This window comes from Heterocephalus glaber, unplaced genomic scaffold (assembly GCF_053883595.1).
Source record: "Heterocephalus glaber isolate CG9 unplaced genomic scaffold, H.glaber_assembly_v1.0 deba00000331, whole genome shotgun sequence".
Taxonomy (NCBI): Eukaryota; Metazoa; Chordata; class Mammalia; order Rodentia; family Bathyergidae; genus Heterocephalus; species Heterocephalus glaber.
In genome coordinates this window covers 19155407-19299585 of record NW_028258142.1, presented here as the reverse complement: position 1 = coordinate 19299585, position 144179 = coordinate 19155407, and the positions used below count along the sequence as shown (strand labels likewise).

Below are 144179 nucleotides of genomic sequence, written 5' to 3'. Positions count from 1 at the left end.
GTATGCAAACAATTACAAATACATAAATAATGACAAACATGAACAGGAGAACCATATGGTGCCCTGAAAGTGTGGAAAAAGAAGACCTTAGCCAATGAGAGGGTCTGGGAAGCCTCCCTAGGAGGTCAGACTAAAATCTGAATGATGAGTAGGGTATACAAGGGCCCATGGATGGAGTAGAACATGCCAGAGAGAGGAAGCAGAAATCTTGCAGGTCAAGACGCATGATAGCTTAGACATCCTGAGGTGCTGAAAGAGGCCTGTGTGGTGAGAGCACAGAGACACCCGGATGAGAGAGGAGCCAAAACATGTCCTTAGTTGTCTTAGTCCATTTGAGCTGCTGTAACAAAAATATCATTGCCTGGGTATCCTATGAACAACAGAAATTTATTTCTCTAAGTTCTGGAGACCAAGTCCAAGATCAAATCACTTACAGATTCGATGTCTACAAGTCTGCTTCCTTCTTCATATATGGCTGCCTATGAAGATCTCACATTGCAGAATGGGCATGAGAGTCCTCTTCACAAGGACACTAATCTCATTCATAAAAGCTTTACCTTTATGACCTAATCACTTCCCAGAGGCCTCACCTCCAACATTCTATCACATCAGGGGTTAGGCTACAATACATGAATTTGTGGGGGACATAGTCTATAGCATTACTTTAAATTCTATAATCTAGTCCCACTTCAAATGTAGCCTAATGTAACTTGTTCATGATCGAGGTTCAGTTACTATGTGTTAAGTGAATACCTGATTGCAAGAATCAAAGGTAGGCCTCTCTCTAAACTTTCATAACATAGCACCTTCCCTCTTTCCACCCTCCTCATGGTACATACTATATTTATAGACTTGTGCATTTAATGTCCTTTTTTGATGGCATGCAGGAAAGGGACCACATATCTTTACTCACAATAACAAGAACTGCTTTAATTTATGGCAGGAGCAATGCTAAATTTTTACAGATATTACCTTATTTAATGTTTACGACAACACAGATGGCTTATGAAATAGTGTTGCTATTTTGCAGATGAGTTTTTTCCAATGTCATAAATCTAATAAGAGACAATGGAATGATTGAGTCCAGGTGTACCTGACTCCAAAGCCTATGCTCTGTAGAAGATTCCATCATTGCTTAGCACAGACATTAAGTTCTAGTTGGTGAACAGAATGAGAAGATTAACCTAAAGCTCAATCTTTTCTCACATTTTCTGCCTACCAATTTCCTACTTATCAAGGGTAAGTGAACAACTTTCTTGCCATTCCCAAGACCCACAGAACAAGATCAATCAACATTAGGGTTGCTGGGTTTAGTAAATTATTTCAGAAAAATAATGAATAACTTTTTAGTGTATGTCCCAAATTTGCTGCTTATCTGAACTTCAGGTTTAACTTACAACTTTAACAATCGAGGAAAGGGTAAAAGAACCTCATTATTACCTTCTACAACACCAGAAAAGAAAAGAAAAACTGGTTAAAATTGTTATTTTTTTCTAAAAAATGATTTTCTGGGACAAAAAATTTAGAACCTAAAAAAGTAAGTAACAGGCTGCTATGACAAAATGCCATCAACTGGGTGGCTTAAATACTAGGCCTTCGTTTCTCACAGAGGAGATGGAAAGTCCAAGATCAAGACACCAGCAGATGGGTTCCTGGTAAGGACCTTCTTCCCGGCTGCAGACAGCTACCTTTTCAATATATCCTCACATCCTGGAGAGAGAGAGAAATCTGGTCTTTATCTCCTTTTGTGAGGATATTAATCCCACCATGGGGCCCATTCCCATGACCTCACGTAAACCCAATTGTCCCCCAAATGCCCACCTCTAAATATGTCATCTTGGGAGTTAGGACTTCAACATGCAGTTCATCATGTATGACAATTTGTCACTAATATTTTAAAAATATTTTCAAAGAATACAGAAATTAAAACATGAGAATATATAAGGACAGAAAACATAAATTACATATAATCTTGCCAACCAAATATAATCATCATTAATATATGATGTATTGTTATGGTTTGGATATAAAATGTCCTCCCAAAAGTCTCATGTGTTTGGAAGGTCATTGGATCAATCGTGGGATTGCTATGTTCACCAGTGAATTCATCCATTGATGAGTTTAGTAGCTGAATTGCTGTTTGGTGAGACTTGGTTAGAGGTGGGTTATGAGCCAAAATAAACCTCTCCTCCTTTAAACTGTAAATGTCAGGTATTTTGTGTCCAGTGATGGGAAAGCTGACCAATACAGAATGTTAGTACCAGAAGTAGGGTCATTGCTGTGACTTTTCCTGACCATGTAGGTTAGAAGCTTTTGGAAAGAGAAAGGATTTGGGAAAGTTTTGGAGAAACAAGGCAGAGAAGCCCTAGATTTCTATAAGCAGAATTTGATGGGAGATTCTGGTCAGAGTTCAGAAGATCAGAATTCTGATAGGTATGCAGACTGTAAAGGCCAGGCTTACGTGATATTTCAGATGGGAAGGAGGACTCTATTGAGGACTAAACTAGAGGCCAAGTGTGTTACACTCTGGCAGAAATTTTATCTTCATTTTGTTTATGTGCTGAGACATTGCAGAAGAGTGAGATTAAGTGCAGGGGACTAATTGATCTAGTGGAAGAAATTTCACAACACCTCAACATTTAGGCTGTGGCATGGGTATTGCTGGCTGCTTTTAGCCAGATCTACAGTGAGAATCAGGAGAAAAAAAGCAGAAGTGAAAGATATAAAAAGTTTACAATTTTTTTCTAGAAAAAAAAGAGCCTGCAAAGTTGGGGCAAAGAAAAGGACAATTGTTGAAAATATTAACATTGAAAAAGAAATCAATCAGTTTGCATCAGGACAATAGGAAAAATACTTGAAAACATCTCAGGAATTGGCCAGACTCACTTTTCACAGGCTCAGGAGTATAAAAGGGAAAACATTTTTGAAAAACATTTCTTAGAAAAGAGAGCCCGAGGGGACCATGCTCACTCAGGAATGCAGAAATAAGGGTTGTAAATTCAGTCGTCTAGGTATTCCAAGGCTGCTGCAGCCATAATCCAAGGGGTCCAGGCTACAGGTCAAGCCAGCAACAGACGTTGCATTAACCAAATTGTGCCACTTTCAAGGCATGCAGAATGTAAGAGTTGCAGGGTCAGAGAGGCTTCCGTTCACGTTTTAAAAGAAGGCCTGAGTGGCCAGGCAAGGGGCCCCTCAAGAGGGTAATGCGTGAAGCTGTGAAAGTGAAACTGAAAGTGCAGTGGACACCCCAGAAAATTTCAGATACCGAGGATGTGGAACGTTTGTTGAGGAAAGCTGCATGAAGCAAGCAAAACCAGCCCCAAAGAGAAGCCATGAGGTCTGCAAACATTGAGGCCTTATGACGGGGCTGCCCAAGGCCTTGGGAGCTCACATCTCACTACAACCTGTCCTGGATGCTGTATATGAAGCTACAAGATTTAATGTTTTCCCTACAGGGTTCTTGTTTTGCTTTGGTCCCATTCCTTTCTAGCCCCCTCTCCATTTTGGAACAGGAATGTTTACCCTGTGCCATTGTATGTTGAAAGTATTTAACTTTCTTTTTGATGTCCATAGGGGCTTACAACTAAGAGTTTGCCTTAATCGCAAGAGGAGACTTTGGACTTAGACTTTTGAGCGATGCTGGAACTGTTAAGACTTTGATGACTCTTAGATATGGACTAAATGCAGTATGCATAATAAGATGGGCATGAATCTTTTGGGGACCAGAAATGCAATGTTATGGTTAAGATCTAAAATATCTCCCAAAAGTCTCATGTATTTGGAAGGTGATTGGATCTTGAGGGTGCTATACTCATTAGTGGATTCATCCACTGATGAGTTCAGTAGCTGAATGTGCTTAGAAGGTGGGGCCTGGTTAGGGATGGGTGACTAGGAGCATAATCTGCAAGGGTATATTCTTGTCCTTGGCTCTTTGCTTCTCTTTCTGCTTCTGGCCAGCATGACATTAGCAATTGTCTTCCATCAGGCCATTCTTTCTCCCCTTTCTACTTTGGAGCAAGATGACCATGGACTGAACACATTGAAATCATGAACCAAAATAATATTCTCTAAATTGTGGGTATTGAGTATTTTGTCCCAGCAAAAGAAAAGCTAACTAATACAGACATTTTCTTAAGGTATTTATTTTACTAGACTCAACTTAGAAAGTTAAAATAGGAATAAACCTCAACTCAGTAATAATTCTTAGGGAAAATGTGAAATGGATATTTTCAACTCAGTTACTTTTAAACAGGAAATTAAAGAACATAAAATTGTATGCCGTGAAAGCAGCATGCTCCCTCCCCTGCTGCTACACACTTTATTTCATGAAAAGAATGAAGAAAAGAATGGTAATGGGAAACAATGAAGAAAGAGAAGAGAAGGTAGAACAATGGAGAAGCATGAAGGGGGAGAGGAAAACGAAGGAGACATTAGATAAGAACAAGTAAGATAGAAGTATTGGGGGTAAGAAGAGAAAAATAGAAGTAGGTTAAGAGTTTGGGAAAGAGGAAAGAAAAAGGGAAAAACACATGAAAAGAGAAACTTTTTCCCTTCTCTCTGAAGGGAGAGCTTGATGATTTGTCTGTAGTCTGCCCTAAGGCAAAGGGAAAATCAAATAGAAACAGATGAAGAGCTATTTAGGTAATATGACAGCTAATTCATCTAACTCAGGTAATGAGATCCCATATACAGAGGACTAAGGTGAAATTTGTTCATATAATTATATACATATATATGTATATTTATATATACACCAAAAATGTATACATAAAGAAAAAAACTTTATAAATACTTTAATACTAAATTTATTAAGACATCATGAGATTAATATGTTACCTTTGGTGTCTACAATTACAAGAGGTGCTCAAAGTGGTGGCCATGAGCTTCCAGACATTTACTAGAATGATGAACTGCTGCTTGGGTAACTTTGGTCATTGAGATTGCTGCACATGCATTTTCTTTTTTTTTTTCTTAAATTCCTTTATTGGGACATTGTAGGTATACAACACATTTACATTTCTCATTGGGAATTGTACCTTTACATGATACATCATGGTTTTATTTTTTCCCCATTCGTAGCCCTCCCTTCACCCCCTCCACCCTTCCCTATTTACAAAGACTTTATTTCCATTTCTTCCATTTCTCATCATTCTTCCTCTCTGTTCTTTTGTTTCCCCTGCCCCTCCCACTACCCCTACCCCTTTGGACCTTTTCTTCCTATTTTGCATTATCGATTATTCATTCTAGTCATTGGTACATTTTAGGTATACAATATAATGACATTCATCATTGGAAATTTGCACCTTTACATAGTCTCTCTTGGTTCTTATTTTTCACCCTTGCCCAGCCCTCCCTTCAACCCCTCCATTCCTCCCTATTTACAAAGATTTTGTTCCTATTTTTCCATTTTCTCATATTAATTCCATTCCCTTCTATCCTTTCCCCTACCCCTCCCACTTCCTTCCCCTTTGCCCCTTTTCTTCCTGTTTCACATTACCTATTATATGTTTTACCTCTTAATTACACTTTCAGTTTCTCACACCAGAGAAAATATTTGGTATTTATACATGTGTGTCCTATTTATTTCACTTAAGAGTATCACCTCAATGTGCATCCATTTAGCTATAAATGTCTCTAATTTCTCCTTTTTATGGCTGAGTAGTACTCCACTTTATAAAAAAAAGCCACCACATTTTCTTTATCCAGTCTCCAGTTGATGGGCATTTGGGCTGTTTCCAAGTTTTGGCTATCACAAACTATGCTGCCATGAACATGGGTGCACACATATCACTGTGGTATGATTCTTTTAATTCTTTGGGGAAGATCCCCAGCAGTGGAATAGCAGGGTCCAATGGGACTTCCAATCATAGTTCTTTGAGGTATCTCCATGCTGATTTCCACAATGGTTGCACCAGTCTACACTCCCACCAGCAGTGGAACAGGGTTCCTCTTTCCCCACAGCCCCACCAGCATTTGTTATTGGTTAATTTCATGATAGCAGCCATTCTTTCTGGAGTGAGGTGGAATCTCAGCATTGTTTTCATTTGCATCTCTCAAATGACCAGTGATGTTGAACATTTTTTCATGTATTTATTTGCTATTTCTACTTCTTTGTCTGAGAAATGTCTGTTCATTTCAGATGCCCATTTTCAGATTGGATCTTTAAATTTGGGAGGTCTGATCTTTTAAAGTTCTTTATAGATTCAAGATAGTAGACCTTTGTCTGAGGAAAAGCAGGTGAAGATTTTCTCCCATATTGAGGGTTGTCTCTTCACACTGATGGTGGTTTCTCTTGCTGTGCAGAAGCTTTTTAATAAGAAGAGATCCTACTTGTTGATTGTTTGTGCTAGTTCATGGGCAACTGAGGTTTTGTTCATAAAATCTTTTCCTACACTGATGTCTTCAAGGGTTCTACCTAACCTCTGTTTCAACTGGTTCAGAGTTTCTATTTTAATTACTTAGATCTTTAATCCATTTTGATTTAGTTTAGTGCATGGTGAGAGATATAGGTCTAGTTTTAATCTTCGTCAAGTTGAAGCCCAATTTTTCCAGCACCATTTATTAAAGAGGCTATCTTTCCTCCAGTGAGGGTGTTTGGCTCCTTTATCGAAGATGAGATGGCTGAGTGTGTCTGGCATTGTTTCTGCATCTTCTAATCTGTTCCACTGGTCCTGAAGTCTGTTTCTTTGCCAGGACCATGCTGTTTTTATCACAGTAGCTTTGCAGTACAGTTGCAAGTTGGGGATTGTGATACCCCCTGCCATGTCTCTGTTACCTAGAATTGCTTTTGCTATTCTGGGTCTCTTCTTGCTCCAAATGAATTTGTGGATTGTTTTCTCAAGGTCTGTGAAGTATGCTGCTGGGATCTTAATTGGAATTGCATTGAATCTATATAGCAGTTTTGGAAGTATGGCCATTTTCACTATATTAGTCCTTCCTACCCAGGAGCAGGGGATGTCTGTCCATTTTCTGATATCCTTTTCAATCTCTGTTTTCAGAGTGCCATAGTTTTCAGAGAAGAGGTCTTTGATTTCTTTCATTAGGTTGATTCCTAGGTATTTCAGTTTTTTGGATGCTATTGTGAAAGGAATTATTTGCCCTATTTCTCTCTCAGAGAGTCTGTCATTCGTGTAGAGGAAAGCTACTGATCTTTGAGTGTTGACCTTGTAACCAGCTACTTGACTGAATTTGGTTATTAAGTCTAGAAGACTTTTGGTGGAGTTCTTGGGGCCTTCTATATAGAATATCATGTCATCTGCAAATAATGACAATTTGACTTCTTCATTTCCTATCTTTATTCCTCTTATTTCTTTCTCTTGTCAAATTGCTGTGGCTAATGTTTCCAAAACTATATTGAACAAGAGTGGTGATGGTGGACATCCTTGTCTTGTTCCTGATTTTAGTGTGAAGGATTTCAGTTTTTGACCATTTGGTATGATATTGGCTATTGGTTTTTCATAGATGACTTTTATCAGTTTGAGGTAGAGACCATCTATTCCAATTTTTTGTAGGGTTTTTATCATAAATACATGTTGGATTTTGTTGAATTCTTTTTCTGCATCAATTGAGATGATCATATGGTTTTTGTCCTTGGGTCTACTGATATAGTGTATTACATTGATTGATTTGCGTATGTTGAACCATCCCTGCATCCCTGGGATGAATTTCACTTTGTCAGGGTATATGATCTTCTTGATGATCTTCTGCATTCTATTGACCAGTATCATAGTAAGGATTTTTGCATCCATTTTCATTAATGAGATTGGCCTATAGTTCTCTTTTTTGGTTGGGTCTTTCTCTGCTTTGGGGATCAAGGTGATGCTTGCTTCCAGGAATGAATTTGGGAGTATTGCTTCCCTTTCAATGTCATTGAAGAGTTTAAACAGTAGTGGCAGTACTTCCTCTCTAAATGTCTTGTAGAATTCAGCAGTGAAGCCATCAGGGCCCAGGCTTTTCTTAGTTGGTAAGTTTTTAATTACGTTTTCAATTTCATTGGTTGATATTGCATTGTTTAGAATTTTTAGGTGATCTTCATTCAATTTTGGTAATTCATATGTATCTAGGAATCTGTCTATTTCTTCTGTGTTTCCCATCTTATTGGCGTAGAGGTTCTGGAAGTAGGTATTGATGATCCTCTGGATTTCTGCTGGGTCTGTTGTAATTTCACCCTTTTCATTCCTAATTGCATGGATTTGTACCTTTTCTTTCCTTTTTCTGATAAGGTTGGCTAAGGGTTTGTCAATTTTGTTGATTCTTTCGAAGAACCAACTCTTGGCTTCATTGATTTTTTGTATCATTCTCTTAGTCTTCATTGAATTGATTTCTCCTCTGATCTTTATAATTTCCTCCCTGGTAGGAGCTTTGGGGTTGTCCTGCTCTTCTTTTTCTAGAAGCTTGAGGTTTAGCATCAGGTTTTTTAATTGGGCTCATTCTGTTTTCCTAATATGCATATTCACTGGTATGAGTTTCCCTCTTAAGACTGCTTTCATTGTGTCCCATAGATTCTGATATGTTGTACTGTCATTGTCATTTAATTGAAGGAACTGTCTGATTTTTTCTTTAATTTCCTTTGTGACTCACTGGTTATTCAGAAGTGTGTTGTTCAATTTCCACATGTTCATGAAATTTTTGCAGTTTCTTTTGCTATGGATCTCCAATTTCATCGCACTATGGTCTGATAATATACAGGGGATAACTTCAATTCCTTTGCACTTACTTAAACATGTTCTATGAGTGAGTATGTGGTCTGTTTTGGAGAATGACCCATGCACATGCATTTTCAATCTCTTCTCTAAGGCCTGGCCGTGTAGTGGGTTTTCTGTGATATACAACATCCTCTAAGGTCCCGCATATGAGTGTAACACCATCTGTCGAAAAAACATCATACTATTTTTTTCCTGAAGTGTATACATTTTTGGGTGGTCTCTCTCTCTGTCTCTCCATGCACACACACACACACACAGTGGTGCCTCCGTTCATGAAAACCTTTGTGTGTAAACAATTTGGTTCTCAAACAAAAGCATTGGCAAAATTAGGGTGTGTAAATGTGGATTAGGAGTGTGATCCTGGGATTAAGAGTGATTAAGATTGATAATGGAAGCCCCCCCCCCCCGCCGTGTGTTGGTGGCACCAATCAATAGGTTTACAGCCTGGGTGGACTATAAGGGGAAAAAAGAAGCCAGGTTACTGATGCTTGCTGCTTTTCTGCCTCCTGGCTGCCTTGCCATCAACTCTTTCTCCTCTGTGATGCCCTTCTGCCATGTCATCCTGCCTTGGAGTCAGCCAACTATGGACTGAAACCTCTACAAACTGTGAGCTGAAATAAACCTTTTCTCCTTTAGTCAGCTATTGTGTCTCAGCAATGAGAAAAGTAACTAAGACAGATTTTGGTAACAGGAATGGGGCCAATGCTTTGACTATTCTTGATCATGTGGTTCAGGAGCCTTTGGAATTGGTTGTGGGAAGAGTTTGGAAAGGTCAGGAGATGACAGCTGAAGAAGCAACCCTAGAATGCTGTAAGCTGAATTTGGGAGATTCTGGTCAGAGCTCAGAAGACCAGGATGCTGATATAAATGCAGCCAGTTAAGACCAGGCTCAGGAGTTTTCAGTTAGGAATAAGGACTATATTGGCTGTTGGACTACAGAACATGTGTGTTATGGTTTGGCAGAAAATTTGTGTGCATTTTGCTTGTGTCCAGAGACTTTGCCTGAGACTGAGATTAAGGGTGGTAGACTAATTAACTTTGTGGAAGAAATTTCAAGGTAGTCTAATGTTGAAGTGGTGGCATGGCTCTTGTTAGGGCCTTTTAGCCAGATTTATGTTGAGAATCAAGAGCCAAAGGCCCAGAAGAATGATTTTTAAAGTTTTGAGTTTGGGCAGAAAGAAAGTTGCAGTAAAGTTATGGCCTGCAAAAATGGAGCAGAAGAGAACTTGGTTGCTGAAAAGGAACACAACAATAAAAAAGATGGCTTGAGGGCCGGGGATTTAGCTCAGTGGCACTTCACCTGCCTTAGAAGGGCAAGGTCCTGAATTCGATTCCTCAGTACAAAAAAAAATGATTTGAGGACATCACAAGAACCAGAAGGACTCCAGCCTTTGAAGCCTCAAAATTGCAAAGGTGAAAGACTTTGCTTTGAGAAGAGAGCCCCAGAGCATCATGTTTCAGAATAGTGACTGTCTAGAGAATTTGTTCCTTGGGATTGAGTTCACAGCACTCAGCAATCCAGGCACTCAACCTCTACAATTAAGAGAGAAGGAAGCCTGGCTACTGCTCCAGCTGGCAGCAGACCTTGGTGTCATCCACATAGTGCTGGTTTTAGGTGCATCTAGAATACAAGAGTTGTAGGGTCTGGAAGGCTTCCACCTAGATTTCAAGAGAAGGCCTGGGAGGCCAGGCAGTGTACTGAGAGGGCAGTGAATGAAGCTGTGAGTGGGAAGCTGAAAGGGCTGTGGAGACCTCAGAAGGTTGGAGAAGCCAGGAACATGGATCATCTGAGGAAAGCTTAGAAGAGTGAGCAGAGCTGGTCCAAGAAAGCAGCCATAGGGCTAAGACTACCAGCTGTGTTGTACGGACAGAGCCAGACAAGCCCTTTGGACTTCACATCTTGCCACAGATTGCACTGGATGCTGTATATGGAACTATGAAATTCAATGTTTGTCCTGTGGGATTTTGGTCTTGCTTTGTTCCCATTCCTTTCTATCCCCCTATTTGTACCTTTTGGAATGGTAATGCTTCTCTTGTGCCATTGTATGTTGGAAGTCTTTGACTTTCTTTTCATTTGTACAGGGGCTCCCAGCTAACAGTTTGCCTTAAATCTCAGAGGAGACTTTGGATTTGGACTTTTCAGCAATGCTGAAATTAGGACTTTGGCCATTCTTGGAGATGGACTAAACGTCTTTTGCATAAAGGGATGTGCAAAAGTCTTTTGGGGTCTAGGGGTGAAATCTTATGGCTTGTATCTAGATATTCCCCCAAAATCTCATGCACTCATGGCTAGGTTAGGGTTTGTGAATGTGGATTGAAGATGTGATACTGGGATTAAGAATGTTGATATTGGAAGCCCCACTGGGAGTGTGGTTGGTACCAATCAATAGGCTTATAGGCTGAATGGAATATAAAGGGAAAAGAAAGAAGGCAGGTTGCTGCTTGCTGCTGCTCCTTGCTGCTTGCTGCTTGATTTGCTGACTCCTGCTTGCTCTGTCATGGATTCTATTCCCTGTGATGCCCCTGTGCCATGCCACCCTGCCTTGGAGCCAGGCAACTATGAAATTATATATGGACCATGAAATTATATATGTACTACATATATATATATATGAAATTATATAGGTACTATGAAATTTTATATACATAGAGAGAGATAATCACATAAATCATAAATGTGCAACATGAATTTTCACACAGAGAGAACAAACTCAGAAACCACTATGCTGAACAGGATCTAAAACATTACTAGCACCCCAAGAACATTACTAGGAGGAGTTTGCTCCCTCACCCTCCTCCCAGTATTGATCTCTCTGAAGGTAACTACTATCCTGACTTCTCTACCATGGAGTATACTTGTTCTTGAACCTTTTATATTTAAGTTCTATGGAGTGTTGGATTTAATTCCCTAATTTGGGGGAATTTTTTTGCCCTACATTTTTGAGAAAGATTGGCCTATAAACTTCCTTTCTTATATTGGCCTTGTTTGCTTTTAGTATCAAGATTATGGCAGTATCATAAGACTAGTTTGGTAATTATCCCTCTTTTTTCTATTCTTGTGAGTATTCTGGTAATATTTCTCCATAAAATATATGGAAAACTTCACTAAAAGGACTATCCTCATAAAACCCTAGAGTGTTCTTTGAATCAACGTTTTAATTTCAGTTCCCTTAATAGGTATTGAATTCAGATTTTCAGTTCATTGTGTATTGGTTTTGGTAAATTATGTTTACTTAAAAATGTGTCTATTTGATCCAAATTTCCAAATTTATTAGTATAAAGTATCATTGATATCCTTTGTTATCTCTTGAGTCTCCAAGATCTTAAGCAGTATACCCTCTCAAGCCTGATGTTAGTAATTTGTGCTTATCTCTTTTTTATTTTGCTGTCTTGCTAGAGATTTTTCTCATTTATTAGTCATAGCAGAAACCCAACTTTATTGATTTTCTGTGTTGTACATTTGTTATGTTTTGTTAATTCATGACCTTTTCTTTATTTTCTTCTCCAATTTTACTAACTTAGGGTTTAATTTGCTGTTCTTTTTGTAACTTTTGAGTGGTTAAAATAGGCTATCAATTTTTCAGACTTCTTTATTATGTGTATTTAAGGCTATAAATTTCTTTCTAAGCTCAACTTTTGCTACATGTCATAATACTTGATTTGTCATCTTTTTGTTTTATTTCCATTCCAATGTTTTTGGGGGTTTTTTCACGTTTTTTTCAGTGCTGGGGATTGGACTCGGGACTTTGTGCTTGCAAGGCAGGTGGTGGGACCACTGAGCTAAATCCCCAGGAAGGGTTTTTTTTGTATATGGAAAATTCAGCATTCATTTTAAAAGAAGTTTTTTTTCACAAAAAAGTTTTGATTTTTTTTTTGGAGGAAAGTATTAAGTTCAGTACTTGGACAATTTCAATGTCCAAGTTATTAGGGTTAGTCAATATAGCATACCAAGGATCTACTAGGTGCTAGTAGAAATAAGTGACACAGAGCTATTATTTTTTTAAAGTATTTTTTAATGCAGTGCTTGTTTCAGCAGCACATATACTAAAGTTTTCTTAATGGAAATGTCAAAAATATTAAAATAGAATGAATAACACAAAGTTCCCTTTTGTTAGTCAGTTTTGCATTACTATAACAAACTACCAAAGATAATAAACTTATACAGAATAAAGGTTTATTTAGGATCACAGTTTTAGAGGGTTCAGTCCATCATCAGTCCAGGCCCTAATGCATTGGATCTCTGTCAAGGAGGATACTATGGCAGCAGTACCTGGTGGAGTAAAAATGCTCGCCTCATACATCAAGAGGCAAAAAGAGAGAGGAAGACTGGTTCACGATTTCCTTCAGGACATGTCCCCAATTACCTAGGGAACCTCCCATAATACCCTGCTTCCCAAAGGTCCACAGCACCTCTCAATAGCACTACTTTGATGACTAATCCTTTAACATCCAATCTATAGTATTCCATCCTTAGCCCCCAAAGTTTTACATCCATCTCCATGATGCATGGAAAATATATTCATTCCATCTCTAAGAGCCCCTAAATTCTTAACTGTCCCAGTACTGCTCAAAAGTCCATGTCCAAAGTCTCCTCTGAGACTTGAAAGCCAAACTCAACTGTGAATCCCTTTTAAAAAGAAAAAAGTTATTCCAAGATACAATGGTGAGATAGGCACAGGGTAAGTATTCTTATTCCAAAAGAGAGGAAAAGGAAAATAGTAAGAGAGAATCTAAACTAAAATTTAGCAAGAGAAACATTAAGTCCTAAAGCTTCATGTCCATCATCCTGGGCATAGAGTGGTGGAGGTGTGAGCTGTTAAGGACTTGGGTAGCCCTGCCCCTAAGAGGCTTTGCTGGTTGCTGTATACATGGACACTCTCATCCTGGCTTTTCCCTCCCAGTAGCTTTCACTGAATAGCACTGCACATTCATAACCCCTCTAATTTTCTAGGTCTCCATTGCAGCTTCAGCTTCAGTCCCACAGTTCCATTGTGCATCACCCTGTCAGGGTTGCTTGCAGGGACTTCAACCCCATAGCATACTGTCTAGACTCCACTGAAATCTGGGTGGAAGTCTCCATAACTCCATAACTGTATGCTTGTAAAACTAGCATTATGCCACGATGCAAAGATTTGCCACCAGGATGAGCTGTACCTGGTCCTGCTTGAATTGTGACTGCTTTACAACCGGCTCGACCTTAGTTAGGAAAGACTTGCAGTTAACAAGCCTTATTGTGAAATATTTACAAGCCCAACATAGTATATACACCACAGTTGAGATGCACTGACAATGCTGAGAGGCGCTTAGGGTAACCCTGCATTCATGAGAATTGTGACAGATTTAATAACAGATTTAACTTTCATACTTGATGCTTCTTCCCCTCCACTAACTCAAGATCATTCCAATGTATATGATAAGATCTCAGACTTTTAGAAAAGTGATTCTTAGAATGCCATCTGGCTAACCATTACATGTGTCCAGACAGACACTTTGCAGATTATCTCCAGGAAGGAAGAAAAATAGAAGAAAGTCTTAGAACTATTTATACAATTATCCTGCAGGCTTTGGCCTGGAAAATAAGAAACTAGGACTTTCAGGTTTTTGAGTGCATTTCTTCTTTCCTGTATTTCATGAAGTTTAAATTACAACCATCTGTTTCAGAAGATATAAAAATCCTGAATTCCATCTTCTTCACGTTAACAGAATACTAACCCTTTGGGAACCTCATATTGATGGAGATGCTCAAAGATAAGTATGGTAAAATCACACTGTAAAACAAGCTACAGCTCATTACATGTCTACTTCATTGGCCTCCAAAATCTAGAGATGACAGGGCATCTGTCCTTAAAATGAATTTCCTAATGTAGATGTCTCCCTGTGTAGCTGTGCTGACACTGACATTATGTTTTCTGCTTGTTTGATGATGGGAGGTGTGAAGGAGCAGGGTGGTGATAATGGTAAAGTTCTCTTTCTTCCAATTTGTATTAAAGACCATTAAATTACCTATTTGGGCTTAAACCATTAAATTACCTATTTGATTTTATTCTTCAGGGCATCTTTAATTCTCAAAATATCCCCCAAATCATTCCTGGTAAATGCAAAGGCTGTTCACACTTTGTGATTAATTGAATTTGCTTTTTGGTAGTCTATGAGATGTTGTGAGTGTGAAAAATACTCCTCTAAAATTCATCATCTGCAATGAATCTTATTCCATTCCCTATCCACTACCCCTCCCTTTTCAATTCAGTGTGTAATGCTCAGTATCTTTCCCAAAAGCTGGAGACAAAACATGACATGATGGCTGCAGAAAATAACCTTTTCTTACAGCCCAGGGAATCACTGCACTCTTTTTGTTAATACATTAGATTCTAATTTGTTCTTTCAATGGGCTTTCTCTCTGACACAGTTCCTTTTTTTCTTTCCTTCCCATTAAAAATCATTTATTCAGTACCAACTGTTTTCTGAGCACTGTAATGGGTACTGGAGATACAGAGATAAACAAAATTCAGTTTTTATCCTGGAGTCACAGAAATTTAGTGGATAACAAATCATGTAAAGAAATACCTTCAACATAGTGAAATGAGAGCCTTAGAAAGAGTTGAGTGAGATAGAGGAGGAATGATTCACAAAGTAGAAAATCCGATTCTTCTACCCTGCAAGCCTTTCTAATATTTGATGGCAAAATTCCTTCTTATTTTATTATTCATATTCCTTTATAACCTCTATGTCTTAAAGGTGTATATTTTTCATCTTTTTATGCTAATACTCCATCTTTAGGGGGTGCTGCAGATAATTAGGAGCTTTTATTGGTGCGAGTTGGACTAGTTGGGCATATAGAAATAGGGAAAGAGAAAGATTTGGAGTGAGTTTTACTGCAGCATCTGGCTGGTTTAAAACATCTTGCAGACATAGCTGACAGCTGAGACAAAATATGCAGTGTGTCACACACCGCTGTTGTGGCAAATGTGCCTGGGGCTCTCAGGAGAAAGGAACAACAAAATGAGTCAGGATGAAGGAGAGGGAACCTCACCCTCCAGCCAGCAAGAGAAAAGAGAAAGAGAAAGCCTAGAAGGCCTTATGAATCTGTCTTTCAGGAGAAGAGCAGACCACGGTCTGGTATCATTCACCATCTGCTGCACTGTCAAGGTGAAGCTTTAAAACCAAGTGAGACCCACACAATGCATCGTTGCTTCCTATTAGAACCTCAAGCTCACAGTGAGGCTAAAACAAATGTCTATAACTAAAAGTAAATATTTTAAGGAGGGTTTGGAAGGCTGAGGGACAGGAATAAAGAAATGTATTACATGGGAAAGATCAGAGAACACAAAATCTTTGTATCTGGAAAAACAAATCATGTTCTTATATAGGAGTAACTAACAGCTTATTAAGATCTGAATAAAGGAATTCTACAGAGAATATTCTGGAAAGTGTTTAAGGATTTGGCTGGACTAAGAAAATGATTCACTCTTGGGCTGAAATGTACAATCATAGTCACCCCACTTGCTGAGGAGGATCCAGCTCAAGGATTCCTTGAAAAGACTGGGTGCCAACATCCATAGCATTGCTGTGAGTAGCAGAAGTGAAAATCTCAAAGAGGTCTGTTTCACTATATTAAGGGGCGTAAGTAACAGCTTGGGGAGCTCACTGGAGTCTGAAAAGAGCAGAGTGGTTGATCTCTGACACTCGACATCTTGTGGTTTTGGCTGCCGGAGGGCTTTGGGCTACACTTGCAGTGGGGTCAGCAGTAATGGGCAGTCATAGACCTGCAGCTGCACCTTACCAACCCCAGCAGCCCTGGCAGAGATGGAAGCTTTATGTGACCAGGAGGACGGGAGATCTTGTGGGGTTTGGAGAATCTTTAATCTGTGGCTGTTTGAAACAACATACTGGCAAGGGCTGGGAAAGATGTCTTTGTTTTAATGCTTGGTGAGGCTGGATTGGGATTTGAAGATGTAGATGGCTACAAGCCCAAGAATATCTAAGTAGAGGAAATAAGAGTAGATCCATCATTGCAAACCATTCAGTTGTAGTACCAGGGAGCTCTTCAGTGCAACAAGCCAGAACACCTGATAAGGAATTTCCCATAAGTCTGTACTCACCAGTAACCTCAGACAAGAGCACCAGTCTCATCAGAAATCTCAGAGATGGTCCTTGTGGATGGATTCCCTCCTTTCCCCACTAGAGTATCCTTTTCACACTTTCCTGAGGATAAGCAAGGTAATCTGTGCCTTCAGATACCTCTGTGTCCTGGCATCTGAGGGACTTTGTCTCAACTGTTTTATTGAGGCATTTCCATGCTATCTGTTCAAAAATCTGTCTGGAAGCTTTTTTGGTTCCATGTCTTGCCAATAGGAAAGTGCTGAGCACTTATAAATGATACACATAAACTCCTGTATGGTGTGCACATTAGAGTGCAGACATGAGAATAGAAATTAAAAAGGCATGAGACAAAATAAAGTATAAACAGAAGTTTTCATATTTTCTTCTAGCTTCTTGTGCCTCCCCCTAAGGAATGCATGTGCTCACTTTGAAAGTCGGAGTACAGCAATAATCTTGTAGTGACTAGTTCAAACCATTCTGTTTTCAACACATGTGTATCAGGAGCTTTAGAGATATTGACTCAATTCTCATTCAAAACCATCATAGTCATTCAAAACCATTATCAGTCACCAAAGGAGTGAAGCATGGTGGCTCTTCCTACAGTGAGGAATTTAAGTTCACTTTCATGCCTAGGGGCACTTCATCACATATAAGTAGCATAAATTCTGGCCCATGGATAAAGAAAAATGGGAAACTTAGGGCAACACTTAACTCCCTGGAAAAAAACAGGGAGAGCAAGGTCATTTATATATCATGTTCTTCTTTCTCTTTCCATTACTTCTTGAAAGGTACATCAATGACACTAATTATATATCTCTATTAAGTGCTTTATATGGTCCTCTATAATTAAACTGTGATTATTTGGACTGATATAAGATAGCTCCTTTTCCACCTGTAATTATTTTTATATGTGTTTGCTCAGTTTAAAAATCACTATCTTTAAAGTTACTACGCCCAGTTTTGGACTGTTACATTAAATGAAAACACACATCTTTTTAGACTATCTCAAATCATTATGAATTCATCTTCAGTTATTTCTGAAGAACCATCCACAATTACGTGTGAACTTTGCTAGAGCAGCCCAATCTGCTGTTTCTCAGGGCAGTAGTGAGATTTTAGAGAGATTAAATTACTATTTAAGCTGTGACTCCTCTTATATTTTCCTTTGTACACAATGTTCAAAAATCAAGTCCTTTGTACCTATATAAGATAGTGGTAAATGTTATGTTTGCTAGTAGCATGCTTGCTGCCAAAGATTCAAAAGGAGGATTTGAGAACATATAATCAAGAGGTAAAAAATATACCACTGAATTTTATTCCAAAGTAGTTTGATAAGGCACAATTTATTAACTGATTTATAAAGCATCATGATGGCATAAGTCTACTTAGTTCATTGTTATATTCCTATCACATAAAATTGTTTCTGGCACAGAGGAGGCCCTTAGTATTTGTGAAATTAATAAATGAGTTATAGAAGACAGAAAGCCAAAATATTACCAATGATACAAAGACAATAAATTTTTCCAGGGAACAAAGAGCATATTTTGGGGGAAATGTAAATGATATGTACAATATGTTTTTTTAAAAATTCTTTTATTGGTACATTGTAGGTATACAACACAATTACATTTCTCATTGGGAATTGTACCTTTACATAATGCATCTTGGTTCTTATTTTTTCCCCATTCCTAGCCCTCCCTTCACCCCCTCCACCCTTCCCTATTTACAAAGACTTTATTTCCATTTTTTCCATTTCTCAGCATTTTTCCTTTCCCTTCTTTCCTTTCCCCTGCCACTCCCACTACCCCTACCCCTTTGGATCTTTCCTTCCTATTTTGCATTATTGATTATTCATTCTAATCATTGGCACATTTTTCCCCCCATTAAGTTTATTGGTACATTTTCAGTATACAATACAGTTATATTCATCATACAATATGTTTTTTAAAATGAGACTGAAGTACGTATTAATGGGAAGTTTTATTTTCTTACAAATTGCACTCAAAGAAAGCTTAAGTGTTATTCAATGTTAAATATATACTTTATGAAGAATAATGCATTTTTACACTGTGATAAGTTTTTTAAGTTGCTAAAATGATGTCTTAGTCAGCTTTTCTGGCTCTGTGACCCAATATCCGACATGGCTCATGGTTTCAGAGTTTCTCAGTCCAGGGCCAGCTGGCTCAACCATCATGGGGAAGGGCATGACAGAGCAAGGATGCTAAGTTCATAGAAGCTTGGAAGCAGAGCAGAGGGACAGCAAAGAGGAGGGGAGAGGGACCAGATATAACACCCAAAGTAAGCCTTCCATGACATATCCAGAAGTGTGTTCTACCAATCTGCTGAGTAGCTCCTAAGCCAATCAAGTTGACACGATCAGGCTTAACCTTAACATCCTACTGGTTGTCAACTTGACATGCAAATATATCCTTAAACTATACTTAATTCCCAAATAAACATAAGATCATAATTCTTCCTAACATAATAAAACCATCTTACATACAACTGATCCCTTCTCCAAAGTCTTAACAATTCCAGTATTTTTTTTCAAAAGCCTAACTCTCTTCTAAGACTCAAGACAAACTCTGAGCTGTGAAATTCTGTAAATATCAAAAGCAAGTTACATAATCCCAAGGTACAATGGGACAGGCTAAACAAAACAGAAGGATAAGGGTATAGAAAAGAGTCAGAACAGGCCAGGGGTCTAGCTCAGTGATTCCATTGCATGCCTTGCAAGTCCAAGGTCCCAAGTTTTATGGCTGGTAACAACAACAACAACAACAACAACAACAACAACAACAACAAAAAGGCCACAGCACCACTCCGAGCGCAGAGGAGGAGGCTTCCAGACCGCCATAACACTGCTAGCTGCATGGGCTCCAAGAGCACACAGACCTGTTGCCCCCCCCCATTGAAATGAGAAGACATGTAAACAAGTCTCAAAACCAGACTTCCAGATAACCTATAGCAACCTCAAAGGGAAATGAGATGGAACACTCTGTTCAACCAATTACACTCCCTGAACTGGAAACAAAAGAGGACCTGGAAAAAATGAAATCAGAAATAATTTCTTAGATAACAGCAGAGATTGTACTCATAGTGCAAGATATGATTAATAAATCTAGAGAGGAGCTGAGGAACATGATGAAATCCCAACATAGGAAACAAATGGAATTGATAAAACAGATGTAAACAGATTTCCAGGAGATTAAAAACACCATTGAAAGTCTACACAGCAGAATGAGCCAATGTGAGGACAGAATTTCAGATATAGAAGATAAGATTGCAATTAATGACCAGGAAAAGAAAAATTGCTTCAAAATTGTAAGGGACTACAAGAAATCAATCCAGCAACTGCTAGATGATGCAAAGAAGAATAACATAGATGCCCTACCGAGGTCCTGAGTCGCCGGGAAGATGCCGAATCACCCCGCTGCAGACAGGCAGCCACCTGGTTCCACACTACAAAGATGCAGGGGACACCAGACCACCAGACCAAGGTACTGAGTCCCGCTGCTCCTGGCCCAGAGGTAGGGGCTTCTGAGCCGCCGTCCCACTGCTCCTGCTCCAGAGGAAGGGGCTTCCCGGTCACCATCCCTCCTGCTGCTCCCAGCCCAGAGGAAAGGGCTTTTGGGCCACCTTCTGTCCTGCTGCTCTTGGCCCAGAGGAAGGGGCTTCTGGGCTACCATCCTTCCCACCGCTCCTGGCCCAGAGGTAGGGGCTTCTGAGCCACCATCCCACTGCTCCTGGTCCAGAGGAAGGGGTTTCACAGCCACCATCCCTCCTGCTGCTCCCAGCCCACAGGAAAGGGCTTTTGGGTCACCATCCCTACCGCTGCTCCTGGCCCCTGTCCCACCTCTCCCAGCTCAGAGGAGGTAATCTGTGCAGGCGTTAACAGCCCCCCACTGCAGTCGAAATGAGAAAACACATAAATAAGTTTCAAAACCAGACTTCCAGATCACCTACAGCAACCCCAAAGGGAAATGAGATGGAACACTCTGATACTCAACCACCTGGACCCACTGAACTGGCAACAAAAGGGGATCTGGAAAAAATGAAATCAGAAATAATTTCTCAGATAACAGGAGAAATTGTGCCCCTAGTGCAAGGCATGATTAATAAATCTAGAGAGGAGCTCAGGAACATGAAGGAATCCCAACATAAGAAACAAATGGAGTCCATAAAACAGATGCAAATAGATTTCCAGGACATGAAAAACTCCATTGAAAGTCTACACAGCAGAATGAGCCAATGTGAGGACAGAATTTCAGATATAGAAGATAAGATTGCAATTAGTGACCAGGAAAAGAAAAATTGCTTCAAAATTATAAGGGAACATGAGAAATCAATCCAGCAGCTGCTAGATGATGCAAAGAAGAATAACATAAGACTGACTGGCTCAATGAAGAAACAGGAGAGAGTGGAGATGACATAAAAAAAATCTCTTAACAGAAATAATGGCAGAAAACTTCCCAAGCAGGGGAAAAGAGCTTGACATACAGATAAGTGAGGCATATAGGACTCCAAATAGCCTTGATCAAAAAAAATCTACACATAGGCATATAATTGTTAAGATTTCAGAAACACAATAGAAGAACAAAGTTCTCCAAGCAGTCAGAGAAAAGGAACAAATCACATACAAAGGAAAGCCCATCAGAATCACAGCAGACTTCTCAACACAAACCATCAAGGCAAGAAGAGCTTGGAGTGACATATTCCAAGCCCTAAAAGAAAACAGCCTCCAACCCAGATTGATGTACCCTGCAAAACTATCTTTCAAAACTGATGGAGAAATAAGATACTTTCATGACAAAGAGCCCCTTAGGAACTTCATGAATACCAAACCAGCACTCCAAAGAATTTTACACAGTAGCCTAGGAACAGACATTGAGGATCACAACCCCAGGAAGCAAAGCAGAATGAACCCATCTGGCATGACAAGAAATTAAACGTAAAGGGGGAGAACCCAACAAAAAGAAAAAGCCATGGCAATGACAAGTCAATACGTTTCAGTTATAACCATCAACGTTAATGGTCTCAATTCACCAATCAAAAGAAATAGACTGGCAGAATGGGTCAAGAAACAAAATCCAACAATATGCTGCATACAAGAAACACACTTAATTCAAAAGGAAACTCATATAGACTTAAAGTTAAAGGGTGGAAAACAATACTCCATGCGACAGGAACCCAAAAAAAAGCAGGAGTAGCTATCCTCTTGGCAGATCAAGTAGATTTCAAACCAACACTGATTAAGAGAGACGAAGAAGGACACTACATCCTTATAAAGAGAAGAATCCAAGAGGAAGAGATGACAATCATAAATATCTATGCACCAAACACTAGTGCACCCAACTATATAAAACAAATACTAACGGACATGAAAAGTCATATATGCACTAATACAATTGTAGTGGGGGACCTCAACACCCCACTGTCACAAATAGATAGATCAACTAGACAAAAAATAAGTAATGGAATACTAGAACTCAATTGAACTCTTGAACAAATGAACTTAACAGATGTTTACAGAGTCTACCACCCCACAAAATCAGAATACACATTCTTCTCAGCTGCACATGGGTCATTCTCAAAAATAGACCACATACTCTCTCATAGAACATGTTTAAGTAAGTGCAAAGGAATTGAAGTTATCCTCTGTATATTATCAGATCATAGTGCGATGAAATTGGAGATCCATAGCAAAAGAAACTCAAAAAATTTCATAAACAGGTGGAAATTGAACAACACACTTTTGAATAACCAATGGGTCACAGAGGAAATTAAAGAAGAAATCAGACAGTTCTTTCAATTAAATGACAATAACAATACAACATATCAGAATCTATGGGACACAATGAAAGCAGTCTTACGAGGGAAACTCGTAAGATGTAGAAACTAATCCAGACACACTCAGCGACTTCATCTCTGACAAAGGAGCCAAACACCCTCACTGGAGGAAAGGTAGCCTCTTTAATAAATGTTGCTGTATAAATTGGGTTTCAACTTGTCAAAGATTAAAACTAGACCTATATCTCTCACCATGCACTAAAGTAAAATTGAAATGGATTAAAGATCTAAATATTAAAATAGAAACACTGAACCTCCTGAAACAGAGGTTATATAGTACCCTTGAAGCCATTGGTGTAGGAAAAGAGTTTATGAACACAACCTCAGTTGCCCGTGAACTAGCACAATCAACAAGTGGGATCTCTTCTTATTAAAATGCTTCTGCACAGCAAGAGAAACCTCCAGCAGAGTGAAGAGACATCTCACAATGTGGGAAAATATCTTCACCTGGTGTTCCTCAGACAAAGGTCTACTATCTAGAGTCTATAAAGAACTTAAAAAGATCAGACCTCCCAAATTTAAAGACCTCATCCGAAAATGGACATCTGAAATGCACAGACATTTCTCAGAAAAAGAAGTAGAAATAGCAAATAAACATATCAAAAAATGTTCAACATCACTGGTCATTTGAGAGATGCAAATGAAAACAACACAGAGATTCCACCTCACTCCAGAAAGAATGGCTGCTATCATGAAATCAACCAATAACAAATGCTGGCAGGGCTGTGGGGAAAGAGGAACAGTGCTCCACTGCTGGTAGAAGTGTAGATTGGTGCAACCACCATGGCAATCTGTATGGACATACTTCAAAGATCTAGGACTGGAAGTCTCATTTGACCTAACTATTCCCCTGCTGGGGATCTTCCCCAAAGAATTAAAAGAATCATACCACAGTGATATATGTGCACTCATGTTCATAGCAGCACAGTTTGTAATAGCTAAAACTTGGAAGCAGCCCAATTGCCCATCAAATGGAGACTCGATAAAGAAAATGTGTTTTTTTAATAAAATGGATTACTACTCAGCCATAAAAAAGGAGAAATTAGAGACATTTATAATTAAATGGATGCACATTGTGGTGATACTCTTAAGTGAGATAAATAGGGCACACATGTATAAATACCAAATAGTTTCTCTAGTGTAAGAAACTGAAAGTTTCTAAACTTTAAACTTTAAAGGACTAAAAGGCATAATAGATAACATGAAATAGGAAGAAAAGAGGCAAAGGGGAAGGATAGGGGAAAGAAAAGAAGGGAATGGAATTTACACAAATAAATGAAAAAATGGAAAGAAACCTATTTAAAAAGTCTTTATAAATAGGGAGGGATGGAGGGGTTGAAGGGAGGGCAGGGGTAGGGGAAAAATAAGAACCATAAGAGATTATGTAAAGGTGCAAATTTCCAATGATGAATGTCATTATATTGCACACCTAAAATGTACCAATAAAATTAAAGTTTTTAAAAAATGGAAAAAAGAGTCAGACCAAAGCATGACCAGAACCCAGCAGAGCAAAAATTAAATCCTGTTGCTACATATGTGGAATCTGTGGCACATGTGAGTTCCAAAGGCTTGGGCAACTCCAACTCTATAGCCTTGCAAGTTGCAGCCCGGATGGCTTTTCTCTTGGGCTGGCTCTGCTGAAGGTCTGAAACTTTCCTTGGTAGACATTCTATGTTCTATGAATCTCCAACTTCCTGTGGATTTCACAGCAACCCATTGACTTCATTTCCACAGTTTCATGCACTGCACTCTTAGGGGCTCCTTGCCTGGTCTCCCAGGATTTCTTTTGAAATGTGGATGGAAGCCTCCCTGATCCCACAACTCTTGCATTCTTCATTCTCAAAAAATCCTCATCACATTAACAGTGCCAAGGTCTGCTCTCAATGGGAGCAATAGCTAGGCCTCATTGGACCATAGCTAAAGTGGTATTTGAGTACCCAGATGTCTAAGCACAGTGAAATAAGTTCTGGGGAATCAATTCCTGAGGATCTCAAGGACTCTCTTCTTAAATGAAAGGTTTACACGTTTTCATCTTTGAGCCAACAGTAAGGGGGCTGACTCCTGAGTTGCCATCAAGGCATCTTTCTTCTTGTCCCTGTACAAAGTAGTTGGCTTTTTAAAAATGGTGCTAATCTCCTTTCATGGCAGCCATATCTCCATTTGCTTCAACTTTATACATAGTTTCTTTTGGGCAAAAATTTAAGGTTTTCAATTTTTTTGCTGTATTTTTGCCTCCCAAGTCTCACTATAAATCTGGCTAAATGCAGCCAGCAGTACTCATGCCACAGCCTGAACATTAGGCTGCTTGGAAATTTCCTCAGCCACATTAATTAGTCCACCACCCTTAATCTCAGTCTCCTGAAAAGTCTCAGGACCTGTGCAAAATATAGAGAAATATTTCTGCCAGAATGTAACATACATGTCCTCTAGTCCAACTCATATGGACTAATGAATCCTTATTCCCAACTAAAATGTCACAAGCCTGAACTTTACTGTCTGCAGTTTTATTACCATTCTGGTCTTCTGAACTCTCACTAAGATTACCCATAAGGTTCTGCTTACTGTATTTCAGGGTTTCTGTAGCCCACATCTCCAAAACTTTCCAAATTTCTTCCACAAATCCACTTCAAAAGCTTCTAAATCATATGATCAGGTGGTCACAGCAAAAACTCCACTCCTGGTGCAAGTTTTCTGTATTAATCAGTTTTTCTGTTGATGAAACACAATATCCAACATTTACAACTTAAAGGAAGAAAGCTTCAATTTGGCTCATGCTTTCAGAGGTTTTTCAGTCCAGGGCTGGTTGGTTTTAAGACATGACTGTCATGGCAGAAGGACACAGCAGAGCAAAGATGCTTAGTTCACGGTAGGAGAGAAGCAGTGTCATGATAGCAGAGAAGCAGAATCATGACAGCAGAGATGCAGAGAAGAGGAACAGTGCCAGAGAGAAAGGGGCAAGGGATTAGATACAGTATTTAAGGATATACCTCAATGACACACCTAGACTCACCCAGAAATGTCCTTCACCAATCCCTTGGGTGGCTCCTAAGCCACTCAAATTGACACAATCAAACTTAACCAACACAAATGGCATCAAAACCAATATTATACAGGAAGTTATGGTCATGGCCCAGGAAGTTCTTGGAGCAGACTGTACTTTGCCTCTGAGAGCCACTGAGCACAAAGAAAGAACAGACAATGATCACTATGCTGCCTCTATTTATCTGCTTATTTAATATATTCTCACTGAGCACTGCAATGGGCACTGAGGATGTGGAGAAGCAAATGAATTGGTCCACAACCTGAAAACCTCATAATTAAGCAAAGAAGCAAATTTTTTAGTAAATTACTGGCCTAAAGCTTTACTGAAAATGTGGCCTGAGGGCAATTCCAGCACACAGGAGCGCTGGCTGGATAGCTATTTGTCAAGGAGGGAAACATGTGTACACACACACACACACACACACACACACACACACACACAGAAGGGGAAATGGTTTTCATTTGTTTTGTTTTGTTTTTCTGGTGCCGGGGATCGAACTTGGGTCCTTGGGCTTACGTAGCAGGCGGTGAAACCACTGAGCTAAATGCCCAGCCCGGGGAAATCATTTTCAAGGGCAATTGGTGCACAGGCCATTGACACAGAGAACCAGCACGAGAAAGACTCTATATTGATTTACTAGGGCTGTCAAAACAAAACAGCACAGACTTGAACAACAGAAACTTACTTTCTCATAATACTGGGGGATAGATGTCCAAGGTCAAGGCATCCAAGAGCAAAGGCAGGTTTCTTTTCTCCTTGGCTTCCAGGTGGCTGTGGTCTTGTGCCTCTTTACATGGTCCTCCCTCTGAATATTTCTGCCCCTGGTGCCTGGTATCCAAATATCTTCTTCTTAAAAGACACCAGTTAGATTGAATTAGGGCCCATTCTAAGGGCCTCATTTTAAGTTAATTACTTCTTAGAAACCCTACCTCTAAATAGGGTCACATTCAGAGGTAAAGATTTTAAAAACGAAATTGGTAGTGATATGAATGAGTATCGTTTTTGATACTGTATAATGAAATGGGTCAATATTTAGATCTCCACAACTTAACCAATATTGGCCAAATAGTGAATGCATGATGTTATAAAATCCACTCAAACTGCAAGATGGACCCATGGATTAATATCACTGGAGGAAATTTCACATGGCTATAATTCCAGCATTCTGGGAGTCTGAGTCAGGAAGATCCCTAGTTCGAGCCAAGCCTGAGCAAATTAGCAAATTTACGAGACTCTGTCTCAAAATATAAAACTTTACAAAGAGCTTGGCGCGCACACACACACACACACACACACACACACACAGAATATGTTCAATTATATGAAAAGGATCTTTCTTCCTAGCCCATATCTGCATGAGGTCAGATTTTTTCACACACTTAAACTAAAATAACATGTTACAACAGACTGAATGTGAAAATCCAGCTGTTAAACAGCTACTCAGCCCAAAATTAAAGAGATCTGAAAAAAATCTAAAAAATGTCAATTTTCTCAGTAAATATTTTTGTTTTAGAAAACGTTTTCATTAAAATATGTCATTGATGTTAGCATATAATTTAAGTAATTTAATAAATATTTTTAAATGTATGACAGAGTAAATAAATACAGAACTATAGAGGTATCACTTACACAAACCAATAATATTTATGAGTATAAAGCGGTTCTGAAGCCAAATGTTTGAGAATCACTACTATAAAGATACAACTTCCACCAATAAGTCACACTGCAGAATATGGGGGAAAGTAGCAGGAGATTAAATGAGACTATGAGAAATTTAACTGGGCATAGATATCAAGCAGGCTGCCAGCAAGACAGTTACCCACTATGACAGCCTCTATTACTGTGAGCCTTGGTGCATGGGCCTGTTCAGATGCACTTGCAGTGTTAAAACAATGGCAGTGCCACATATAATCTCTACAGGATGTGTCACACAATCTGGGAACACTATTTAGTTATCCTTTGGTATCTACAGAGGATTGGTTCCAAAATCTATGAATGCTCAAGTCCCTTATATAGAATAGTGCAGTATTTGTGTGATAATATACACATATCCTCCCACATACTGTAAATCACCTCTAGATTACTTACAACATCTAAGACAATATAAATGTTATGTCAATAGCTGTTATACTGTATTGTTTAGGGAGTAATGACAAGGAAAAACTGCACAGTGCAATTTTTCTGAATATTATCGGTCCTTGGATGTGACACCCATGAAAGTGAAGGAGCAAAAATACATTACTGGCATCAAAAGGAAAGAAATGTAACCTTGAACATAGGTTCCAGGAGGACAAGAGACCAGTTGTGTCCTGTTCACTAGTGTCCTCTCATGCCTAAGACAAGGTCTGGCTCATAATTGATTCTTTTTTTTTTTTCTAGTTCTTTTATTGGTACATTTTAGGTATACAATTCGTTTACATTTATCCTTGGGTGCTTGTACCTGTACATGATATATCTTGGTTCTTATTTTTTTCCCCATTACCTGTGTGCCCTTCACTTCCTCCACCCTTCCCTATTTACATAGACATCATTTCCATTTTTTTTTCTTTTCTCATAGTTTTTCCTTTCCTCTTCCCCTCCCTTCACCCCTTTGTCTTTGGACCTTTTTTCCTATTTCAATTATCAATTATTCATTTTAATCATTTTAACCCTTGTTTACACTATCAGTTTCTCACACTAGAGAAACTATTTGGCATTTACACGTGTGTCCTATTTATTTCACTTAAGAGAATGGCCTCGATATGCACCCATTTAGCTATAAATGACTCTAGTTTTTCATTTTTTAATGGCGGAGTAGTACTCCATTTTATTAAAAAAAACACATTTTCTTTATCCAGTTTCCAGTTGATGGGCACTTGGGCTGCTTCCAAGATTTACCTATTACAAACTATGCCGCTATGAACATGGGTGCACATATATCGCTGTGGTATGATTCTTTTAATTCTTTTGGAAAGATACCCAGCAGGGGAATAGCTGGGTCAAATGAGACCTCTAGTCTTAGTTCTTTGAGGTGTCTCCATACTGATTTCCACAGGGGTTGCACCAGTCTGCACTCCCACCAGCAATGGAGCAGGGTTCCTTTCTCCCCACAACCCCGCCAGCATTTGTTATTGGTTGATTTCTTGATAGCAGCCATTCTTTGTGGGGTGAAGTGGAATCTCAGTGTTGTTTTCATCTGCATCTCTCGAATGACCAGTGATGTTGAACATTTTTTCATATATTTGTTTGCTGCTTTTACTTCTTTGTCTGAGAAATGTCTGTTTATTTCAGATGCCCATTTTTGAATTGGGTCTTTGAATTTGGGGGGTCTGATTTTTTTCAATTCTTTATATATTCTAGATAGTAGTCCTTCATAGCAGTGAATGCCCATGTTAGGAAAACGGAGAAAACTCAGATAAATAACCTAATGCAGGACCTCAAGCTGCTAGAAAAAGAAGAGCATAACAAATCCAAAGCTCATACAAGAGAGGAAATTATAAAGATCAAAGCAGAAATCAATGTAATGGAGACTAAGAGAACAATACAAAAAATCAATGAATCAAAGAGTTGGTTTTTTGAAAGAATAAATAAAATCGATAAACCTTTAGCCAACCTTATCAAAAAGGGAAAGAAAAGGCACAAATCCATGCAATTAAGAATGAAAAAGGTGAAGTCACAACAGACCCAACAGAAATCCAGAGGATCATCAATACCAACTTTGAGAACCTGTACTCTTAATAAAATGGAAAACACAGAAGAAATGGACAGATTACTAGATATGTATGAATTACCAAAGTTGAACGAAGAAGATACAGAAATTCTAAACACCCCAATTACAATGAGTGAAATTGAAAATGTAATAAAAAATTTACCAACAAAGAGCCCAGGTCCTGATGGCTTCACTGCTGAATTCTACAAGACATTTAAAGAAGAACTATTGCCATTAGTCTTTAAACTCATCAAGGAAATTGAAAGGGAAGCAATACTTCCAAATTCATTCCTGGAAGCAAGTGTTACTTTGATTCCAAAATCAGGGAAAGACCCAACCCAAAAAGAGAACTACAGACCAATCTCCCTAATGAACATAGATGCAAAAATCCTCAACAAGATACTGGCAAACAGAATACAGAGGGTCATAATTGACTCTTAAAAGGCATTTACAGTGTTAACAAATGAGCAAATGGCATGCTAACTTTTATGTAAGACGTTTAACAATCAGACATTAAGTATTTACTGTGCAGCTCTTAGTGATCAAAATTGGCCTAGAAACTATAAAACATGTTCATATTATAAAATATGATCTCTTATTATCAAGTTAAGATTATACACAGAGAATCTCTGGGTCTTAGGTTATTTCAACATGTGCTGGAGTGATCGAGGAGCTGGGCTTTGAGCTAGGATAGAAAAATAAGGGAAGATCCAGCAAGAAATATTTGTGATAAAAGATAACAACATGAAATTATGGAAGACTTAAAAATTAGGTGATTGAAACAAAATTTGAGCTGAAGGAAAACTTAATCAAATATGATCTCAGTATTTTAAAAATGAGGAAAGTCAAGCCTATGGGTCAGGTGATTTGCCCTAAGGATACATGTTGTTTTGTGATAGACAAAATATAATTTGAAGAAAGATAATCTGTCATTCATTCTTACATGGCACTGCTGAGATCAAACTGGGACCTGTGCAATAATCAATGAAAGACATAATGGTCCCTGGGTCAAAAGAGTAACATTTGCTTCCTCTCTATTTATTATTAGATGGGTAACTAAAGCATTGTTCAGAAACATTCATATGGTAGAAATGCAAGAAGATGTTTGAGTTAGGGAATACAAACAGAAAGGAAATCTATAATCAATCCTCTGATGTCTAAGATAACATCAGGGAGATGTTTCAGCACAACAAACAAAAACCTTTATGTTTAACTAACATTGCTCAAACAATATTATACAGTCAACTATTAAAAAGGGCATTCTTGGATAATGATAATGATCCATTTCACACATAAGCCTGTGGAATGTCCACATTGTAGTAGGACTATTGTACCCTAGGAAAACTGTGGTAAAGAAAATGTTCAATCTATGAAAGTTACTGGGCTGTGTGTTGTGATGCATACTGAATACATAATTCTTGGCTTTATTTCCACATCATCCTCTCATTACAAAATTCAATCTAGATTGCAGTAATGGTTTCATGATTATATACAATATCTTAATAAACAAATGGTATTTATTTTGTCACATCCACCTGAAATTTGATCTAAAACTGCACTCTCCAACATAGTAGCCTCCAGCCATACATGGCTATTCAACTTTAAATCTTAATTAATTAAAATTAAATACATTTTAAAATTCAGCTCCTCATTCTCACCAGCTACAGTGTAAGTGTTCAGTAGATACTAGCCCCATGTGACCAGTGTCTTGGACAGTGTAGATAAAGAACTGCTGCAGAAATTCTTTTGAAGAGTAATTATAACCACTCATTAAAAAATATATGATTGTATAAAGAACATACCTGATTTTTTAAAAGCTGTTAATGATTTGAAAATAAATTACATGGAAAAATGAGGTAGGTTTTTTTGGTTTTGTTTTTCTTGGAGGCTCTAGGAATTAAGCTCAGGACCTCACACATGCTAGGCAAACACTACCACTGAGCTTCATTCCAAACCCTTTTCATTTCTTTTTAAAACCTTTTTCATTTTATTTGGAGCCAAGGTCTTGCTAAGTTGCCCAAGCTGGCCCCCAATCTGTGATTCTCCTATCTCAGTCTCCCACGTAGCTGGGATTATAGGTGTGTGCCACCATGGTGGTTAGAAAAAATGTTTGTTTTGGAATTCTGTTTACAAATTTGTGTTTTAAAAATAATTAACATGAAGACAGCAAAAGTATTTACTTGCATAGCTCCTTTCTTCCACGTTGCTTGTTTTACTCAAGTTGTTTCATAGACTGCCTGCTGTGTGCCAGGCAGTATTCTGGACTCTAGAACAAAACAAATAAAAACTGTTGGCCTCATGGAGGTTAGACTGTACCCAGTGGGGTGAGAGGAAAATTATTTCTGTTTTCAGGACCAGGTACAAAGGTATTACATGCCAAAGCAGAGAACAAAATGAGAATATTCCAATCCTTAGGTCATTGCTCATTAAGAGGTGATACACAGAGATAAATATTAACAATATAATGTCTGATTTTAAAAGGCACTCCCATTATCAACTTTAAAAAGTCTTGCAAAGAGGGCTGGGGATTTAGCTCAGTGGTTCTGCCACCTGCCTCACAAGTGGAAGAACCAGAGTTTGATCCCCTGTACCAAAAAAAAAAGTCTTGCAAAGAATTTTAAAGTATTATTTCTGAATAATTAAAATAATTTCTGAAATCTTATGTGTCTAATAAAGTATGCAAGTATATTAGGTATAGCTTCTAATGTCACTGTCTTCCTTTATGGAATCATAGTACCTACAGTTAGAAGTGGCTCTCACCTCTGCTATTCCATAACATCCAGCCAAATAATTTGGTCCCTGGCTAAGCACTTTATTTTTTTTTATTAATTTTATCGGTACACTTTAGGTATACAATATAATGACATTCATCATTGGAAATTTGCACCTTTATATAGTCTCTCTTGGTTCTTACTTTTCACCCTTTCCCTGCCCTCCCTTCAACCCCTCCATCCCTCCCCATTTACAAAGGCTTTGTTTCCATTTTTTCATTTTCTTGTGTTAATTCCATTCCCTTCTTTCCTTTCCCCTACCACTCCCAATTCCCCTTCTCCTTTGCCCCTTTTCTTCCTATTTCACGTTATCTATTATACCTTTTAGTCTTTACTTACGCTTCAGTTTCTCACACTAGAGAAACTATTTGGTATTTACACGTGTGTCCTATTTATTTCACTTAAGAGGATGGCCTCAATATGCATCCATTTAGCTATAAATGTTTCTAATTTCTCATTTTTTATGGCTGAGTAGTACTCCATTTTATTTTTTAAAAAACACATTTTCTTTATCCAGTCTCCATTTGATGGGAAATTGGGCTGCTTCCAAGTTTTAGCTATTACACACTGTGCTGCTATGAACATGGGTATACATATATCACTATGGTATGATTCTTTTAATTCTTTTGGGAAGATACCCAGCAGGAGAATAGCTGGGTCAAATGGGACTTCCAGTCCTAATTCAGGTATCTCCATGCTGATTTCCACAGTAGTTGCACCAGTCTACACTCCCACCAGCAGTGGAGCAGGGTTCCTCTTTCCCCACAGATGCACCAGCACTTGTTATTGGTTGATTTCATGATAGCAGCCATTCATTCTGTGAGGTGGAATCTCAGTGTTGTTTTCATTTGCAACTCTCAATGTTGAACATTTTTTCATATATTTAATTGATATTTCTACTTCCTTGACAAATGTCTGTTCATCTCAGATTCCCATTTTTGGATTGGGGCTTTAAATTTGGGAGGTCTGATTATTTTTAAGTTCTTTATAGATTCTAGATAGTAGACTCTTGTCTGAGGAACATCAGGTAAAGATTTTTTCCCATATTGTGGGTTGTCTCTTCACACTGTCGGAGGTTCCTTTTGCTGTGCAGAAGCTTTTTAATGAGAAGAGATCCCACTTGTTGATTGTGCTAGTTCATGGGCAACTGAGGTTTTGTTCATAAAAATCTTTTCCTACACCAATGGCTTCAAGAGTTCTATCTAACCTCTGTTCCAGCCAGTTTAGGGTTTCTGTTTTAATATTTAGATCTTTAATCCATTTTGATTTTAGTTTAGCGCACGGCAAGTTGAAACCCAATTTTTCCAGCACCATTTATTAAAGAGGCTATCTTTCCTCCAGTGAGGGTGTTTGGCTCCTTTGTCCAAGATGAGGTGGCTGAGTGTGTCTGGAGTTGTCTTTTTGCATCTTCCAATCTGTTTCACTGGTCCTCAGGTCTGTTTCTTTGCCAGTACCATGCTGTTTTTATCAGAGTAGCTTTGTAGTACAGTTTCAAGTTGGGGGTTATGATACCCCCTGCCATGTCTCTGTTGCCTAGAATTGCTTTTGCTATTCTGGGTCTCTTCTTGTTCCAAATGCACTTTTGGATTGTTTTCTCAAGGTTCGTGAAGTATGCTGCTGGGATTTCAATTGGGATTGCATTCTATCTATATAGTATTTTTGGAAGTATGGCCATTTTCATTATGTTGATGCTTCCTACCCAGGAGCAAGGGATGCCCTTCCATTTTATGATATTGTCTTCAATTTCTCTTTTCAGAGTGCTATAGTTTTCAGAGAAGAGGTCTTTGATTTCTTTCATTAGGTTGATTCCTAGGTATTTCAGTTTTTTGGATGCTATTGTGAAAGGAATTGTTTTCCCTATTTCTGTCTCAGTGAGTCTGTTATTCATGTAGAGGAAAGCTATTGATTTTTGGCTGTTGACCTTGTATCTAGCTACTTTACTGAATTTGGTGGTTAAGTCTAGAAGACTTTTGGTGGAGTTCTTGTGGTCTTGTATATAGAGTATCATGTCATCTGCAAATAATGACAAGTTGACTTCTTCATTTCCTCTCTTTATTCTTTTTATTTCTTTCTCTTGTCTCATTGCCGTGGCTAATGTTTCCAGAACTATATTGAACAAGAGTGGTGATAGTGAACATCCTTGTCTTGTTCCTGATTTTAGTGTGAAGGATTTCAGTTTTTAATCATTTAGTATGGTACTGGCTGTTGGTTTTTCATAGATGGCTTTTACCAGATTGAGGTAGAGATCATCTGTTACAATTTTGTGTAGTGTTCTTAATCACAGATGCGTGTTGGATTTTGTCAAATGTTGGTTTTTTGCATCTATTGAGATGATCATGTGAATTTTGTCCTGGGTCTACTGATACAGTGTGTTACATTGATTGATTTCTGTAAGTTGTGAATCCCACTTGGTCAGGGTGTATGATCTTCTTGATGATCTTCTGCATTCTATTGGCCAGTATCTTATTAAGGAGTTTTTCATCTATGTTCATTAGTGAGATTGGCCTATAGTTCTCTTTTTTGGTTGGGTCTTTCTTTGATTTGGGGATCAAGGTGATGCTTGCTTCCAGGAATGAATTTGAGAGTATTGCCTCCCTTTCAATTTCATTATAGAGTTTAAACAACAGTGGCAGTAGTTCATTTCTAAATGTCTTATAGAATTCAGCAGTGAAGCCATCAGGACCCAGGATTTTCTTAGTTGGCAAGATTTTAATTACGTTTTCAATTTCATTGATTGATAGTGGGTCGTTTAGAATTTTTGGTCTTCTCTGTTCAACTTTGGTAATTCATATGTATCTAGGAATCTGCCCATTTCTTCTGTGTTTTTCCATCTTATTGGTGTATAGGCTCTCGAAGTAGGTATTGATGATACTCTGGATTTCTTCTGGGTCTGTTGTAATTTCACCCTTTTCATTCCTAATTGCATGGATTTGGGCTTTTTCTTTCCTTTGTCTGATAAGGTTAGCTGAAGGTTTGTCAATTTTGTTTATTCTTTCAAAGAACCAACTCTTGCTTTCATTGATTTTTTTGTATCACTCTCTTAGTCTCCACTGCATTGATTTCTGCTCTGATCATTATAATTTCCTCCCTTGTATGAGCTTTGGGTTTGTCCTGCTCTTTTTTTTTCTAGAAGCTTGAGGTTCAGCATCAGGTTGTTTCATTGGGCTCCCTCTGTATTCCTAATATGAGTAGTCACTGGTAAGAATTTCCCTCATAAGACTGCTTTCATTGTGTCCCATAGATTCTGATATGTTGTATTGTCATTTTCATTCAACTGAAGGAACTGTCTGATTTCTTCAATTTCCTGTGACCCACTGGTTACTCAGAAGTGTGTTGTTCAATTTCCATGTGTTGATGAAATTTTTGCAGTTTCTTTTGCTATTGATCTCCAATTTCAGCGCACTATGGTCTGATAATATACAGGGGATAACTTCAATTCCTTTGCACTTACCTAAATATGTTCTGTGACCGAGTATGTGGTCTATTTTGGAGAATGACCTGTGTGCAGCTGAAAAGAATATGCATTCTGATTTTGTGGTGTGGAACACTCTGTAAACATCTGTTAAGTCCATTTGTTCAAGAATTTGAGTTCTAGGGCCGGGGATTTAGCTCAGTGGTTCTGCCACCTGCCTCGCAAGCGCAAGGAACTGAGTTTGATCCCCGGTACTAAAAAAGAAAAAAAAGAATTTGAGTTCTAGTATTTCTTTGCTTGTTTTTTTTTGTCTAGTTGATCTATTTGTCACAGTGGGGTACTGAGTTTCCCCCACTACTATTGTATTAGTGCTTATATGATTTTTCATGTCCGTTAGTATTTGTTTTATATAGTTGGGTGCACTAGTGTTTGGTGAATATATGTTTATGTTTGTCATCTCTTCCTGTTGGACTGTTCCCTTTACAAGGATGTAGTCCCCTTCTTTGTCTCTCTTCATCAGTGTTGGTTTGAAATCCACTTGATCTGGAAAGAGGATAGCTACTTGTGCTTTTTGGGGGGGTTCCTGTTGCATGGAGTATTGTTTTCCACCCTTTAACTTTCAATCTATGAGTTTCTTTTTGAATTCAGTGTGTTTCTTGTGTGCAGCATATTGTTGGATCTTGCTTCTTGACCCATTCTGCCATTCTGTCCATTTCTTTTGACTGGTGAGTTGAGACCATTAACATTAATGGTTATAACTGATATGTATTGACTTATCACTGTCATGACTTTTTCTTTTTGTTGGATTCTCCCCCTTAGCATTTAATTTCTTGTCGTGCCTGATGGATTCATTCTGCTGGGCTTCCTGGGGTTGTGATCCTTGTTGTCTTTTCCTAGGATATTGTCTAAAATGCTTTGGAGTGCTGGTTTGGTATTCATGAAGTTTCTAAGGTGCTCTTTGTCATGAAAGTATTTTATTTTTCCATCAATTTTGAAACATAGTTTTGCAGAGTACATCAATCTGTGTCAGAGGTTGTTTTCCTTTAGGGCTTGAAACATAACACTCCAAGCTCTTCTTGCCTTGAGGGTTTGCACTGAGAAGTCTATTGTGAAACTCATGGGCTTTCCTTTGTATGTGATTTGTTTCTTTTCTCTCATTGCTTGTAGAATTTTGTTCTTCTTTTGGGTTTCTGCAATCTTAACAATTATATGCCTATGTGTAGATTTTTTTTGATCAAGGCTAGTTGGAGTCCTATATGCCTCTCCTATCTCTATGTCAAGTTCTTTCCCCCTGCTTGGGAAGTTTTCTGCCATTACTTCTGTAAACAGTTTTTTTAATGTCATCTACACTCTCTCCTGTTTCTTCATTGACTCTAATCAGTCTTATGTTATTCTTCTTTGCATCGTCTATCAGCTGCTGGATTTATTTCTCATGGTCCCTTACTATTTCAAAGCAATTTTTCTTTTCCTGGTCACTAATTGCAATCTTATATTCTATATCTGAAATTCTGTCCTCACATTGGCTCATTCTGCTGTGTAAACTTTCAGTGGAATTTTTAATCTCGTGGATAGCTGTTTGCATCTGTTTTATGGATTCCATTTGTTTCCTATGTTGGGATTCCATCATGTTCCTCAACTCCTCTATTTTTTTATCTGTGTCCCCTCTAGTTTTATTAATCATATCTTGCAGTATGGGCACAATCTCTGCTGTTATCTGAGAAATTATTTCTGATTTCACTTTTTCCATATCCTCTTTTGTTGCCTGTTTAGGGAGTCCAGGTGGGTGAGTATCAGAGTGTTCCATCTCATTTCCCTTTGGGGATGCTGTAGGTCATCTGGACGTCTGGTTTTGAGACTTATGTGTCTTCTCATTTCAACATGGGGTGTGGGTGTGTGTGCTGCTTGAGCCTGTGTGGCTCACCTCCTCATTGCTTGGGGTGGTGTTATGTGACCCAGAAGTTTCATCTCCGGAATGCTGTTGACCTCCTATTCTGCCGCTTCTGCAAAGCTCTGTCTCTTCCACTCGTACCGCTGCAGCTAGCGCCAGGCCTCAACCTGACTAAGCACTTTAAATGACCAAAAGCTCACCTTTTTAATGAGCAGAAGGGCACATTTTCATCAGTCCTAGATTTTATTATTTCACATGCCCACCGTTGACAATTTAGAAATAGCAGATATAAACTAAAAGGTTGAAGGCCTTTGTATTCTCAACAATAGGATTTTGATAGGTATATCCTTTGATAATATCTCTGAGAGACAGTGATACACACACACAGACACACACACACAATTAATATTGTACCATTTGTTCTTGTTTTTTTCTACTTTATCATATAGCACAAACATATTTCCACTCAAGTATGGCTCTAAATTATCATTTTCCTAGCTGTATAATATTCTCCTTGATGAATATATCGTGATTTATTTAAACTCTGTTATGGTTTAGATCTAGAATGTCTTCCAAAACTCTCATGTGCTGAAAGGTGGTACTTTCAAATGGTGACTGGATCAATGGGGTGCTATATTCATTGGTGGATTAATCTACTGATAAACCCATATCTGAATGTACTGTTAGGAGGTGGAACCTAGTAAGAAGAGGCAGATTGCTAAGGTTGTGACCTGGAAGGGTATTGTTCTTTCCCTAGCTCTTCTCTTCTCACTCTGCTTCCTGGCTACCATGATGTGATCAGCTTTCCTCTGCTTGGCACTTCCTCTATCCCTTCTGTGTTTGAGTCTGCCAACCACGGACTGAAACTTCTGAAATTTTGAAACAAAATGAACATCTCCTTTAAGTTGTAGGCATTTTGTCCCAGCAATGGGAAAGTAATATTGTCACTTATTATCATAAGCTCATGTTTTTCTAAATATTTTACTATTATAATCAATACTGTGTGAACACCTTTGTACATATACCCTTGTGAATCTGATTAAATGTCCATAAACAAAATCTAGAAGCCAAATTCCTGGGTCAAAATTTCTGCACATATTTATGTTTTTAATACATATTGCCAAATTCTGTTTTAGGAAACTTGTACATTTACCCTTATTCCAGCAATAATGAGCATGCCCCCATCCCAACCCCTCACTCATGATACTGTTTTTGGGAGAAGTGTATCTTTTTAAATTTTTTCACTCATTGTTTCTTAGCTTGCCCCTGGAACAAGCTTTCCAGTGCTTAAAAGGCTGTCATGTCCCTCCAAAGTCTTTTTTAGGCTTATCCCTCCAATATTGATTAATAAATTATTGTCAACCTGGCACCTGGAGGATCAATAGTTCCATCCTTGATCTTGTATTGCTCAACTTTCTAATAGGTGACTTGGAGAAAGTTTTAAAAAGCAGGCTTGCATTCTCCTCAACATTTATCCTGTGCCTACTAGATGCAGGGCCTGATGCTGTTTTAAAGATATTCTGTAAATACAAATGAGTCTCTTCCCTTCTCTGGAGGAGCTCAAGGTATGTTTCAGAATGAGAAGTGTAGGTGGGGCTGAACCTGGTAATTTACAACATGGCACATGTAGCCAATAATAATATTTGCAACAGAAGCCAGCACCCTGTCAGAGGGCACCAGCTACCACCACCTTTTGCAGAGCTGAGGCTCACCAGTTGGGAGGCTGCTCTATTCAACAAATATGTATTGATCTCCTGCTGTGTGTCAGGCCCTATTCATCAGACCAATCTTGAAGGAATTATTTTTAAAGTGTTAAGGCCTTGGCCCCCTGCAGCCACAAGCAGAAGTCATGTTTCCAGTGCACTTGGACAGTGCCCTCCACATTAAATATCTCCCACCTAATTTATTTTTTTACTCTAACAATTTCCCAAGAGAAATTTTGTCTAATTGAATGCATTTTGAAGAGTTTTAGGGCCAAAACACAGTAACCTTAAAGGGAGATAATTTGTTATAAAATCTTTCTGAGAGGGGAACTAGGTAGTGCCCAAATAAATGCCTAAGACGGTAATTCCAAAAGTTGGCTGTGAAATACAAATTAAAGCAGAATAAAAAAAAAAAAGAAGTGCTCAAAACTCTATAACTTTCAACACTTGGTAACTGCAAAATGATCCTATTAACTAATATTAAACACGAGAAAAGTCTCCTAAGCAGTTTTCTGAGACCAGCTAATCCCTCTGTCCTATTTCTCTTTACTGTAAGAGCCCAGACCTTAGGGTGAATTTCTTCCAGAGAATGGGGCTGTTGCACACACCAGGAAGCCACTCACCTGACAGGACTTGAAACAAGAAGCAGCTTCTATCCTGTGGTCTCTGGTCAAGTATCCTGGCTGGGCCAAATGGGCCGGGAAAACGTTACTGTACTTGGAGCTGTTGGGTGTTGGATACCAAAATCAATGGCCCTTCTTTCCAAAGAACAACAAACAGCCTGTGGTTAGAGTGAAATAATGAAGCATACTTTGCTTTATGTCAGATTTAAATGTTTTAGTCCCTGGATTGGTGTCTGATATTTTGTTTGATGTCAAAATGGCATGCAGTTGACTGGAGCAGGAATAGTTGACCTTTGCCTCTTCTGTATTTTATGAATCATATTCCATTCAAGAGTTCAGGAAGTGTATAGTGGCTGACTTTACCTTCTTGTAGCTCCTCTTTCCAGAATTTTATGGCTAAATGGAAGGATATGATGTGCCCACTCTGTACCCCCTTTAGGTCACTGCTGTGTAGGGCCACCAGCATCCTAGGTCATGTTTCAAATCAAGCTCTGTTCATGCTCTCTGCAAGCTGGTTCCCTTGGGTTTAGAGGCATGCACACTGTCATTGCAGGAAGACCTACTCAGGAGGATGGGCCCAAAGGAAAGGCCCACAGAGGCCCTGGAAATGGGCTGGAGGCCATTTCAGCAGGGAATCCAAGACTCTGGACTGAGCAAGTATCAAGCAAGAACCCTTGCCCTCTGGGCTCCTTGCCCTGTGCTATGGCTTAGAAATGGTTTGTCCCCACCAAATCCCATGTTGAGGCTTGGTCTCCAGTGAAGCAGTGTAGACAGATGTTGGGGCCCTGAGGAAAGATTAATGCTTTTCTCAGGGGAGTGAGTTCTTGCCCTCACAGGTTTGGGTTAATTACCATGAGAGCAGGTGGTTATAACCATGGCCACTCCACACGTTTGGCCTCCTTCTCACCAGCCACTCACTTTTCTCGCATGCTCCCATGCCATGTGATGCCATTAACTATGCTTTTTTTGGTTTTTTTGGTACCAGGGATTGAACTCAGGACCTTGTGCTTGCAAGGCAGGTGCTGGAACCACTGAGCTAAATCCCTGGCCCCATCAACCATGTTTTAATGAGGAATGAAGCTGCCTGGGCCAGGTGTAACCACCTGAGCTTGGACTTTTCAGCCTTCAAAACTATGAGCCAAAATAAAAATAAACCTCTTTTCCTTATAAGTAATTAGTCTCAGGTATTTTGCAATAGCAACACAGAATGGACTAGGATACCCAGTAAAAAAGGGCCAGCCTGGTGGTAGGGGGAGGCCTCTAGAGTAGAAAGCCCAGCATTAGGGTGCCTTTGCTTTGGGTCTATTGGTCACAGGCACAACCACATACCTCACACACACTTATCCCCTCTCCACCTCATCTCTTTTTCTTCCTCCTTCCTTTCTTTTTATAAAAATTAAATTTCCATTGCAATAATTGTAGATTCACATGCAGTTGTAAGAAATAATACTGACTATGGCCATGCTGGCTGGAGAATCCATAATATATGAAAATCTCCTGATGGCATAAGCACTAGAGGTAGGCCATAGGCAGAGGCAGGAAATTCGAGGTTGTTGTGGCTATGCATGTAATTATGCTATTTATCAAGGAGGAATGCTCTGTCATGCTATTTAATGGTTTGTTAACTGGATGTATAACTTTTAAATATTTAGACAAATGGCCTATGGGCCTCATTTTGTAATTCTGTCCACCCCTGCAGAGGTTGGGAATGGGCATGGAACTGAAGAAGGGTGTATTTATAAGCAAATCCAAAAGGTTCTGAAACCAAAGAAGGAGTATGATAGGAGTATTGGAATGGTGTAAGGAGAACTAGATATAGGGGAAAGACCTTTGCGGAAAGATGAAATGGAAAAATTCTTAATAGTCTTGGGTTCCACGTTCAATAAACGTGTCTATTTTTCATTGTCAATGTTTTCTTTTTTCTTCTTGTTATTTTGATATTTCCCTTAGTATCCTAGAAAAATTCCATATGAAAAACTCCTATAAGTCTTGACTGAACTGAGAGACAAAAAAGGATGTGGGTTCATGGGCCTGACTAGTTGGAGAGCTGAGTCTTGGGCCTCAGGGTGCAGAATCAATAGAACCAGAGCGGGTAGGTGAAGCAGTGGAAACAGTTTAGAACCTCTGCTACCTTGCCTTGTCTGGGACTGCAGCAGTAAGAGGAGCCAGCAGCCCTAGGAAGGTAGAGATTATGTATGTCCCACCCTAGTGTCAAGGGCCTGTGTGTGGCCCATAAGAGATACTCATACAGTGTTTGTTGAAAGAATGAATAAACGTCATCATCTAACATGGTGCACAAAATAAACACTCAATAAAGGGTTAATTACTTTAAAATATTAATTAATAAATCAATAATAAATATAAATTTATAATCACCTAAATAATATGAACATATAATAATGAAATATAAATGAGTAATAATTGCTGATGTAATTAAAATATTAAACTATTTAGCCAACCTTATTGAATGGACATAAACTAAATTTACCTCTACAAAGTATAGCTGCATTAAAGAGGAAAATAAGTAAACTGTCACACTGCAAAAACAAAATAGGGGGATGGTTAGTATATCCTAATTTCTTTCTGGTTTTAGCACACATAACACCAGGTTCTGAGTTGTTGTTGGTGTACTTAATAGATCTGCCCTTCCTTGAATGTTTATCTTGTATTTGTGGAAAGAGTTTATCCACCAAGATAGTAAAAACTATTGCTTCTAGGACAGGTCTGCCAAGTAAGGTCGCATAGGTTTTATCTATTTATTTAGTTATTTCAAGTTATTGAAAAAGTCCCTAGACTGTTGTCTTAGCATATATACTTTTAGTATTTGTGCTTAATAGTAACAGCTCTATTCTTCTATCAAATTTACCAAATATTGTTGCTATCGGTTTGAGTGTGCTCCACCTCTCCAAATTCAAATACTGGAACTTTATTTCCTCAATATGGCAGGGTTGGAAGATGGGGTTAAGTGGGAGGTATTTCAGTCACCAAAGTAGATCCCTGGTGTGTGGCTCAATACCTTTCTTGCAAGGATGAGTTCTCACTCTTGTGGGACTGGATTAGTTACCTTGAGCGCAAGTTGTTACAGTAAGTTTGGCTTTCTCTTAGTCTCCTCTCTGGCCATGCAATCCCTTCTGCTTTCGGCCATGAGCTGAAGCAGCACCAGGGCTTCGTCAGATGCAGCTGCCCAATCTGCAATCTTTCAGCCTTCAGAACAGTGAAGGTATTCTGTGGCAACAACACAAAATGGATGAAGACATGTCTGTATCTGATCTTTGGCCAGAAGGTAGTGACATGCTATCTACCATGCCTCTGTGCAAGGCAGGTGATAGCCCATCCTGACCTTTCTTTACACACTCAACAAAAATGACAAGACATACAGATCAATGGAAATTGACAGTCCACAAATAAACCCATACATCTTTTTCTTCCCATTATTAGGAAGTGAACCCAGAGCCTTCACATTGAGCTATATTCATTCATTCATTCAGTCATTCATTCATTTATTCACAGACAGGGTCTCCCTAAATTGCCCAGGCTGGGCTTGAATTTGAAATCTTCCTGTCTCAGCCTCTCCACGTGCTGGGATTACAGGGATATGCCACCATGCCCAGCAAACTCATATATCTTATGGCTAAATGACAAGGATGCCAAGGCAAAAAATGGGGAAAGAATAGTCTTTCAACAAATAGTACAGGGACAACTAGATATCCACATGAGAAAGAATGAAAATGGACCCTTATTTTACTGCATATAAAAAAATTAACTTAAAATGAATCAAAGACCTAAATTAAGAAGCTAAAATTATGAAGCTAAAATTATGAAGTTTCTCTTAGAAGAGAATATAGAATGTGGTGGCACACGCCTATAATCTCAGCACTTAGGAGGCTGAAGTAGAATTGCTGCAAGTTTGAGGCCAGTCTGGGCTACAACTTGAACTACATAGCAAGACCCTGTCTCAAAAAACCAAAAAAAAAAAAAAAAAAAGAAAATATACGGGTAGATCTTCATGAATGTGGACGTAGCAATCAATTCATAGAAATAACACAAAAGAACAAGGAATACAAGAAAAAATCAATTTGACTTCATAAAAATTAAAATTTTTGCACATAAAAGGACATTATTAAGAAAGTGAAAAGCTAACAACACAACAGGAGAAAATACTTACAAATCACTTATCTGATTAGAGTTTTAAAACTCTTACAACTGAACAACAAAAAAGACACAATCAAATTCAAAAATAGGCAAAGGAATTGAATGAACATTTCCCCAAAGAAAATATATAATTGACCAAGAAACACATGAAAAAACACTCAGCATCATTTGCCATTAAGGAAATGAACATCAAAACGACAATAAGACACAACTTATATCCAGCAGGATGGTACAGTTAGGGATAAAAAAGGAAAAATAACAAATGTGGTTAGGATGTAGAGAAATTGGAACCCTTGTGCATTCCTGGTGTAAAATGATGTAGCCATTGTGGAAAACAACTTGACGGTTCTTTAAATCACCATATTACCCAGCATTCTAGGTATATACCCACAAAAACTGAAAACAGGTACTCAACACTTGCACACAAATGTTCATAGTGGCCTTATTCACAATAGCCAAAAGGTGGAAACAATCTATGTGAGCAATAACATAAATGGATAAACAACCTGTGGCATATAAAAACAGTCCTTGGTTTACAATGGTTTGACGTATTTTTTTTTTTTACTACACTGATGCAAGAGCCATACACATGCAGCTGAATCCACATGGCAAATTTTGAATTTTGGTCTTTTCCCAGACTATCTATATGCAGTAAGAACCTCTTTTGAGATACTGGGTGGCACCTTCCAGTCTGCTCCAAAGGCAAAAGCAGAATCAATTGCTTGACAGTAGTACCGTGTCACTCAGCTGTGATGTTCCATAAGCTAGGTACATTAAATACACTTTTTACTTACAAAATTTTCAACTTACTATGGACTTATGGCAATGTAACCCTATAGTAAGTCGAGAAGCATCTGTAGACAGAAAGCTACATGCTTCGCCATTCTACAATGTGGATGAACCTCAAAAACATTTCTATGTGAAAGAAGCCAGATATAAAATGTCACATATTGTATGATTCCATGTATAGAACATAACCAGAATAGATAATTGCATAGAAACAGAAAACAAATTTGTGGCTACCGGGAACTGAGGTGAGGGGCAGTGAGGAGTGGTTGCTCAGTGGGTACAGGGCTTCCTTTTGAGGTGATGAAAACATTTTGGAACTACATAGAGCTGACTATCACACAACATAGTGAGGGTACTGAGTGCCATGGAACTCTATATTTTAACCTGGGTTTTTTTCCCTTAAATTCTTTTATTGGTACATTTTAGGTATACATTTACATTTATCATTGGGAACTTGTACCTTTACATGATATATCTTGGTTCTTATTTTTTCCCTATTCCCCTGCCCTCCCTTCATCCCCTCAACCCTTCCCTATTTACACATACTTTGTTTCCATTTTTTCCTTTTCTCATATTTTTTCCTTTCTCTTCTTTCCTTTTAATTTGGTTAATTTTATGTTGTACAAATTTTACCTCAACAAAATAAACAGTGACAACCACCACCAGGCCTTTGTCTCTCTCCTAGATACTAAGCCCCATGTGTGGGGCTGCCTCTGTAGAAATGAGCCACAGTCCTCACAAACTCTCAGGTGAGTCCTTCGCAAGAGAGTCAGACCTGAGCGGGCAGGATGTCAGGCAGCCGAAGTCTGTCATTTACCGGGATGTGGAGAAAAAAGTCACATGCCAGGGCAGTTCTTAATCTCCCTCTGCTCCCTCTTATCCCCTGTGGACAGATCTTGGATTTTGGCTACATAATGTGTGAAGCCCAGTACAAAATGAAATTGTGGGGCCCTCTATTAAAAAAAATTAAGAATTTCTAGATGGCAACAGCAGAGCCTTTAGGCCCCTTCTGAGCATGAGGTCCTATCTGCACAGGCCATGCACCCTGGTGGTACCCATCCTTGTCTCATGTTCCTCACTCATCACTGCTTTATACAGGGAGACTCACCTGCTGATGGTGATGGTTGCATGTGCCCTAAGTTGCCTGGGACCACTCAGTGGTCCTCACACAGCCATATTCAGAAATTGGATCAGCAGAATGTCCTCCCAGCCTTTCTCACACTGCCTCCCTCCTGTTGCCTGGGACTCAGTTTGCCTGAGCTCACAGTGGGCTACAGAGAAACTCTGGCTGCTGGGAGCTCACTGTAGTGACCATGACAGGACCTGCACCAGTGGAGGGGGTATGATCTCTAAGGACCCCTCAGTCACTGAGGTTCTGTATTTTATCAAGGTTAACACATCCTGTTACTCGTGTTTTCACAGATGAGTAAACTGAGATGCAGAGACTTCAACAAGATCACAGAACTAGTTAAGACTTTCGTTTCCAAAATATTCCTTAGGGAAACTTACATAATTTATTTTACTTTTGGTAATATAGTACTAGTTCATAAATAGTTACCTGCTAGGGCTCTGTTAAGATCAGCACTTTTTAAAAATTGTGTTAAGTTTCAGTTTCTATTTATTGTCTTCCTATCACTTAAGTTTCAGTTCTGTTTCTCAGGACATTCTCTTTCCCTGTTTAGTGGTATTATCTGATTCTGTTCATTGTCATTGTTCCTTTCTGCCCTTTAACCTGATTTAAATAAACCAGTTATTCTAGGGCAGATATTCCCAAATAGGAATTTAAACAGATTTAAAGCTTAGTATGCCATGCTACTTTATTCTAGCACTGAGCAAAATGTATTCATTTTATTTGATCATAAATGTGCCCAATGGCTGCCTAGGTACTTATGTGTGCATGGTCTGACTTACCTCTCTGTAATTCCTAAGGGTAAAAAAATCCCCACCAGATTCTCTAGCAACCGATCAGCTTAATTGGAGGGGCCCATAGCCAGTGCTGCTGCCGTTTCCTGGAGGAAGGCCTGAGTTAGGACGGCTGAGGTAATGAGTATTCTGGCCATGAGGTGGAGGAAAGGAAGCTATAATTCTACTTCTTCCCCCAATTCACAGTTTATCCTCAGCTCTGCAGAAATCTAAACTGCTCCAGGGCTTCATGGGACAACATAAACTACAAAGTTTGAGGAAAGGACTTAAAGCAGTTACCAAGGGTAACATCACTCTTTAGATTTGACAATAATTCAGGGGTGCAGGGATCGGACTATCCTGACAAAATACACATGCTTCAGACACTGGATCACTAAGATACTTGTAAAAATTATGCTTGAAACTGAAATCTTGGATGCCCTTATGTTAGAAATGCCATTGTTTTCTTTCCTAAAATTAAAATCTGCTTAATTTTGATTATTTGAAAAACAGAAAAAATAAAATAGAAAAGAAAAATCCAAATGGCAAACCTACTGTTAAAAATAACTCATCTTATATTTTTGGTATTTTCCCTTCCATTTCTTTTTTTAAATCACATTTTTGCATATTGTTTTTTTAACTCACATTTTTGCATACTGATTTTTCCCATGTATTATGTATTATAGCATTTCCCCATGTTGATACAAATTTTATCAACTACATTTTTAAGTTATACAATATTGTCTCTCATATATATGTATATATAGTGTTTCTCCACTCATTATTTTTGAACATTAATATAACAAATAATCCTGTTGTGAATGTTTGCATATAAAGATTTTTTTCTTTTTCTAGTTTAGGATTATTTTCTTAGGGCACATTTCCAGAAGTAGGTATATAAAAAGGTACAAAAAGTTTAAAGATTCTTGATACCAATTGTTGCTTCTTTACAAAATGGTTGCAACAGTCTTCAATCAAAAGCAACGTATTTAGCTGAGCATGGTGGCACACGCTTGTAATCCCCGCACTCCAGAGGCTAAGGTAGGAAGATCACTGTGAATCTGAGGGCAGCCTGGCCTACACAGTAAGTAGGCATGCCAGCCTGAGCTACAGAGCAAGATCTTGTCTCAAAAAAAAAAAAAAAAAAAAGAAGTAACCTATTTAATGTAAATGTTTCTGATAAAATCAACTACTTTAATTGTCTAAAGCAAATATTCTGTCAAAAGCAATTTTACATGTCTAATTTGTATTTCAAAAGTCCTTTACTGATGCCTCTGAAAGGTTTTTAGCAGTCTCCTAACATTGCCATCTTTGAATTTAAAAATCAAGCTTCATTTTATATATTTATTTGACACAGATAAAGAGAAGTATAAAATGTGGCCCATGTCCCCTGGGATAGACAAGTTTTATACTCAAAAACAATTGGGGGAATACATGATTGCTGAACTGGGTGGTAACTGCTACTATAGCTCAGAGAAAAATGAGCCCTATGGATCCAAATGGTTGGAGAAGACAGGTTATTTCTTCTGGGAGTGGTAGGTATTGGACATTAGCAAAGGATTAAAAGTTTTATATCCTTATTCCAAGGACAGTGTACTTTCTCCTGGTCCCTTGGTACAAATCCCATGGACTCAAGTACAGTCATCCCTTGACTGATGAACTTGATTGGTTCTGGAGGGCTGGTTGTAACTCAAGTTGCTTTTAAGTCAATACAGCTGAGATCTGGATGTTTACCTGGGTACATGCTATAGATAACAATATTCTATTATCCTAATTAACCCAAATTGTTCATATGTCAGGCCGGTTGTAACTTGAGGGTCCATTGTATTGCATATAATAACTTACAGAGACTAAGATTATTTAATGTTTTATATGGTATTGATACAACTTCCACCCTGTGAGAGTCAGATATGCCGAGTTCATGTTCCCCAAAATCAAAGAATGAATTCTAAGGAACAACAGAGGTTTACAAGTAGGAAAATTTTATTGAGAGATAGCTCCTGAAAGACAGGAGGCCTGAAAGTGGGTTGCTGCAGACCCCACTTCACAGAGGAAGTTTTCTAGAGAAAATCATAAAATGGGACAAAATCAAAAGGTGGGTACAACATGATCAACCAACAAGATTGTAAGTGTAGGTGCTTAGGGTAATATTGATCCAGTGAGGAAGCAGGTCATGTAGCAAGTGTGCATGGAAAGAACAAGGATCTTTTTAGAAAGACATGGATCAGGAAGGCCTGGTCACCTACCTGGGTGACTGATGTCTACTTAGACTTTATTGGAGCAGGTGATACCAATTCTAGTATAAACTTCAATTTATTGCTTATCCTTTGGGGAGGCATGTAGGCCTGGCCTTCAATAGATGTACCTACAGCCACAGTTGTAATGTGTTCTCATCCTCTGCATCAACCTGCTCAAGGGCCTAGCCCTGTCTGACTCCCTATAATATTTCTACCTAACTTAGCTGACTATAATAGTATTATATTTATATGGTTCCCCTGACAGAGACAAATAGAATTCTTACAGAGCCTGGTAAAATAACGGGTTGGGGCAGTGTCAGGAAAGAGAGGTTATGTAGAGTTGAAGATGTACCTGCAATTTGAATAGCTTCAAAATCTAGTTCCATACCTCTAAGAGGTCATTTTGTGTGGAATGATGAAATAGTACAACTACTGGAACCATTTGTGTTGACATACCTAAGTATATTTAAAGAAAGTTTAAGTGTCATATAAATTAAACTTTTCCTTCAACTCTTAGCACTTAGAAGTCTTCCTGCTAAATTTCATAAGGAATGCAATAAGTAGTAAGGAGGAGAACATACCTTTGAGTAACTTATGATTTAAGGGAGGAAATAATATAGAAAACACATGTCTGCAAATGCAAGTTACTTGGTACAGACAACTTTTACATAACTTCTGTTACTTAATCAATGTCTTACAGAGTACATACTCAATACAAATTTGCTAAATAAAGGAAAGGAATTGAAAAGACCATTTCCAAGTGCAATAGTCAGAGAGGTCTGGAAAGATTGGCAATTTGAGTTGTGTCCTCAAGGATACTTAAGATTAGAATGGGGAGGAGGCAAGAAACATTCCAGACAAAGAATAAAACAGGAACCTAAAGTGCCTATTCTTGGCAAGTTAGATAAACACGTTCTTTAGTTGCTAAAAACTAACTTTCCAAAATAGATAAACGTGGTAGAACCAGGCACATGGCATAAAATAGCATGCACATAGCATAATAATAACACACATATATACATAACATAAAATTAACAGTATACTTCACCAGGAGATAATTTTAGGGTAAGAGCAAAATTTATTATAAAATACTGTATTGAAAATAGATAAATGATTTGTTGTCCAAACATAAAAACAACTGAACAAGAACTACAAACTACATACTTTTCCCAATTATAATACTATAGGCTAGAATAGTCAGGGTTGGAAAATACTCTATGCCACTTCCTGAAATTTCTAAGAGATATTAATGACTAGAGATTGCATAGTGCAAAATACTGGTGAATGCTACTTCTCTCCCTGTGTAAAAGGTATGTAAATTAAATTTCATGTGATTGCTCAGGGGCAAAGGTATAAGCATACATGGATCACTCAATCTGCTCATAATACCTTCATCCCAAATAACCTCTGCACATTTTATACCATAAAAGAATTACATCTATTATTCTAGGCACTAGTCCATAAAATAACAATGGCTTTCTTTTTTTGTTTCAAGAATTTTAAACTGTAAGAAAAGATATGCTATTCACAGAAGCAAAACATATGCGAAAAGTTTTTGTTATAACTTTTTTCTTTAAAAATTTTTGTTTTTAAATGAAAACAGGCTTAATCATTATTTAACCCACATCCTGGAAGTCATTTGTTGATGTTTGTAGATATACAATAACTGTAACATAAAGGATAGGAGGTGTGGAGAATTCTTCATCATGAACAAAGTTCAAGGTGTTTCCCATGAACAAGATTTCTACATTTTGCATCAAGTAGAAAAATTAACTAGGCTATGAAAATTGGGGATGCATATTATACCCCTATAGAAACTAATAAAAAAGATAAAGGATAAATATGGCAAATTCTTTCCCTAAAGAGCAATGATAAAATGGGATAAAGTTATCAGAAACAAAATTTTCAGTGCTCTGTAAATTGAGCAAAGTTTTACAACAATTTGAGAAGAATTTCTTCAAGAAAAATTCTTGAAATTCAGTATGATGAGTGGGATTCTGTGGTGTTTTAGCCTGGAGCTCCTCCTATCTATCCCTTTCCCCCAGCTCTATGTTGTTGCAGTTCTACCAAGGGCGAGCAGCCATGAGAGGTAGCTGTCAGAGGGGGCCTGATTTTATTTGGAGCAGAGCTTGGAGAAAAACCTGTGCTCGGGCGCACTGTCTAAAAAAGTAGTGGTTTCAGTGGCAAACAAGCAGGAAACTCCAGTATTGCATCTAGCCTGAAGTTGCAACACTGGCTGGGGCAAGCAACATACTACCAGATTTTTAATATACTACCAGAAATTTAATAGTGTGATCTGAGGACTGAGTTGGTATTTGGCAGAACCTGATAGCTCCTGCATGACCCCTGGGGATATGAAAACTGCCTGCATGTGCAGGTTGTACACCTACATGGCCAGAAGATAAGGCATTGTGACATAGTGTATAAGTCAGCTTTCAGTTCCTGGACACAATACCCAACACCCGCAACTCAAAAGAGGAGAGCTTTAATTTGGCTCCTTTTAAGCGGGTTCTGTCCATGGTCAGTGAGCTCCAAGGGAGAAACATCATGGTGGAAGGGCATGGCGGAACAATGTTCATGCTTGTTCGTGGTAGCTGGGAAGCAGAGCAAGGGAACGGTACCTGAGAGAAAGGGGTCATAACTATAAATAGTACTCAAAGCCATGCCTCTATGTCCACCAGACAAACCGAGAAGTGTAATCCACCACTCCTGTGGGAGTTTCCTAAACCCATCAAGTGATATAGCCAAGCTTAACCCTCACAGATAATAAAAGCAGGGGTAGAGTTGTAACCTGCCTGCATATTGTATGTGATCTTCAAACCAAGCACAAATCCATTGGCAAAGGGTAGAAAGTTTATTAGAACAAAGTGTTTAAGCACAACTTCTGACCAATCTCTGGCTGACCACAGGCTATACTAGGAAGTCAGAACTAAAGCAACAACAATGAAAACAAGAAGTCAGTCCAGACAAGTTACTAAACAAATGAGCAAAATAGTAACAATAACAATCTGTAGTGGAAGGGTGTTATAATCCAAAGTTGCTACAATATGTTGCCTAAGATGTTCACATTTGAAGAAAAACTTTGGCAACATACAAAGCAATAGTTGGGCTGGGGATTTAGCTCAGTGGTTTCGGCGCCTGCCTTGCAAGCGCAAGGTCCTGAGTTTGATTCCTGGTACCAAAAAAAAAAACCAAAACAAAAAAACACAAAGCAATAGTAAGCATGGCCCACACACAGAGTTCTGGAAACTGATCAATAGAGACTTACAGGGCCCAGATGGTGGAAGTAGTAGAAAAAGGTTATTTCAAAGAACTAAAGGAAAAACAAATCTAATTAATTTAGTGAAAAGATTACAATGATATCTCATCAAATAGAGAATACTGATAAAGAAATAAAAATTATAAAAAAGAACCAAATACGAACTCTGAACTTGAAAAGTTAAATGACCTGAAATGAAAATTTCATTTGAGGGGCTCAGTAACAGATATGGTATAGCAAAAGAAAAATCAGTAAATCTGAGGATAAATGAAGAGATTATTCAATCTGAAGAATATCTTGAAAGAAATATTTTCAGTGTAATAGAGAAAAAGTAACAAAATGTATGGAATGCAGATAAAGTATTTTTATAATCTTCCACTCTTAATAAGTTAGAAAAAAGAAAATTGAATTCAAACAAAATGAAGAAAATAAAGTTGAAAGGGAAAATCAAGGAGAAAGGAAACAAAATTAATAAAGAGAAACAGCTAAAGTAAAAGTTGATTCTTTTAAGAGATCAAAATATTGGTAAAACTTTAGGTAGACTGATGAAAAAAATTGAAAAGACATAAATTACCAAATTCAAGAATGAAAAAGGATGCCACTATTGATCTTACAGAAATTAAAAGGGTTATAACACTATGAAGAACTTTATGTTAATAAATTACACTTCGATGAAATGGAAAATTCCATTTCCAATCTGATTCAGTTAGTAACAGAAAACTTGAATAGATCTATATCAAGTAAATAACTTGAATTTTTAATTCAAAATATTCCCACAATGAAAATCAAAGGCCCAGTTCTTTTTCCACCAGTGAATTCTATAAATAATGTAGAAAAGAAAAATACTGTACCTTGGGCCGGGGATTTAGCTCAGTGGTTCCGTCGCTTGCCTTGCAAGCGCAAGGACCCAAGTTCAATCCCTGGTACCAAAAAAAAAAGAAAAATACTGTACCTTAACTTCTAACAGAAAATAGAGGTGGAAGGAATATTTCCCAAGTTATTCTATGAGACCACTATTAACCTGATACCAAAACCAAAGATATCAAAAGAAAGTTGCTGGGCTGGGGATTTAGCTCAGTGGTTCCGCTGCCTGCCTCACAAACGCAAGGTCCCAAGTTGGATCCCCAGTACCAAAAAAAAAAGAAGAAAATTGCAGACCAATGTTGGTCACACACAAGAAAATGTTGGAACTAATATACAAGTCAGCAAGGTTGCAGGATAGAAGCTCAACACACAAAAATCAATTGTATTTCTATATACTAGCAATGAACAATCCAAAAATAAAACTAAGAAATAGTCTCTTTTCCCACGTGTGTGTGTGTGTGTATGAGTGTCCATGTGCGTGTGCATGCATGCTTCTATGCATTGAGCCCTGAGCCTTCACACTTTTTCATTTCTTTTTTTTTTTTTTCATTTCTTATTTTAAGACAGGCTGTTGCTAAATTTCCCAGGCTGGGCTCAAACTTTTAATCCCCTACCTCAAACTTCTAGAACCCTGGGATTAGATCACAGGCATGCACCACCACAGCCAGAAAGAAATACATTACTATGTGAAAAATGTGATACCTTCAAAGCTACAGTATCATACACGTTCTGCAAAAATCAACCAATCAGGCTGAGAAGGTAGCTAATGCAGAGCACATGCCTAGCATGCACGAGGACTTAGGCTTGAGCCCTAGCACCTCCTCCACAAAATAAGGCATTCACAGAAAAATACTGGAGATGAATTATACAGTGATTACTAATAGGCAGTGGAATTGTGACTAATTTTTTTCTTTTTAATTAAAATAATAATAATGAACATGTGTGGCCTTTGAAGTCAGGAAATAAATGGTAAACATTATTTTAAACTCTTTGGGTCCTTTAATTGAAAACATTTCATTTTGCCATGACTGTGTAATGACTGAAGTGTAGCTTTTGAGGTGGTCAACCAGGGTTTGAAGGTCTCAGCCATTTTCTAGCCTGAGCTTGGGCTTACCCTCTCAGTCTGTCTCATCTATAAAATCGGATTTATCTGAAGAATGTTAAGAGAAATGGAAACCGTGTATGAAGTGGTTAGTATCACGGCACACAATTCAGTACTCAAATGGCCCTTATTGATACCATTGCCAGTGCTCTGTTTAGATTCTTTGTTCCTGGCTATCGTGTCCTTGCTGTAACTTCTTCAAGCCATTAGAGCAGAGAACACACTGGCCAATAAGAATTCGATGGAGACGGAGATCCTCACTGCAATTCTGCATTGGCAGGACAGATCTACCTCTGAGCCATTCAATTGCTGTCTAACATCATAACTCAAGGTCACTGCTCCAATTCCCCGGGCACAATACGTTAGCAAGCAGAGCTGTGGTGCAGCCGTGACCAGAGCTGTCCGAAATGTGGAGCACAGGAGAGGAACATCCTAAAGCTATGGTTTTCCTTAATTTTAAATGCTTATGAGAACTTTCAGCTAGAGGGCTAGGTGGAGAAGCAGAAAGAGTTCTGGTAGAGGGTTTTTTGAAAACCAATAACATGTTTGAGTCTTAATTTAGCACCATGCAGTCATCCTCCCTCTGTGGCTGCATGTCTGAGTCATATTCAGAAGTCCCAGGCTCCCCAGAGGTCATAGGCAAGGAAATAACAACTTAGTCAAATTTCTTTGATCACTTTAATTCTTCTGGCATCATCACCCAAAGTCTTCTGATAGAACTGAAATTGTTCTTTTGGCCATCCAAATTTCAGTAGTAACAATGCCAGCACTACAAGTTTGCCAGTCTTACACAAGCATGGTTAAGTCAGAAAAAAGGTGGGCCTGGGCAGATAGTATGTTAATGTATGCACTTAGCTTATACTTCTGTAAAATAAAATTGTTCTCATGTCTTTTGAAATAGACATTTGAGGGCCAGGGGTTTGGCTCAGCGGTTCCACCGCCTGTCTTGTAAGTGCAGGGTCCTGAGTTCAATCCCCAGTACCCAAAACCCCCCCCCCCAAAAACCCAAAATAGACATTTGAGAACACTTTCAAAGTTGTAAATGCTGATGGAAGCTTTAAAGGACAAATATGACATATAAGAAAATTAAACTTTGATTTGAGGTTTAAAAACAAAATAAATATTTTTAAGTATTTCAGATATAGTCAGATTATAAAACCCATATACTGACATGTATATAAGCTGATATAAACATGGCAAGAGTATGGTTTAAATTAGATTATATTTGCTTAGCTTATCTCCACGTAGCTTCATTATAATCAGTTGAAAAATAAAAAAAATTGTATTTATATATCATAAACTGAATAGTTTTAAATGGACTACAGAAACTCATCATTTTCTTAGGATGATTTAAACATTTTTGTTTTAAAAGTACATTTAAAAAACTAGTTTACATAAGTCTTTTGTATGTATTTTCTTCTTTATATAAAGGTTTATAACCAGCCCTTTAAAGTTCATGACATTTAAAACTATAGTTTACTTTTTAAAATTCCGCCAGTTATATTTTTTATAAGAAAAAATAGTATCTTTGAAATGGTTGTTTGGGATCTACATCATTATTTAAGTGATATGATGTATAAATTAAAATGATGTCAAAGAACAAGCAAGAGGAGGAGGCCGTTGAAGTCATTGTACACAGACCAGGTTATCTGTTTATTCCAAATGGATAAGATTTGGGGGCGGGTAACCCCTCTGACTAATTCTGCAAGGCTCTGGTAAACCAGCGTGTCACTTATTTATAATGTGGACATCTTTTTTGTGGGGGGGACCTGGGATCGAAATCGGCTCCTTCCACTTGCAGGGCAGGCTGTGGAACCAGAGCTAAATCCCTGGCCCAATGTGGATATCTTTTTCTTGGGGGTGGATTATGTATTTCCATTCCCCCAGTGTCCCATTTCCCAACAGTAAGTCACTTGGAAATTGGACTGTTGGTCAAAATTTTTTGATTCTGAAACAGTATCACAGTGTAAAATTTTGATTGTCTTATAGATTTTTCACAAGGGGGAGGGATAAACCAAAGAACTAACTCTTCTCCAGGACAGAGATCTTTCTAATGATGGAAAAGTCATGGCCACCTGATACAGTACCTGAGTGCCCTGAAGGGTGTGGCATCAACCTTAACTCATGTGCTATCTGGTTTCCCTTAGATTAGAAGCAATCTTTTTAAGTACTTCTCCCTCTCCCTCCCCCCACCCCTTCCCCCTTCTCTCTCCTCTTTTTTTTTGGCAGTACAGGGTGCTCATCCCAGGACCTTTACACTGAGGTGCAACCCCAGCCCTTTTATTGTTTGAGACAGTCTTAACATTGCTAAGTTGCCCAGGCCTGGCGTGAATTTGCAGTCTTCTTACTTCAGCCTCCCAGAGTGCTGGGACTATAGGTGTATGCCACCAAGCCTGGCTTTTAAATCTCCTTTGAAAGAAGACAGATAATAAATAAAATCAACTAAGAATATTTAATTATAATGTACTTTACACAGAACACCATCCTCCTAGTATTCTACAGTGATTCTGTATAGTTTGGTTCCAGTTTATTTTGCAGACCTCTCTGGGAATATTTCTGTCTGAGGATGGCCTTGCTTGGACTTGGCTGCGTCTCAGGTTTCCTTCGTAATACATTGACAAACTGAGTCTTGGGCCACTTTCTGACTCTGCAAGCCCTGACAAGTTGATCCTAACCAGCTACACTCTACTTTTTAGAAATGTCAGTATTTGGAGGTTATACTTTCAGAAAACCTGTTCTCCCTCTTTAAATCTTATGCTATTTAGATATGGTTTTAAAAGAGACTCTGATTAATATTTAGCCCCATTTATAAAACTAGTTAAGTAACTTTAAATGTGTTAAACTGGACTCATATATTTAATTCTAGAGTCACATGTCACTCCATTGGAGTGTTCTGAGAAATGCATCATTAGTCAACTTCACTGTTGTCTGAACACCATAGAATGTACTTAAACAAACTGAGATGGTATAGGTCACTTGATGTGGTCTCCTGATGCAATCAACAGATATGATAAACACAAGATGTATAAGTCTGCTGCAGGAGTATAACAGTTTTATATAAAACTATTTACAAGGAATATCCTTCAAAATAATGATAAAGTAGTATAGCCAATATATAAGCCAGTAACAGTCATTTATTATCATTCACAAGAATTATGTACTGTACATAACTGTATGCATTATATGACTGGCAGTGCAGTTAGACTAGCAACATCACAAACATGTGAGGACTGTGGGGCACTATGACAGCACGATGACTACATCACTAAATGGTAGGAATTTTTCAACTCCTTTACATAGAACTCCTGTGGGACCACAATTGTATGTATGATCTATTATTGACTAAAATACAGATGTGTGGTATGTAACTGTATGCTGTTTACTTTTATTCATTCTCTGGATGTATATATTTTTTTCCTTTTTCCTTTGAAAAACTCATACAAAAAGGTAAAAAATGTAATACTTGCCCATATACTCATTACCTAGATTTACCTAGTTAATATTTTATCTCATTTTCTTTTTCTATTAATTTTTTTCTGAGCCATCTGAAAATAAGTTGTGATACTGTGACATTCAAACTTTCAATGCTTTAGCATGTACCTTTTGAAAACACAGACATTTTCCTATATAACCACAAGGTCATCATCTCACCCAAGAAAGTTAGCATTGATACAGTAAGTGTAAGCAAGGAGTCCATATTAAATTTACCTGTTTATCCCCAAAATATCTTTTTGTTTTAAAATCCAGAATCCAAACAGATTGTGAACTGTACTTAGTTGTCATGTCTCTTTTCATTAATCTAGGCCATTAATCTATATTTGTTTTTATGACATTGACATTTTTGAAAATTCAGGTCAGTGATCTCATTTAATATTCCACAGTCTAGATTTGTCTTATTTCCTCATGATTAGATTCAATTTAAATATTTTGGGAAGAATAATACAAATTGTATCTCCAATGACATCCATGGCTTGGGAAGAACACACTATGGACTGTCTCATTATTGGTGCCACTAATTGTAGCAACCTGGTTTAGGTAGCATCCATTAGATTTAATCATGTAGAAGTACCTTTTCTCCTTTTTATATTAACTGAGATGCTACTTTAAGAACATGAATATTAGATGGGCCTCGTGGTACATACCTGTAATTCTAGCAGTCTGGGAGGCTGAGGCAGGAGGATCACAAGCTCAAGTCCAACTTGCCTGGGCAACCTAGTGAGACCCTGTCCCAAAATTAAAGCAAAACAAACCCTTCTAAAAGGATGGGAATGTAGCACAGTGTGAAGGTTCTGCATTCAGTCTTTAGTACACACATATACACACACAACAAACAAACAAAACCACCATGTAAATACTGCATTTCCCAAAAATTTTACATTCAGTGGTAAAAGTGTCTGAACCAATAGTTACAAAATGATACTTTCCAGCTTTTCCAGAACTATCCCCCATCCATTTGTTTTTTTTTTTCTTTTAGACTCTTTATGGATTTGGATTTTTTTAAAAATTCAATAATACTACCTTATTGATACTTATTATTATTATTAATCAAGCTCTACCGGTATTGCTGGAAAAGGTATCCCCCAAGTCACATAGGATCTTTGGCAGAAGGCTGGATACTTGAAAAAAAATTTAGGAATGTTTTATGAAAGCGAAACAATAATGAGATGATGAATTCAAATTGGGTGGACAATTAGCAGCTCACCAATAATTTGATGTAGCTGTATTTTAAGGGGCACATAAATTCCATTCCAGAGAACATTTTTTCTAACTTTCAATTCTACAATTCTTTTTCAATTTCAATTCTTTTTCACAAGTTCCGAGAAGTCACTGTTGTCTTCTCTGGGCGACAACCTTACCTTTTTGAACAACTAGGTAAAAGATCTATATGCAAAGTCCCCACACAACCAAGGGTCTTAAAGACCTCTGTCTTGGTAAGTGCCCTGCATCATCCAGAATATTTATTTCAAACACATGCTACGGGACTAAGGATTTTCCAAACCAAACCACTTAGAGTCAGATTTATTTCTAGACAGTCTCGAAAGATTGGTGTATTTCAGTTTCTCCAAAAATTTCAATGTACAAATGTGACAATTTGAGCAGCCTGGTCAGTCTAATCCTTACGAATCTTTCTGACAAATGGAATAAAAACTCCAAGGAGACTCTGAATTCAACCCAAGACCAGTCTTTCCAGAAGAGATGCCATACCTAACTGTGTTGGACACAGAGTTCCAGGTTACCAATGGGAAAACTGTCATAGTGACAAGACCATAATTTCTTTTTACTGTATCTCAATCCTTGCAAAGTTTTTTCTCTAAACTCTTACAAGAACTTATCTTCTTAAATTTTAATATATAGAATTTCCCTTAAATTAAATAATTTACTTGTGTTGGTCTCAAGATGTTTAGATCAACTTCCAAGTGCAATCTTTAAAAGTAATATTTAACATCTTTTAAAATTCTGTCTGTAATCTAACTCAACAAAAATATAATTTTTGAAGGCTCTTATATCCATGACTGTCTAAATGATCAAAGCCACAGACTAAAGTACGATAATGGCCATATGGTGGTTACTTCCCCAGCATCCATGTTTTCTTTCCTCCTTTCCAACAACTTTGACTTTCATTTGGGAATCCATATGGTTCTGAAGCTGACTCCACTTCTCTGGACCCAGAGATTGATCAGGAATGGGCAATACAACCTCAGCCAAGTGAGCTGTAGTGAAGCTCAGGGTGAGTTTTAAAATGCTAGGACAAATGTTCTTTGCTGGACAGGAACAAGGACTCAAACCGCCCCAGGAGCTTCTGATCTTTACTTCTCGTTCCACTGTTTATTCACCTATTTACTCAACAAACATTTATGAACATCTACTACGTCCCAGATAGGAAACCATAAAACTGAATAAGACATTGTCATTGACATTAAGACATTTCCAATTGAGGGGACAAGGAGTTGTAATGACAGAGAGACTGGTTCAACATTCACAGAGACTGACAGAACAAATTCTTAGGATAGATTAGACTGGGTGCTTCAGAACATCATCTAACGTAAGAGTGGACAATCTAGGCATCCCTTTTATACAGTGGATATTGTTAATTATATGTCTTCCCTGAAGCACCCAATTATCTGGGACGTTGGTGAAATTTCTTGCAGTAACTCAGTGACAAAAATGGGTGTGTGTGTGTGTGTGTGGTTTACAAAGTCTCTTCAATCCCTGGCTAGTGTCTTAAAGTACAACCTTAACTTGAAACTGGTTTTCTGGTTACATAGAAACAAATATTTGGATGGTAACAATAATAATATCCTCTTTCATAGTTAAAGAGCCAAATAAAACAGTATACTGAGAGTTCATTAAGTATCATTTAAGGACAGGAAACAATAGCACTCTGTATCCTTAAACATATTTTTTTAAAATGAGATATATCCCTCTATGAAAGATTTGGATACAAACTACATGCTCATCATGACTATCTAGTCCATTTGATTTGATTGTACAGGGAACATATAAAGAAATGTGAGAATCTACAATAGACATTCTCAACAGGGTAGGCCAGATGGGAGAATAACTTATTTGAATCATCAGGGTAGGCTGCTTCAACTACACACTGTCATCTCACCCTGGGATTTCCATCTGAGTTGTTTTGTTTTTTCTGTACTGGGAATTGAACCCAGGGCCTTCACACTGAGCTATAGCTCAGGCCTTTTTTTTTTTTTTTTTTGGTACCGGAGATCGAACTCAGGTCCTTGTGCTTGCACAGCAGGCGGTGAAACCACTGAGCTAAATTCCTGGCCCGTCAGGCCTTTTTAAAATAAATTTTGAAACAAGGTCTCATTAAGTCACTAGGCTACCCAGGATGGGCTCAAACTTGAGATTCCTCTGCCTTGGCCTCCTTCAGTGTTGGGATTATAGATGTATACCACCATACCCAGCTCTTGGCTTTCCTTTACAAGTGAGGCAGTAATAACTCACACTTACTGATGTGTTCTATTTTTCATTTATGACAGGGCAGAAAAAACATTAAGGTCTGATCTAGCCAGTTGCAATATGGAGAGAGGACCCTGAAACAATACTTTGAAGAGATAAATAGCAAATTGTCAAACTGATGGATGACAATCTGAATTGTTAAATCATAGTATATGTCATTTATGTTTAGAAGTTTTTATCACTGCATTTTCTGTTGGCCAAAGCTATAAGAAGTTAACATTGATTTCAAATTTGAATTCTGATGTAAATCTTATGCGTCAAGTGTTGTGGAGAGTTTATACCAAATAGCTTCTTGTTGTCTAGGAAAATGTAAGGACCCTTTGCATGGATCACATGTAAAAATCGACCTGGAGTAAAGCATGTGCTTGCTACACAAAACATTCAGATCTAGATAGGTGACTTGCTATGAACCTGTGCATATCTAGCAAGATTAGCATTATTATTGGTTGCCTAAAATATTGCTTTGGAAATGTGGCATTTGGAGAAAATTCAGGCAAAGACAACAAAATGGAGTGAGAATCAATGATTTAGTAAAAATCCTCAAAATTTTCACCGGATTGTATATACCCAAAGAATATAAGGAAATAGTAAGTTAGATGACAGAATAGCTTTGATATACTTTCCCAACCTTAAGTATTGAAAACAAGTCTCTATATCCCTGTTTTATCACTAAAGCTGATTTAGGCTTCAATTCAACCTGGTACGGAAGCTTCCTGGACATAAAGTTGTGAGATAAGAGGATTGAGCAGGGCTGGGGATTTAGCTCAGTGGTTCTACCGTCTGCGTCGTGGGTGCAAGTCCCCGAGTTTGATCCCAGGTACACCCCCCCAAAAAAAGAGGATTCGGCATATGTTCTCCCAACACAAGTCCAAAAACTTTGGGAAGGAGTTACAGTGTAATTTTTGTCCTCCATACTTCTACTGAGAGACTGTAGCAGGATTTCGAAATGTAAAACATTTAAGGATTTTTTTTAACCCAACTTTTAAATCACCCCGAGAAATGTCCAGCTGGACTTTAAGACTTTGGACTGAAAGGGCAACCTTTTGAGAGAGATATTTTGGAGGTCTTTACATCTTCAAAATGTAGCAAAACTTTTAAAATAAGTTGAAAGACTGTCATGGGGGTAGCGTATTAAATTCTTTGAGTCACAGGAAATTCACACCAAAAAAGAGCAAAAATGTTCATGTTATGTACTGAAACCTTATCTAGCAAATAAATGACTCCCAAAACAGGGAGATTTGAGAGGTGGGGGGTGGGGTCTTTTCCCCAAATTGTCGTGGAAACGACGTTCGAAGAGCCTTGCCGATCAGAAGCAACGCTTAGCCCAGGGGGTCCCTCCAGCACGTCCCCCCTCGTCGGTGGTCGGTCCCCACTTGAGAACCCCGCAGCAGCCTTTGCGTGGGCGCTTGGCCGGAACGCAGGCGTCTGGGCCCCCAAACCACCGCCACAACTCTGCGTCCTTATCCAGTTCCCTGATCTGCGACAGTGAGTCAACACGCCTGATTCTTGTAAAGCTGCTGACTTTCACAAAGTCCACCCTGCGGGGGAGATTTGAAAGGGCTCCTCTTGGGGTCTGCGCGCCCACTCGGCGGAGTCCGGGCATCGCGGACGGAAGTGGGGCGGCGGCCGACCGGAGAGGGCAGAGTAGAAGGGAGTCAGTCAGCAGTCAAGGCGGGGGTCAGAGTCATCAGGAAAGTGAAATCGCCCACTTCCCTCCTCTCGCGTAAGACTCGCAGGCTTACCTCGCCACCGCCTCACGGCCCCACCCCTCGTCCACTTGCCGCGGGAAACTACCGGATTCTAGGGCCCCGTGGAAGCCGTCAGAGCAAGGCGGCCAGGCGGCGGTTGGGCGTGGCTTCTCGGAGAAAAGCGGCACGTGGGGCGGGGAGATCTACGTAACCGTCCTTCCGGAGCGCTGATTGGCTGAGGCTCGGTGCGAGGAGCCCGCAGGCGCCCCCTCCCCGGGCCCAGCCACTCCTCCTCCCTGAGCCTACCGGTCCGCGCCCGCTCGTGAAGGAATCGCTCCGGCGCTGCCGCCCCAGCCTAGTGCGGACGACCCAGAGGGAGGTGGAAGGAGGACACGCTTACTCGCTTGCTCCCACCCGCACCCCCATTCCAGATCCGGCGCGGAGCCCAGGGGGAGGAGCCGCCGCGGGCACGCCCCACCTCCCGCCGGGAAGACGACGCGAGCGAGCCGCCCTGCCGGCCGGCCGCCCCCCTCTTGCCGCCCGAGACCCACCCCCGGCCCTCCCCCGGCGGCATGGAGGGGCCCAGCTCCTGACGGCCGCGCCGCCGCCTCGGCCCCCGCCCCACCCGCCCCCGCTCGAATGTCCGCGCCGCCCTAGCTGAGGATGCTGAGGATGAAGCTGCCGCTGAAGCCGACGCACCCTGCCGAGCCGCCGCCCGAGGCGGGGGAGCCCGAGTCTGACGCGCGACTGGGCGCGAAGGCTCTGCCGCGCCGCCGCCGGGACTGCCGACCGCCGCCGCCTCCGCCTCCCGCGGGCCCTCCGCGGGGCCCTCCGCCGCCGCCGCTCCGAGGGCTGGGGCCGCCTGTTGCTGGCGGGGCGGCGGTGGGGGCGAGCATGCCGGGCGGCGGCGGGGGACCCGCGGCGGCGCTTCGCGAGCAGGAGCGAGTGTACGAGTGGTTCGGGCTGGTGCTGGGCTCGGCGCAGCGCCTAGAGTTCATGTGCGGACTGCTGGACCTGTGCAACCCGCTGGAGCTGCGTTTCCTCGGCTCGTGTCTGGAGGACCTGGCGCGCAAGGACTACCACTACCTGCGCGAGTCGGAGGCCAAGGCCAACGGTCTCTCGGACTCGGGGCCGTTGGCCGACTTCCGAGAGCCCGCCGTGCGCTCGCGCCTCATCGTCTACCTGGCGCTGCTGGGCTCAGAGAACCGGGAGGCCGCTGGCCGCCTGCACCGCCTTTTGCCCCAGGTGGACTCGGTGCTCAAGAGCCTATGCGCGGCCCGGGGCGAGGGCTCGAGGGGCGGCGCGGAGGACGAGGCGGACGGCCACGGCGACCAGGACGCCGAGAAGGACGGCTCTGGCGCGGAAGGCAGCGGCGGTGGCGCCGAGCCCGGGGCTGGAGGCGGGCTCGGCTCCAGGGCCCAGGAGGAACTGCTGCTGCTCTTCACCATGGCTTCGCTGCACCCGGCGTTCTCCTTCCACCAGCGGGTCACCCTGAGGGAGCACCTGGAGAGGCTGCGCGCCGCGCTGCGCGGAGGCCCCGAGGACGCCAAGGTGGAGCCCTGCAACTTTCCCGGCTCCAGGGCCCAGGTACGGCGCCCCGGCACTCGCGTCGCGGCCACCGCCCCAGCGGCCTCCCCGGACGCCCCCTGACCTCGCCCCGGCCGCGCAGGTGGCCGGGGTTCCCTCGCCGCGGCTCGCAGCCCGTGAGAGCGCCTCTGCGTTGAGTGGCACTCTTCCCACTCCCCCACCCCGTGCACACGGCCACCCGCCATCACAGAAGGCTCTAGAAGTCCCTGTGCCTGAGTTGCCACGGCACACGCGGAGCTCCCGCCCGGGCCCTGGACCTGATGAGGGTCTCAGGACATTTTTGGCCTTGAGCGTTGCTTTCAGCACTAGGGGCTGGGAAAAGCGGAGCACTGGAAGAGCCTGGAGGTTTACCGCAGTCTAGCCTTGGGCAGTGCCTGCCTTCCCTTTCTTTTGAGTGTCCCTCACCCTTCAGGAGGTGCTGGATAGCTGCGCCCTGGCCTGCTGTCTGTGCCTTCCGCCTAAAAGGGACTCCTTTTTTCAGTGGCAGAGTTTAAAAGGGTCGGATGGGTGTTGCTCCTACTCAGAACTTACTACAGTATTCCCAGAAAAAACCTTATGGGGAGATCTGGGAATTGACCGAGATAAGTAGAAACGCAGGCATCTGGGTAAAGAAACCTCTCTTAGGACCGGCTGGTTATGACCTTTACCCCTGGCATAACGAACTTTGTAATGCACTTGATTCATACTTACTGACTTGGGTCTGGGGATATCTGTTGCATTTATTAGAGGCATTAATGTTGTCTAAAAGAATGACTTAAAACACCAGGATGTAGTAGATAAGAATGGAGGCGAGGCACTTTCACAAATATTAAAAATTACTTTTCATTGAGCTATGAAAGCAATATAATCATGTAGGCCCAGTAAAGCCCTTGAGTGAAAAAATGAAGAGGGGAGTATTTTTTTCAGTTATAGTAAAAACTGTATGTAAAGTTGTTTTTGTGGATTTACAGCCTTTTGAAAGGTATTGATTTGGATGTCATGCTTTCAACTTCAGTGGTCTCCAGGATGCCATAGTGGAAAAACGGGCACGCATTACTACTCCCTCCCCACCCGAAAGTTAATTTAGCATACTTTCCTCTGTTATTAAATATCCTAGAACTGAAATTAGGCTTTGTGTTTTGCGGATGGCTGTGTGGACTCACTTCCCACAGATTCAAGGCCTCTGGGGCCTGGAAAGGTCTTTAGAGATAGGCTGAACCCCTCATTTTTACTGTGAGGCTTGTGAAGTGATTAATGGGTGTTTTAGAATAAATTTTATCAAATTCAGATGTAATGCTATTACCCAGTTTTTTCGTGCTCAGTGAAATTTTATAATCTCTCATTGTATGCTTACTACAAGTAGTATATGTAATGATGGTAAAAACTCATACATCCTTCTCACATACGTATATATATGTATATATGAAAAGGTATATTACAAAGCCATTAAATGCAGAGGTGAAAGAATGAATTATGGAACAATGCTTAAATATTTTAACATTTTTCTGGTCACAGTGTATCTTTACAGTGTTGAATTGTAGGTCTAATGAAAGTGCCCCCCAATGAAACAGCTAGTATTCCTTTTATTCCTTTCCAACAGAGGTTCAAAACTGATTTTGGATTTTTAACTTTTAGGAGTCTTCTTTTCCTTTTCCTTTCTTTAAATTTTTGCTTTTAATGTGAGTAATGTAGAACAAGTAGACTAAGGGGAGAGGTGGTACAAACCAGAGTAATGAGATTTTTATCTTGATTGCAGTGCGTGGCCTTTTCTGGCAACCAGTGAGTGCTGGGAGGAGTGAACCAAGCACGTTAGGCATCCTGCTATTAGTTTCAGCGCATCATTACTTCTCAGAAGTGCTCTGTACGGTGGCCATCAGCTGGAGTAGGGGAATCAGTTATAGGGGGAACGTGTACTACAGGTGACACTGAAGGCTGTTTGATTCTAGGCTTTTGGTGGTGTGCTGAACTTTTTTTCTTCAGTAGTTTAGGGTTGCCTTAAAAAAATCATTAATGTCTCATTAGATTGTTACGACTGGCATTTTCTGCTTACTAGACTGGCTTCCCGAATCGTCTGGCTGTGGCTTGTTGTGGTCTTGAAGACGTTTTAGCGGATCTTGTTGCTCCCAGGCTGTCACTCGGTAGCCTGCCGGTGCGGCTGGGCTGATTTAAATCCTCACTCACTGCAGCACAGTTTGTCGAGCTGTCGACCTTGCGCTGCCAGTGCGCACCAGGGGACAAAGGGTCCACCGCGGAGTTGGCGGGGAGGAACCCGGTGTACGCGCGTCGCTGGGGTGGGCGAGCGGCGGCCGGCCCCAGGTTCCCGGCGGCGCGGAGTCGCCTGGGCCCACAGACTTCTTGGGCTGGTTCGGGGCTCCTCCCTCCCTCGCCCTGCAAGATGGCGGCCGCACGCCGCCCACGTGACTGGCGCGCTGCCCCCGGGAGGGCGGCCCCAGAGCCCGGCTACCCGGGCCTGACTACCCGGGCCTGGGGCGCCTCCTCGGCCTCTACGGCGGCCCCGGGGCTGAGGCTGCACTTAGAGCGCCATCTGAGAATCACGCGGATCTCAGATGCTTGGCCGTGACGATAACCCTGCGAAGGGAAATTCATGTGGCAGCACTTTACTGACCCGGAAATAACCTTGTGGTCACAAGTATGCAACTTGTAATTGCTTAGGAATCATGGGAGTTTTTTTTCTGTATAAGGGAAGGTCTTCCCAGTGCTCCAAACCGAGTATTTTCACCTATACTAAATGTATAATACTAATTTTCTATGTAAGAGTATATTAGCCCAGAATAGTGTTTCTAGCTCTTAAGATGTATCCAGTACCTATGAAGCAGCTCTGTTGAAAATAAATTTTTAATTTGCAGGTAGAACATGTGCTTTATTGCCTGTTTTATATTCGTTATATGTTTTGAAGTTGACTAGGTCCAGCACGAAGTGTCATGCTATGGTTAAAATGTTACTAGTTGAAGTGACCACATTCCACCAATTATAGCTAGAGTGTACTTAGTAGGTTGCATTAGAAAAGCAGGAAAATTCAACAAATGTGTTTTTGCTCTTAAAAGTGATATTTCCAGAAGTTTTTTAAAAATGTGATTTGGATAATTTTATATTAAATGTTACATTGATTACAACCTAAATGCTGGCGTTCATTTTATGAGACTTGTACATAAGTCTCATTTTCTTAACTCCAAAAGGACTGCCAGTAACTTCCATTAAATTCAACAAATAGGTTAATAAACTACTGAAAACCCTTATTGGAAATGTGTATGGTTGATGTAATTCTGCATTAGAGTTACAGATGGCATGTATAGCATAGCCGAAAACACCTGTTTTTAAAAATAGATCTCTTCCTATTAGGAAGCTAAACTATAAATTGTGTGTTAGGAACAAAAAAGCTGTGGAAGTATTTTAAGAGATAGTTTTTGTTGTAGCTACTGCAGTAAAAAGACGGGAACCAAGATAGGCAGGCTTTCTATGTTTACATGTTTAAAGCCACTCTTTAACTATTCATGAACAGGGGTATTCTTATTTGGAGCTTTATCCCCCAGCCAACAATACTGTACAAAGTTGTAAGAAACAAAATACATGGACTATCTGCAGTATAGTACTGTATAGTTAGTGGTTGATAATGTTGATTTGACCTTTCTCTGGTGATTGTATTTTCGGGATCCTGAAAGCTTAGTTGGTTGACTTGGCAGATAACACTGTTTTGAATAAAAGATAAAAATGTAAGCCGTTAGTACGAAGATACACAATTCTGTGTCTTAGGGTCATTTGAACTCACAAACCATATTTGAACTCAATATCATTTGAATTCATAGAAGCAACCATGATCCTTATTAAAATTAGTAAAATTAGTAGAAGACAAAAACTCACAGAATCATTACTTTTTCATAGAATAGGTAAAATAGAATAGGTAAATTGTACTGATACACCGAATATTTCCACTCATTTTTGCCATACATATAGTATATTAGCAGTGCTGGGCCTGAAAAACAAATTCAGGTACTTCAGGAAAACTTGAATGTACACATGCCAACTAGAATCCAAGAGCAGTTTCGTAAAATAAGAGGGAAAAGTAAGTTGTCTAGATTTTTGCCATTGGGCACTAAAAAGATATTTTTTAAGTGTCTTTAAAAAAGAATAGTTCTAATAGTCAGTGTAACAAATACCTTTATTTAACTTGTTGGCCATTACTAGAATATCTAATAAGGTGAATGGTGATGTTGGAGCAATGGGCCCTGCCTGAGCTTTCCTCACTTAAAAGTTGGGAGTGATAACAGTCTTTATAAGTATTTGAATTGCTAGGATATAGTGAACGAGTACTCTTAGAAAGTACTCTTAGAATAATATCTCTCATAGAGTTGTCATTAAACATTGGAAATTTTAGGTAGAAGAGCAGCTTTGTATGGAAGGTGGTATGGGAGTGAGTATAGCCTCTCACAGATTTAAGTAGGAAGCCAGAATAGCCATCTTTTTCTTTTATGGGAAATTTTAGATTGTTTGGGCTGCAGCAAAAAATAAAAGAGCAGTTCAGTTATAATAGACTTTGGGAGGAGACTTCTTATTAGAATGTTAGAGTTAAGTGGTGCTTATTTTAGTAGCAAGTAATCACTGGTATTCAATATTCTTCCCCAGGTACATTTTTCTGTACAATAATTTTTTCAGGTAAGGGATATGGGGGCGGCGGGGAGACCTCATGCCGTGGACCTGTGGGATGGGCTAACCAAGTTCTTTTCCTCAGGTAACTAAGATATGTCTGTATGGTGTAGGTATATATGCATTTTTCTTTACCACTTTTGATTTTCTTTGTGGGAAGGGATGAGGGAAGTGTGTTGGAGAGGTTTTGAAGAGGTCCTGAAGAGTGATGGCCTTGTTTAGTGGAATACTTTTTGGAGGTTTAAATTCCAGCCCTGCTGCTAGCTCTGTAATATTTAACTAGACCACTTAAATCTCTGACCTTCAGTATTCTCTATAAGATAGAGACAGTAACTTCCTTTGAGGTCCTGGTAATCGAATTAATAAGGTTGCAAAATACTGTAATTCAAACTTATCTTGAACTTCTGTTCTTAGTTCAGAGTAGTGCTCAGTAAAGTTTTTTTTTGTTTTGTTTTGTTTTTTGTACCAGGGATTGAACTCAGGACCGTGTGCTTGTGAGGCAGGTGGTGGCACCAAGCTAAATCCCCAGCCTCAATAAGATTTTCTTTTCTGTTAAGACATAATCTTGTTTTCAGGAATGTAGGGTCTGGGGCCTTTTTGTCCATTTGTTAGCTTGTGTTTCTACTTAATGAAAGTCCACGTGGTAGAGTATTTTATATAATGTTCTTAATTGCCATAGCTTAGGTACATTGAAGTTCAGGAAGGACAGGTAATTGAAAACATAGTATTTGAGGCTTATCATTTTTCTTAATACTTACGTTGTTTAAAAAAAAAAAAAGTCTGTTAAGCTGGTTGTGGTGGCACACATCTGTAATCCCAGCACTCGAGAGGCTGAGGCAGGAGGATTGCTTTGAGTTCAAGGCCAGCCTGGACTACATAGTGAGACCTTGTCTCAAAAAAAAAAAAAAAAAGGTCCATTAAAAACCAAAAGGAAGTAACTTTCTGGATTATATATTCTTATTTTGTGTATTTGAAGGTGGGTATGGCAAAAGTACATGTTTGTTTGGGTTATCATTAATTCCCTTATAACTATAAACTACTTAAATCTTTATCCAGTTTTCACATTTAACTATGAAATTATTCTATAACTTAAATCTGTTTTGCAGTTTTAAGTTATTAATTCTTTTGTTTAGAGCACAGACTGGAATTCATGCATATTTAAGGAACATTTAATATTTTTTAATATAGAGGTTATTAAGTTGGCTAATTTTTAGCTAATTTAATAATTCTTGAGAAATGCTGTGGGGTTTTTTTGTTTGTTTTTTTTAGAAAAACAAGAAAAGGACTTGCTCTACTCTCAAACCACACTGGGCTTTGATATTATTGGTTATATTTTTCATTGTGGAGGATTGGTGTAACAGTACTTCTTTTACTTACAAAGAATTCTTTGTCAAAAAAGCCACCTTCATCCAGGAACTTTTTTTGGTTCCTGTCTAAGTAAACAGTTGGGGTAGAAGGGAAGTGCTTCATTTGGTGTTTATATTACAGGTGGTAGAGTGCTGGGCCCTTGGTAATTACTCCATTTCCTTCTGTTACTGTGCTTCAGGGAATATTTGACCTTTAATTCCCTCCTACACATCTTAGTTCATTAAAAGTGTTTGATGTTCTTTCAAGAAGTAGTTCATTTAAGATCAATTTTAGGTTTTGAAAAGATCACTTTCCAAGCTTAACTGCCTAGTTTAAGATAAAGATACCATCCTCATCTAGTTTATATAACTGTTATGAATATGAATCCAATAAAGTACATGAAAATTCTAGGTAAACATGAGTGAAGTACATGTATTATTCAATGTTATTAGCACAATTTGGTTGTGGTAAAGGAACAGGAATAGAGACATAAGAAGAGATAATGGAGGTTGGGCTACAGAGACCCTTGAAGGTCAGATTAAGGGGATAAGTTGTCCACAAGTTGAAGCCAGTGAAAACATTTTGTGTGTGCATGGCTATGGTATATATCTTCCTGAAGGTGCACTGTCACTTTAAACTTAATCTGTAAAAAAAGACCACATCATTGATTGCTTAAAAATCTTCCAGACTCAAAAGTTCTCTCAGTGGTACCATTGTACTAGTCACCCTGATTGCTTGATTACTTTAATGCTCTTCTCCCCTTATATCCTGATTCTGACCTTTCCTTGTCTTGCCGACACTGTTCTCTTTGGGGACTTTATTCCTAGACAATTATAGTAATTGCCTGATTTCCTGATTCCTGTGTTTTCAGCGTTCCCACTGCTTGCATTTTGGATACTACTACCAGATCCACTTTCCTTAATCAATATTTAATCATATTAACATTTTCTTCTAGTGACGGAACGACCCTAGCCTCTAACAAGTCTTTGACTCAAAGTCCCATTTTCCCACTATATCTTTATGTACCTTGTCTTTCCTTAAGGCCGGGTTCATGCCATCACCCTTTATGTGATGACCTTTGGAGTTGTCCCCTGGAAGTTTTGTAAGATTCCTTGCCAACTCTGAATACCAATAGCACATACATTCTTTGGGACTTTAGGGACTTCTGTAATTCTTTGTATTATTTTTAATATATAAAATTCCCCACTAGATTTTTAAGTTTCCCAAAGGGAACTGAAGCTTTTTAAATATACCTCCAAAATATATCAATATAATAAATTGCCTTAAGATTAAGTATGTCAGGTAGTTTTTTTTTCTGAGCCTTATTTTGAATTGTGCTTATCTAGATACATTATAAAAATATTTGCTACTATACAGCATAGTGACAGAATTTCTTGAAAATAATAAAGCGAATGTTTCTTTAGAGAAGAGTTGGAACAATGTAGATTTGAATTGAGTCTTCAATGGAGCAATGCTGAATAGTTGAACACTTTCAAAACCAGACTGTATTCCCTCAAGAAAGCTTTTGTCTTTGGGGTGCATTAATTGATGTAAACCTGGCAGTGATGCTTTGATAAGATGGAAGAGTCAGAAATTACAGACTTTTATTGTATATATAGCTATATATATTGTATATATATGTATGGGGGTCCTCCAGTGTCTGACCTTCAGCTTAAAATTGGCTTTGAGATGATGGTGGGAGTCAGATGTGGAGTTGGAGTGTTTCTTTGCTTGTGGCTAGAAAGTTAAAAACTTTGGTTACTGAAGTGAGCACTCTCAGAAGTATGTATAGTGGAATTTTTGTTTTCTTGTTAGATTCCCACAGTATGACTGGTTTTTTTTTTTTTTTTGGTACCGGGGATTGAACTCAGGACCTTGCACTTGTGAGGCAGGTGCGGTGCCACTGAGCCAAATCCCTGGCCCAGTTTTTTTTTTTTTTTTTTTGGTTAGTGGTCCTGTAGGAGACAGTATGATCATGTGTGGACTAAATGCTGTTGTGTTTGGGAGCACTTCCTTGAGAAGAGGCCACCCACATTCAAAGAGGTTGCCTAATGAAATTGTGAACTTTGGGAAAGTGGTTTGCCAAGTCATAATGCAGTGTTACCCAACACTAACCAGTTTATATCTCTCTTACTGTCATGGGTCCTTGTTAAACTCTATACGCTTAAATTTGTACATGTTCTAAGAACGTTTCTGCAGTGAAGGTGAAGGCTATGGCTTGGCTGCAGTAGCTAAAAGGCTTGGCAGTGCCTGGGATGTTCAGCTTGCTTCCTGCCAAGGACCCCTTGGCTTCATTGCTCTTATCTCACACGGCAAAATTGTGAAGAAGAAGGCAGTGAGAAAGCACATGTGGGCTGGAGAGGAGGTACATGCTTCTCTAGGTATTTATGCTCATGGGTGTGTTTTTGTGTCTCTTTACTCAAAAACATCCTGGTGTAGGGATTGCTGCCCAGGGATTTAGCAAGTCCTGGGTTTGCTTTCCTCATTCTTTTCCCTTTGTGAAAAAAGAGCTCTTGGGTGAAAGAAGGCTTTCCCTTTGCAAGAGCAAAGAGATAGAAAACACAGATGCTGGTGCTAAAGGAGCGTTAATCTGTGCTAGGAAGCCTTTGGCACTACCTTTGAGAGTACCGTACCTTTGCTGTTGTGCAGCCCACCGTAGACTATCTTTACCAGTCCCCCTGTCGACTAACAGATGGTGCTGTTTAGGTTGAAGCAGCAGAAGCATGAAGAGAGTTTTACATGAAAAACATCAAGGCCAATTTTTGCATGAAAATTGCATCCCTCATTTCTCTTTCATTCTCTGCTTCCTTTCACATAGACTTCTTAATTGTGCAACCTACAAGTTTAGTTCTCCAACAAAGATAATGACATCAAAATTTTTAATTTTTAATTAGTAATAATCACATAAAGTTCCCAGAAAATACATAGTGATAGTGATGCCTCCTCCATCTTGTTCTACTCATCCAGTTCTGCATAGGCAACCCTTGTTTGTTCACAGATGTGGAGAGTGAGTTGTTATTGCAGTGGCCATGTCTTATCTGTGTGCTGTGTTGGCAGAGTATATGCAGATTCAGTAAATTATCCTCTGCCAGCCATTCAGTAGCTGGAGTACATTTTACATTTACCCAAGTTTTAAGATAGCTAATCTTGCCACTTTCTTCTTGCTTGATCTAAACCTTATATTCATATTTCTAGTTAAACCAAGCAAATACATAGGGAGTCCATGATCATAGCAGAAATCTCCGTCATGCCTTTTCTGAGATGTTGATTCTTCGCTCTTTCTCTTCTCTGAACTGCTGTGTCGATTTTGTTGTTCTGGCACAATTTTATTACGTTACTAGGCATCATTCTCTTTCCAGAACTTGCCTTTTTTACCACATGCCAAGGCATTAAGAGTTGAGACGCTACGGTTGAGTTGTGCTATTTCATTGAGAAGAGATTGGACAAACTTCTGCCACATCTTGATTAAATCCCTGATTTATTCCACAAATGGGAATCTTAGTAGAGAAAGTGGATGTAATAATACCTCTCTGTACAATTCTATTAAACCAGTAGTTCTCAGATTTTATGGTACCTTTCCTCTACTGAAAGAAAAGAAAGCTTATGTCACATGTGAAGGGAGAGACCTCATTACTGACGGCCATTCACTGCTGGGTCTAGTAAATATCATAATTCTGATCTCTGTAGGTCATGTGTGGAATTTATAAGTAGCTTCTAAACTTGGAATAGTCTTTTGGTGGTATTAGGGATTGAACCCAGGGCCTTTGTATTGAGCTACATCCTAGCCCTTTCTTTCTTTCTTTCTTTCTTTCTTTCTTTCTTTCTTTCTTTCTTTCTTTCTTTCTTTTTTTTTTTTTTTTAACATGAGACAGGATATTGCTAAATTGCCCTGGTTAGGCTTAAACTTACAGTCCTCCTACCTCAGCTTCCCAGAGTTTTGGAATTATAGACATGTGACACTGTGCCTGGCTTGTCTGAGTTGTTTTATAGAATTGGTACATGCTGAGACTGGGGGACAAAAACAGTTACGAACTTAGGACCTTGGATAGAAACTCACACTCCATTTTTCTCAGCTTATTAAACAAAGGATTTTCTTGGTTGTTAAATTGTGTTCTTAAAGTTAACTTAGACCTTGAAAATGTGATTTTTTTTTTATTGCAAAGCAAACTTTTTGAAGAATGATTGCTTTAGTGTAATGCTTGTGTGGGCAGTATGATCATTTAAATTTTTTATTATGCTAAAACATACACAATATAAAATTTGGTGTTACCCCTTTTGGGATGTACAATTCAGTAGCATTGAGTACATTCATCTTTTTTTTCTTTTTTGTTACCAGGGATCGAACTCAAGACCCTGTGCTTTCAAGGCAGGTGGCAGAACCACTGAGCCAAACCCCTGGCCCGAGTACATTCATCTTATTGTGCAACTATCACCACCATTCATCTCTAGTAGAACTTTTCTATCCCATACTGTAACTCTGTAAAACATTAAACAACTCCTTATTTTCATCTCCTTCAGCCCATGATAACCATTGCAGTGTACCCTTGACTTATGAACTCAATTCGTTTGCAAGGGCTGGTTGTAACTCAAATTGGTTGTAAGTCAAGAATATTTTTCCCATGAGAAATAATGGAAATACTCATAATGCATTCCAGGCCTCCCAAAGCACCCCTTAACTATCCTTTTCATAATAAAAAAGGGTTGTATAATGTGCGTAATTTACTGGAATCACCAATAATTTTCCTAATGTCACCAAAAAGTTATAAAATGTGCCTAGTTTACCAGAAACAACAATTTCACACTGTACTCACCATTCAAGTTAACACCTCTGCCTTCCAGGAAGGGAGGATGAAATGAAAGGTGGTTATTGTTTGGAAGAAGAGTCCCCTTCCTAAGAACATCAGGAATCTGGCTCTCTGATGTCCATCGTCTCCTTGGGAGAGTCTGTCCACTAGGACCTGCTTCTGACTAGGGTCAGCCTTTTCAGAACTAAAAACTGGTGTAAGGTCTGTTTCTATCTTTTCTTTAACACTGTTCTGTAGTGTGACATGAACATTGTATTAAGCAAGTGAATGCAATGATTGGCGTTTTGTCTTTCTGGGTAGGTCCTCTCTACAAATGTTTGTAGCTCTGTCCTTTTTTCAGAATTTCCTGTATTTCAGAGGAACTTTGCTGCACTGATTGCTGATACTCCCCCCTCCTCTTCAGAAGGCTCCTCAGCTGCTGTTCTCTGTTGCTCAGCCAGAACTTGCTGAGGTTCCTCTGTAGACAATTCCTTTGAGTGTTCCCTCATGAGTTTCTCAACATCACCACTGTCTATCTGCAAGCCAGTAGACTCTGCAATAGTGACAGTGTCATCAACCACAGGGTCAGTTGAAGGCTCAGGCTCCTCTACACAGCCTTCAAAGTCTCTCGTGTTTAATTTTAGGCCATAACTTTCTTCCAGGCATATCTCAGTGTCCTTAGAGAGACATTGGCCTAGAATTTCTCAGTTGACCCCACAAAGGAAAGACTGGCATTTAGGTTGTAACTCAGGACCTTGGTCATAAGTTAAAACTAAAATTCCAGTTGTAACCCAAGTTGTTCATATGTAAGGCCAGTCCTAACTCGAGGGTCCACTGTATTCTTTTTTAAAATTTTTTTTATGAATTTAACTAGGTGTCTTAGTTTTTTTGTTGCTGAGACAAAGTACCTAATACCCAAAGTTAAAGGAGGAAAGGTTTGTTTGGCTCATAGTTTGTACAAGTTTCAGGTCATAGTTGGTTGGCTCCAAGGCAGGGTGGCATGGGAGAGAGGCATTGCAGAGGAGAAACAGTTCATGGAACACAGAAGGCAGCAAGTGACAACCAGAGACCCTTTTTCTGCCCCTTATATTTTATCCAGGCTACCCATCCTTAGGGCAGGTAGCATTCACACCTGGGGTGGGGCAGCCTTAATCCTTGTATCGCACCATGAATCCATTCTAGCATCACACATCTTCCATCTAGCCACCAGCTTTGACAACATGAGGTTTTGGGGATATACCTACATACAAGCCATAACACTAGGTGACTTATATAAGTGAAATCATAAAATATTTCCCCTTTTGTGTCTGACTTATTTTGCTTAGCCTACCGTGCTGAAGGTTCATCTGTGTCACAGTATGTCCTTTTTAAGCCTAATACACAATTTATGTCTATACCATATTTTATCTGTTTATCAGTGGACATTTATTTCCTCTTTGTATTATAAATAATGCTGCTATGAACAATAGTGTTGGTTACTTGTTCAAGTCCTTACTTGCACTTTGAGTATATATCTAGAATCAGAATTGCAGTAATTCTATGTTTAATTTTTTTGAGGAACTGTTATACTGTCTTACACAGTGGTTGCACCATTTTATATTCCCACCATCAGTGCACTGGGTTCCAATGATTCGTGTCTCCACACCTTCAACAGCACTTGTTTCTGTTTTTGCTTTTGGTTTTAGATAATCATCATGATGTTTGTGAGGTAATATCTCATATAGTTTTCATTTGCATCTCTCTAATGAAAATTATTTTTCATTTTATATTTGAAAATTTATGAACCTTTAAATTTATGAACCATATGAGTAATGTAGAAAGATACTCTGCGTTTGCTTGAAATGCTTGATCTATTCAGTAAGCTTCTAGTTAACACAACTATTTGAGAAGAACTGAGTAAGCTTCTAGTTAACACAACTATTTGAGAAGAACTGACTTTTCCTTTTCCTTCTCTTTCACTTCTTTCCTTCATTCCTCCTGTTCCCTTCCTTCTTCCCTCCCCAGGCCTTTACATATGCTAAGCAGGCACTCTGCCCTGAGTTTTGCCCTCAGTTTTATGTGTCTTTCGTGTTTTTTTAAAAGTACTTATTGCAGGGCTGGGGATTTAGCTCAGTGGCATCATGCCTGCCTTGCAAACGCAAGGTCCTGAGTTTGATCTCCAGTACCAAAAAAAAAAAGCACTTATTGCAGTGTTGAATTTTTGAAAAGCAGAATCTTAGTCAAATTTGGTCTTACTGCTTCATAATGAAAGATTATATAATCTGGGTTAGCATATACATACATGATTTGATAAAATAATTCATACTCATATTTTTAAAATCAGTAATATTCAAAGTTGGTAAATACCATTAGGCTAAACATTTTAGAACTTGTATGTTGATGGAAGAGGTCATTTAAATGGCTCTTTGTAGACAATCTTGGGTTTCTAAAAGACAGACTGTAATGTAAGGCTGATGCTTAGTTCCCAAGAATATCTAATATGGTGCTTTGTTCCCACAAGTAGAGCTGTCAAATGGCAGACCGTACTCGTTATCAGAGCAGGATGCATGATTGGGACAGCAATAAAATATCTTAAATGGAGATTTTGGGGAAGTTTTAAGTTTTTCAATTCATTTTATTTCTTTAAATAGTTAAAAAAAATGTATTATTTACTGCAGATTTATAGAATTGTAATTGGTTCTTGAAGCTAAGGTGATTTTGATATAAGTAGTATTTTGAGAGGTGAGCAGGAAATGGTGGAGGATGGGATATGACTTGTGATAGGAGACTGATACAAGGCTATTTTATATTTTTGCTTACCCAGTGGGTTATAACAATTGTACATGGTGGTAATTACTTCTGGAAAGTTATGTGATTTGCATGCTTTATTACTCCAAACAACTGATCTCTTAGGTATAAAACTCTAGTTCACTAATGATTGGCTGGGAAAACTCAGGTACTGTATAGGACACCAAGTTCCTGTTAGATGATTTAACTTTAATAGTAAACTCACCGTCCATCCATAGAATTATTTAGAAAGATTTGGCATGTATTGATGATATTTTTTGTAAAACTTTCCTAACATCTCTCTACACTGTCGCTAAAACCAAGCAGTGAATAAAAATTGTCTCATGATTAATGTAAAAAGTACAGATGCCGTTACCTTTGGAGTATTAGCATAAATTGTACTTTTTATTATATATGTCCTTTTGATTCTAGTTCACTGTGGTTTAGAATTGATAGCAACTCTGAATAGCAATATACAATTTTTTATGTTCCAAGACAGCTAGCTGGTAAATTAATTGATAGACTAGTACTGTTAAATGAAGATAAAACGTATGATACTTCTCCTTTTACTTGTAGCTCCGACATTCTGTGCCTTTCTGCTCTTAATGTATAGTCACTAATTTGATCTCTAAAAATTACTATTAAAATGATTATTAAAACTGCAGGACATTACTCTGGTTTATTTTTGTGAAATTTGTTACTCTGTGGTATAGATTAACATATCCCCCTCTTCCTCCTTTAGAGCAACTCTGCTCATGGTGATTACATGCAAAGTAATGAGACCAATTTAATAGAACAAGCCCCAATACCTCAGGATGAATCTACTGTGGCACCTCATAGAGCTCAACGAGAAGGTATGGTCCAACTATTTATTGTAAACCTAAAGCGGAGTACTGTTTACACTGGTTAACTCTTCACTCTTCACTCTTTTTTGGAGTGAAGTGATCCTACTGGTACTAGGTTTTGCTCAAAGCCAGACCTTCCAGTTCTATTCTCTACATTCTGGGCTCCTTCCTACTTTGCAGCCTTGGCTTGTTGTAACCTGCACTTCTCCATTCTGTCTTATAATCAGTTGTTTTTGGATCTGCCTTAAATGTAGTCAACTGGTTCCAGAGGGTAAAGATTTTATCCCATTCCCAAAGTATTCATAAAGCACTTCACCTTTACAATATGCTCCATGTCTACCAAAAAATAAGTTTCAGAGTTCACTGTAAGAGAATGAATAAATTGCTTACAAATCCATTTTTCCTGCAACAGTATGTTTTTAACATGTTCACAACAGGGCTGTAATTTGTATGTCTTGCTGCAGATGGCTTGAACCATTAATGGTGCATACATGACTATCCCATCAGTTGGGTTTTTATTAATTTTAATAGTAAAAAGACCAGTAAATTAGATCCATTTGTGCCACCAGTGGTACAAGCCACCTAATGCAGCAGTCATTCATGTACCACTGCTGGTTTAAGCCAGTGGGAACCTGTTATGGAGCCTGGGATGGAGGAATGAAAGCACAATGTCGTCTAAAAAGGTTGTGAGCTCAGATCTCTTCATATCTGGGGAGTCTTACTAGCCTTAGCCTGTATTGGGAGGAAATTTTTTTTTTTTTGAGATGTCTTGCTATGTAGTTCAGACTGGCCTTGGACTCACTGTGGAGCGCATGCTGGCCTCGAACTCATGGCAATCCTCCTGCCTCAGCCTCTCAAGTGCTAGCATTACAGGTGTGGGCCACCACGCCCAGCTCTGGGAGGAATATTGAGACTAAAAATGTGGGCTGCCACCAAGGCTCTAAAAGAGCCCAAAGAAACAATAAGCATCACATTCAGATATAACAACTCTGTATTTACGTCACTGTGTCTCCTTTTAGTCCCATCAGTAACCTTTTTGTGTAATATATTTTTCCTGGGTCTGAATATTTAATTAGGAAAAACATTTACATAATTACCATTTCTGTTCCAGATGATCACAGTACTCTTATTACTCCAATTAGACTACCTTAATCATAGATTTCAGCTGAATTTGTTGAATATATAAGTAACTAATGATCCTTTTGTTTTAATAAAGGTATTGAAAAACAGGTTATCAAAATGCTACCAATTAACTGTAAGGTAGTGTTATAGATGATTGTTCTTAAATTTCTCACTTAAAAAAATACCATGATACCTGTTGTTTTAATTTGTGAGTGTTAAGGTGCTCTCATTAGCCATTCTTTGCCATAAGCCAGTGGTGGCAAACCTGTGATACGTGTGCTGCGGCAGGCTGTGTCAGTGAAAGCTCTAAAAGGTTCACCGTCACTGCCATATGCTCTCCTATTGTGTCTTATGTTGATTTTGGTAGATAACAGAAGATATAACTTGAATTCCAGACTGAAGCTATAGCCATGTTCCCACGTAATGTAATGCCATCATGACATTTTCTGCTAAGCTACACTGAGATCTGACCCCCTCAAAAAACTTCAAAACCCAAGGTCCCCCACCCACCCTTACACCCAATGATTTTTATAGAGGCAGAGCTGCTTTATTTCTGAATATAGGTTAATTCAGGAGGTTTTTATTTAATACCATCATTCTTTTAAGTTAATATAACAGCTTTTGGAAACAACAAACATGCCCAGCCCTACTTCAGCATTTGTAATACTGCACAGGTCCAAGCATTCACATACTTTTCACTTGGCTTTTGGGGATTTTTTGTAATCCATGCATGGTGGTGTATGCCTGCAATCCCAGCACTCTACAGGCTGAGGCAGGAGGATTGCAGTGAGTTCGAGGCCATCCTGAGCTACATAGTGAGACCTTATCTCAAAAAAAAAAAACAGATTTTTTTTTTCTCTCTATCCTCAACATTTCTGACTCACAAAGGGGAGACTAGCCCCAGAAACAGGCCCCCAAACACTATATATTTTGAAAATTGGCATGAAGTGTTAATAATGATCTCCTCTTTTTTTCATTAGGAATGCCTGTTTCCTTGCATATTTCTGTATTTTGTGCTACATGCCTTTTCATTACCTACCTTTCATGGCCTACAATAATCTTCATTTTCTCTGTATTTTGTTAATACATATATTATTCTACATTTGTTTTAACTTCTTCCTCTAAAGCAAGATTGAATCCTCTTTTTCTTCCTCATCTCTTGCTCCCCTGAATCCAAAAAGAACCTACCTTGTTGTGTTGCATTACTTTCCTAGCCTCGTCTTCGGGACCTTTATTATACCCATTGTCAGCCTTTGATGTTACCTCCTTCACGATAAAGTATTATTTCTTCTGTTGATAGATAACCTGAGCAACAATCTGTTTTTCTTAAGTCCTTGTATTATATTCACTAGATTGGCTCTTTTCAAATTGACTTTTTTTCATTTTATTTCCTAAGGTGATACTTTTCACCAAAAGGGGTATAAAATGAGTAGTTGAGTTTGTACATTTGTTTACGTCATGAATAAACTGATTAGTTGAATTTAGGTTAACTGTTTCTAAGTTTAATGTTATTTATGTCCACTGTTTTATTTTTGTAATTGTGAAGAATTTTGCTGCAGTGAACCTTCATCATTTTAATCTTCAGTTTGTATTATTTACCATTGTATGATATTAAGGGTCACATGTGCAAAAAATTTAATTTCCAATTAAAATTTTTTGTCAGCCTGTTATATTACTTTTAAGTAGTTTTAAAAATAAAACATTTTCTAGTTTACACCTAGTGTGTATAAACGTGTCAAATGCATACCGAAATAAATTACTGTATGGATGCATGGCACATTGCTGTGCTTCTGTTTTAATGATTTAAGGCCAGTCATAAAGATAAATAGCTTAATTACTAAGCATTTGTCAAATTATTAGTTGCTTTGGGTAGCTGAATTGTCTGTCTAGTGTCTGAACCATAAGTCAGTGTGTGTTTTTTCTTTCAGCTGTACACATTGAGAAGATAATGTTGAAAGGAGTCCAGAAAAAAAGGGCTGACAAATATTGGGAGTACACTTTCAAAGTAAGCTATTCTCACCCACAAAAGATAATCTCAGATACCCTGTTAAGTGATCTTTGGAAGAACTTAATGCCAGGCAGGTTTGCTAATTTAAAGAAAAATATTTATATATATAGTTTTTAATTAATGGATTGTGCTGTTTTCCTGTATATACACAGCATAGTTTGCCCAGTTTTTTTATAAAGCTGTATCACAATAAAATTACTCTGACAATTTTATTATAAAGAAATGAAAGCCTTAGATTTAAGGAAATAATTAAAAGTAGAACCAAAGATTTTCATCATTATTTTTTAAATTAAGACCACAGGTCCATCTTTTCTGGCATTTTTTTTCCCTGACATTTTTCTTTCCTCTCCTTTCTCTGATGCTTTTCCTCCCTGCTTTGTTGCTTTGATTCTTACCTGTAGTATTTCTCTGTTACTTGTGCTTTAATTACCTGTCTCATTAACCATGGAGCCCAGCTCTGTTTCTGTTACTGCCAGAATGAGATTTTCCAGGACTCCTTTGTGTCTGTTCACTATGACATGGAATCCTTATCCACACCTTCTTGATTCTTCCCTGTTGGGGCTTCACTGTAGTGCCCTTTCTCCTAAGGTTGATTACAGGTGAGGCCATGAGAATGAGGCCATGTTTCTATGCTGCTTTGCTTCGGTTCCTCAAAGGCAGTGCTTGCCAAATTTTAGCTGTACCTTCTCCTGGAGTCACTTCTAAGCCTCTAATAGAGTGTTTCCTCCTTCATCTGAGGTCTTCTACAGATACTACACTTTCACAGGTCCTTCCAGTAGATTAATACCATGTAGATCGCAGGAGCCTTCATCCTTTGCCATCCCAGCTTGTTTGACTTATTCAGTACATTTGTTGAATGAATTTCAAAGCCCTAGCTTCTACTTTGAGGGAAGAATATCCTCTATTTTCAGGTTTTTCAGTCCTAATCTCGGCGTGTCTCATTTATGGCATGTGTTCACTATTAGTGTACAGTGCTCAGGCATGCTGGTTCTTCCTTTGTTGGTGGAGCTCACAGCTTGTTCCTTCCTTAAGGCCTTACTGCATCTCACCCTATACCAAGGCATAGCTAACAATCACCACAGATAACCCCTTCTCAGAGGGCCTTCTATTTTTGTTTCAGACCTATTCATCTTTGAAGCACTAAAACACTGAAGGTAATTCTTCCATTTTGGTTTGTGTCTCCAGCACTGGGTTGTGAACTCAGCCAGCAGACTTTATTTTGTCTGTTCCTATATCCTCTGATAAGGGTCAAAACAGTGCCTACCACAAGTAGCTGCTCAACAAACAATTGAATATTTAAAAACATTTAAGAAATGTGTATCAGTCAAAAAGACTGTTTCAAGGGTTACTAAGTAAAATTTCTTAGGTTTTTTTAAGTATGTTATTAATTATGATACAATTAATTATTAAGGCTTAGATATTAGCAGCACTCAAATATTTATTTAGCTAAGATATGTAGAGCAGAAATTAGTACCTAGACCACAACTGAGTCCACAGAGTTAAAAGTGTCAAGAAGGTTAAGCAGCACTAAGTAAGTTCCAGTTCTGACTCTTGTGCTTCCTTAGGTCATACCTTGGTAAGTTCACCTTTCTGAGCTTTAGTTTCTTCATCTGAAAATGAAGGTAATCATACCTGCCCCAAACATCTTACTAGGATTTTAAAGATCTGAGATGAAGACGAAATCTCTTTATTAAGACTTCCTAAAATAAGAAATTATACTACTAGAGAAGGGTGGTATGGTCTAATTATTTTTCTTAATGTATTTTAAGTTTCAGGAAATAGAACTATAATTTTATCTTTGGCATACATAGATTACGCTATCAGAGTATCATTTTAGAGTCCTATAATATTACCCCAAAAGCCAGAGAAACATTTCCTTTTAGAAAAATTACCAAAACACTCACATTTTAAGACTGTTTATTTTTAAAAGTGCAATTTGAAAGGAGTTATTATTAGAAAACTTTTGAGTAGCATGTCAGTGTACAATTGAACAACTTTGAAGAAATGACAGTGCTGATGAACTTTATATTTCTGTTTTAATAAAATTTAAGTAAGGCCCTTTGTTTTACACATGGCTTTTTTCTAGGCAGTTGATGTGTAAGCAATAACCATTACAATATGTGTGTTTTTTTTAAATCAGGTAAATTGGTCTGATCTTTCAGTCACAACAGTAACAAAAACCCACCAAGAACTACAGGAATTTCTACTGAAGGTAAAATTATAGATTTTTTGTTAAAATAATTTTTGCATAATATCAGAGTCTAGAAACGTCAATGTCAAAATAAAAGTAAAACACATAGATAAAGGCTGGCTCCAGACTCTGAAGGAATATAAACTGTAAAGATGTCATGTTTCCTCAATATAAGTTTTCTTGCCTTACGTTGAACTCAACATAAAATCATGAAGGAGTTTCCACATCTTAAAAAAATGGAACCTTATTCCTTACAAAGATGTAGATTGTTGGTGGCTGCTTGCAAGGGCCACTTCCCCTGAGAGAGTGTGTCTGCAAAATGAGTTGGGACCTGTTTTCATATGGTACCTAAAAACTGTTCAGCTCTCTGTGAGCTTCCCTTAAATCTTGCTGCATCATCTTCCTTCTTTGAGTTCTAGCTCCTCCAGCCCTACTCCTTCCTATATGATAAAATCTTCAAACTATGGGCTATAAGAAGATAATAGAAACATACAAATTTACAGAGGAGAAAGGTATCTCAGGATCATTTATTTAAACCCTCACCTGTTTCTTTTATTAGACTGTGTTAAAAATAATATAAGTAGAGATAAATGATCAATAAATTACTATTTCTCAATAAGCTTTTTTTTTTGGTGGTGGTGGTGTTGGTACTGGGAATTGAACCTAGGATTTTCACAGAGTTGCTCAGTTGCCCAGCCAGGGCTCAAACTTGCAGTCCTCATACCTCTGCCTGCCAGAGTGCTGGGATTGCAGGCTGGTACCACCACATCCAGCTTAATTATTAATAGGGCGATAAAGCAGAAAGTCTAGAAAGAAGAAACATTCTCAACTCAGTTACTAAGTTTTGGATAAAAGTATAGTTAGTGAACCTATAGCATCTGAAATTTTCAGGCTAGTGCTGGTTTTTAAGTTGTCCGCTTATCACGTGTTTTTTTTTTTTTGAGTTTATTGGTACATTTAGGTATACCTTATAATCACATTCATCATTGAGAATTTGTACCTGCACATGGTATATCTTGTTTCTTATTTTTCTCCCATTCCCCTACCCTCCCTTCAACCCCTCCACCCTTCCTTATATACGTAAGCTTTGTTTTCATTTTTTCCTTCTTACCTTCAATTTTTTTCTTTCCCTTCTTTCCTTTCCCCTGGCCCCCCTCCCTTGTTCCCCTTTCCCTTTGAACATTTTCTTCCTACTTCACAATATCTATTATACATTTTGGTCCTCATTTACACCTTCAGTTTCTCACACCAGAGAAACAATTTGGTATTTACACATGTATTTCCTACTTAATTTCACTTATGAGTATGGCCTCAAGGTGCATCCATTTAGCTATGAATGTCTCATTTATCTTTTTTTATGGCTGAGTAGTACTCCATTTTATATTTTTTTTAAAAACCCACATCTTCTTTATACACTCACCAGTTACGGGGTTTTGGGCTGTTTCCAAGATTTAGCTATTGCAAACTGCCACTATAAACGTGGGTGTACATCATATCACTGAGGTATGATGCTTTTAGTTCTTTCGGATACATATCCAGCAGGGGAATAGCAGGGTCAAATGAGACCTGTAATCCTAGTTTTTGAGGAATCTCCTCATTGATATCCACAGTCTACACTCCCACCAACAGTGGAGAAAGGTTCCTTTTTCCCCACAGCCCCGCCAGCATTTGTTATTGGTTGATTTACTGATAGCAGCCATTCTTCCTGGAGTGAGGTAGAATCTGAGCATTGTTTTCATCTGCATTTCTCGAATGACCAGTGATGTTGAACATTTTTTCATATGTTTATTTGCTGCTTCTTCATCTGAGAAATGTCTGTTCATTTCAGATGCCCATTTTTTAATTGGGTCTTTAAATTTGGGGGTGTCTGATTTTTTTTAAGTTACATATGGTTTTTTTTAGTTCATATGTCTTTTCATTCTTAAATCTACAAGAGACTGTTTTTCATCAAGGCTTTCAGGGACATACTACATGCTGGTTCTCTGAGGAAAATATAGTTTGAAGTACTATCCCAAGTATTAGGTTGCCTGGGTTTTTTGGTGATCTCTGAATGAAATAACACCCAGAGATGACTTGAGTAGTTCCATTTTCCTGTGGCTTATTTTAACTAAGCTGTCTCAGTTAAGGTCAAGGACTTCTTCACTTACTCAAGTTAATGACCTGCTTGTATGTAAAGATGGGGGTGAGTTTTCTAATTTCAAGAGGCTTTGTGCCTCCTATGATGCATCAACCCAGACAGCTTGATAAGGGAGAAAACAGTGGGAGGAGTTGGCTTGTGAACATTTGCCTCTATCTGCTGGACTCAGTCGTAGTAATAGAAGACTGCCAGGGAAAAGAGTAGCTCCATTCCTGCCAGGCACCATCAGTGAGACAGCACACCCCATTGGAGGGAATAAGCTCCTGACTGGCATTCTGATTGAGGAAATTAAATAGGCAGGGCTGTACCATCCAACCTCCAAGTGTACTTTGAAAAATCTCTTTATCTATTTCTACCTCTCTTGTCTCTTGATAGCATAAATTTGTCAAAGCTTAAGGGCAAGTAATCATGAGCAGCCATCATTTGAGTTAGGGAACAACAAACTCCTGTTTCCCTTTTTTCTTCTGTTGGCTTTCTGTGACAATTCTAATGGTGGAAGAGTTGCAGGGGACACAGAGCTGAGGCTGAGAAGTGCTGCCACCTATCGAGGCCAAGTTACTTGATACCAATTTGCCGCCACCTTGTCATCTCACTGTGGAATCAGTGAGAGAGGACACAGCCCACCCCTACCTTACGGCCTGGCTCCCAGGTAGTCTCTTTTCTCTTACTCGAAGAGATACAAGAGTGAAATTATAAAGGTGGAGATAACTCTTTTTAAAATACTGTTCTAAGATACAAATAATACCAGCTGTGCTATGCAAAATGTTCAGTTTAACTTGAACCTAGTACAGATGTCATTGCAGTGTGACTGTAAGTGTGAGGTCCATGCAGATGTGTGCCAGAAGTACAGTATAAGAAGGGCTACAGGGTTCCTCTGCATCACGGCAAGCCCTGAGGTATGCCCACAGGGAAATGTGTTTCATAGAGGAGGGTCATGGGATCTAATGTGATAAAGGTTTGGAAGAGAAGTTGCTTTTGAATGAATGATTTATAAGCAGAAGGCATTTGTCTTCATTTTATGCATCTGTAACATGTTTGTTCCACTTGTCAGTAAGTGAGAAACTTAACATAGATACTGTTTTTCTTTTCTAGCTTCCAAAGGAATTGTCTTCAGAGACTTTTGACAAGACCATCTTAAGAGCCCTGAATCAGGGTTCCCTGAAAAGGGAGGAACGGCGTCACTCTGACCTGGAGCCCATCCTAAGGTAACAGTTTTCCCTGACAGATGGCTGTGGATGCATAGGATAAGCTTTAAAGGGAGCACAGAGATTCTTTCTTGTGAGTACTTTAAAAGTGAACTTTTTATCCTGTGCTATTTAGTTCTAGGCTCACAGTAAAAAATGTCAAACTTACTTTGTTACTGTGTCTTTCAGTTCTCTAATATCATAAAATTTAGTTATTTCTAAAAGATGAAAATATTGAGTTAAACCTCTTTATATGGTCCATAAATTTTTTCTAGGAAGCTGTTATTCAGGATCTCAGCTTGGGAGATATTTTAAGTTGTTAAGTAAGAAGATCAGGCTGATGGCTGATGGATGGGAAGTGAAGGGAAGTGGCCCTTGTTCACTGACATTCGCTTCTCAGGAGACTAGTACCAAATACGGACAAGTCTTTGCCTTTGTGAGTTGTTGGACCATTGGAAAAGACAGATGTGAGTGACATGAAAGTTAAATATAATACTAGGGACACATAAAGCCTGTCTTGAGTTCATTACCAAAGTTTCCCATGTGCCTATTGAGACAGAGGAAGAGATTGAATATACACACAAGGGGGTATCAGTGGCACAACATCCCCTTCAAAGTCAGGGTATAGGAAAATTTACTTGTTTCATGATGGGAAGTTGAGGGATGTTTGTCTAGTGGCTTATATTTTCTCTAAGAGTTTTATATAAGGTGGGTTAATTAAATTGAGGCCAGGGGATCAAATGCTTGAGAGTAGAAGGGACATAAAACTGTGGCGATCTACAGAGCATCCTCATGAAGGAGAAGTAGTAAGCTGGACAAGATGTGTCATTCAACTAAGATCACTACTTACAATGGTATCAATCTGCTGTTTGATCCAAAGTACAAAAGAATCCCAAGTTTGATCCCTAGTGCAAAAAAAATAAAGATCTTTGTAGCCGTTCTTGTCCATGTATATGCTTGGATTGGTCCTGGGTGGGGGCTTTCTTGGATGTGACCATAGGACAGTAAAGCAAGGGAATTTAGGAAGAATGTTCAGCTCTTAACAAATTATGGACAATCAGATCTAAGCTAGCTGGGAAGTGTGAAATAGGTGTGTTGGATAGAGCAGACTGCACCATGCTTGGAGAACAAATGTCATGGTAGTAATCGGTAATTAAGCAGAAAGAATCAAGTTGAGTTTAGTGTGAGTTGTCTGAGGAATGGATGAGGTTGCTAGTGATTTTGGAGGTTAGAATGTAGTTTTGACATTCATCCTCCTCACTCTTCTCTAAGGGATTCTCTTTAAGGGAGTCCAGTGCTGTATTACTGAAAATTTGCAGTTATTAAGTAAATTAAGCAAAAATAGTGCTGGAGCCCATGTAGCTTAGGGTCAAGGTTGAACCTAAAACAGCTTAATTTGAGAAGCAGATTTCCCAGTGGAGAGGATGAGCAGAGATGTGTATCACTTACTCTAGTGGTTCTTGCTCTCCTGAGAAGAGAATTAGGCCCGGGGAATTTTCTCAGGATAGGTGTGGTTGAAAAGAAAAGATTTGTTCCTCAATAGAGACAAGCAGAAATCTGGGAGAGGAAGAGAATTTTCATTGTATTGCAAGATTCAAAGTATGACTATGAGTGTAAATGACTAGATTGAGATAGGAAATATAGAGGAAAACAGTGGAGGAAAGGCAGGTGAACAGAGAATTCACTGTCAGATGGGCACCCATGTAGACACCTGTGTTGTCATGAAGTGATAAAAGATTTAGGATGGAGGAGAAAGTAAGGCTGAATATGGACCTGAAAGATTGACCTAAAGGTTGGTGTATGACACAGGTGAAGTGAAATTGAGGGGAGAGTGGCTAAATGACCGGTTCAAGGGAGTGCAAACATATACATGTTAACGGGGGTGTGAGGACATGAACACCTTCCACTCGAATGGTTCTGAGGAATGCTGGAACCCAGGTTTTAGTAGAAGAGGAAGGTATAGGCTCTAGTCACTAAGAATTTGAATGTTTGGGAAACCTTAGATGGCATAGTGGAAGGGTTTAGAGGAGGAATGAGAGGAGAGCAGAGAGCATTCCTTGGATGAAACTAGAAGAGCAGGTGGGTGAAAGTACAAAATAATTGAATTTCTGAGTCCTTGTGCTGCTCAGACTTTTATGAGCAGATGCATCTCCTAGGGATCATGTTAAAATGTGCATTCCTTATTCTGCAGAACTAGAGTGGGCTTGAGATTATGCAATTCCAGAAAGCTCCAGGGCATGTTGGTGGTCCACAGAGCACTCACTGAGTAGCAAAGCTTCAGCAGCTGGATTGTTGGATCCAGAAGTACTTTGAAACAGTTTTCCACCGTGCTGTTAGGGAAGGGGAAGCATGAACCTGGTAGTCTTATCAGGGTTCATGAAGGGAGTCAGACTGCATGCATCCTCTGGTGTGTGGGAAGGAACAGAATGTGACTCTCATGGACCGACAGGTTGGGGTGTGCTATTATCCTGGCCATACTGGTGTCAAACTCAAATTCAGCCAGCCTCACATAAGAAATAATTATTAATATCCTTGAAAATTTTGGGACATCAAAGAAGCTTTGAAGAATGATGTCAGAAATGTGTCCTGGCAGAGGCATCTGCTGAGTCTTTAGGATAATTGTTAGCCAGTTGAAGCATGAGGAGACTGACCTGTACTTTTTGACTTTAAGTGAGTATTCCCAATGGCTGGCACAGATCCAGGCACACTATAAATGTTCTGTAAATATTTGTTGAATGAATTTTTAAAAACCACCATGTATACAAATGTAAACAGAGTTTCTAAAGAGGAATACTAGACCTTTATTTTTTTTTAATGAGTGAAGAATATACTTGGCCCAAATTTAGAAGAAACAAAGTGAAAAGACAGCCTCTACTCTCCAGACTCTTTTTTCATAGAGACAGATAAGCCCTTTATTATTTTATGGTATAAAATAACCCCCTTTTTTCCCCTCAAGACTGGCTCTTTAACTATCTTATTGTAACCAAGTTATATCAACATTTAGATGTTTGTCTACTCAAATTACTATAGTAAAAATTCTTGAACATTTATCTTTGTATGTAAGTGGGGATTTGACTGTGGGATAAATGATTAGAAGTATAACTATTCAAAGGTTGTCTGTATTTAAATTTTATTTTAATTTCCAGATAGCTTTCCATAGTAGATCTCTCTCCAGAACTGATGTCAAAATTTAGTTGCCATTTTAACTTAATACTACTAAACTATCAGAAATTAACTGGTTAGCACAATACTAGTGGGATTCTGTGTACTTGGAGAATTTCTGTGTTCAGATTTTAGCTATGTGTATATTTTATACTCATAGTGGCTAAGAGCTTAGTCTTTACCTAGGAGGATTGAAGAAAATGACTTATCATAAAAAGAATCAAGTTATTAGCAATATTTCTCAACATAGATGTTAGGGTGTCATTAGTTTTAAGAGAGAAAAAAGAGAAAGAAGATGAAGAGAGATATGCCTAAAGTATGGGATGTGCACTCAGTTTAACACATTCACATGTAATTCGTATGTCTCATTGCCAGCTATCTGAACCACCAGTGGTACATGGCTGACTGACCTATCAGGTGGGGGACAGTCCATTGGGTGGTATAAGCCGCCCAGTGGCACAGTCATGCATGTACTGGTGGTTCAAGCAAGTAGGAATGTGTTAATGTCTGTAGTTCTACCTCTGGCTGGCTGTGTGGCTAGATCCCCTTGACCTCTTCAATCATTCACTAGAATTCTTTTCCTTGTTTTGTTTTTTGGGGGTTTTGTTCACATTTTTTCATTTCCTTTAATCATGAAATTTACTTCATTACTCCAGATGAAGTCAGGATTTAAATTGACTTCTTTTTTCACACAATGAATTCTTTTCTGTATTACTGATTTCTTATGTGATACTTCATACATTCTTAAATTAACATGTTTCTGAGTTTCTTGTTCCAGTATCACATTTCAATTATTAGAGCTTTATAGTTTATCAAGTATTAAATGAATGTGTTTTTTTTCTGGTTCTGTTTCCCAAATACTCTTACGCATTCTCAGATATTTATTCTTCAACTTAAATAAGTTATTTTAAAACTCGATAAATATACACATAATCTAGGAGATATGTTGAACTGCCTGGTTCAAGTTATAGTAGTACCAGTGACTGCTATCTCTGTGTGACTGTCATTTTTAAAAAACCATTGCTGGCTCCTCTCCTCTTTCCCCTGGTCCCTTCTGAACAGTTACATCCTGCCAAGGACAGAGCAAGTTATGCACCAGTATCAGGAAGGGAGGATGTGCCCTGTGAGCTGGAGAAGGCACACAAGAGGCATGGTAAAGCCATTGACTTCTGGGCTATGATGAGAGAGACCTGGAACAAGTGTCAAGAGCCCAAGGGTGAGGAGGGCAGATGTGTGAAGGGATGGATGGCCTTGCAGGGCACTGGAACTCAAGTTGGGATCAGGGGTGTCTGTATAAGTGTTGGAAGAGAGTAGTGGTGATGGTAGAGATGGATTTTAGTAAATATATAAATATATTAAGGATAGTGAGAACCAGTTTGCTTTTTTCTGGAGAAAGATTCTTATTGGAAAAGGTAAAAACCAGAATGAACCCTAGATGGAGTGTCTGATTAGAAAAATGTGGTTGTGTATATGTGTGTACACATACTCATTCCCCGGGTCTGTTCATTGAAAGGGTCCAGAAACAGGAACACTGTAGTAACTGGGTGTACTGGTGCTCAGATCTTAACTTCTCTGTAGCATTCTCCACTAAAAGGAACGGGGGCTAGTTGAGGAATAAGCTGATTTAGGAGCTTGGGCAGGAAATACAGAAGATGAGCCTGTTGTGCCTAAAAGCATCAAAATACTTAAAGAATGATATGGTAGGCTGGGTCAGTGTAGCTCAGTGGCACAGCGCCTGCCTAGCAAGCTCAATTCCCTGAGTTTGATTCCCAGCACAAGGAGCGGGGGGCGCTTGAGATTTAGTTCAGTGGTACTGTGCCTGTCTTGCAAGGGCAAGGTCCTGAGTTCAATCCTCTGTACTGAACAACAACAACAAAAAGAATGATAAAGCTTTGTCACAAGGACACAGAGCCAGCTTGAAGGGACTCTGAGTTACTGGATCTGGGACAAATAGAACATCAAAACAAGTAACAATAGAAACCATGAGTCCACTTTGAAATACATACTAAATGAATTGATTGAATGTGTGAGGAATAAGGTATTGACATTACCAAAGTCCTTTTCCACAACTTTCCCACAAAATTATGCTCTTGAATTTAGTATATGTGTTGCCAAAGCAAGCACAATGCTCTTGAATTTAAAGGGAGAAAGCAACTTTCGAGTAGAGAGAAGCCCATCGCTTCTCAGCCTTTTGGCTAAGATCAAGTGTCGAGTAGAGAGAAGCCTGACAGATGCCACTTTAGTCGAGTAAAGTGAACTGGGTCAGTCAGAGTTGTGTTCCACACAATCTGCTGCTGCAAAAGAACACAGTCTCACTGCTTTGGTAGTTCTGCCTGAATCTAATCAGACACACCTGCCTGGAGAGCATGCCACACAGTGCCTGACCTGTTCTCCCACTTCTAGAAGAGCCACAGAAAGTCTGAGAAGTAGAGACCTGTAGTAGCTGACAGCCGCACAGGATTCTGAGCTGGCCTTTGCAAGAAAAAGTATACTTTGCAGTCAATTTGCAAAACTTCACTGGGGGCCAGAGGATTAAAAGAGAAAGATTGAGCGATGTTAATTTCCTGGCAGTAATTGTAGGAGAATGACTTTATAGGAAATGCTCACTGATGTCTTCCTGAGTGTTGAGGCAGCAGATCAGCTATTTATGATTTGTGAAAAAAACATTCTTTGTCCTACATGTACAACTCTTCTGTAAACTTGAGATTTTCAGAAGAAAAAAGTAATTATTTTCACAAGGAACCACTTTTAGAAATGACTTTTAACTAGAAGTACAATTAAAATTAGAGGATGTTGCTCTTTTTTGTTCTCCTCAACAATGATACTATTTTGCTTCTTTTCATTAAATGTCTTGGGACAGAACAACACATTACTAAATGTAAAAAGATCACTCCCTTGTTTTTTATTTGCTACATAATCCTTTTTAGTTGAACTGTAATTAGTATATTTTATGGCCATTTTAGTTGTTTCTAAGTATGTTTAAACTACTACAAATAATACTGCAGGAATCAGGGATATATTTCTTAACACATTTGGATATATTTACCTATAAGATCAATTTATAGAATTAAACTTGTTTGTCCAACCTGGCAGGGTGACATACACCTGTAGTCCCAGCACTCAGGAGGCTGAGGCAGGAGGATTGCCATGAATTTGAGGCCAGCCTGGGCTACATAGTGAGTTGAAGGCCAGCCTGAACTATAAAATGAGACCCTGTCTGAAAAAAACCAAAACAAACTTGTTTGTCCAAAACTCTTATTTTTAATATGCAATATTTCTAACTTATTTCTGAATAGATAATAGCCAATTATATCCTCAGAAGAAGCCAAGAAATTTGTATGTTGAACCTAGGCAATTGGCAATATGACTATTTATACATTTTGAATCTTATAACCCTGAGAACTGGTAATATTTCTCAGGAATTTGAAGCTGAAAAGATAAATAATTTGTTGAGGGTGATTTAGCTTATAAGTGGTTGGAATGGGGTTCAGATTTTGGTAAATGCTCCTTGACACGTGCTCTAACTATATGTTTAAGATCCATTTTATTGGTGCCATGGAAGGAAAGGTCTCCCGTTGGAATCTTTGGACTCTTTTAATTAGATTAATAAAATGCAAGGAAAAATGATTCTCAAAGGTAAAACAATAAGGAAATAGATTAGAAAATAATAATTCTTTTCATTAGGAATTTTTTTTTCCTGTACGTGAATGAAACAGTCACTTGTTGACTCTGTGGATGTATACTGGAAATTAACAAATTTTTCTTTTTACATGCAGGCAGCTATTTTCAACTTCATCACAAGCTTTTCTACGGAGTCAGAAAGTACACAGCTTTTTTCGGTCTATATCGTCAGATTCTCTACACAGTCTCAGTAAGCATCCTTTGTTCCTCTGCAGAAATTTGGGTTTTTTCTTTGTCTTTTGTGCTTTTACCTTGTGTTCTAGTAGTTAAAAGTTAGAAATTGTAGTTAAATAAATAATTAACAAATACTTGTCATTTTTAATGAATTTTATGTGGCAGTTTTAGAGTAATGTATAAAAGCTAATATAACAAAACAGACTGATTACTAGGCAGAATCTAAGAATCTCTGAGACTCTGGGACATGCTCAATCCTTCAGTTCCTGCTGGCATACAGATTGGGGATACATGGCAGTGCTGGGTATAGTGTTGTAAAATCTGCAATCTGCCTTAAATATTTTGAATATAATTAGCAATTAGAGTTAAAAAGACAATTTTTTATGGCCAGTTGACTAAGGCAAGGTATACAATTCCATGGTTAAATGTATGCCTGAATAGTGATAATAGCCTGGTCACTCCAGAGCATGCTGTATATTTCAATTCTTTCTCCCTGAGCCAGGTATAAGTACTTTTTAATAAATATTTATCAGTAGCATATGTTTAATTGTCAAAAGGCATTAAAACAGAAAGTTTAAACTTCCAGCTCATATTAACAGGCTGCCTAGGAAAACACCTACATGAGGAATCCATCTATAAATACAGGAAAGCTCATCTTGAGAGCTTGGCAATGCTTAAGTTGCATGAGCAATGCTAATGAGGTTGGCAGATTTCGTTTTAAGGTTGTAAAATTAAAATACTGTTGTGGAAAGTCTTGTAGTACAAGTCTGAGTTGTTTCACCAACAAACATTTGTTGTCAAGGTTCATTTGCACAAGTTTTTGTTTTGAAAAATTGATTACCTTTTTGTTTCTTTGGGACAGAGGGTAACATTTCATATCCTTACAGCTAACTCTGAGAAAAAAAAATATTAAACTCCTAAATGACTTAAGATGTTGAACTCTGGAATCCATTGCTATCACAATGTGTTTCGTGGGCTAGAACTGCTCTACAAATTGTCACTGCTCTGTAGTAGAACAGAAAGTCACAGGGTATAGAGAAAGCCTTGTAGTAATTTAGCATTGCCACAATATAGTTATTTTGTTTAATAAAAGTAACAATGCACAGTGAACTGGAGATTTAAAAAACAAATGTCCTTAGTTCCCACAAGTTTATGAGAGGCACCCCTTATCCACTTGCTTGTGTGGCACATGAATACATTAAGGTTGATAGATGAGCTTTGATTCATTCAGGTTGTGTGGTTCTTGAGGGAATAGCTGGCTCTTCAACACACTTTATAGTCCAGTGCTTTGTGCCCTGTCCTCTTGCTTTCTTAAAGGTCCTAACTAATAGAAGTATTCTCACTGCTAACCCTTCATTCTCATGTTCTTTGGTGAGGAATAATCATTACATTTGTTTTATCTTGGTATTATAATTTTCCTTTAAAAATTAATGGTATTGAATTACTTCCTACAGATAACTTACAGTCTTCTCTGAAAACTTCTAAGATATTAGAACACTTAAAAGAAGACAGCTCAGAAGCTTCCAGTCAAGAAGAAGGTAAATGTGCATTTAATAGAATAAGTCAAGGATGGAGCAGATTAAGGAGCCTACAGACAGAAATGAGAATTGGGATATGACAAAGGTGCTGTTGCAAAGATCAGACTGTTCACTAAATGGCATTTGCACAATTGACTTTCCATATGAATATATATAATTAGATTCCTACTTACATCATGCACAGAAGTTTTAAGTGATTAACTACTTAATTGTAAGAAGTAACATTTAAACTTAAATGTTAATCTGGGAAGAGAAAACTTTCTTGGACAAGGCAGAACATGGACATATCTCACTAATCTAAAACAGCATCCTGACAAAAGAAACCAGGCAATTAGAAGACAATTCACAGAGGAGATGATATTAGCAGAATATTTACAGATAAAAGACTATATGCCAGTTATAGACAGAGACTTCTAAATATTAATGAGAATATCATCCTAACAGAAATATGGACAAAATAGATAGATAGATAGATAGATAGATAGATAGATAGATATTTCATAGAAGATGACAACTGAACAGTCATTAAACAGCATGAAGCCTCACTAGTTATAGAGAAAATGCAAATGAAAACAGATGTCATTTCACACTCATCAAATTGGCAAAACATTGTCAAGTCTGACATTTATCAAGCATGTGAAGCAAAGGGAACTCCTGAAGACCATCAGCAGATGGGTATATAAATTGGCATGACTGTTTTAGACAGAAATTTGGCACACGGTAGTAAAGTTGGAGATAATTTTGTGCTGCTGTCCCATGATTCTGCATTGATGAAACTTGTTCATATGCTTGAGGAGTCCTGGACAGAGGTACACATGGTATCAGTGTTTGTAAGAGCAAATATCAGGAAATTACCTTTATGTTCAAATATCAGTGAATTTTTAAATAGTGATATGTTCGTGCTGGGTGGGAGTTAAAAGTATATTTAAGGTATATTCCAAACATGCATCACCACTGTATGTTTATGAATGCACATATGTGGGTAGTAAAATAGGACTTTCACTAGATTGTTTCAACAAGTTAGGTCCTAGTTAACCTCTGTAGAGGGAGGAACATGAATAAAATGGTGGAAGACCCTAAGTCATATCTAGATATTTTATTTATTTATTTATTTATTTATTTGGTACTAGGGGTTGAACTCAGGTCCTTCTGCTTGCGGGACAGGCGGTGGAACCACTGAGCTAAATCCCTGGCCCAAGACATTTTATTTTTTTTAAAAAGAGCTGCCAAAGAGAAGTCTCTGATCTGGGTGTTATGTGGGTATTTGTTATTTTAATAGAATTTTTAAAATATTTGAAACACTTCATTTTCTAATGATTTAAAAAAGAGAGTTCCACCTGAAATTGAATGTTGTATTTGCAGTGGCATGCACATAGTAGACTTTCATAATTTTGGACAAGATTGATTAATGTTAGATGAAACACATTTGAGAGGCTATTTAAGGTAAATCAGTAGCTTTTTATGTCTTTGAAAATTCCTTCTTTAAGGTATATATTTTTCTGTGCTGGGAAATGCTCAGAAGTGCCAGTGTTTTGATGGCATAATTTGAAGCATCATCCCTTTAGATATGTGCTGTGGCATTTTTTGTGATAAACTAATTACTTTTTCTTCTACTCTAGATGTGTTACAGCATACCATAATCCACAAGAAACATACTGGGAAAAGTCCCATTGTGAAGTAGGTATCTAATTTTTTTGGGGGGGTGGTACTGGGGATCAAACTCAGGACCTTGTGCTTTTGAGGCAGGCAGCAGCACCACTGAGCTATATCCCCAGCCCGGTATCTGATTTTTAAAATGTAAATACCTTTGTATGCTTTTAAATCAATGTAACATATAAGTTACTGATATATTTGGCTATAATTCTGATATTTTCCCCACTTACTGAGTTTCCTTTTGTCTCCTTCCTTGCTGCCTTTTGGACTATTTTTCTCTTCTGTTAGCCTTGATAGTTATATGTTATTTTTCTGTTCTGGTTTTTATCCTAGAGCAGTGGTGGCAAACCTATGGCACACATGCCACAGCAGGCTGTTTGTATCTTTGAAAGCTCTGAAAAGTTCACCATCACTGCCCTAGAGATTGTATTGTAGGTCTTTGATTTATTAATGTCTGTACCAATTTGTGTTTCTAGCATTTCCCAAGTTTAGGATTTTAGATTGCTGTAATCCCATTTACCTTTTCCTGAGTTATAAATTGTAGCCATTATGCTTCTTCATAGTTTTAAACTTCATGAAACCTTTGTCCAATATTTGTTTAGATTTTACCATTCCCTTGCTCTTCATTCCTTCCTATGTAATTAAGAATCCACTTATGATCATTTCTCCTCTAATAGAAGAACACTGAATGTGAATGTAATTTTAATCTGAAAATTGCCTTCATGTTTGAAAGTTATTTTTACTAGATATGGGATTCTAGGTTGACACTTACTGTTAGCTCTTTGAAACTGGTTTTCATTGTCTTTTGGTCAGTGACCTTTGGTCCTTTGTGTTGTATCCTTTCAGTCCACCTTTGATTTCTCCTGCAGATCATAACAAATCATTCATGTGAGTTTTGACTCATATCACACTATTGTTCCCCTCAACCATATGTCACAAGACTTTTCCACTCAGGCCCTTTGTGAATTCTATAGCCTACTTCCTAGCCTTTAGTAGATAATTCTAGGAGGTACCAGCAACTTTGAGCCCCTATGGCTTATAGTGGCAACCTCTTTGGAGTCTTGCTATTTCACTCTCCCTGCTCCTTTGCTCCTACTTTCTGCGACCATCTCTCAAATAAATTATGTCATTTTAGACCACGGATGTCCAACTTTTTGGCTTACATAAGCCATACTGAGTAGAGAGGGGCCACATACAAAATATATAATCAATGTATATAAGTAATAGAATTTCCTTTTGTTAATATTTTAACTTAAGTTATTTTACAAAATAATACAAGCCCAACCAAGTTTAATAATTAGTAAGAAAATTTACATGTCTGCTTAATAGCAGTAAACTCCTGCCTTCAAAGGCACATACACGTGTGGGTAGATTGAAATACTATTACTGGCATTCGCTGTGTTTTACTCACCAAGTCACAGGAGTGCCTGTTACACCTGATACACACAGGTTTCCATTTAACTGTGTGGCAGACTCAGGAGGCAAAGGTAATGCTGCACTGCACCCTCCCTTACACATGGTTCAGTTATCTCCTGTGCAATTCACCCCTGAGTTATGAAAAATATCAGTAAAAACCACATAACAGTGTTAAAAGTTTATGGTCTGGTGGAGCTGTATTACTTGCTGTCTATGGCTACATATGGCCCATGGCCTGCGAGTTGGACTTGTCTGTTCTACACTCTTGGTTTTGAGAGGAACTCAAGCAATCTGGCCACCATTTTTAGTCAGTCTTATTGTAAGATTTGAAGGTAATGTGCTTTTTCCTCTGATTGCTTTTAAGTGTTTCTCACTGTCTGGTTTTCTACAATTCTGTGGTATGCTTTATCCCTGTCTTTGTATGAATTCTGCTTCTTGAATCTGTTGCTTTGTATCTTTGGATTTTGGAAAGCTCTCAGCTTTTATCTCTTCATATAGTGCTTTTGCCCTCTTCTCTTGCTCCATCTTCCAAGAGTTACAAGTCTTTAATATATAAGACTTTTCATTATGTCTCTCATAGAAAAACCAAAACCTTTGTTTGGTTTCCATATTTTCTCTTTCATTGCTTTTGTATATTTTCTTCCAACCAAAATTTCCTCCACACTAATTTTCTTCACCTATTTCTTATTCATTGAGTTCTTAATATCAGTTTTACAATTATAGAATTAAATTTGGTTCTTTTTTATATTTCCCAGTCCTCTTCCAAAATCTTCATTCATGTTGTATTGATTGACCATGTTAAGCACTGTTACCTGAAGTCCATATCCAGTAACTTCATATTTTGGATTCTCATTGGGCTTGTCCTATTCCTATTGTCTGTTTCTTTGGGTTTTCAGTCACTTTATCCTGTCCCTTCATGCAGCTGTTTATACAGAGTACTTAGAATAACAATTCTCTACAGATAACAGGGTTGTGTAGCCTGTTTGTTTCCAGCTGCTGGCTGCAGGATGACCTCTATTGCAGTCTCTCAAGGCAGAGTGCACATTTATTTCTATACTCTTTAGAGGCAGCTATTCATGATAAATTAGATGTGTACTTTTTTATTCCTCATAGTTGCTTTAGTTTTTGCCTTTAGACTTATCACTAGGCATTTAAAAAAACCAACCCTCTTTGATACACCAGGTTAAAATATTGGGGACAGATTGTCACACTCATAAACTTTCCTTTTAATAGCAATATAGGTACGAGCTGTTCTCCATTAGATGGGCTTACTGTGCAATATTCTGAACAGAATGGAATTGTGGATTGGAGGAAGCAAAACTGTACCACCATTCAGCACCCAGAGCACTGTGTGACCTTGGCTGACCAGGTGTGAGGGAATTTGTTTTGATGCCGTATAGTTAAAGTATTACATCTGTATAGTTTTTTGCTGTTGTTTTAAGAATGAAGGTCTGTTTCAGTGTTGGACTTTTTGTTTGTATATATGATCTAAGCTCTTAGACCCAAAGAAGTACATTTATAAACTTTTATTGCTCATATAAAATTTATACACTTCATATGATACTCAAAATGCTTTTTCTAACCCCAGGGTACATCAGATTATTATGCAGAATTTTTTGTGGTCTTGAAAGGATTATTTACATTTCATTCACTGTCTTGCTATGGGTAATGTGAATTTTCAAACTGACCTTCATGAGTTCACTTACATTTCTGAATATTCTTAGGAAACATTTGCTTTCTTAGGAATTGCATGTGATCAGAGAGCAGACTGCTTTCAAGTATGTTCAGTGTAATAAGACACCATATCCAGATAGGAAGGGGGAAGGGGGCAGTGTACACATTGTAATGTGAAGTAAACCTTGTTCTAGCTAGAAAATTTGTTAACCTAATTCTGTTTCTTTTTTGGGGGTACCGGGTATCGAACTCGGGACCTTCCGCTTGCGAGACAGGCAGCGACACCGTATTTGTTAACCTAATTCTATTTCTGACATACTCAGATCCAAATGTTAACTCATCAGGGAATGTGTTTTTGTGAAGTAAAGTACATTTTGAGAAATGTAAAATGTCTCAGTCTTAATGGCCTCTTTTGAAATACCATCTGATTGTATTCTCCCTCCCCATTCCAATGTCCATAGACTCTCTCCTTAGAGTTGAAAAAATTGTCACTTTTATCAAATTGAACTTTAAAAGAATACTAATAATACATATAGCAAATATTAGTTACTTGGTTATGTTTTATTTTGCATGGTAATCCCAGGTTTTTATCTGTGGGGGATATATTTCAGGACCTTCAGCGGATGCCTGAAACCACAGATAGCATTGAACCCTATTTAAGCTGTGTTTTTTTCCTATGTGTATAATGTTTAATTTATAAATTAGGCACAATAAGAGGTTAACAGTAGCTAATAACAGAACAATTATAACGATATGTTATTAACATTAACAAATGTTGTATGAATGTGGTCTCACTCCCACCCCATGCTATGGAGCCAGTATCAGATACAGCATAGAAACACTGAACAAAGGATAATTTGTGTTGTGGGTTGGGTGGAATGCTTGAGCATGAGATTTCATCATGGGACTCAAAGTAGCAATTTTAAACTTAGGAAATGTTTATTTCTGGAATTTTCCATTAATATTTTTGGACCATATTGACCATGGAAGTGAAACTGCAGATAAATGGGGACTATTTAGTATTTTCATTTTAAATGAAAGGCTAGATTTTTAAAAATATCAGTGTTAAGGCAATTGTCACCAAATATGTAAATTTTGGTGGTTCTGGTGACTCCAAAAATATGTTGTTAATCAAAATATGTTAGACTTTATACCTAGAAAATATTTGAATGTTTGGTATAAAAATTAAAGGGATACCTACATCCGTATGATTTAGCTTTGGTCTGTTTGATTTGTCTTTTCATTTCTACTAGCATTCTGCTGAAAAACGGAGCTTATCTTCAATAAATAAGAAGAAAGGAAAGCCACAAATAGAAAAGTAAGTTCAATTTAATATTTCCAGTATTAGAAATTTGTAAGGAAATACAGCATGTAGCATTTGATTATGAATATATTTAGTTTTTGTGTGGTAAATATAATTTCTGTTCTTTTTATGTTTTTAATTCTGAGCTTGAAAATATCATTGTATGCAGATGACAGAAGTAAAGCTATTATCAAATACTGCATTGAGTTTAGAGTGTCAGAATTTTCAGAACTATATCTCATGTAGATTTTTTTTCTTACTAAAATTCTTTTTAATTATAAAAAATCTTGAGAGGAATTTTAGTAATATTGTACTTAATGTGTTTTGCAGGGAGTCTTATACAAATGTTGGTAATATGTGCATTTGGTTTAGGGAGAAAATTAAGAAAACTGACAACAGACTGAATAGTAGAATAAATGGTATTAGACTCTCCACTCCTCAACATGCCCATGGTGGTACAATGAAAGGTAAGAAAGTTGTTTTTCTTTCAAATATGCATCATCTAGAGATATTCAACAGAATACTTATTGTATTAGTAGGTAGTGAGCTGTATTGCCAAATCCTCTATTATTTTCACCTTGCATTGATGTGTACAGCAGTTTCCAAATTAGACAATTCTGAAATTAATGGAGTTAGTTTAGGGACTATAAATGGGCCATCAAGGTAGACATTTCCTTTGTCTCAGTTATGCCAGACCACTCTGCTTTTCTCTGATGGTGGCAGTTGCCTAGGTTGTTTCCTTTTTAAGCGAATCTCTACACCAGAACAGAGGTCCCAAAGGTCATGGAGGGTCTTTGCTACAGCTTTGCAAGCTGCCTTCAGGGAAGTCTGCACATGTTCTTATTGAAGCCTTTCTTTTAGAAAATTGTTGACATTTTCATGTTTTAATAACTGTCTTTTATGGGGCTTTGAGGGAAATTCTGACCCTCAGAGTTTTGTGAGCCTGTTTTTGTTGTGATTTCTGTTTATCCACCACTGTTTTTAGGTCTGTATTTTGAAGTTCGAGGTTCATTTAATGTAAAAGTGCCCCTTCTGCTAGTTCATTAATTATTTTTCTGTGTTTTATTTTTGTTATTAATATGTAAAGATAGAAAGAGTGAAAGCTCACAGACTTCTGAAAGAATATTTTATTTTACCTGACACATTTACTGACTGATCCTAAAAACCAGAAATTTTTAATTTAAATTTTATATTGTTAGTGCATTCAGTTGTGATGCAGTATAAATAACCACAATGTATTTATTAAATGAGGAGTATTTTTTAACTAGATATCTGTACAGAGAAACTGAATAGTGATAAAAGAAAAATGGTTACATTTTCAGTCTAAAATCATCTAGCCAACTCTTTGAAACAGCTGTAAACTGGAGGTTAAATGACTTGGGGGGAGTATGTGGAACCTATCTTGTTTATATAAGGTTGCAACCCTAGGAGTATATTGTGATACTTTACAGTCTGAAGTTTTCTCAGGTGATCTCAACTAAAAGTGGGAGGCAAGAGCTAAATAAGGAAGGCAAGGTCTCAGTTGGTGGATGACTAGAAATCACTTCTGGCAGGCCTCCCTGTCTGTTTCCTTCTTGCTCATTTTCCATCCTGCTACCAGTTGTGTCTTCAAAGAACATACTTAACTAGATCATTCCTGTCAAGCGTACTTGACCCTCCGCAAGGTCATGCTGCCCCTCATCTCACATCATTTGGCAACTACAGCTCACCCAAGAAATTTGTGGCTGTTCTTGCTTTTTTAACCCTCCAATTTCCGAAAGAGAAGCATGTGCACTTCAATCAGAGAAAGCCATTGGTTTGGATCTTGTGTCCCCACTTTCTTAAATGTGTGTCTTCTCTGAAGCTGTGGTTTTCTCATTTATAAACTGGAAATAGTACCTACCTACCTCACCAGTATATAAGATTAAATGTAATAACATATGAAAGCATTTTAGTTTGAATGAGCATAGTATCTAGGTGTTCAGTAATTGAGTTTGTTTTCTCTGTTAATAAGTTAGAAAAAATATACATTTTGTAGGCTATTAAGAACTTTGTAACAACATACCAAACTCCAATTTCTTCTCTGTTATTCTTAACACCCAGGAAATGATAGGAGGACAGGTCATAGCCCCCATTACTATGGCCACGTATTCAGCCACTCTCATTCCCCAATCTTATGTTACCCCTTCGAGTCAACCTACCTAAGCTTGTCCCACTAATCCCCCTATCCTACCCAGAAAAGACCTGGCTTAATAAACTGGACTTATACTCTCCTTCGGAGTTACTCTAGTAGGTCCTGCCTGGAGCCCCCAAATTCAGGCTGGATATGTTTTTTACTGGGTCATCACCATTTACCTAATAATAATCTTAGGACTTTTGGATATGTCAAATCTTTTTCCATTTTGTCCTCTATATATGTCACTTGATTCATGTATATGTTCACTTATGGAGTACAACTATGAATAAAATATGTTTTGGACAGCTTGTCTCATTGATGTCAAATATAGCTCAGCTGTATTCCAACTCCAGCTTAAAAAACAATTGTTTGAAATGCTGGAGGGGCTGTGGGGATAAAGGAACCCTTCTCCACTGTTGGTGGGAGTGTAGACTGGTGCAACCCCTGTGGAAATCAGTGTGGAGATTCCTCAAAGAACTAAAACAAGGGGTTGCATTTGACCCAGCTATTCCCCTTCTTGGTATCTTCCCAAAAGAATTAAAAACATCATGCCACATCAATATATGCACACCCATTTTATAGTGGAACAATTTGTAATAGCTAAATCTTGGAAATAGCCCCAGTGTCCATCAGCTGATCAGTGGAGAAAGAAGATGTGGTTTTTTTAATACAATGGAGTACTTCTCTGCCATAGAAAAGGATGAGCTTGAGACATTTGTAGCTAAATGGATGGACCTTGAGACCATACTTTGAAGTGAAATAAATCGAAAACACATGTTTAAATACTGCATTGTTTCTCTGGTATGAGAAACCAAAAGTGGAAATAAGGACTAAAATGTATAATAGTTTTTGGGAAATGGGTAGAAAATGTTCGAATGGGAAGGGGAACATGGGAGCGAGGGGGAGAGGAAAGAAGGAACAAGAAAAAAGAGAAAATCAAAGGAAATATGGAAACAAAGCTTTTGTGCATAGTGGGGGGATGGGGGAAAAAAGCAGCAAAATATATCACTTAACATACAAATTCCCCATGATGAATATTGTTGTGTATGTCTAAAATGTACCAATAAATATTTTGCTCATAAACCCCTGATAATTACCCTTTGAAATATTAAGGTAGCGAGGAGGAATTACCTTTAAGTATTCAGTTAACTTGAGATATGTTTAATCAGCTCCTGTTAGAAAATGTAGATTTTATGTGAGAACTAAAAGTATTAGGCCCTTCTGATTAGATTATTCAGATCTTTCAGTAATGCATACTAACTTAAGATACATATTATTTACTTTAAACTTAGTTTTTTATTATTAAAATTTAACTTCTATTTTGAATGGAAATACATTCATGTAGATCAAAATTCTAAAAGTGCAAAAAATAGAACAAAATAAGGGTCCCTCACTGCCTTCCTTCCAATTGTCTATTTCCAGGAAGCAATCAGTCCTACTAGTCACCTATATTTGCACTTTATTTTCTTTTAAAACTTTGTCTTCTAAAGTGGTTTATGTATTACTGCACACAGATTACTGAGAACTCTTACTCTTCAGTTATCACCCCACTGTTTTCTCTACCCTACACTTCTGTTGCTGAAAAGTCTGGGGGAAAGTGAGATAGTTGGTTTCAATTTCTTTTATAAGATTTAGAATAATCTAAAGATCTCTGCTGCCTTTAATAATTCAGATGATAAATGTGGTTTTATCACCTGTGATTTATTTAAAAGGTTCTTAACTTTGTAATGAACTTTTGTGTTTATAATTACTAATAACCAGAATTTTTGTTAGAATAATAGCTTATATTGTAAGGGGTTTGTGTGTGCATGCGTGCGTGCATTCCTATATGTACCCTCTTAATCACATGCAAGACCATGTATCATTTGGTACATGATAAACTAAAATGATGTCTCTATTTAAAAGGACCTTATGTGGCATATTCATTCATTGGCATAATTCTTTCATATTCACTTCCATACTTTCTGAATCTCTAGAGCATGACTTAATTTTTGATCATAAAAAATCCAAAGGTTCTGCACAATTCTAAAGCACTTTCTGAATCATCAAAAGCAGAAAGTTACTTTTAGTATATATTTAGACACTTACTTCATTCTTTGAAAACTGTCATTTCATATATAGCACTTTGGTTATTAGAGTATTCACTTGTTACTATGAGATAAAGAAAATTGTTTTATAAATTAAGCCATTTGGAGAAAAAATTGTTTGGACTGTTTTGTTATATACTGGATGGAATATGTATATACAGGATTTCCATATGTCCTGTGGTGTTTATGGGTTTCATTTTCATGAGTTCAATTTAATGCTAAGATCTTCAGTCATTGTCTTAGTTACTTTCGTTGCTGGGACAAAATACCTGACACCCACAAGTTAAAGGAGGAAAGGTTTATTTTAGCTCAGTTTGTAGAGGTTTCAATCCATAGTAAGCTGGTCAGTTCTCCAGCTGGAGAAACAGTCCATGATGTGGCAGGCATGAGGCAGCAGCCTTCCTTCTGCTTTCCCTATTATTCCATCCAGGTTATAAGCCTATTGAATGGTGCCACCCGCACCCAGAGCTATACTAATCCAATCAGTGGGCTGATTGAATACCACACACCCACAACCCAGTTGTTCCCAAAAGGTACACCTATGAATTTAGGAGGCTTTGGGGGAACATCTAGATATAAGCCATAACAGCCACTGTGGCACATTAGATTGTCTTCAAACCGTCTTTGGTGTTGACTTGCATCCCCTTCTTTAGTTGTGTTACAAGTGATGATTTAGAGCCTGTAGATGTATATCAGTACACTCCAGATTGTTTTCTGCAGAATTATTGCCTGCCCATGTGACTCCTCTGCCATTTTTCTGACAGCTCCATGAATTTTAGTGCAGTTTTCTCTTGGCAGTTTGGCATTTAACTTACTACTCAAAAGAAATTAGCTACATCTGCATTCTTAATGTCCTTATTTTTCTTTAGTATTCATCCAGTGTATGAGTGGCTAAACTAAAATAGGGAAGATCATCTTTAACAGTAATAATACTGTTAAGAACTTATCCCCTTCAATAGACATGGATTAGTCAACTAAATTGTTTGTTACACAAACCATGTCTTTTCTTTGCCCAGGTGTTCATTACTTTTCAGTGATGCTGCCAGGTTGCCACAGAAATGATTCCCTCATCTGCTGTTTTTAAGAAACCTTAGGATTGCTTACATGAGGGTGCTTGCTGAAAGGCAGGGGCTATACTAGCTACTTAGTTTACAGAAATGAATAGAACAGCTCTCTTAAGTCTGGACTAGTGTATGAATATCCAACGCCAGACATGCCAATAAAACACATACAGCTAATTGATTGTGGCAAGTATTGTACCTGTTCCCATCTTAGCTTGGTATAGGCTTGACCTTTGGCAAGAACTTAAGGGGCTACTCAGTCTTTTTGATGGGAAGCATTTTATTCTTTTGAATAATCTGGCCTGGTAATTTTAACTGAATAGCCATTTTGCTAGAACATTATCTTCTTGAAAGGATCTTTCAGCAAGCTCTAAGGAGTTAGAATATGTAGACTTAGAATGGTTTAAAGTAGTGGTACTGGTTAGTCTACAAAGAACCTTAATTCTGATGTTCTAAGATTGACTCCTTTTATGCCTTTGTTTAAAGAATATATCAGTTATTTTTTATTAAAATTGCTCATGAATTTTCACCTAGATCAAAGATAAGTTTGAGTATTTGTAGAAAACCTGAAAAAATATGTGTAGCTATCACTAATTTCTGACAATTCAACTTGGAAAGTAATTTATACTTAACACAACTTTTTAAAATAGAGTTGTTATTTTTAGATATGAATTTGGACATTGGATCTGGACATGACACGTGTGGAGAAACATCTTCAGAGAGTTACAGTTCTCCGTCTAGTCCACGACATGATGGAAGAGAGAGTTTTGAAAGTGAAGAAGAAAAAGACAGAGGTTTGCTTTTAGGAGGGGATTTAGGAAGAGGTGGGGGTGGAAGAAAATGATTGTTATCTTTTAAAATCAAAGGAAAAAAAATTTTATGTTCCTATCCCCATTATTGAGTTTAAATTTGTTGTAGAGAATAACTTATAGACCACTGTGTTAGTAGTTCCTAGCAATAATTGATTTTATAATTTATTTCACTGCATGTGAAATTAAATAGGAAGAAGACAGAATCACGGTATATAAATATTAAAATAGTGAGTGTTGCTAGATGCATATAGATTTATACTTTTCATGTTTTCCTGATTGACCCTTTTGTCATCAAGATATTCTTCCTTGTCTCTAGTAACAATTTTTGTTTTAAAGTCTTCTTTGTCTGATAGTAATATGGCCACTGCAGCTCTTTTTTGGGGGGTGCTACTTGAGTGGCATTTTAATTTTTTATCCTTTTTACTTTAAACCTGTTTGTGTCTTTGAATGTGTCTCTTGTAGATAACATATTGTATCATGGTTTTTTTCTCATTTTGCCAATGTCTGCCACTTGAAATGAGTATATAGTTCATTTACACTTAATGTAATTACTGATTAGAGGAGATTTGCATCTTCCATTTTGTTATTTGTTTTCTGAATGTGTTACATCTTCAAGTCCTTCTTGCACAGAAACTCAGAGTCAACCAGCAGTGAGAATTTAGGGCATCCTTAGGTCTTTCCTGAGAATGCACACAAGCTTAGGGTGGAGCATAGCTTTGTAGAGTCTCACTAATACATGAAAGCTTTTCAAAGCCCCTTAATTATGACAGGTGTCCTATGGATAAAAGATCATTAACACAGAGTGAGCAGGAGCTGCCAGACAAGGCACACAATGAGTATTTTGGTGAAGAGACACTGAGGATAACTAAACCTGTACTTTGTCTAGTGGTTGCTAAGCTGCTAGTTTTCATAGCTTCCATAGTTGGGGGACTGTTAGTCTACAGGGCTGTTTCAGAGCTGGAGAAAATGCGATAGGGTTAGGGTAGGGCTAGTTGAAAGGCATAAGGTTCTCCATTCTCACGAGGTTTAGCTGTTTTTCTTGATTAAACACTCCTCATATGACTGCAACACATTAGTTAATTCCACGGTTCTGAAAGCATTGATTTTTGATAGATGTTGCCATGGTTTTTGTTGCTGTTGTGGAAGTAAATCATTGGAGGTCCCTTACTCCACCATTCTGGTCTGAAAGTAAGATCTTGCAGAGACATACTGAATGACATTTTCTTTACACATGCTGACAATATCTGATTGCTAACATCTTGGTCATAAGGTGTACTCATGCTGGGGGCTGATATGCAGTGATTTTTCTTTGTGGAAGTCCTTAGACCATACCATTTCTTACTGGGCAGCTTGCAGTTAGTTTCCTGGGGCCTCAACTTCTGTGTTCCCTTCCGACTGTGTCTTACAGACCTGTGCTGCAGTATGTACAACAGTGTTGCTGGTTTGGAAACAGTAGAAGTTGCTCTTTCCTTTGTGGTTATTTGTATTCACACCAGATACAGTCTGCAGTAACTCTGCAACCAGTTCTACCCACCTGAAGCCACACTGTACTTGCTCTGCAGATTCCTCATGAGAGACAAAAATGAAAATAACAAGTTATAAGGCTTAAATAAGAGAAAGTTTTTAATGCCTGCCCCAGAATAGACAAGTTTCAGTATGTTTTGTAGAGCACTCATGCCTGATTCTACAGGATTAATCCCGTGACTCTACCTCACCCTTCAAATTTGACCTGGTTTTCAGACATTTAGGCATTCCTTTGCTGTCATTAGATAGCATAAATTGGTAGGCCTCTGTGGAAGATCTTGCCTTTTATCGTATAGGCCAGTGGTGGAGAGCCTATGACACATATGCTGCAGTGGGCTATTTGTATCATTGAAAGCTCTAAAAGTTTCGCCATCGCTGATACAGGTTAGTTACTGACTAATAAGAATGAACCTTCATAGCAGGACAAACCCAAAGCTCATACAAGGGACGAAATTATAAAGATCAGAGCAGAAATCAATTCAATGGAGATGAAGAGAACGATACAAAAAATTAATGAAGCCAAGAGTTGTTTCTTCGAAAAAGTAAACAAAATTGACAAACCGTTAGCTAACCTTATCAGAAAAAGAAAAGAAAAGGCCCAAATCCATGCAATTAGGAATGAAAAGGGTGATATTGTAATGGACCCAGCAGAAATCCAGAGGATCATCAATACCTACTTCGAGAACCTATACGGCAATAAGATGGAAAACACAGAAGAAATGGACAGATTCCTAGATACGTATGAATTACCAAAGTTGAACGAAGAAGACCTAAAAATTCTAAACCCAATATCAATCAATGAAATTGAAAATGTAATTAAAAACTTATCAACTAAGAAAAGCCCAGGTCCTGCCTGATGGCTTCATTGCCAAATTCTACAAGACATTTAGAGAGGAACTACTGCCACTGTTTAAACTACTGTTTAAACTCTTCGATGAAATTGAAAGGGAAGCAATACTCTCAAATTCATTCCTGGAAGCAAGCATCACCTTGATCCCCAAAGCAGAGAAAGACTCAACCGAAAAAGAGAAGTATAGGCCAATCTCACTAATGAACATGGATGCAAAAATCCTTAATAAGATACTGGCATATAGAATGCAGAAGATCATCAAGAAGATCATACGCCCTGACCAAGTGGATTTCATCCCAGTGTTGCAGGGAAGGTTCAACATATGCAAATTAATCAGTGTAATACACTATATCAGTAGAGCCAAGGATAAAAACCATGTGATTATCTCAATAGATGCAGAAAAAGTACTTGACAAAATCAACACGCACTTATAATAATCCTACAAAAAAATTGGAATAGATGGTCTCTACCTCAATCTAATAAAAGTCATCTATGAAAACCAAGAGCCAATATCATACTAAATGGTGAAAAACTGAAATCCTTCACACTACAATCAGGAACAAGACAAGGATGTCCACTATCACCACTCCTGTTCTGTATAGTCTTCCAAACATTAGCCATGGCAATTAGACAAGAGAAGGAAATAAAAGGAATAAAGATAGGAAATGAAGAAGTCCAATTGTCAGTATTTGCAGATGACATGATACTCTATATAGAAGACCCCAAGAACCCCACTAAAAGTATTCTAGACTTAATAACCAATTTCAGTAGAGTGGCTGGATACAAGGTCAGCACACAAAAATGAATAGCTTTCCTCTACATGAACAACAGACTCACTGAGACAGAAATAGGGCAAACAATTCCTTTCACAATAGTATCCAAAAAACTGAAATACCTAGGAATCAACCTAACGAAAGAAATCAAAGACCTCTTCTCTGAAAACTGTAGCACTCTGAAAAGAAAGATTGAAGCTGATATCAGAAAATGGACAGACATCCCCTGCTCCTGGGTAGGAATGATCAACATAGTGAAAATGGCCATACTTCCAAAACTACTATATAGATTCAATGCAATCCCAATTAAAATTCCAGCAGCATATTTCATGGACCTTGAGAAAATAATTCAAAACTTTATTTGGAACAAGGAAGAGACCCAGAATAGCAAAAGCAATTCTAGGTAACAGAGACATGGCAGGGGGTATCACAACCCCCAACTTGAAACTATACTACAAAGCTACTGTGATAAAAACAGCATGGTACCGGCAAAGAAACAGACCTGAGGACCAGTGGAACAGATTAGAAGATGCAAAAAAACAACTCCAGACACACTCAGCCACCTCATCTTGGACAAAGGAGCCAAACACCCTCACTGGCGGAAAGATAGCCTCTTTAAAAAATGGTGCTGGAAAAATTGGGTTTCAACTTGCCAAAGACTAAAACTAGACCCGTATCTCTCACCATGCACTAAACTAAAATCTAAGTGGATTAAAGATGTAAATATTGAAACAGAAACACTAAACCGGCTAGAAGAGAGTTTAGGAAGAACTCTTGAAGACATTGGTGTAGGAAAAGATTTTATGAAGAAAACCTCAGTTGCCCATGAACTAACAAACAGTCAACAAGAAGTGGGATCTCTTCTTATTAAAAAGCTTCTGCACAGCAAGAGAAACCACTAACAGTGTGAAAAGTAGGAAAAAATTTTCACCAGCTGTCCCTCAAAGGTCTACTATCTAGAATCTGTAAAGAACTTAAAAAAATCAGACCTCCCAAATTTAAAGACCCAATCCAAAAATGGGCATCTGAAATGAACAGACATTTCTCAGAAAAAGAAGCAGAAATAGCAAATAAACATATGAAAAAATGTTCAACATCACAGGCCATTCGAGAGATGCAAATGATAACATCACTGAGATTCCACCTTACTCCAGAAAGAATGGCTGCTATCATGAAATCAACCAATAACAAATGCTGGCAGGGCTGTGGGGAAAGAGGAACCCTGCTCCACTGCTGGTGGGAGTGTAGACTGGTGCAAGCACTGTGGAAATCAGTACAGAGATATCTCAAAGAACTAGGACTGGAAGTCCCATTTGACCCCACTATTCCACTGCTGGGCATCTTCCCCAAAGAATTAAAAGAATCATACCACAGTGATGTATGTGTACCCATGTTCATAGCAGCACAGTTTGTAATAGCTAAAAGTTGGAAGCAGCCCGATTGCCCATCAACTGGAGACTGGATAAAGAAAATGTGGTTTTTTAATAAAATGAAGTACTACTCAGCCATAAAAAACAAGAAATTAGAGATGTTTATAGCTTAATGGATGCACCTTGAGGCGATACACTTAAGTGAAATAAATAGGACACACATGTGTAAATACTGAATAGTTCTCTAGTTTGAGAAACTGAAAGTGTAAATAAGGACTAAGAGGTATAAATGATAATGTGAAATAGGAAGAAAAGGGGAAGGGGAAGTGGGAGGGGGAGGGGAAAGGGAATGGAATTAATATGAAAAAATGAAAAAATGGAAACAATGTTTGTAAATAGGGAGGGATGGAGGGGGAGGGGTTGAAGGGAGGGCAGGGGAAGGGAGAAAAATAAGAACCAAGAGAGATTATGTAAAGGTGCAAATTTCCAATGATGAATGTCATTATATTGTATACCTAAAATGTACCAATAAAATAATATTTTTAAAAAATTAAGAATCAACCTTCCTTAAATGAAAGGCTCTCTCAAACCGGGAAAAATATACTTTGTGATTGATAGCTTTGATCATTTTTAGAATTTTGAATGCATATAAACATTGCTTTGAAAAATATGTGACTTTATTGTTAATTGTAATGGTGTTTTATTTGAGACTTGTGGTTTCCAAAGTCAGTTAAAAAGAAAAAACATAAGACCTGTCTTTCTAAATAACTCGATGAATCCCTATACTGTGTAGAAAACTGTTGGGGACCACCTGAAATCATAGGGCTATTTGCTGTGACTTAAGATTTAAAGCTTAATTGAGACAAATTAAACTGCCATCCAAAAAATGTTCCAGGTGATTTTAGACTTTTATGTTTGTCCTTTAACTTTGCACTGATAGGGTGGTAGAGATATGTTACAAATAGGTTAGTGATTTGAGAATACTCTGTTTTGTAATGTTCAGTAAGAAATACCGCAATCATTAATCTGTTAGGGAAAGTTTATGCTAGAACCATTCACTCATTAAATCTTTTCTAACGAATATAAATTAAAATAGTTCAGTTAATAGCAGTGTTGACATCCTGTATCAGTAAGTACATTCCATTTGACTTGTTCAGGAAAACTAGTCTTAATTTGTTTTTAGTATTTTGTTTCAGAATTTTTAAATAGGCACCACATTTAATTGAATGGTCTGTGTACACATCAATGCATTATCTGGGTTTATGATACTTAAAATTGTGAGTTAAATATTATCTTTCCTCCCATTATACAAAAAAATACAGAAATTGAGATGTCTAGACTGAAGTCATTTCCACATGTAAACGTAAGAGTGTTGCAGTAGTAAAAATAAATACAGTATTATACCTGCCGTTTTGCTGCTTTGATTTTGGAGAAATGGCAGTGCCTTCATATTTGTCCTGCTTTCTATGTTCTAGAATATTCATTTTATGACTAATAGTAGGTTTAAATTTTTTTCCCATTGAAATTTGTAGTAGCAAGTTATCCCATCTTTAAAAACACTTCCACTCCTGGGGCCAGGGATTTAGCTCAGTGGCACCCCGCTTGCTTGCAAGCGCAAGGTCCTGAGTTTGATCCCCAGTACCAAAAAACAAAAACACTTGCATTCCTTAACTTTCAATATCTGAGTTAAATATTGTCTTGATTGAGCACTTTTTAAATAAATATCATTTATCTGAGATCATTTTACATAAATATCATTTATCTGAGATAGATGGAAGGGTTTTAGAGTACCGAATATGAATCAAGAGGATTACCTAAAATTAAGATTTTAAATATCTAATGTCTCCATTTTATACTGAGCCTCATTCAGTCTCCAAATAATCTTTTACTAATTTGCTTATATCCCCATATTTTTAAGATACAGCATGAATATAATCATGATCCATAGAACACTCACATTTTTTTAAAAGGACACCTTAGACAGGAAATGTGATAGAGGGACATATTCCAAACTTTTGAGGTAATGTTAGATATACTTAGATTTTATTTGTAGCAAGAAAGATGGGAAATTTTCAAGAAAGATGGGAGCTATGCTTGGGTTAATACCTGTCTGTATATTTTTTTTTCTTTCTTAGACACCGACAGTAATTCTGAGGATTCTGGGAACCCATCAACAACCAGATTTACAGGTTACAGTTCTGTCAACCAAACTGTCAAGCCACCTGTTCAAATTACTTCACTAGGAAATGAGAACGGAAACCTTTTAGAAGATACCTTGAACTCGCCCAAGTATCCACATATTCCTTTTATGCCAACTTTACACTGTGTCATGCACAATGGTGCCCAGAAGTCTGAAATAGTTGTTCCGCCACCCAAATCTGCAGATGGCAAAACAGTAGGGATGCTTGTTCCTAGTCCTGTTGCTATTTCTGCAATAAGGGAGTCCACAAATTCAACCCCTGTTGGAATTCTAGGGCCAACAGCTTCAAATGGAGAATCAGAAAAACACCTTGAACTACTGGCTTCCCCTTTACCTATTCCATCACCCTTCCTTCCGCACAGTAGTACTCCTGCCCTGCACCTAACATTTCAGAGGTTAAAATTGCCACCGGCACAGGGATCTTCTGAGAGTTGCACAGTTAATATCCCACAACAACCACCCGGAAGTCTGAGCATTGGATCACCAAACACTGCCTTTATTCCTGTCCATAACCCAGGTAGTTTTCCAGGATCTCCTGTGGCTACCACAGATCCCATCACAAAATCTGCATCCCAAGTGGTAGGACTAAATCAAATGGTGCCTCAAATTGAGGGAAACACAGGGACAGTCCCTCAGCCTACCAATGTGAAGGTTGTTCTTCCAGCAGCTGGCCTGTCAGCTGCACAGCCACCAGCTACCTACACCTTACCAGGCTCTCCTCTTGCCGCCAGTGTGTTACCCACCCAGAATTCCAGTGTGCTCAACACAGCAGCCACTTCTGCACAGCCAGCAAGTGCAGGCATTAGTCAGGCCCAGTCCACTGTTCCTCCTGCGGTTCCTACCCATACCCCAGGTCCTGCCCCTAGCCCAAGCCCTGCTTTGACACACAGTACTGCGCAGAGTGACAGCACATCTTATATCAGTGCTGTGGGGAATACGAACGCTAATGGGACAATATTGCCACCACAGCAGATGGGCTCAGGTCCTTGTGGTTCTTGCGGACGAAGGTGTAGCTGTGGGAGCAATGGAAACCTTCAGCTAAACAGTTACTATTATCCCAGTCCAATGCCCGGACCAATGTACCGAGTCCCGTCGTTCTTCACTCTGCCATCCATTTGCAATGGCAGCTACCTCAACCAAGCACATCAGAGCAATGGAAACCAACTTCCTTTTTTTCTGCCTCAGACTCCATATGCAAATGGACTGGTGCATGATCCAGTCATGGGGAGCCAGGCCAACTATGGCATGCAGCAGATGGCAGGATTTGGGAGATTCTATCCTGTATATCCAGCACCTAATGTAGTTGCCAACACCAGTGGTTCGGGGCCCAAGAAGAATGGGAATGTCTCATGTTACAATTGTGGTGTAAGCGGACACTATGCACAGGACTGTAAGCAGTCATCCATGGAGGCCAATCAACAAGGTAATCACAATAACTCCCAGAGGACTTGTTTTTGAGTTCACCTGTTTATCTTTTCTTTCTTACTTGTGTGATTCTGTTGTAGCATAAAGATGTTTGTGTGTTCATTTACAGATGTTGTGTTTTCAGTTACAAACCATAAAGTGCAAACGGAAAAGCCTAGTGTAAACCCAAGTCATACAGAGCACAAGGAAGGTCAGAGGAATATAGTTTCCAAATAAGAAACTCTAAAGGGCACTTTCAAAGAACATAATGGGAATTCGACTTGTATGATGTTTAACTGTCTTGCTTACAGCACTTTTATTAAAGCTACAATTCTGTTTTATAAAGCGACATTTTTAAATATTAAAAAGCTAGGAAGTAAGTTAGTCATCTGACATACACAGTTTTTAGTAACTGTTTAGTGTCTGTGCATAACTACTGACCTCACACATATGCCCATGTTGTCCTTTCCCAACAAATGTGTAAGGAAAAAAATTCCAAGATTCTATTGCATTTTTATAAGAACAAAATAGTTAAACAGCAGGCTGGAGTAAGGGAATATGAACCAAATTTAATATTACTAACACCAGAAAGAAGAGAATACACTTACATAAATATAAGTAAGATATCAAATTCAGTGTAAACCTCAAACTGTTCTTTTAAATTTGTAGTTGGCCTTTGTCATTTTGCCAAATCTTACACAGAAAAATAAGTCTTAAATTGGGAGTATACTGACCTGGCATTCTTAAAGCAAGGTCAAGTTTGATAGCTTTAGGTTAAACTTAAAGCACAAACATCACATTACTTTTTATTTTGAAAGTAATTTATTTGCCTTTTTAGAATGGTGGTAGTGCTGAGGAAAGTGCCTCCAGAAGAGCATGCCCATTTGATATCTTGTAGTGGTTTGTGATGCGTGTCATTGTAAGCAGTGACTTAGCAGTTCTGTCTTTCCCATTTTAGGCACTTACAGACTGAGATACGCACCTCCCCTCCCCCCTTCTAATGATACGTTGGATTCTGCAGACTGAAACGAGTAAAGCTTGCCTACTTAATACACTCAAGTGTGGGGAGTCATGGGGTATGGAGGGGAGGAAAGGAAAGGTATTTTGTTTGTTTCTTTGTCTATACATTTCCTAGATTTCTATGCAGTTGGGAGTTTTTATTTCTCTTGTACCAATGTCCAAACTAAGAAAGAATGCGATGCTTCTTGAGCCTCTGGTCTCCTGGTTCAACAACAGGCTTATATATGTATGATACATGTAACTTAAATTTCCAGACAAACTTATCAAAAGGAAAATGTTGATGTGTGCTTTTTAAAAACACTGAATACTTGCTGTGTGCAATGTTTACTGAATCTTTAAAACTGTGTATTTGACCTTTTTTTAACAACACTGGTGACAGTCATATGGTTTTGAAAAAGAGAAACTTTGCTTCTTCCCCAGCTTTTTCACTTTGACCCTGTAATAGACTTTTCTCTCCAGCCACTTGCAACCCTATCTGTGGCCTGCTGTGAGATTGCCCAGCAGTGTAATTGTCTGCACTTCTGTAAATTGCTCTGCACATAAACTAAGGGCAGAGTGTTTCATCTTAATCTTATGGGAGAAGTCAAATCCCCAAGATAGTTTGTATATATGTAATAAACAGCATCACATAAGTACATATATGCAGTGCTCCTTGTCCAAATAAAGATGAAAATAAGTGGGAGAGAGAGGAAGAAGTCAAACCATATGAAGCTGAAAAAAGTGATGTATGAAATGGACAAAAAGCTTTTTCTTAAAAAAAAAAAACACAAAAAAACAACAATTTTTTCCTTCCGTCATACTTCTCTAGCCTGTTGCTTCAGAGAGACACAAAGTGAACACACTGGTGTGAATGTCATTCTCTGTGTGCTTGTGTTTGTGATGAGAGTCAACAGCCCGTTCTATTCGTTGTCTACCACCTTGTCCTGCTCAAAGACACTACTTGAGTAAAGATTTCTTTTGCTACCAACTGTTACAGTGTTATGTTGTGTTTAAAATGTGTGTGGTTATTGAACAGAAGCTGTGGGTTTCTACAAAAAGTCAGGTATTTGTTTCCTAACCTGTCATTCGTAGCCATGTCACTTTTATAACTGTTTACCACTATGCTTGATTATAATGTGAAAGATTGAATTCTGAGTGTGTTAAGATGGTATTAATCATGTCAGTATCATGTCACTAAGTTCAATGCTGCTGTTTAAAAAAAAAAGTTTTTAAAAGCCAATCTATGTACTAAATTGCTTCCGGGTAATTTTTGATTTCCTAAAGTGCACTGAGGTTATCTGGAAGATTGGGTGTATTTTTGGTGATTGCTGCATTGTACAGCAATGAACAGTTACCACTGTATAGTCAATAAGTTTAAGGGGCTTGGGGGACTATTTTCCCATTCCTCAATACAGCGCAGAAATGATAGGTTTTTGTTGTGTGTAATAATGTTGGTGTGCAGCAGAGAAACTTTGGTCTTGGTTGAGAAGCCTAACAGATTACAAGACAGAAAAAAACTTGAAAAAAAAAAAGAAGCTAATTTAATGCTTCATAAGTAGCATTTATATTTATAGCACCAATGTACATTTTGAAACTTTCAGGGTGGGAGTTAATGGGGAAGGGGCAGAGGAAGTTTAAGGGGTAGATAAAAGCTTTAATTTAGAAAAAAAGTTTGAGGAAAGGAAATTATTTTGATTAAATATATTTTATTTGATTGGGTATTTTTGGACCACATTAAATCAGTTGTTAAGCTGCAGTTGAGTTGTTCAGGTGAGAATGTTGATAAGCCACGTATGAGCGCATTGTGAATCACTTGCCAGTTGTACTTTATGAAGCTTATTTTATGATTTAAAATACTGTACTGTACATAGGAGGTATGTTGCCTTCTCCTTATTTGTATGTTTACCATATACTTTGATATTTGAAATGTTATGTACTGGAAAGGCCACTTATATTTCTAGAACAGATTGGATTTTATGCAATCTTTTTTTCTTGAATTAACAGCAATAAAAAAAATGAAAAAACAGAATTGTGCCTTATTGCAAATTTTGTAAAAATGGAAGATTAGGATATCATCAAGTATTAACCCATTTCCCTGTAATGTGGGCAGTGAATCCCAAAGTCAGTTACCATCTGGGTAGTCTTCAGTTTTTCCTCTAAATTGCCTTACTGTATAGGTACTATGTGACCACTAAGAAGGAAAGTTTGTTTCTGTCCGTTGAGCATACACAGTGTCCCGAAACTACAGTGGAAACAGCACAAAGTCCTTGTTGACTTGGAGCTTAGGTTTCTGGTGTAGGCCCACGCTTGTTGAACGTGTTAAGGATCTAACTTACTTTCTCAATTTTTTTTTAGCCAGACGGCTATCTTGGTTCAGTACTGAAAATCTTTTAGGTCATTTGGTCTCTCTTCTACTCTAGTGTCAAATCAGAAGTCTTTTGAACCACTAGTAATTTTCAAGACACTGGCAGGAAGCTGCTTTTGCTCTGCCCAAACCCTATGGCAGTGCCCCTGCCAAAACATTTAGCACAAGGATGGATCCTCCAAGAGGCTAGGCCCAAGGGCCCTGAATTACTGTCTGGAGCCATGTGACAGATGTTCTCACTAAATCCGCCTTGAAGGGATTATAGATGCTTTCCCTTTTAGCCAATAAGTATGCACCTGTATATAACATGTGAGTCTTCAACCCACTTTCAAATCAAAATAACCGAAATGTCTCCAGTGTCCTCACCTGTCGCATTTCCCTCCCCTCCTCACTACACCGAAGTAATTGTTCTATATCATATTTCTTTTTTGTTGTTGTTTTCTCACATCTTGTAACCACCTCCCCAATACACAGTTTATTTTTGCTTTTTTGAGCATTATAAAAAGGATATCCTTCTGAACCTAGTCTTCCAGGACTGACTCTGTTTATCTGGTTTTATGGTCCTGATGTTATATTCCTCAGGTTATTCTTTTTTACTTATATTCTCACAGTGTGGGAAGGTTGCAGATAATTTTCCAGTCAGTCAACTTATATTTGGAGGGTTTTCATTTTTTGCTAATATGGGTGTGGCTGCTAGGAACATTTTTGTACCAGTTTCCTGGTTCATGTGTGCAAAAGTTTGCTAGGGTATGGTAGGAGTGTAATCACTGGGCTATAGGACGTGCAGATACTACTCAGTTTTACAAGACTTGCTGTATTTTCTAAGTGATTTACACTCCCACAAGCAGTGTACTAGAGAATCCTGAATCTATATGTCATGACACCCTCCCAAGATGATGATGTAGAACTCTCCAGAAGCTGAGGCCAAGGGATGTGCAGTCTGAAGATGTAAAGGCCTTGAGGAGGTGAATCTTGGAAGCCAGGCACACGGTGTGGGTGGGGTTGTATAATATACAGAAAATGTATATAACAGGGACAAAAGTGGTGGTAGTGTATGGTTGGAAAGGTGGGAAAAGAGACCAAGAACATTAATAGTAAAGGGAACATTTAAAGAGGAGATTCATGGGTACAGTAGATAAAATAGGGTCAGAATGGGAATTTGGTGAGGATTGAATGAAAAATAGGAAGTTACCAAGTTTTAAGAAGACAAAAATAACATACTAACTGGTTTTGAGGAAATCATTGAGTGGTTGAGGAAAGAAAGCAGGGAGGAGGTCCAGAGACTCATTTTAGGGCCGGGCAATGTACCAGTTGTAGGTAGGTATGGGCTGTGCATACATGGTCAAGTCATGCTATCCAATTACTTCATACCAAAGTAAAATAACTATGACAAGGCAAATCCACATTAAATTTTTTTTTTCGCTTAAGTACTAAAAACCAAACTTTTCTGAGAAGATTCCAAAGAGATTAAAATGCAGTGTAAAATATCTTTTTCTTTTTTTAACAGGAAGCATCTAGTACTTAAGAGCATCATCCATTTGAGCTTGGAAGACACCTTTTCTCAATTCTACACATTGATGACAAAAGCATTGTAAGGTTGAGGCAGTGGAACCTCATAGAGGCAAGCTGTGACAGTGGTTCAACCCCATAACCCTTCCGTAATTTAATCCCGAAAGAATACAGCAAATGCCAACTCTTCACCTCCAAAAAAGACTCAGTTACTTTCAAAAAAATTTCTGAGGTGTGGGGGATGAAGTGAGGAAATAGGGTGCTCTGACTTGAAATGTCACTTGTATCCCTTCATCTTCCCTCTCTTCAGGGGCTAAGTCCAATTGTGATGAGAAGGATGGGGTCTGAGAGCTGAGTGGCAATTGTGACCTGGGGATGGAGGGTGTGTTTCAGCTGTAGTGCTCTTGGCCCTTCAACCTGACCTTGAGCAGAGAGTGGGCAGGCATGCTGGGCAACCCTGTACCTTCCATTAACATACTGGCTTGTACAGTTTGGATTCCTAAAGTCAATCTAATGTCATTATTTTATGTTATCACAGTGTATAAATGCCGCTATTGTGACCACACACCCCAAATTAACTTTTCTTTGCCATATCTCAGAAATTTATATAATTCCTAAATGCTGTCTTCCTTTGAAAAACATGAGCCCTCCCTATTAGACCATAGGTACACATTGCCTGAATTTTCTGTGTGTATGCAAGCATTTATCAGCCTTGGAAATGCAGAGTGTTAGGCTTCTTACCTGTTCTATAAAGTGCTGCATGTCACGTGTGGAGACCAAAGAGCCTTCGCTTCTGCCATCATACCTCCATCTCTAGTGACTGCAGGCTGTGGTTACCAGAAGCTCTTAATCCCAAGATCCTATTTGCTCTTTGAAATTGGGGGTGTGTGAGGTGGGGTGAGATGGGGATTGGGTGGTTCTTCACTGATTTTCTTTCTCCTCTTGCAGCTCCACTTTGGTCTAAATGGAGGTCTCAGCCAGCCTCTCACCAGAAGAAACTGCTCATTGGAAAGCAATGCTACCCAGTGGGAGACGGAGACAGTGCAAGCGCGCAGATGTTAATTCCTACTGACCTAATTTAAAGAAAGTTAAATGTAAAAGAGAAAACATTTGGAGTTGTTAGCCTGTGCCCAAAACCTTAAAGAATGCAGGCAGCTGGCCATAAAAGCAATTTGAGCAGTCTTCTCTTTCAGCCGTTGTGATCTAAGTTTGTGTACAAACATCTTAAAGGCACTGATGGTACTTTGCAGTTTCCTTCCCACTTTGACTCTGCGTTCATTTAGTCATCACAACTGTGAAGGGGATGGGATCTTACTCCCTATTTTATGGTTAGGAATTCGGGGCTCAGGGAAATTACACACAGTGATGAAGGATGGGCTCAGTTGAGATTAATGCTCACTTCTCTATGCTACTTCCTGCCTCCCAAGCTGCTGCTATACTGAACCAAGTACTGTGACTTTAAAACTAAGCTGCAGGAACCCATGACTTCTAGATTTCTAAGAGAAGGTTCAGCAGTGGGCATACCTGGCACATATGCCATGTCCTAGTCAAATGGGGTGTCTCTTCAGTCTCTGTTAAAGGATGTGAAGAATGAGATGATGGGGAAAGTTTCCAAAAATAGGAAACCTTAGGATACTAGAACTAAGCTTTACACATTGATCTGTTGCAGCTAAATGTAAGGAGCATGAATATTTGCCTGTATCAAAGAATTTAAACATACACAAATAACCTCTATTGAAACACTCTTTGACCCTACAAGTTTTTGTTATCCCTGTGTGTTTTAAACATGAAGTGAAAATTCCATTAAAGACCTCAGAAACTGAGAAATGAAGTAGTGGTACAAGCAGAAAGGACAAATAACTGCTCCATTCACATAGATTCACATAGATTGTCCAAAGCACCTTCCTACTTACTCAAACACTTCAAAGACAAAGAATGATGGTGACAAAGTAACCTTCATGTCAAAAATAGTAACAATCACTCAGCCATACTCAGAAGTCCCGCAAAATGCTAAGAATGCCACCAGATGACCTAGATCATGTGTTAAGCAGGAACATATTTGTACCTTGGGCACCATTAAGTGACTTGTGCAAGAGGTGGCACCAATCATCCTTTTGTTCCTAGCACACACACATTACCCCCACCCTGCCTTTGAGCTTTTTGGGGCCAAGTCACAGAATGGTGATAACACTTTGCAGAGCAGTTACAAGGATTCAGTCTGGCAATACACATAAAGCACTCAATGTGTGGCACATAAGGCTCTCAGTAAGTTTGTCGTGGTAGGGAACACCTGAATGCCCATTATCAGCCAGACACTTAGCTCATTTCAGCTGTATAGTGTCCCTCCCTGTAAGATAGGTATATACCCCATTGTACAGTTTGGGGATATCAGGGCGCTAAGGCTAAGTATCCACAAGCAGAGCAATTAAGTAGCACAGGCAAGGTGGCTTCAGGGTGCTGGTCCACACCTGTGATCATGTTACATGCCTGTCACTGAGGGACTGACAGCTGTGCCATGGAATCAGGTAGACAAAATGCCCAGACAGGCTCAGACTTTACTACTACTGTCTTGAATAAATGGTCCTTCCTGGACCTTTTGTTTTTTCACGTAAAAGCTACACAGATGGTCAGTAATGGACAAGAAAAGTTGCACTACATGGTCTCAAAGTTTCTTTTAGTTCCAACATTCTGACACTTGGAGCTTGACTTTTTTTCACTTTAAATGATTTGTCAAGACTTATAATTCATTATCTTTCTTATCTGTTGGTTTAATGGATTTGAAGTCCTTTGGTGTGGTCAGGAGTACAAACTCCCAACTGTCAGTATGTTCAGGTTGAGGGAAGGAAGAGCTGAGAAAAGACTGAAGTTAAGCTGGCCCATCGCTAGGTGGCAGCACAAACAGTGCTAGCTGTATGATTTCTGTCCCCCATAGTTCCTAGGCTGTTCTCCACTTGTTTGAGTAGTTTTCATGTGGGGCAGGAGTCTTTCAGTAAAAAAACAGCACTCATATATGAGTCTTGGCTGAAGGACCTGGGCATTAACCATAGCTCCAGGGTTGGCAGCACATACCACGGGCTGCAAAATAATGGCCCACCCAGCCAAGAGTGGCTTCTACATCTTTAATTGAAAAAGAAAATAATGACACATGAAATGAATGTAAGTTACAGTGTCTACAAATAAAGTTTGTTGGAACACAGCTACTCTCATTTACCTGTTGTCTATGCTTCTTTCAACCTACATCAGCAAAGCTGAACAGTTGTGACATTGTATCCCTCAGAGCCTAAAATTTTGCTATTTGTCCCTCTACAGAAAAAGCTCACAAACCTGACATACTGTACCAACCTTCCTTAAGTAAAGATATGCATCCCCACTGTCTTAAAACTAATGATCTGTGACTAAGAATTTGCATTCCCACATTCCATTTTGGTGCTGTTTTCTGACCAGTAAAACATTCTTGGTCCTTAAATTAGTGATTCTTGCACACTTTGAGACATTCAGCAAACATTGGCTGTGAGCTCCGCCTAGGGAGGGACAAAACCAACTACAGTAACACACCCTGGGGTCACCAGAGTTGGAAAGGCTAATCATGTGGAGAAATGAGAAATTTTCAAAGTGTACATTTTAGTTGGGCCAGGCAGGAAGAATGGAGATTTTCCTTAGGAGTGGGGTGGTGGCAAATACAACAGCATAATCAAAGCTGTATTTCAGAAACAATTCATTTGGAATGTCCTGGCTCAGGCAAGATGAGAATCTGGAGTACTTGCAAATGCAAATGCCTTGCCAAAGGGGCCCACTCCAGGGCCAGGGATGTAGCTCAGGGTGTGGTACTGTGCCTGCCTGGCCAGTGCAAATCCTTGAGTTGGATTTCCGGTACCAAAAAAGGCCTATTCCTGCCCTGCTCCCACTGTCAGAAGTCAGCCCCAAACCTCCTGCAGTCACCTTGAGCCTTGCTCCCGCCTCTTCAGCCTTCATTTTTGCAAGCTCTAGTTCCTGTCCCAGCTTCCAGGGCACTGTTCCCTGTGTTATGTGGGAAACAGACTTGCCCCTGGACACCCACACCTTGTCCACAAGTTGATAGTAAACTTTGGTAACACATGAGTACAACAAATGGGCACAAGAGAGTTCATTGGTCTCCAGAATTGTCTTTCCACACTGGTGTGTGTGCACCAGGTAGCTTGCTAAATCTGACACTCCATCTAGACTTAGCTGGTTTAGAGATAGGAAAAGGTGAGTAGCTAAAATTTGCCTTCCACTGCTGTTGGTCAGTAGAAAGAGCAGTTACCTAAACATGGCATAAATTCTATTCCTGGGAGAAAATTTGAACTACAAAGATGAGTGACTTCCAAGTACTTCACAAGACTCTATTAACACTTTTACGGTTCTAAACTAATCCCCATCCAGTTGCTAATTTTTTGAGCAGCAGTATAATATAGAGATTACTGGTGTGGGGACTAAAATATGCCATCCCAGAATACCCTTCTTTGGCATATTTCAGTCTGGCCATTCAGAGACACTGCAGACACACGAACAACTCTGAGAAACTCCTCTCATAAAAGAAATACACATCTTTTACAGAGATCCACATTAGTGAAATGACCAGGGTATAAACAGGCTTCCTAGGAGGCCTCTTTAACTGTCTTACGTGGCTCTAGAAAAGAACACGTGGCCACCCCACCAGGGAGGCCACAGGCTGTCTCGTCACATGTTCTCCTGAGGGCTCTTACCTGAGAGACTGTCTACATAATAAGAACCTTTGTTCACAGTGCAGGGCTTCCCTTCACCTCTCATAACCCACCCCCTTCCAGAAGCTCCTCCTGTTTCTTTCTGTATGGTATAAAAACTTCAGTCATTGGGCCCCTCTTTGAGTCTCAAATTTTGCAAGCTCCTGTGTACTCGCAAGTCATAAATTTGTATGTCTTTTCCCCTGTGATGGAGACCACCCTGAGCGAGCTACAAATTCATAAATTGGCTTTTCATATTAAAAGTCTGAGTCTGCCTATTAGCCCACAGTGGCTTGCCTAAAGGGCCAGCAGTTGGTGTGTGGAAAAGGAGCAACTCCCCACATCACTGGTTATAGCAGAGGTCTCAATGATCTGTGATGCTGTGACGTATTGGATGGCAAGACAATAGTGCAGCTAAGCGCAGCATGACACATACAGAAAACTCCTATAGAGGCAAAAATTAATCCATGGGAAGACACAAATTTCCCATTAATCAAGAATCTGCTCCTACTAGAATATTTTGTTCCCTTGTTGCTAGGAGCCTGCTCGAGTCCATGCTCCACTTCACTGTTTGCTGCACCACTCCTTACCCTTTCTAGAAGCTGCATGTTCAATAAATAGTGGCAAACTCCAGGAGACGGTGTCTTAGCCAGATAAGAGCTTTGACCGTCCTGGGGCCCCCATTTATGCATTAAGATCTTGTCTTTTATTATCCTGCCGCCATACCATTTGTCAGGTGATTGAGAGTTTGCGCAGGTTCCAATACCCCTGTAAATCTATCTAGTGTCATTCTATTTCATAAACTCAAACATTGAACTGCCAGAGGGAGAAAGGAAAATTCCCTTTGCCTTTACATCAGCATAGACTGAGTTTTAATCCAAGCTTGCCACTTTCAAACTTGGGCCACAAAGCCAGAGCCTCCTTAACTGCTAAGAAAGATAACAAAAGAGTGTCCACCTCATAGGTGTGTGTAAAGTTCAATAAGATAATGCATTTAACTGTGGGGTAGAGCACACTGGGAGCACTAAAACATGGTTATGTTTTCTTCAAAAATGTCTTCTTAGTCAAAATCTGTTCTTATTTTAGGACCTGTCAAAATAAAGAATGCTTCCCTTCTCCGCATTAGATTGTGCTTTGTTCTTTTGTTTGTTAGCTATTTTTATTTTACATAATTACATAATCATCCTACCCATGTATTTTCTATGTTTCTGTTTTACAATTGATGAGCCAATATTGGTACTTTATTACTAAAGTCCATAGTCACATTAGGGTTCACTCTTGTTTTACAGCTCTGTGGATTTTGGCAAATGTTCAATGACATGTACATGATTACAAAATCATGCAGAATAGTTTCCATTGCCCTAAAAATCCTCTTTGCTCAACTTGTTCTTCCTCCCTCCGACCTAACCCCTGGAAATCACTAATCTTTTTACTGTCTCCATAGTTTTGTCCTTTCCAATATATCACATGCAAATACTCTTCCACTTACGCTGGGGTTGCATCCTGATAAACCCATAGTCAATTGAAAATATATTTAACTAGAAAATTAATTTAATATACCTAACCCATCAAACATCATAGACTAGGCCATGGCACACTGTGCATTATCAGCTATTTACTTTCAGGATTGAGTAGCTGACTGGGAGCTTCAAATGGTATGCCCTGCACAAAAGAGTTATCATGCCACACTTTAACAACTGGGAAAATAAAAATTTCAGTTTTGTTTTCTATTGATAACATTTTCAAATCAACCTAAAGAAAAATTGCAAGTCCAGCCTTCAAAGGTTGAGAACTGCCTACATAGTTGAAGTCATATGGTATGTAGCCTTTTCAAATTGACTGCTTTTGCTTAGCAATATGTATTTAAGGTCTCTCTCGGTGTTTTCAGAGCTTCCTCCCCCCACCCCCAACCCCCATTTCTCCATTCCTCTGACTCTTTCCTTCTTCTCCTTCCTTTCTTCCTTCCTCCTTTCCTCCCTTTCTTCCTTCCCACCTTCTTTTCTTTCTCTGAATAATAGGTCCTTGAATGGATATACCAGAGTTTCTTTAGCCATACACCTATTAAATGACATCTTGGTTGTTGTCAAATTTTGACAATTATAAATAAAGCTGCTAACTAGTTTGCAGGATTTAGTATGGATATATGCTTTCAACTCCTTTGAGTAAATACCAGACCGTGTAACTGCTGGATCATTTGGTCAGAGCTTGCTTAGTTAAGAAACCATCAAACTATCTTGAAAAGTGGCTGCCTTCCCACCAGCAATGACTGAGAATTCCTGTTGCTCCATATCCTTGCTAACATTTGATGTTGTTGGTGTTTTGGATTTTAACCATTCTAATAGGGGTGCTGTGTGGTGGTCACATTGTTGTCTTAATTTGCAATTCCCTGATGACTATATGTTACACCTTTTTTCATATGCTTGTCAACATCTTTGGTAATGCGTTCATATCTTTTGCTGATTATTTGTATATTTATTTATTTTTATTTTTTTGAGACAGGGTCTTGCTATGTAGTTCAGGCTGGCCTTGAACTCACTGTCTAGCCCAGGCTATGCTCAAACTTCCTGTGATCCTCCTGTGTAAGCCTGCTGAGTGCTGAGACCACAGGTGTGTACCACCACATGCAGCTTTGCTGATTTTTTAAGTTGGGTAATTTTCTTACTGAGTTTTAAGAAATTTATATGTTTTAGATGCTGGTCCTATATTGGATATTTGTTTTACAAATATTTTCTCCTTCCCTGGGGCCTGTCTTTTCATACGCTTAATAGGTTGTCCTTTTTATTGTAATGAAAAGGAAATATAGTGACACAAAGGGACAGAAAGCAGCCAGAGGACTTCACCCTGTCTTTATCTGTATCAGATAAAATGCCAAGCAGTCTCGAGTAGTAGCTCCTTGTGCATTCAGCAGCATCCCCAAAGTGAGGGTCCTTGATGGTTGCCAAGTCCTTAGTCTAGAGCTAGTATGGCTCACTTAGCAGAGGACATGGACCTTGGGTGTTTCCAAGCTCTTCCCTGCAGAAACAACTGGGCACTATGGGGGTCGGGGTGCTGAGCCAGTGCCAACCCCAGGAAACAGAACCCTGGGCCTAGAGGACTTTTCCTTATAAATTCCTCCAATCTTATTTGTGATACAAATGACTGAGCTCCTCCCCCATGTGTTTCTAGGGACATGCTTGTTACAAGGACAGTTACCAGGTTCCCAAACACAAACGGGGGTACGGGTGTTGCCCATTCCCCCTCCAGTGTGGTGCGCCTCTTTTGTGGAAGGCACACACAGACTTTGGCAGGGCCTTGGCCAAACAATAGACAATAGTCCCAGCTGGTTAGTCCTGTCTGTGTCCCACAGGATGGAAAATTACTGCATGGTGGTAAAAAGGAAGTCTAGCTCCCAAAGGGATTTTCCTGCAGGTCTCCTGGATATTCTTCCCACCCCACCTGCCTCCTGACAAATTGATGCAATGGTCTGGAGCTTTAGAGCAGCTGTGCATCATCTCCAGCATTCAATATTAACATATACCTATTTCTGGCTATACTGGGAAACATGGCAAGGAAGAAGTGAACTATTCTAGAGTTTCTCTCATAAAGTCTCCTGACCCCAGTGAAAATCAGCCATGCACCACGCTGGTTCTAATTCTGAACCCCAGTTCCCTCTTATATCAGACTTTCCATGTAGCAGAAAGTAAAAGTGTGTTTACTCTGGCAAAGAATGGCAGCAGTTCTCGACTGCAAATTTTTGGAAAGGACCCTTAAATTCACTGCAAAGTGGTGGAGCACAGTGCTTTTCCCTGTGCCTTCCAAGGACCAGTAGGGCTAGGGCAGGACTTCGAAATGCAGTGTCCAGGTCCGGGCGGCCTGTCTCACAGCACAGACTGCAGTGGAAGGGAACCCACGTCGAATGTGTATGTCACAAGCTCCCGCTCCACTCAGACACACGTGACATTTTAAAATCATTAGATTAAAAGCACAAACTTCAAGAGGCCTGACCTGAGAACCTGGGCTTAGATGTGGACACTGTTGCCTTTGGGCAGATATTTAAATGGCTTCACTCTCATCTGCAAAATGGGAATAGACAGGGTTGTCGAGAAAACCAAGCATCATCCCCACCTTGCACCATATGCAAAAATTAGCTCAAAATAGTTTGTAGATCTAAATGTAAAAGCAAAAAGTTATAAACTTTATAGAACAAAACATAGAAAAAGCTTTGTGACCTTGAGTTAGGCAAAGATTTCTTAGATGCTACACTGAAAACACAATCCATCAGAGAACAAAGTGATAAATCAGATTTGATCAGAATTAAAACTTTGCTCTTTGAAAAGCATTCTTAAGAAAATGAAAGCCAGGGCTGGGGACTTAGCTCAGTGGTGCAGCTGCCTGCCTCGCAAGCGCAAGTTCCTGAGTTTGATCCCTGTTACCAAAAAAACAAAACAAAACAAAAGAAAATGAAAGCCAAACTTAACATCGGTGTTCTGCTTTCTCCTGAATCACTAAGTACTCAATAGGAGAACTTGGGTGGCTGTTTTGTGTCTTACACTCTTTAATGGCTGCATGAAGCCTGACTTCCTTCTCAGAAAGTGTTTCACTGCATCAAGTCACATACACAGAATTATAAAGAAAACCAGTGGTGGTAAAATACAATTTTGTCCCCAGAACCTGGTTGTACAGGACAACTAAGGTACCTGCAAGGGGGAATACTGGTTGAATCTACTTGAAATTTTGGAAATTCTCACCACAGATTTCAGAATACAATGGGGCAAGGAGTTTGACTTCCCTACAAATCAATTTTTTAATGAATTAAAGAAATTGAGACAACACCTGGAATTAAAAGCAGAGTCCCTGGACCATATACATATCCATTCAACAAAAATGTGTTGGTGTTGAGTCTTCAGTGCTGGGGTGAGACGAGGTCACGCCATACCTCACATGCACTGGGCACGTTGCCACATTAAGAGGAGGAAAATGTTGAGGTGACCGGGGCACCGAGTGGGGTCAGGGTAAGATCCCTCCGGGGACCTCCGAGGACTCTCGGAAGCCTTTCTGGCTCAGGCCCTCGACCCCGGGATCCCCAGGACCGCCTCCCGCTCCCAGTCCACCGCCACGCCCTGCGCCCGGGTTTTGCGTCCACCCGAACAAACCTCCCTCTCTGCAAACAAGGCGCTCCGGGCCAGGCCCGAGAGCCGCAAAGCACTGAAGAGTGATCATCCCGCTGTTTGTGCGAACACCGTGGGGCAGCGAGGGCCAGTCCCTGCACCCCTCCGTGGCATGGGCTCCCCTGGCCGGCGTGGAGACTCCTCTCCATATCCCCACACCATCCTTAGGGACAAAGAGGAGCCCAGGTCTCACACGGGCGAGCTGCCCTCTAGGGGTGTTTGAAACGCGTGCATAGCTTTCACGCTCAACCCTGAGGAAATGCGCGTCCGAACAACGCGCGTGACAGCGCACTACTTAGACGGTCCCGCCCCGAGGTCCCACGGCACTGGCCGCTTTCGCAGCTCGCGCGGGTGGGCGTCCGCGAGGGGCCACCTCAGGCCCCTGCCCCACGGCGCCAGTGGACTGGGATGGAACAGGCAGGCTCCATGAAGACATGCGCAACCTTCAGCGTCAAGGCCACTTGGGTGTGGAGGAAAGTGCGAATGGGTTCTTTGCAAAGGTTCCAGACAGAGCTTCCTGTCCTGCTAACCCTCGGAGGCGGTGTCCTAAAAATTGCTCCTCCCCTCGCTCCCTGCGTCTTGTTCCCTGGCGCCTCAGCTGGCAAGGGGCCTTGACAGGCTGGCAGGCATCCCTGGGCGGCCAGGGAAAGTCCTTTCCCTTTGGATGTCTTTGCCTCCCTTTCCGCCTCTCCCGGGAGCCTGATTCCACTGACCTCAAGTTTGGGTTGGTTTCATCCTGAACTAAGAGAGCAGAGCTTTGGACTTGGGAACTGTCTGCAAAACGGCAACGCCTTGTTTCTTGTAAGCACACAATAAACCTTAAATGAATGAATAAAGAATGTGAGGAGCCTTCTGCCCCATGGATCCCTTTTGTTCTTTCTCTTATGAAGAAACGACGTATGTTCCTAGTGGATGTTTTAGGATCACAGTCCTAACGAGAAGAAATGGTATGTGTGTGTGTGTGGGGGGGGGATCCTCCAGGGAGTCTATGGGGGGGTCTTTTCCCTCTTGAAACAAGATAAGGACCTTAAAAGCCACTAACTTCCTTAAATAAGCAGATAGGAAAGGCAGGAAGCATTATTCTGAAAGCAAAAGCAGATGGCTTCATTTATTTATTTTTAAAATGGTACATATGAAACATGAAGACATGTTCATAAACAATATTTTTAAAAATAGAATTAAATGTTAAAATCCCTGGTCCCCATCTCCCAGTCTTAATTCTCTCCCCAGGGATAACCCTCGTTAACTGATGTGTAGTCAACCTTATCTCACTACCCCAGTGAGTATCAATTACTTTTTAAATTTAAAAAATGGTAATTGTAGTAAAATGCACATAACATAAAATTTATCATGTTTAACCATTCTCTAACTGTACAGTTCAGTAGAATTAAATACATTCACACTGTTGTACAGCAACTCCAGAACTCTTCTCATTTTGCAAATGTGAAACTCCATTCAACAACTCCCATTTCCCCTTTCTTCCAGCCTCTGCCAACAACCATTCTATTTTCTATTTCTATGAATTTGACGACTCTGGGTACCTCATATAAGAGGAAACTTGCCTCTGTTTGTGTGTGTGTGTGTGTGTGTGTGTGTGTGTGTGTGTGTGTGTTCTTTCACTTAGTTTAATGTCCTCAGTATGTTTTAGCATATGCCAACATCCTTGCTTGTTAAAGCAGAATTATATTTCATTCCGTGTAAACCCCATAACTTGTTTATCAATTCATCCATCAATGGACACTTGGCATGTTTCCACCTTTTGGCTATTGGGAATAATGTTGCTATGAGTTCTCAACTGCAAATATTTTTTCAAGACCCTATTTTCAATTCTTTTGGGTATAAACCCAGAAGCAGAATGGCTGGATCATATGGCAATTCTAATTTAAATTTTTTGAGGGTCTGCCATACTGTTTTACGTAGTGACTGCATCATTTTATATTCCCACCAACAGTGCACAAGGGTTCCAATTCACATCCTTGACAAAACTTTTCTGTTGTTGTTTTTAATCTTTATGGGTGTGAAGAGGTATCTCATTGTAGTTTTAATTTGCATTTTCCTAATGATTGATAATGTTAAGCAACTTTTCATGTGCTTATTGGCACCATTACTGGCTTATATAGCCATTTGTATATCTTTGGAGAAATGTCTATTCAACTTCTTTTTAAAGTCAGCTAGTTTGGGTTTTTGTTGTTGTTCAGTTTGGAGTACATATTATTTTTTAAATCAAGAATAACTTTTTTATGAAGAAAGGGAGAAAAATCATACACAAACCCAATCAAGAAAAGTGAGTGGTTATAATCTTCAGAAAAATTCAGTCACCATAACTTTGAGCATCCACTCTAACAAACAACCTCAAAGGCCCAATGACTTTTTACACTTACTTGCATGTTTTTTTCTCTTCAAGTCCACTATGATCTGATGGGAGGTGGGGGAAAGGCGAGATCTATGGAGGGACCACAGGACAGTCATGTAGCCATTCAGGGTCCTGGGCTGCATCTATCCTGTGATACTGTCACATCCTCAATGCCTGGCCTCCAATATCACCATGGGAGGGGATGAAAGTAAGGATTACACTAAGGTAATTTTTATTGACCAATTTTTGCCAGTATTACATCAATTCAAACTTGCAACACACCCCCATCCAAGTATGAAAGAGACTGGGCAGCATCTTCTTCCTATGTGCTAAAGGAAATGCAGTGGCATCGTCTCTCCCATCACACACCCCTTAGATCACCAAACCATGTCAGTCTCCTTGCCACATACAGGCACACTCATCCCTGTCTCTAGGGAGACACCCAAAGTCCCACTCAGTCATTGCATCCAGGATCTCTGTATCTTGAAGTTTTCTCCCTCAGGATCAGATATCAATCCTAATGTTCCACCTACCACTGAACTACCCAAATGTGTCATCTACCTCATCCCATACCAAACACTGACATAAAATAGAAATAATAAAGTTCTCATTGACCACCTCTTTCCCAGGAGACAGGCATTGGGAGAGTTCCCTGCCCTGGTTAGGGGCCGTTCCCTGATCAGGCTGTGACCTGACACCAGAGGCCACTCCCTGTCAATTTTGCTCCAAGCCCAGGTTTCACCTAAAGAGGTTTTCCTTTTTTGTTACCTTTCCTCTTCCATTTTCTTCCCTAACTACACTGGAAGTGTTTTTGGAACCTCAACGGTTTCCTTGGCACTACCCAGTGTAGGGAGCTCTCTTCCTGCTCATGAGATCCAAAGGATTGTTTTAAGTCTGCCAGGGTGAAAGGGTATTTTTGGCAGGGGTCCAGGGTTGACTTCATGATGTCTCTAGAATAATTTTCTCAGAAATTTAGTAGGTTTCCAATCTCTTTCTTCCAGTCAGACCCTTGTGCTAGTGACCATATTTGTATTCTTCCCTAGAAGTAGCTTCCACATTGCCTTATTCCTTCACTTGCACATCCTCCTGGCTCCACTGCAGTACCAGCTACCTTCAGACCAACAGGAACAATTGGTGGAAAGGCCTTTTCTTTAATCTGATCTTGCCACAAGCATTCAACATCAGTCTCTAACTGAGATGTTTTCCTGGGCCTCTGTTGTTGAAAGTTTTTCTTCAATCTTATCTCTTACAGTTTGGAACATAGAAACAATGGACACTTCCAGCACTTCTATCTCTGCATTTCTGGATTCTCTCACACCTCCCTTCCTATTTCTGCTTTCAAAAAGGCCAACCCTTCCTGGTCTTATACCTGGCCAAATGCTGCCAATGACAACACACTATTATTCACTTTCTGTCCCCTAACCTTTTCCCCAGAGCCCATACTCAACATGTATGTGATCTGCCCATAAGGTTACCACAGGCAACAGTTTTACCAAGCCTTTGCTACCACATAAAATGGTTTACCATCTCTCTGTCTTCTCATACTAGTTTCCTTCCCAACTGCTGCCCAACCACAATGCTAGTGGCACAGATCTCAGTAGGCTACAGCAACATGGTTCATATTCTACCACACTATTTCAGCTGCTGGAGAACCGCCGCCAAACCAAATGTGGAGTCAGGCCCTTGGCAGAAAGCCAGAGGTGTGGCACCTCCAAGTGCTTTTCACACCCCATTCAGTCTCCTAAAGGTGCTTGCTGCTGCCTCCATACAGTTCAATAAGTTACCTTATTGCAATTGAGCTCTAGGGAAGTGCGCCATAAATCCTGCCATTTAGCATTGTCTGGTGCTGGAAACTTCCAGGGCTCTTAACACAAGTCCACAAAGCCGGGTCTGATCTGAGAGGTAGCCAGAATTTCTGCCCTCTGCTACTTCATGAGAAAGGCTCTAGGAGGAATGCCTTGGCTCTTCTGCAATCTCCACATGAACAACCATCTCTAACTATAAATTCTTACTTATATCTGTGAATAGACCAGAAAGGGCAATGTGTCTAGGTGGACCGGAGTTCAGACAGGAACTGTTTGCTCATCAGAGGTGAGTAATTGCTATAAGCCTGCAGGGTTTGCCCACGGGGGACATAGACATTGGGTGGCTCAGGAGGTCTCTGGAAAGATTTTGCTGCAAATATTCCTAGGGAATTAGCAGAACCTGGAATTTTCCCATTGGCAAAAGCACCCTTTCTCTGGCTCCCCCAGGAGTGCCCAGCTTGTTCCCTTTTTTTTTTTTTTTTTCTTTTTTTGGTTCTTTTCATTTGATGCTGGAGAGATACAGTCATCACTTCAAGCTCTATTTTTTCCCTGAGAAAGAAACAATCCATTTATTTTCTCCCCTTCCTCTTTCTCCTTTTTACTTTAGAAATGTGGAAACTTTCCCAGTAGTAGCCACAGTGAAAACACTCCGAATCTTACTAATGATGACAACAATGAGGGACACCAAAGTAAAGCACTTGTCTTAATCCTTAGGATGTTAAAATGAGCTCAGGCTGGACATCCTGAGAAAGCAGGACTCTTGTGTTCTGGCAACACAGAAGGCCCAATTTCTGCGCAGTTGCTGTATCACCAGAGTCCTATCACCCATATAGAGTGTTATCATTTCCTAGACCAATTTGGTCCATGGTATTTGCTCTAGTTTGGCACTTTTCATGGAGTCTTTAAAAATAGGGAAGTGGGCCAGGGATTAGCTCCGTGGTTCCACTGCCTACCTGGTAAGCACAAGGTCCCCAGTTCAATCCCCAGAAACCGCCTCCCCCCAAAAAAAACAAAAATAGGGAAGAAAAGGACATTCTGAGGATCTCTGTGATGATGCTAGCAGGATGCTATTGGGGTAGAGAGGGATCTGCAGACTATCCAATAGGGCCTGCTCCTCCGTGAGTCTGCTTCTCCCTGGCTGTCTCTGATGCTGTTCCCTTCTGCTCTACCTCTACCTATTGCTGGATCCTGCTACACCAGTTTGTGGCCCATGGTGCTTTGTCCAGACTTCTGCATGTCATGACCTCTCAAATCCTCTTTCTACCATGAACCACCTCAGGCTCATGGTATTTCAGAATTCACATTTTTTTTTTTTTTTTTTTTGGTACTGGGGATCGAACTTGGGTCCTTGTGCTTTTGAGGCAGGCGCCGGAACCACTGAGCTAAATCTCCAGCCCCGAGAATTCACATCTTGAGAGAGAGAAGTAGGCTGGTCCTTGTCGTAGTTTGCTAGGGCCATCATGACAAAGTACCATCAACAGTATGGTTTAAACCACAGGCATGTATTGGCCCAGGGTTCTGGAGGCTGGAAAGCCCAAGATAAAGGTGTCAGCAGGGTTGGCTGCTTCCACGGGCTATAGGAGAATCTGCTCTGGGACTCTCCTCTAGCGAGTTTACTGAAAAGTTTTGGTATTCCTTTGCTTATAAGTGCATAACCCCAACCTCTGACTTCTTCACATGCTATTTCTGTTCTCTGTCTTCATGTGCAAATTTTTGCCTTGTATAAGAACTGCAGTTATTTTGGATTAGGCATCCACCTTACTCCAATATGAACTCATCTTAACTTATCTACATCTACAGCGACCCTATATCCAAATAAGGTCATAATAGAGGTACTGAGGGTTTAAGACTACTACATATGGAACCCAGCACCCAGGAGGCTGAGGCAGTAGGATTACTGTGAGTTCAAGGCCAGCCTGAACTACCAGCAAGACCCTATCTCAAAAGAAAAAAAAAAGACTATTACATCTGGATTTTGGAGATACAATTCAACCCACACCAGTTTTGCTTAATCGTTGGGACCAGCATGGTCACAGGGGAGTGGCTGCATTAGTTAGTTTCCTGGAGCTGTTGCAACACATTACTATAGGCTGAGTGGCTTAAAACAATCCACAATCTCCCAGCTTTGGAGGCTAGAAGTAAAAAATTAAAGTGTCACCAGGGGCCAGAATTCCTCTAAAACTTGTACTTTGGAATCTTTTCAATTTCCAAGTAGTCAGGTTCACATATTTTGGGAGAGGGAAATTCAACATATCTTTTGGGAGGGACACAGTTCAGCCCACACCTGTGACAACCTTGCAACTGGCAGCTTTATAGATCAGATCCATTCTGTTCCAGTCAACTCTTTTTTAAAAAATTAGTTTTATCGGTACATTTTAGGTATACACTATAATGACATTCATCATCGGAAATTTGCACCTTCACATAATCTCTCTTGGTTCTTACTTTTCCCTATTCCCCTGCCCTCCCTTCAGCCTCTCCATCCGTCCCTATTTACAAAGACTTTGTTTCCATTTTTTCATTTTCTCCTATTGATACCATTCCTTTCTTTCCTTTCCCCTACCTCTCCCACTTCCCCTTCCCCTTTGCTGCTTTTCTTCCTATTTCACATTATCTATTATATCTTTTAGTCCTTATTTACACTTTCAGTTTCTCACACTAGAGAAACTATTCGGTATCTACATATGTATGTCCTATTTATTTCACTTAAGAGTATGGCCTCAATGTGCATCCATTTAGCTATAAATGTCTCTAATTTCTCACTTTTTATGGCTGAGCAGTACTCCATTTTTTTTTTTTTTAAAAACACATTTTCTTTATCCAGTCTCTAGTTGATGGGCAATTGGGCTGCTTCCAAGTTTTAGCTATTACAAACTGTGCTGCTATGAACATGGGTGCACATATATCACTGTTGTATGATTCTTTTAATTCTTTGGGGAAGATACCCAGCAGGGGAAAAGCTGGGTCAAATGGAACCTCCAGTCCTAGTTCTTTGAGGTATCTCCATACTGATTTCCACAGTGCTTGCACCAGTCTACACTCCCACCAGCAGTGGAGCAGGGTTCCTCTTTCCCCACAGCCCCACCAGCATTTGATATTGGTTGATGTCATGAAAGCAGCCATTCTTTCTGGGGTGAGATGAAATCTCAGTTTTGTTTTCATTTGCTTCTCTTGAATGACCGGTGATGTTGAACATTTTTTCACATGTTTATTTGCTATTTCTACTTCTTTGTCTGAGAAATGTCTGTTCATCTCAGATTCCCATTTTTGGATTGGGGCTTTAAATTTGGGAGGTCTGCTTTTTTAAAGTTCTTTATAGATTCTAGATAGTAGACCTTTGTCTGAGGAACAGCAGGTGAAAAGTTTTTCCCAAATTGTGGGTTCTCTCTTCACATGGTTGGTGGTTCCTCTTGCTGTGCAGAAGCTTTTTAAATAAGAAGAGATCCCACTTGTTGATTGTTTGTGCTAGTTCACGGGCAACTGAGGTTTTGTTCATAAAATCTTTTCCTACACCAGTGTGTTCAAGAGTTCTACCTAACCTCTGTTCCAGCCAGTTCAGCATTTCTGTTTTAATATGTAGATCTTTAATTCATTTAGATTTTAGTTTAGTGCATGGCAAGAGATACAGGTCTAGTCTTAATCTTTGGCAAGTTGAAACCCAATTTTTCCAGTACCATTTATTAAAGAGGCTATCTTTCCTCCAGTGAGGGTATTTGATTCCTTTGTTGAAGATGAGGTGGCTGAGTGTATCTGGAGTTGTTTCTGCTTCTTCTAATCTGTTCCACTGGTCTTCAGGTCTGTTTCTTTGCCAGTACCATGTTGTTTTTATCAGAGTAGCTTTGTAGTATAGTTTCAAGTTGGGGGTTATGATACCCCCTGCCATGTCTCTGTTGCCTAGAGTTGCTTGTGCTATTCTGGGTCTCTTCTTCCAAATGAATTTTTGGATTGTTTGCTAAAGGTCCATGAAGTATGCTGCTGGAATTTCAATTGGGATTGCATTAAATCTATATAATAATTTTGGAAGTATGGCCATTTTCACTATGTTGATTCTTCCTACCCAAGAGCAAGGGATGTCTTTCCATTTTCTGATATTGTCTTCAATTTCTCTTTTCAGACTGCTATAGTTTTCAGAGAAGAGGTTTTTGATTTCTTTTGTTAGGTTGATTGCTAGGTCTTTCAGTTTCTTGGATGCTATTGTGAAAGGAACTCTTTGCCCTATTTCTCTCTCGGTGAGTCTGTTTTTTTGTGTAGAGGAAAGCTATTGATTTTTGTGTGTTGGAATTGTGTCCAGCTACTTTACTGAATTTGGTTATTAAGTCTGGAAGACTTTTGTTAGAGTTCTTGGGGTCTTGTATATAGAGTATCATGTCATCTATAAATAATGACAATTTGACTTCTTCATTTCCTATCTTTATTTGTTTTATTTCTTTCTCTTGTCTAATTGCTATGGCTAATGTTTCCAAAACTAAATTTACAAAACTATATTGAGGGCCGGGGATTTAGCTCAGTGGTTCTGGCACCTGCCTTGCAAGCGCAAGGTCCCGAGTTCAATCCCTGGTACAAAAAAAACCAAACTATATTGAACTGATAGTGGACATCCTTGTCTTGTTCCTGATTTTAGTGTGACAGATTTCAGTTTTTGACCATTTAGTGTGATATTGGCTGTTGGTTTTTCATAGATGGCTTTTATCAGATTGAGGTAGAGGCCATCTATTCTGATTTTTTGTAGGGTTTTCATCATAAATGCTTGTTGGATTTTGTCAAATACTTTTTCTGCATCTATTGAGATGAACATATGGTTTTTGCCCTTGGCTTTATTGGTATAGTGTTTTACATTGATTGATTTGCGTGTGTCAAACCATCCCTGCATCCCTGGGATGAATCCCACTTGGTCAGGGTGTATGATCTTCTTGATTGTCTTTCTGCATTCAATTTGCCAGTATCTTATTAAGAATTTCTGCATCTATGTTCATTAGTGAGATTGGCCTATAGTTCTCTTTTTCTGTTGGGTCTTTGTTTTGGGGATCAAGGTGATGGTTTCTTCCAGGAATGAATTTGGGAGATTGCTTCCCTTTCAATTTCATTGAAGAGTTTAAACAGTAATGGCAGTAGTTCCTTCTAAATATCTTATAGAATTCAGCAGTAAAGCCATCAAGACCTGGGCTTTTCTTAGTTGGTAAGTTTTTAATTATGTTTTCAATTTCATTGATTGATACTGGGTCATTTAGAATTTTTAGGTCTTCTTCATTCAACTTTGGTAATTCATATGTATCTAGGAATCTGTCCATTTCTTCTGTGTTTTCCATCTTATTGGTGTATAGGTTCTCAAAGTAGGTACAGATGATCCTCTGGATTTCTGCTGGGTCCATTGTAATCTCATTCTTTTCATTCCTAATTGCATGGATCTGGGCCTTTTCTTTCCTTTGTCTGATAAGTTTGGCTAAGGGTTTGTCAATTTTGTTGATTCTTTTGAAGAACCAACTCTTGGCTTCATTGATTTTTTATATCATTCTCTTAGTCTCCATTGCATTGATTTCTGCTCTGATCTTTATAATTTCCTCCCTTATAGGAGCTTTGGGTTTGTCCTGCTCTTCTTTTTCTAGAACCTTGTAATTCAGCATCAGGTTGTTTCATTGAGCTCACTCCATTTTCCTAATATGAGTTTTCACTGCTATGAGTTTCCCTCATAAGACTGCTTTCATTGTGTCCCATAGATTCCGATATGTTGTATTGGCATTTTCATTCAATTGAAGGAACTGTCTGATTTCTTCTTTAATTTCCTCTGTGACCCATTGTTTATTGAGAAGTGTGTTGTTCAATTTCCATGTGTTTATGAAATTTTTCCAGTTTCTTTTGCTATTGATCTCCAATTTCATCTCACTATGGTCTGATAATATACAGGGGATAACTTCAATTCCTTTGCACTTACTTAACATGTTCTATGTGTGAGTATGTGGTCTATTTTGGAGAAAGACCCATGTCCAGCTGAAAGAATGTGTATTCTGATTTTGTGGGTTGAAACACTCTGTAAACATATGTTAAGTTCATTTTTTCAAGAATTCGATTGAGTTCTCCTATTTCATTACTTATTTTTTATCTAGTTGATCTATTTGTGACAGTGGGGTATTGAGATCCCCCACTACTATTGTATTAGTGCATATATGACTTTTCATGTCCATTAGTATTTGTTTTATATAGTTGGGTGCACTAGTGTTTGGTGCATATATATTTATGATTATCATCTCTTCCTCTTGGATAGTTCCCTTTACAAGGATGTAGTGTCCTTCTTTGTCCCTCTTAATCAGTGTTGGTTTGAAATCCACTTGATCTGCAAAGAGGATAGCTACTCCCGCTTTTTTTCGGGTTCCCATCACATGGAGTATTGTTTTCTACCCTTTTACATTCAATCTTTGAGGGTTCTTTTGAATTGTTTTTCTTGCATGCAGCATATTGCTGGATTTTGCTTCTTGACCCATTCTGCAGTCTATTTCTTTTGATTGGTGAATTGAGACCATTAACATTGACGGTTATAACTGATACATATTGACTTATCATTTTCATGACTTTTTCTTTTTGTTGGATTCTCCCCCTTTGCTTTTAATTTCTTGTCATGCCTGCTGGATTCATTCTGCTGGGCTTCCTGGGGTTGTGATCCTCATTGTCTTTTCCTAGGATATTGTCTAAAATTTTATGGAGTGCTGGTTAGGTATTCATGAAGTTCCTAAGGGGTTCTTTGTCATGAAAGTTTCTTATTTCTCCATCAATTTTGAAAGATAGTTTTGCAGGGTATATCAGTCTGGGTTGGAAGCTGTTTTCCTTTAGGGCTTGAAATATGTCACTCCAAACTCTTCTTGCCTTGAGGGTTTGCACTGAGAAGTCTTCTGTGATTCTGATGGGCTTTTCTTTGTATGTGATTTCTTTCTTTTCTCTAACTGCTTGTAGAATTTTTTTCTTCTGTTGCATTTCTGGAATCTTAACTATTATATGCCTATGTGCAGATTTTTTTTTTGATCAAGGCTATTTGGAGTCCTATATGCCTCACTTATCTGTATGTCAAGCTCTTTTCCCCTGCTTGGGAAGTTTTCTGCCATCACTTCTGTGAAGAGATTTTTTATGTCATGCACTCTGTCCTGTTTCTTCATTGACTCCAATCAGTCTTATGTTATTCTTCTTTGCATCGTCTACCAGCTGCTGGATTGATTTTTTGTGGTCCCTTACTATTTTAAAGAAATTTTCTTTTCCTTGTCACTAATTGCAATCTTATCTTCTATATCTGAAATTCTGTCCCCACACTGGCTCATTCTGGTGCGTAAACTTTCAGTGGAGTTTTTAATCTCCTGGAAATCTGTTTGCATCTGTTTTATGGATTGCATTTGTTTCCTATGTTGGGATTCCATCATGTTCCTCAGCTCCTCTATTTTTTTTTAATCTGTGTCTGCTCTAGATTTATTAATCATGTCTTGCACTATGGGAACAATCTCTGCTGATATCTGAGAAATTATTTCTGTTTTCTTTTTTTCCAAATCCTCTTTTGTTTCCAGTTCAAGGAGTCCAGGTAATTGAGTATCAGATTGTTCCATTTCATTTCCCTTTGGGGTTGCTTTAGGTGATCTGGAAGTCTGGTTTTAAGACTTGTTTATATGTCTTCTTATTTCAATGGGGAGTGGTGGGTTGGGGGGGCTGTGTGCTGCAGGCACCCCCACAGCTCACCTCCTCCGTGCTTGGGGTGGTGGCACTGTGGCTCAGAAGGTTCACCTCCTCTGGGCTGGTAGCAGCTCTGCTCCCCTACACTCAGGGTGGTGGTACAGTGGCCCAGACCATTCACCTCCTTTGCTTTGGGGCCAGCTCTGCTCCTCTGTGCTGGGGGTGGTGGTATGGTGGCCTGGAAGGTTCCTCAACTCTTCCACCCAGTTGCAGAGAGGGCGTTTCATGAGTGATCCAACTTGGCTAAAGGTGGGCACAGCTTCTTATGTCCTCACCAAAAGTAAGAACCTAAGAGATTCCATACATTTGTCTTCTAGTTCATGTTTTCAAATATGCCCCCAACTAGTGTGATCCAACTAACAAAACCCAAGGCCCCAAACACTTTCATTACATATCTAGTTCTTGCCCAGAAATAAGGGGGTTGGGTCATTTCAAAATTCCCTTGCTCATAACGAATTCTCTCATCTTGCTGTGTTGAGAGCTCTTTTAAATATTTCTCTCCATTCCAAATCCATGTATTAGGTGGATAATGTGCCCATGGCCTGTATAGATTCTTTATGATGGAGGAATGTCCATATATATTCTTTATGATGGAGGAACAAGTTTTTGCTTGAGCAGAAAGAAAATCACCTCCTCCATTGGCTCTTAGACCCACAGATTCCAGTGATGGCAGGGCAGCATCGTAATCCGTGACTTGTTTCCAACCTGTCCTGAGCCCCTCCCAGCACCATCCTAGCCTCACAGTATGAGACCTCTACCATTAGTTTCACCACATATGGGTGGTGGGAGAATTTGGGAGTCCCCTGTGACCTCTGAAATGAGTCCTGTGGTTGCTCAATCTGATTTTCAGAGCCTCAGCCTGCTGGGAGGTTGTTTCACTTTGCAACTGGTGCTTATGTCACAGGGAGAGCTACCGACTTTCCAGCTTTGTTCTAAAGCCTCAACATTAATTTGGCAACCAATGATCCCTGCAACCTTTGTTTGATGTGACAAATCCCTTTTATTAGGCTCAGTCTTTTATGATGATAAGAGTTCCTACAGAATTTCTGGGGGGTTACATGTCAATTCCCACCCTGGGGTCTCTTGCCTGTTAGACGATGATTTTGCATTTCCATGCATCTGGATTGCTATACCCTTTGAAAGGGCACCTCTTAAGAGCAACAGTTGGGCCCTAAAGACCAACTGCAAGGTCTTCACTGCCTAGCAGCAACAGGCTGGCTTTCCTGTTGGTGAGGTTGGTGCACCCAGAAAGCCTAGCAGGTGAATGTTTTTCCACCTGATCTGATATGGACCTTATTGCATGATTGTGGGTGGGATGGCTTCATCATCATCAGTTGTGGGTGGGACAGGCACTATGAACACACACTATC

The 144179-nt window shown here is 39.1% G+C and overlaps 1 protein-coding gene across 8 annotated transcripts; it reads left to right on the top strand.

Annotated features, from left to right (window-relative positions):
* The first annotated feature begins 63090 nt into the window (after window positions 1-63090).
* On the top strand, window positions 63091-126274 carry Zcchc2 (zinc finger CCHC-type containing 2). 8 transcript variants are annotated; one of them, XR_002387331.2, is made up of 17 exons: window positions 63094-64344; window positions 78625-78736; window positions 81778-81854; window positions 83998-84069; window positions 87278-87390; window positions 94308-94402; window positions 95841-95924; window positions 97544-97601; window positions 100227-100362; window positions 101921-101985; window positions 102301-102437; window positions 107939-108067; window positions 114738-116225; window positions 116337-116417; window positions 117165-117305; window positions 121078-121191; window positions 122028-126274. XR_002387331.2 is itself a non-coding variant. In XM_021239289.2 (15 exons), the coding sequence occupies exons 1-15, from the start codon at window positions 63421-63423 to the stop codon at window positions 117230-117232; spliced, it is 3639 nt and encodes a 1212-aa protein (XP_021094948.2). In that variant the 5' UTR covers window positions 63094-63420; the 3' UTR covers window positions 117233-118770. The 8 variants fall into 8 exon arrangements, 6 of the variants coding, with proteins under 6 accessions (XP_021094949.2, XP_087047872.1, XP_021094948.2 ...); XR_015443226.1 differs by lacking the exon at window positions 116337-116417 and having other exon boundaries at window positions 63098-64344; window positions 122028-126268; XM_021239289.2 differs by lacking the exons at window positions 121078-121191; window positions 122028-126274 and having other exon boundaries at window positions 117165-118770.
* The last annotated feature ends 17905 nt before the right edge of the window (window positions 126275-144179 follow it).

Bases quoted from the DNA above. Each gene is read 5' to 3' on its own strand.
- Zcchc2 (XM_021239289.2), top strand. From the start codon at position 63,421: ATGCTGAGGATGAAGCTGCCGCTGAAGCCGACGCACCCTGCCGAGCCG. The intron at 84,070-87,277 runs GTAAAATTATAG...TTTCTTTTCTAG, and splicing joins TACAGGAATTTCTACTGAAG to CTTCCAAAGGAATTGTCTTC. The intron at 95,925-97,543 runs GTAAATGTGCAT...CTTCTACTCTAG, and splicing joins AGCTTCCAGTCAAGAAGAAG to ATGTGTTACAGCATACCATA.